General features: G+C 41.7%; 2 protein-coding genes across 13 annotated transcripts; one reads left to right on the forward strand and one right to left on the reverse strand.

Annotated features, from left to right (window-relative positions):
- Window positions 1-38,418: 38,418 nt before the first annotated feature.
- On the forward strand, window positions 38,419-85,950 carry PPP2R2D (protein phosphatase 2 regulatory subunit Bdelta). Of its 4 annotated transcripts, none has more exons than XM_083364765.1 (10): window positions 38,419-39,032; window positions 39,261-39,356; window positions 67,705-67,802; window positions 68,378-68,543; window positions 71,087-71,199; window positions 73,044-73,234; window positions 75,111-75,178; window positions 78,402-78,571; window positions 78,662-78,753; window positions 83,851-85,950. In XM_083364765.1, the coding sequence occupies exons 1-10, from the start codon at window positions 39,026-39,028 to the stop codon at window positions 84,128-84,130; spliced, it is 1,281 nt and encodes a 426-aa protein (XP_083220891.1). In that variant the 5' UTR covers window positions 38,419-39,025; the 3' UTR covers window positions 84,131-85,950. The 4 variants fall into 4 exon arrangements, with proteins under 4 accessions (XP_083220891.1, XP_083220888.1, XP_083220889.1 ...); XM_083364762.1 differs by having other exon boundaries at window positions 38,420-39,032; window positions 73,044-73,221; window positions 75,014-75,178; XM_083364763.1 differs by having other exon boundaries at window positions 38,420-39,032; window positions 39,264-39,356; window positions 73,044-73,221; window positions 75,014-75,178.
- A 1,604-nt stretch (window positions 85,951-87,554) lies between these two features.
- BNIP3 (BCL2 interacting protein 3) lies at window positions 87,555-104,373 on the reverse strand. Of its 9 annotated transcripts, XR_014492627.1 has the most exons (9): window positions 104,332-104,373; window positions 103,880-104,147; window positions 100,077-100,254; window positions 95,888-95,972; window positions 94,203-94,309; window positions 93,939-94,088; window positions 93,408-93,547; window positions 91,584-91,779; window positions 87,555-91,515 (listed from the first exon to the last, which is right to left on the reverse strand). XR_014492627.1 is itself a non-coding variant. In XM_083363528.1 (7 exons), exons 2-7 carry the CDS (start codon window positions 103,923-103,925, stop codon window positions 91,464-91,466), a joined length of 618 nt encoding a protein of 205 aa, XP_083219654.1. In that variant the 5' UTR covers window positions 103,926-104,147; window positions 104,332-104,373; the 3' UTR covers window positions 87,555-91,463. The 9 variants fall into 9 exon arrangements, 4 of the variants coding, with proteins under 4 accessions (XP_083219654.1, XP_083219655.1, XP_083219653.1 ...); XR_014492626.1 differs by lacking the exon at window positions 93,408-93,547; XR_014492628.1 differs by having other exon boundaries at window positions 87,555-91,779.
- Window positions 104,374-144,179: the final 39,806 nt, after the last annotated feature.

The raw sequence follows: 144,179 nt of genomic DNA on the forward strand, positions 1-144,179 counted from the left end.
ATACGCATGTATAACCTCTGTGTGTGTGTGTGTGTGTGTGTGTGTGTGTGTGTGTGTGTGTGTGTGTGCGGGCGCGTGTGTGTGTTCTAACAAGTAACCATCTGTGTAGAGAACAAGACAGCATTGTCTATTTCTCCCAGATATCGTGAGGTGAATAAGAAGCGAATCATCTTTGCAAGGAAAAGGAAATGTCTCATTATTCCACCTACTGGAGTGTTCTAAACCTCCTCTTAAATCAGGCCTGTATTTATTCCGTATGACCTAGGATTCTCATCAAAAAGTGGGAGGGACATTAACTCTCTCTATTCCTCCCACTTACTGCTTCCCAAAGGTATTTCTACTTATTATTATTTTTTCTCTCCTTGCTCAGAATCTAACTATCTTTGCTTCTTTTAGAACCTCTGATAGCTGAAACCCCACCTTAAATCATCCCATCTTTTGTTTTTTTTTCTTCTGCCTCTTAACCATTTCGTTTTTTTAAGCCCGCTTTCAATACTAGAATTTTAATAAAGATGTACATATGAATAAACTGTCAGCATTTCAGTGATACAGCTTTGAATGCAGAGCCAGCATTGAACATAAGCCCGGAGACAAAGCGCCAGTTAGGCTTTCTCTATACAGCAGTAAAGGACAAATAATATACAATTGAATAAACAACATTTTAAAGGAATATCCCTTTCTGAATCATGTACAATTGTAGGGAATAGGTAAAGATGGGCAGCCTTTTCAACAAGGTTTCTTGCAAACCAATATAGATAAGATGTTTGGTGCAGTGGTTAAGGTGCTAGAAACCAAGAGATGGTGAGTTCCACTTCCACCTTAGGCATAAAAGCCAGCTGAGTGACTTTGGGTTAGTCACTCTCTCAGCCCAAGCTACCTCACAGGGTTGCTGTTGTAGGAAAAATAGGAGGAGGAAGAAGTATTAGGATTTACTTATAAAGTAAGAAAGTCGGGATAAAAATCTAATAAGTAAATGACTAAATAAATAACAGTCTTATGCCACAGCAGTTGTACTGTAGGTGAGAAACCATCCATTCATTTCCTTTTCCTCCAGCTCTCCAGAATGTCTCTAGCCCATTCAATCTCTTACTTGAATTTCTGGGTATACCTAAGACCATCAGCATGAGCTACATCAGATCAACATCTTATCTCTTCCCCCCCTTACCTGCCCCAGCCTTCTCTTCCAAAACTACTAGACTGATAAGTAAGGAAGGGCTATAAACAGACCAAGAATACAATTTCAACCTCCTGGTCAATGTTCCAGAATAGCTGAGATTGAAAGGAAAACCGCCTCTGATACTGAATGTATTACTAGTAATTACGGTATCAATACTCTTTTCTCTGCACCCATGTTGAAGGCCCTCATTACAATGTCTGGAAACAAATGCATGGAAAATATTGTATGTGAAGTAATAGCTCCTTTGCATATGCTGGATTTTGCACTATTGAGATTCACGATTAATGGTAGACATTCATATCATTAAGAGTTTCTCCATTACTTCACCACATATGCTTCAGTATACAACACTATCATGCCCTCCTTACTTTCCTTTTGTTCTCTGTAAGTTAAATTATGCAGGATTGTGTCAAAAGGCACTCCACTACCATTCTCGCTAAACATCTAGGGAAAATATTGGCTTCAAAGTGTCTCAAGTTGCAAACACCTCTTTGCCTTCAAAAGGAGCACAGGTCTTCAGAATAGGCTCAGCCTAAATCCTGGACCATGCAGTATTTCCAAGTCAATCTCCAAAATATGATTCAGAATATCTGGGATTATACAAATAAGACTTACATTCCACAAGCTGAAGCACATAAAGCTTTTCCTAGGATATTACAGGAACTGCAAATTGCAATTATACAATCTCAGGAAAAGATGTGGCTGCTTTAAGATGTTAACGTGATAACATGGCAACATAAGATGACATTTTACATGTTGTTCATGCTTCTGCACATTCCAAAGAGATCAAATCCTTATACAACCCTTGCAGATAACTTACCCCCTCAGACCATCCAACTATAATGTGCTATAGTGGTTAAAGTGTTAGATTTGAACGTCCTTAGTTCAATTTCACCACTGGAAGCTCATGGGGCAAATTTGGGCCACCCGCTATCTTTCAATCCAACCACAGGTCTATTGTTGGAGGAAAAATTGGAAGACGAGGTTCTCTTTATGTCAGTTTGAGCTCCTGGAGGAAAGTTAAGCTATCAGGGTAGCCAACGTAACATTTAATTTGTCTGCAAAATATCAGCTCTACCTTAAGGTACTTTTAGTTTTGGACTAAGAGGCCTAATTGTTGAATGCAAGAATTAATATAGTTTCCCCACACTCCACAAATAGAAACAAGCTGAAAAGTTAGTTGAATTGACCTTGCAGGTAGACCTCAACTTACAAACACAGAATGTCCATTGCTAAGCAAGGCAGTGATTTTGCCCCCAATTTTACGATCTTGACACAGTTGTTAGGCAAACCACTTGTCCTATTGTTGGAAGCCAGCTGTGAAGGTTGCCAATGGCGATCACATGACCCTGGGATGCAGCAACTGTGGTAAATCAACGCCAGTTGCTAAGAGCCCAGATTTTCACCACGAAACCTCAAGGATATTACAACATTTATAAGTGGAACGGATTAGCACACATTGGCGCTTTTTTCAGGGCCCTGGTAAATTTGAAGAGTCGCTAAACAAAAGGTTGCAAGTTGAGGGCTGTTTGTAATACAAAGACAGAATAGTATATCTTTTGCCACATGCAAAAGCCGTCTCGGACTTTAGGGGAATGCAGGACCCCAGTAACCAGAGCTGGCCATTAGGAATTCGGAGAGCGTTATTCTAGAGCAGGGGTGTCAAACTCAATTTCATTGAGGGCCGCATCAGCATTGCGGTTGCCCTCAAGGGGCCAGGTGGGTGTGGCCAGGGTGGGTGTGGCCAGCTCTACATCGTTCGCATCAAGGGTGCCTATGGGGGCCTGGGCAGGAGTGGGACAGATCTGAGGGTCTCTGGCAGAAGGAGGGTCTCTGGGCCAGGGCCAAGGCAGTGGGGGCCGTTCCCTCACTGTTTCCAGGATGGCTTCGTGGGCCACATGAAACCACTTTGCAGGCCGGATCTGGCCCCCGGGCCTTGTTTTTGACATGTCTGTTCTAGAGATTACCCTGAAAGTTAAGTATATTAAAGCATTGACTATTGTTTTACACAGTTATTTGAAAATACTGCAGGTGAAACTCCCAAAGGTGCTTTTTCAGGAGGCAACTGGACTTTCTTGTTTTTCATAGAAGAAAAACTAGAAAGTCCAGTTGCCTCCTGAAAAAGCACCTTTGGGACAACCATGACCTGGATGACTGAGAATCTCCATAGACATTTAGCTATGCACTTTGGGATGAAGATCCTTTGAATGGTGCAGGAGTATGAATGGATTTCCAGAAAACAATGCAGACTACAGGAACCATTTGCGCTTCAGTTTGAGATGCAGACAGCCTGTCCCTGTCCTCAACAGTGAAGGGCCACAGGGCAGAAAACATCCTGCAGCCAAGAAGTCTCCACACACATTGGCACTGCCCAGGTGACCCTGAGGACACAGGTAAACCTCCAAATGGCCCCCGTGACTCTCTAAAAGAACGCAGATGACCAGCTGTCTGCAAGGAATATAAATCCTTCCATTCCCCACCATCCAGTCAGGGCAGAAGAAGCTTCTTGGATGAGAAGTGAAATGTCTTCAAAGAAAAGCAATGAAGTCCAGTTGCCTCCTGAAAAAGCGCCTTTGGGACAACCATGACCCGGATGATTGAGAATCGCCCTAGACTGCATATGAAACAAAGATGGCAGCTAATAAGTGGGCTCCCATGAGGGAATTCTGAAGTGGATCTTAATATATAGATACATACATATGGGAAAAGATAATTAGCTTACAAACACTTGCAGGCCGTTATTGAGTTTATAACCCCTCACTTAGGGGCAGTTCAAAGTTACAAAGGACACACAAAAAGTACTTATGATCTGGTTCCAAAGCTCCAATGGCTGCCTATTCCTCGTGGTCATGTGAACGGACTTTGCTCAGCAACTAGTCTGTATTTACTGCTGTTTGCAGCTTCCCATGGTCACATGACCACAATTTCCAATGGTTTTGCAGAAAACAGGCATTTGCGTCCAGTTTTTTGGGGGGGGAAATGCTCCATAACAAAGGCTCCACTTGACAAGCACGGTGATGACCAAGGATTCACTTAATGACAGTGGTGATTTGCTTAGTGACCACTGCAAAAAAAACTATTGTAAAACTGGGCCGGTCATGTGACGACCTGCTTTATGACTGCCACAACTTATATTTGTAATGGGCAGGCTCCATTACCATCATAAGTCATGGATTTACCTGTACTGCTTTTGAAACTTAAAAAGCCCCCAAATCTACTGGAAGCAAGGTAAGCATAATATGGTTAGAGGTCCTGATACCAGTAAGGAATATTGCTTTAGACCAACTGAAGTTTCAGGACCATTTATAAAGGTAGCACCACATAAAACAAAAAAATGTATACATTAGTGATTCTTAACCTTGGCAATTTTAAGATGTGTGGACTTCAACTCTCAGAATTCCCCTCCCAGCATGTTTGATCCACACATCTTAAAGTTGACAAGGCTGAAAGACACTGCTCTACAACAGTGGTGTCCAACGCTTCCGGCTCGGTGGACCAGCGGAGGCAGTGGCGGGGGGGAGGGAGAGGGGTATGCTGCCCCGCTCCCACCCACCCCACACACGTATGGCAAGAATTCTACAGGTGTTTATTCTAACCCCCCCAAACAGGTCCTCGGAAAGCACCCCTGTGGTGCAGGTCCAGATTCCAAGCTCAGTATAGCAAAAGTCACTGGGTAACTGAAGTCCAGGAAAGCAGTCCGGGAGTCAAACAAGCCAGGATACAAGGCACACGGACCCAAGGCACAGAACTGGGCACGTTGCTCCAGCAACACTCAAGTCCTTAGGATGGGGTTAAGTAGGCAATGCCGGTGCAGCCCTTCATGAGAGGCGAGGTTGCCTGTGTAGCTGACCAGCATTGTACCTGTCTCCTCTCTGCTCTTGGATCAGGAGGAGGTCTGGACTCCACCTCCTCCTCACTGCTAAAGAGCAGCAGATGATCCCGGTCCTCACCTGGAACCTCCTGGCTAACTTGCGGCAGCTGCAGCTCGCCTCCCTCAGCCTCAGCCTGTGGTTCATCCAATCAACTCAGCTGAGGCTGCTCCATCAGGCTAGAACTCTCCGATCCTTACCAAAACTCAGCTCCGCACTTTCCTCTGCAGACTCAAACTCACCCTCCTCCTCTAACCTCCCATCTGGAGAGGATGTTCTATTCCAGCCTACGACCGGCCCTGTTTGAATGTCAGGGACAACCCCTTTTTATAATTAACAGGCTGGGAAAAACCCAACCAAATTTATTTACAAAGAGTTCAAACAAAAGTTAAATGAAAAGTTCAAACAAGACTTAAACCAAAAGGTTAAACAAGAGTTAAACAAGAATAACAGACCAGGACTCTAGCAGAAGATCTTCAAACAGTTGCCTTCAGCAACCAGCACCTCCCACACCTTCCCCTTTTATCAGCAGTCCCAAGGCGTGGCTTCTCATTGCCTTCTCCCGAGTTGCCTCATTGCCTTCCTCTGTTCTACTCTGCTAGATTGCCTCCTGCTCCTAGCGTCCCTGAACAGAGCCAGCTGTGGATCGTCTTCTTCCAATCCCTCGTGCTCACACGGCTGAGTCTGAACAAGATGGGAGGGGCCAGGCTGAGAGTCCTGCAGTGCATCAGAACCTCCCTCTGACACCAAAGGCTCTCCAAACCCCTCCTCCTCCTCCTCTTCAGAATCATCTGACTCAGCTGCCGGAACCACAGGCTGACACTGAGGGGTCCGGGAGTGGGTCCACAACAAGGGGAAGGTTTCACGTGTGTGCATGCCGCTTTCAAAAATGCAGCTTCATGCACACACGCATGCTCCCCCACCATTTTCGCAGCCCAGTTCTGAATGGGCTGTGGCCCGGCACAAGCCGTGGACCAGGGGTTAGGGACCCCTCCTCCACTACTATGACACAGCCCTGGTCCTGTCCTACCAGACAGGTGATAACAGCAATTTCTTGAGCCTCTGGAGGATTGCAAGCACTCTAATAGGTCCCATGTTTTTCAAGCCTGAATTATATGCATTAGGTCTGAGACTGGTTCCAAGAGCAATTCTGGAGTTAAATGCTGGCTCAGGTTTAGCCCTGACAACTGACAATCCTCTATCTGAGCTGCCCTTGATTCGATATTGAAAAAGGAATGCTAATCAAAGACGTTCTTCAAAACCCATTTTGCACCAAGTTGCTTATCTGTATTCTTTATCACAAGGCGTAGTTACTAGTCCATCGCTGAGTTTTCCAAATTAGCAGGTAGCAATTAAGTCTGCCTTCTCTCACTGAGAGCAAAAACGAATCCTTAACCTTTTAACAGGTCAGCAGAGTCTTTCCATTCAAAGCAGAGGTGTGCAATATTAGTATTCAGCTCGCTGGCCAGAACCTGTGACTATGTAAAAATAGATGCAGTGATGTCTCCTTGTGTTTTGCAGATGTTATATACACACACACACACAAACCACTCTTTTAAAGGAAGAAGTAGGGAAGAAAAAAAAAAGACCAGTGAAAAGAATCTAGACTGGAATGATGAATCTCTCCAATATTTTAAGCATTTAAGTTATTTCATGTCTGTGTGTTGATTCGACAGTGATTCTCTAAAAAGTTCAAATATACATTTTATACATTTTCTAATGCCAAAGCAGCTTTCCCTTTAGGAGAATGCAAGGAAGGAACAAGAGCACCACCCAGTGGCTATTTATAGTAAAAAAAAACATTAACGGTGAGTATAATTCTTGGGTAACTTTTAAAAAACAGTTATGTTTTGTTTCTATCTGATAATTCGTTTTTCTTACTAACCATTTATCTCATTGGTGGAATGAAATCTGATTTTTAATGGATTTTAGCATTTCTTTTTAAGACAATATTTTTGTATTCCTATATTGAAGAGAGGTCCCTTCCAATTTACAATTCTATCACAGACGTTTATATGCTTAGGTATCATGCTTGATATAAAAATGAACTATCTTTCCTACTACTGGAGATTAACACAGCATAAACTAAACAAGTTTCAGGTAAGCAAACCACAAGTGAGACAGGTAGGCAAACAAGCTTTCTCTATGTTGCCACTGATGAATGGAAAAAATGAGGGGTTTTTTTGTGCTGGATAAAAGCCAGTTTGGTGTAATGGCTAAAGCTTCAGAATAGAAAAGCAGGAGACTGTGAGTTCTAATCCTGCCTTAGGCACAAAGCCAACCAGGTGACTTTGAGTCAGTCCCTCTCTCTCAGCCCTATGAAAAAGGCACTCCTGGATAATGTTTCCCAGAAAACTGCATGGACTTCTCCTGGATAAGACAGAAAATAAGGGCAACAATTTATGGATTCATACATTGACTCTGTATAACATTATTTACCTAATTTACAGAAGACATGCTAATTGCCCCTATACAAGTTTTGCAAATCCAGAAGGAATACCCTTGTGAATGAATTTTCTTGAATTGTATTCCTCTGCCCACAGCCCTGCAAGATTGGGTTACGGGGTCCTTTTGGATCTGGAGGCAATGACCCCCTCCCCAGTATATGAGTACTATATTTAAGACTTTATTCCAAGACAGTATAACAAAATAACAAAGTGGCATAACGTGAATGTTGTGGCAATGCAGAAAACCGTTTTTGAGGACTATCGTGACATATTTTGATTTCTTGTCCATATTAAGAAAAGTCTAGAAATTTAGAGCTCATTCTGAGCTAACCTGATTGTTTTTGTATTCTTGTTACCTGATAAAGGAGAAGGGGGGGAGATTTCACGAAGCTTCAAAGCTTCCCTTACTGTAAAAGTCTCATACTTTCAATTCCCATCTTAGATCCTCCTGACCATAGCAGGGCCATGAAGTCATGGTGCCAGGTTTTGATAAACACTCTGGAGTTGTTATTGTTAGGCAAACCTATCTCTGGGTATAATATATATTTATTTATTTATTTATTAGTTTTTTATAAACCGCCCTTCTCCCGAGGGACTCGGGGCGGTGTACAGAGGAAGGAAGGTATACAGATTGAACAATAAAGATAATAAGAAACACTAATGAACACAAATATAGATATAGATATAGATATAGATATAGATATATATAGATATATATAGATATATATAGATATATATAGATATATATAGATATATATAGATATATATAGATATAGATATAGATATATATAGATAGATATAGATATAGATATATATAGATATATATATAGTAATATCTAGTATACTAATACTATATACTAATATATAGTATATATATTATATACGTAGTATATAACCAGTGGAACAGCTTGCCTTAAGAAGTTGTGGATGCTTTATCACTCGAGGTTTTTAAGAAGAGACTGGACAGCCATTTGTCTGAAATGGTATAGCAGGGGTAAGCAACCTTGGCTCTTTTATGACTCGTGGACTTCAACTGAGAGTTGAAATCCACAAGTCATAAAAGAGCCAAGGTTGCCTACCCCTGGTATAGGGTCTCTAGCTTGAGCAGTGAGGTGGACTAGAAGACCTCCAAGGCCCCTTACAGCTCTATTTTGATTGCACTGCATTGCATTGCATTGCATTGCATTGCATTGCATTGCACTGCACTGCATTGCATTGCATTGCATTGCACTGCATTGCATTGCATTGCACTGCATTGGGATTGCATTGCACTGCATTGCATTGCATTGCATTATGGAAACTGGCCATCCTTGGGTTATCTCTGATGTTGTTAAGGAGCTCCTGGCAGCTCATAAACAATCTGGGTATCGTCTTGCTTGGTATGTATGCTTGTTACATCATGCTTTTCAAACTGCTTGCTACAGTTAATAACAGAACTTAGAATTTCTTTATTCACTGGAGCGCTCATTGTTTCTGGATCCAAACCAAAACGACCAAGTACCTGAGCACCTGATCACTTCCCTGACACTTGACAAAGCAAAGAGACAGAAATCAAAGAATATTCAATACTGAAGAATGTGATAAGATAAAAAAGAAAGGCTTTAGGTCCATTCTGTCAGAGAATTCTGAAGAGATGGTAGCAAGTGGAAACCTTCCAGGTCAAGAAACATGCCTTACCCTCCAGATTAGGTCTGCACTGAAATTCCCTACCATGGGGGGTTTTTTGGGGGGACTAACGTGCACAGGCTCCAAACCACCATTACTCACAGCTCTATTTGAAGGCCTCATCTCACTGGAGTTTGCCAAGGACAAGTTAATCTTATCATGTGCTTGGAATGCTTTATCCTGTTCTGCCAAGAGAGAGAGAGAGTGCAAGAAAGTCAAAGTTAGGAAATTTTTTTTTTTAGGTCAGATGGCAATGAAACCATTTCAAGGTTAAGAGGTGTCTGTTTCCCAAGGTTTTGGAGCTGATATTAAGAAAGATTGTCCTATTCTGCACAGATGTCCCATCAAGGACAGAGAAAAAAAAAGTAATCCAGGAATAACCCTTTAGTGTCTTAAATAAATGCTTGCTTAGAGAATATGAAGTTCTATGTCCTATGCATCAAAGGAAAACAGGTACATACCACCATCTAATTTCTTCACATTAGTCTCCCAATAAAACTAGATAGTCGACAACTTACAACAGTTTGTTTAGTGATCATTCAAAGTTACAACAGCATTGAAAAAAGTATCATATCACCATGTTTCACACTTATGACTATTGCAGCATCCTCACGGCCACATGATCAAAATTCAGATGCTTGGCAACTGACTCATATTTATGACTGTTGCAGTGTCCCGGGGTCATATGATCCACTTTTGTGACCTTCTGACAAGCAAAGTCAGTGAGGAAGCCCTATTCATTTAACAACTGTGTTACTTAAATTGCAGCGATCCACTTAATAAATGTGGCAAGAAAGGTGTTGCAATGGGGCAACGTTCACTTAAAAAGTGTCTCGCTTAGCAACAGAAAATTTGGGTTCAGTTGTGCTTGTAGGTTGAGGACTACCTGTACCAGCATTATAAAGAGGGATAAAAAGGTAAAGGTAAAGGTTCCCCCGCACATGCGTGCTAGTCGTTTCCGACTCTAGGGGCCGGTGCTCATCTCCGTTTCAAAGCCGAAGAGCCAGCGCTTGTCCGAGGACGTCTCCGTGCTCATGTGGCCGGCATGACTAGACGCCAAAGCCACACGGAACGCTCTTACCTTCCCACCGGAGTGGTCCCTATTTTTCTACTTGCCTTTTGACGTGCTTTCCAACTGCTAGGTTGGCAGAAGCTGGGACGAGTAACAGGCGCTCACTCTGCTACGCGGCACTCGGGATTCGACCCGCCAAACTGCCGACCTTCTGATCGACAAGCTCAGCGTCCTAACCCACTGAGCCACCACGTCCCTTATAAAGAGGGATACATACTATCAAATACCCAAAGAATTATTCCTAAGTAAACAAGATGAAGATTGCAGTCTTTTCGTAAAAAAAATACCTAGAATAGGCACATGGTGCAATGGGTTTTAATCAAAAAAGAGTTTAATTTCCCCCATACACATATAGTACACACACACACACACACACAATCATATCTATAGGAGCAACAAAAAAGTCAAGATGGTGGTTACAACTGTAACATTAATGTTATCTTCTACTGGGAGGAGATTTGCACACACACAGATCTACAGCCATGGATTCTCCTGCTGCTGCACCTCTATTTTTGGATAGATACCCAGCCTCTTTTCAAAGACCAGCATTTGGCTGTAACTATTATTTTCACAGTGCAGTCCTATCCTATTTTATTTAGAAGAGCCACTGAGGTTAACCTGAATTATTTCTAGGTAAATACAGTAATGTTAAATTTTCATTTTTCTCATAATTTCTTAATACTGTACAATAGAAATTGCTTTTCTTCAAAAATGAAAAAAAAAAGCCCGTCTTCACAAACTAACTGCGGCTTCTAAATCAAAGGAAAATCCTATGAAAAGCAATGCCTTTAATCTGTAGTAGATAAACCTGTCAGCTCTTCCTATGAATCATAGAATCTCAGCTTCCTTCTCCCTTCTCAACTCTTCTACAAGTGGTTTGGGTTCTTCTGGATAAGAGAAATACAGTATATACTGGGAATATTGACCTTTTAGATACCCCAAATGCGTGGGAGTTGATAAAATCTATCTGGAATGTTAAGAATAAATAGCAGATATGGCTGCTTCTGGTTGTTAATTAAATGCCTGTTTCTCGGCTTTAGTGCATTATGCTCTCCATCTTTACCAGTTTGGAGACTGATTATGTCATGCAGGTGTTCTTCTATTGCATTCAGATAGTTTTCTATGCCAACCTCTCATGACATCTAAAAGTGCCACAACTGCCCTCCCAGGATACAGGAAGCTTTGTGGGTCATTAATATCACATGTAGTAATGTGAGCTTCATCTGAACACACACACGCACACACATATGAAACAATAATAATTGTGTAATAATGGCTCCCCGCAGTTGCCATGCCACGGCCCGTGCTGAGCCCCCACCCAGAGCTGCTCCGAACCCCGACCCAGAGCTGTGCTCCTCATGGCAGTGGTCTCCAGTGCCAAACAGCTGATGGCCTCTGGCACCGGCACTCGTTCACTTACTGCCCTGTCGCTTCCAAATGCAGTAAGTGAGTGAGAGAGCAAGTGGCGTTTGGAAGCATTTGGAAGCAATGGAGCAGTAAGTGAGTGAGTGAATGAGCAAATGGCGTTTGGAAGCGATGGGGCAGTAAGTGAGCGAGTGAGCAAGAGGCCTTTGAAAGAGACGGAGTGAGTGGGAGAGAGACTGAACGAGGTGCCTTTGAAAGAGATGGAGGAGTGAGTGAGAGCGACTGGAGGCTTTTGTGAACAAAGTGTGAGTGAGTGGGGGGCTTTTGCGAGCAAAGGGGGAGAAAAAAAGGGAAAAGTGAGGGGTAGAAGGGAAAAATGGCACTGACTTCTGACTTCCTCTGTTACAGGAGTAGAAGGAAGCATTAACATTGAACCTCAACATTTTGCTTTTCTATAATATTATAAATTAGCCATTTCTATAACAATAAATGAATCTAACCAATGAAACCCAAAATACCCCCACCCTTTTTTTTTTAGTCATCAAGTTTTTGACAACTTGTTAAGCACTGGTGGTGCTTGACTACTGTCATGTCCTAAAAGAGGTACAATTTCTGAAAAGGTTGAAAAGCCCTGATGTAAATGCAGCCTAAATTGTTTATTGCCATCCTATTTGCAAATAATATCTTACTTACCTAATTGAGATGGTGTAGTTGAGCAACAGGGAGGGATGCAAAGTTCCTGCCTTCGCTGAAGACAACTTGCATGTGCAATGTTTGTTGGCCGGGTCTTTTGGCGTGCTCAGCAGCAATTCCTATTGGCTTTCGAAAGCCAATAGGCCCGGCATAGGCAACCTTGGCTCTTTTATGACTCATGGACTTCAACTCCCAGAAGATGCTACATAACATCAACTGGAAGATGTTAAAATGTCCTATTTCTTTCCTTCCCAAAAATTGTGTTAATGAGTCCTCTCTAAGCTCTGTTAATCAGCTTGTCCTGGATTGTTTTGCCGCAAAACAGAACGGTTTGCAAGTTGCAGTTGAGACAGCCCATCTCATTTTAGATATATCACATATAATTGAAGATTGTAATTAGTTGCGTGTGCACGTTCAGCAAGTGTGATGTATTTGTGCTGGCATTTCTAGGCCTCTTTCCAACCACATCCAGAATAATTTGTAACAAACATTGAAATTCTCAATGCCATGTTTGGTATTTCCCAGCAATCTGTTACTGGAAGGAAAAAGCAATCCCTGCTACGTTATTGATCCCAGAGAAGTATTTGCATGTATCCTTAGGGTGCCATAGTTATGGATGAAAAGTATTAGTTGCAAAGTTGGCATTTCTGAATCTAATACAGATATTTTGGACTTATTTTTGTTTCTTTGCATGTTTGATATTTTTAAAAAGGCATATGCTACTGACTACGCTTATGCACAAATGTAACATCTTTTGCTAGGATACATGACCACTGTTTGTCCAGAATGTGAAAAGTGAAAGATTGTGACTAAACAAAATTTTAATGTACAGATAATACCACCAGAAATTATTTTAACCTTTTAAATAAATGTTATTGATGTTAAGCTCATAATGGAAAACATCATATATTGTTATGTATATACTAGGTTAATTATTCAAAGACTGAAGTGCAACATAACTAGATTCTAAATAATCTATTTTTCAAAACACACAAGAGTCCAAACAGTAAAAGTAAAGTCCAAATTAAGAATATTTCATTCTTAAGAATTGTTTAATTTAAAGTGGTTTAGTTGTAATAGATAGTTATAGATTCAAAATAGTTTTCAAGAATGTACAAAAGATACTACTTTTTTCTAGCATCAGCTAAATTAGACATATTACATTGAGAAAAATGTTGCTCATTTTTTTCCTGTTACCTTTATTGATTTCATTGCAGAGATGTTAACATAGGAAATAGATTATTTTGTTATCTAATTTTACCTTCCAAAAGACAAAAGCAGATGAAAAATGTGAGGTTCTTTCCTGTTGGCTTTTTTGAATTAGCTGTTTTAGATTCTAAAAGTTTAGTTCCTAAAGAAGTAACCTTGTAAATAATTTTAATGTCCTCCTCTAGTGCAGGGTTGGCAACCTTGGCTCTTTTATTACTCAACGACTTCAATTCCCAGAATTCCTGAGCCAGCATGGCTCAGCTTGGAAACCTCTCTCTTTCCGCTCAGTGTGGCTGGCTCAGGATTTCTGGGAGTTGAAGTCCATGAGTCATAAAAAAGAGCCAAGATTGCCTACCCCTGCAATAGGGTTTTGAAAGCCAATAGAGGGAGCTTTTTTTTGTTTTGCAAAAAAAATGGTGCCGGAACGCTGTTCTGAGTGTTCTATGAGAAAAAAAGCCCTGTATGTATATATGTATATGTGGAAATGATAATAATTGTGTAATAATGACTGTGTGACCAACCATAATAATACAGTAATAACAATAGTAATGTATGTCTTGGATGCAATTCTAAAACATCTGGAGCATCACTTAAACACCATCAACGCTGACAAAATCACCATCAGTCAATTGCAAAAAGCAGCTTTCCTTGAACAGCTTTCATCCTGCAATGATACTTTGCAACTATCAATCAATATCTGCCTATCCCAGGTCCTTTGGAGGACTCAATAGGTGGAGAAAAATGTCTAATCCATTCTAAGCCGTGGTGGCGCAGTGGTTAGAATGCAGTATTGCAGGCTAATTCAGCTGACTTGTCAAGAGTTCGATCCTTCCATCCTTCCAAAGTGGGTAAAATGAGGACCCAGATTGTTGGGAGCCATATGGTGACCCTGTAAACCACTTAGAGAGGGCTGTAAAGCACTATGAAGCAGTACATAAGTCTAAATGCTAATGCTATTGCCAAACATCTGAACGTTTTACCAACCATAATAATTCTATCGTGGAGTGTTTGTGTGTGTGTGTGTGTGTGTGTGTGAGACACAGAAGAAACACCCAAGGTTGTTCACAGAGCAAGAACAATAATATCTGTTTCTTTTGCATTTTACCTCAAACGTTTCTTCTTAGGGGCAGAATTTCATACATACGGTAGGTTCCCTCTTTGCCCTAAACATTAGTCCAGGGGTCCCCAATCTATGGTCTGCAGCCAAGGATTGGGCTGTGGGCTCTTGGCTAGTGGGCTGCGGAAATGGCTGGCGGGTACGCGCACGCGTGGGCACACATTCCCCCCACTCGCGCTAGCACCCGTGGCCCCATTTGTGCCTGCACACAGGCAGGAACGGGGATGCTAGCGCGGGGCAGGTGTCCGCACCCCGGGTGGTTTGAGCGGCTATTCCCGCATGTGCATGGCGCCAGCGCATACCACATGCGCAAGCGGGGCTGCTAGTGCTGCACCAGTGTGCATGCGCGCACACCAGTTTTGAAGCTGCTCTCCTTCCCTCCAATCCTCGAGCCCGGAAAGGTTGGAGACCTCTGCATTGGTCCATACCTTGGCCAGGTAGAAAGTTTGGTTTATAGGAGACATCATATGTCAATGGAAAAGTGTAAAGGTAGAAAAAGTAGAAAGAAAAGCTTGACCTGTGAAACATTTGCAACCTTAAGATAAGGAGTAAGATATAGTGAAAGTAAGCAAAGAGAAATCTAACCCTTTGCTGCATTTTAAAGGATAGTAAGTGGCTATATATGGATCAATTAATCAATCAATCAATTAAGTAGTGATAATTATGCAGATAGGAAAAGGTCTAAACATTCTACCCTACTTCTGTTAAAGATGCAGGAAACCTGATGTTCACTGATATTAAGATTTCCATGTTCTCTTAGTGCTCACTAGGCCACTGGTCCCATCAAATTTTAATTTTTAGCTTTTCTTTTCCTTTGAAAGTTTTATTAGTTTTTATAGGGTTGGAGATAAAATGGGATCAGGGTTAGGGTTGGGGTTAGTGTTGGGGTCAAGGAGAGGTTGGGGTCAAGGTTGGGGTTAGGGCTGTGGTTTCCACAGCAACATTTTCAATATTTGGCAAACAGGATATTGTCTGGGTACATATATGTAAATAACAGTAATAGATATAATTGATAAGAATAATAGATATGATTAATTATCATAGGCAATGTTAATTAGCTTTTCTTAATAGAACCTAAAATAGAAACCCATCCACTGTGGATGCATTTGTACCTGATTCTATGCATTCACACCAATGCGTTCTAGTGATGGGTTAGGGACTAGAGCAGGGGTCGGCAACCTAAAAAAGAAAAAGAGCCACTGGGAACCGGTTCCATCACAAATTAAAAAAAGAGGGAGCCACGTGCGTGTGTCCATGCACGCGCATGCGCAAAAAGGTTTTTTGCGCATGCGCGGACGCACGCGGCTGCCATTTTTTTAAAAATGAGATGGAACCGGTTCCCGGTTGCCCGACGGCGACGGCCCGTCTGCAAAGCTGCCGCTTTCGGCAGCTTTGCAGACGGGCCGTGGCAGCTTCCTCAAAGAGCGGCGCCCCTGCCCATTCCGAGAGGTGCGCGCGCACCTCTCCGAATGACCGGAGGTGCGCGCATACCTCCGCGCGAATGGGCAGCGGTGCCGCTCTTTGAGGAAGCTGCCGCGGCCCGTCTGCAAAGCTGCCGCTTTCGGCAGCTTCGCAGACGGGCCGTGGCAGCTTCCTCAAAAAGAGAGGCGCCCCTGCCCATTCCGAGAGGTGCGCGCGCACCTCTCCGAACGACCGGAGTTGCGCGCGCACCTCCCCAAACCTTTGGGGAGGTGCGCGCGTACTTCCGTGCGAAGGGGCAGCGGCGCCGCTCTTTGAGGAAGCTGCCGAAAGCGGCAGCTTCCTCAAAGAGCGGCACCGCTGCCCGTTCGCGCGGAGGTACGCGCGCACCTCCCCAAAGGTTTGGGGAGGTGTGCGCGCAACTCCGGTCGTTCGGAGAGGTGCGCGCGCACCTCTCGGAATGGGCAGGGGCGCCGCTCTTTGAGGAAGCTTCCGCGGCCCGTCTGCTAAGCTGCCGCTTTCGGCAGCTTCACAGACGGGCCACGGCAGCTTCCTGAAAGAGCGGCACCGCTGCCCATTCGCGCGGAGGTACACGCGCACCTCTGGTCGTTCAGAGAGGTGCGCGCGCACCTCTCGGAATGGGCAGGGGCGCCGCTCTTTGAGGAAGCTGCCGCGCCTCGTCTGCGAAGCTGCCGAAAGCGGCAGCTTCGCAGACGGGCCGCAGCAGCTTCCTCAAAGAGCGGCACCGCTTCCCATTCGCGCGGAGGTACGCGCGCACCTCTCCAAAGGTTTGGGGAGGTGCGCGCGCACCTCCGCCCATTCGGGGAGGTGCGCGTGCACCTCTCCAAACGGGCGGTGCCACTCTCCATTTGGAGAGGTGCGCGTGCACCACTGCCCGTTGGAAGAGGTGCGCGCGCACCGGGCGGCTGGGAGCCGCAAGAGACAGCTCAAAGAGCCGCATGCGGCTCCGGAGCCGCAGGTTGCCGACCTGTGGACTAGAGTGTAAGAGATGGATGTAGAAGAAATTCTTTTTTTAAAAAAATGATTTGCTGAAAAGGATTCCTGGAGTGAAATAATTTATGGGTCTATGTGATAGCCTCTGTAGTAGAAAACTCACCTGATAAACACAAACCTCTAGAGAGAAATTGAGGATTGTTTATTCCTCTTGATATCAGATTATAGTGAGTCATTGGTCTTTTGCACTGAGATAAAGCAAGAGCTACTGGGTACATACAGTAATATAGAAAGTTGATCAAATATGTAGACCATGTTATACATTAGCAAAGGATTTAGTAGAGAAGGAATTTCTTTACAGTTGATAAGAAAGCAAGATAGCCACACAGGCAAAATAGAAGAATCCTTCAAGGTGTGAACACAACGCAGACACATTCCTAGAAAGGCAACACAGTGTAGTAGCTTTGATATACAGCTTGTGCCGAGCCTCTAACTGATATTCTAACAAGAAGTCTACTGCAAAGAGAGATAAGAAAACATAGCACTACATATATTGCATCTTGTCAAGATGTGAACTCTGTAATCAATTAGTCACTAACAAAACTGGCCCAGCAAGAAATTGCCTTTGTAAAAGTGGTGCACGACAGATACCCAAGTCTCACACGAATGCAATTTTTGTATAAGGAAATTTGCATAATTACTTCACCCGAGTTCAAATTCCAACTCTCCACAATGATCCAAAATGCACTTACACTGATGTACACCTTCTCCAAAGGTCCCAAAATCGTCATTGTCCTCTTTAATCATTCCCATTTTAGTCATTTAGTCACTTCCGACACTCCTTGTATACAAGAAGCATCAGGGATACTATTTCCTGAGAACTGTCCGCCAGTTATGGCTGTCTTGGGTTCATGTAAGCATAGTATATTTGTCTTTTTGGACATGACTATCTTTACTTAAAATTTCCCTTTGTTTTCTGTAGTTTTAAACAAAAAGCTTGATAGTTGCTTTGCACTATTATTTAGATATAACTCCTTGTCCTCTGAGCTGAATTGTGGTCATTAAGTCGAGGACTATCTTATATTAAATCATGGATCTGGCAAGATTTTTTTTCCAAAATAAGATTGCTAACAATGAAGGCAATCAAAACTAAAAGAAACAGCAGAGAGTTTCCAAGTGCCTTTTACCGTACAGCTATGTAACTGTAGCTATGTATGTTCACCCTCCTTCTTTCTAGATATTAACCTGACAAGGAAGCATTAGGTCATTATCCTAAGATATTGTGGAAACATGCTGGCATGCCAACTGTTGTAATATTATTACTCTGTTAAGGTGACTGGAAATACAAAGTATTCCATGTCATATCTATAATAAGAAGTGTCATCTGGCAAGTGAGCATATAAACTGCTTTGTGGTCTCGGAATTTTTTTTTAGCAATCATCGATTAAATCGACATCTAAAAGCTTCTAGTGTGTGCATCGGCAGACAGAAGATGGCACTATTATACATTTTAGATAAATGCTGTCTCTACAATCACCTCCATGTATGCAGTTGATTTTCAACATTTTACAATGTGGGCTAGAAAGGCCTGGTCAAGGCCCTTTTAGTTCCAGAATGTCCCCTCAGGAAATTTCAAGGCATCAGGGTTGACATCACCTGCCACACCAGAAGCAACTAGATCAGTGGTGGCGAACCTATAGTACGCATGACAGAGGGTACACTCAGAGCTCTCTCTGTGGGCACGGGGGCCGTTGCCCCAGCCCCGCCTCCCCCCACGGCCCCCTCCTCACCAGCAGCCCCTCGGAGGAGATTCGCCCCCAGGCGCAGCCCATGCGAACCAGCGCAGCCAAGGACATGGCAGCCGGGCAGCAGGAACAAGACTCCGCCCTCGTGCCCCATCGCATGCAGATGATGCAGGGCACGGGCAGAAGGCGTGGCCACCATGGCGCTGCTGGGCTGCCTGGTCGATCGGTGGGCCATGGAGACGGTGGGGGGCTCTTTGGGGGCAGGGTGGGGGGCAGAGCAGGGGCGGGGGTGTTTTTTGGTCACTCAGTCTCTAAAAGGTTCGCCATCACTGAACTAGATGGTTAGCTTCCTTAGATCCCGAATTATAACATCTATCCCACTGCAATTCTATGGCTCCATATTATGGTGATTTTATTATTATTATGCATTGTCCACATATCGTGTGTGTGTGTGTGTGTGTGTGTGTGTGTGTGTGTGTGTGTGTGTTTTGATGCTTTATTTAAACTAAATTTGTATATGTGATTGCGTGACCTCTATAGATGCCACATGCTAAATAAATAAATAAACCCTCACACCTTTTCATCTTCCACTCCTCCCATGTTTGCAATATCAGAACCCACTAAATCTGTACAGGCTCCTTTAACACAAAAAAGCAGAACCAGTCTCTTTAAAGCCCAACCGCACTGGCTTCCTTCCTTCTGCTCCCTTAACAATCTCATTCAGTACCCCTGGAGTAGGGGGTCCGTTTGGTTGTTTTCTTGCAGATGTCTCATTACCCAAACTGTGCTAGCACCAAGCACCCCTTCATTTTAACTCTGAGCTATAAATATTCTCCTTTATTGACACCTGGAGAAGTTTGCAAGCTTCCCCAGTTCTCCCGCTTATTCTCTCTATTATCAACTCCTTAAAGCAGGACTTCATCCCAAGTGCTCATCCCTTTAGAATTGGAGTATTTCCAATCCCTTGAGTCTTAATTTATACACACATGAAAATCTCTTCCATAACTTTTATACTGTCTTACAAAGCTCCAATCTCTACACACACACACACACACACACACACACACACACTTCTTGTATTTTGTGGGCAGCATCTTTGAGGGAACTAAAATTCAAAAAACTTTAAAAAGATGTGGCTCCAAACACTCTCCTCCTTTGCTGTAGTTAGTGTGAGGCTGATTTAATCAGGCAGGAAAGCAAGACTTGAATACACTTCTAATCGTACACCACCTATACCTTTGAAATATGAAAGCTGAAAAGAAAGCCAAAATTACAGGACAAGTAAGGCAGGAGTCTGGTCCAATTGCCAATAGTAATAGCATTTAGGTTTATATGCTGCCCCATGGGGCACAGCCCACTCTAAGTGGTTTATAGAGTCAGCATATTGCCCCCAACAATCTGGGTCCTCATTATACTTGTTATGTATCCAAGTCATCTGCATAGCAACAGCCACCAGGGGGCATTGGCCTGGACAGTTTTGGTGGGAAACCTAGTTTCGGCGGAAACCTAGGGCCAACCCCATTGGCTGGTCACCTATCTGGCTGGGTATTTAAGGAGGCCAGGTAGCCCTTGTTCTGGCAGTACGCTACCCCCCCCCCCCAATAAAGAGCTGAACACGTACTCCGGCTGGCGTCTCTTCCTTGCGTCGGACCCACTACATCACAGTGGTGACGAAGGTGGGATTTGCTGCTGACAAGGAGCTGAAGTCACTTGGGGAGCACACCGCACGCTGAAGGAAGGAGGAATCTTCCCTTCCTCCCAACGTGACCGCCAGCCACCGGCCGCCCACACGCCGCAACGACTGATGGGACAATGACACGAGCTGGGCAACCCCGCGGGTTCGACACCCGCCACCCAGAAAAATGGGCCCGGTACCTGTCGCACGTCGAGCTGTACATGAGATTTAACCAAATCTCGGAAGACGGCTCGAAAGCGGCAGCCCTGCTCTGCCTAGGCGGACCAGCACTCATCGAGGTCACCGCAAACCTGTTCGCTCCAGAGGCCATCGATACCGTCTCGTACCTGGACCTCATAGCTAAGCTGAATGCCAATTTCCGGCCCCGCAGATCCAAGCTGGCTGCCCGAGCCCAGTTCAAGAGGAGGAACCAGCGGCCCGACGAGTCTGGGGCCGATTTCATTGCCGCCTTAAGAGAAGCCGCCGTCGCCTGCAAGTTCTCAAATTTGGAGGAGCGGCTACGAGACAGGCTGGTTTGTGGCCTAGAGGACACGAGGCTGCAGAAGCGCCTGTTCGAGAGGGAGGAGGTTTCGCTCCAGGAAGCCCAGGACGCCATCCTGGCCCACGAGGCAGCCTGCGGGGCCGTCCAGGCCATCCAGGAAGCCAACCCCAGTGGCCTGGCAGCCAGCGTCCACCAGCAGGTTGCCTCAGACGAGGGCGGACAGAGCATTAACCTCCTCCAGCGGAAGTCGACCCCTGACCATCAAGGTGGACGCCCAGACAAGCCCAGGCCCTCTAGCAACTCTACCAACCCGCAGAAGTGCACAGGGTGTGGTGGAAACCACGTGCGCAGCCTCTGCAAGTTCCGGTCGGCCACGTGTCGGGCCTGCAAGAAAACAGGCCACATAGCCGCGGTCTGTCGTAGCCGCCACCCCCGAGAGGAGATCCACGAGCTACAACCGGAGGAATCGCCATTCGAAGGTACTGGGGCCCCGACCAAAACACGAATTGGCTATGTTGAGAGCCGGCTGGCCATCCACCACATGGGTAGCCGCCAGCTGCTCAAACCTAAAGTTAGATTAACAATCCGCTTGCAAGGCGTTCCTTGCAGCCTGGAGCTTGACCCTGGATCCACAGTCTCCATCATTTCGGACGAGACCCTTAACTACATTAATGGCCGAAGCAAGCAGCGGATTAAATTACGCCCTTCAAATTTAGCCCTGACCGACTTCCAGAACTCACCAGTCAAGGTAAAGGGGGAGGCCACCATTTCCGTGGGGTTTAAGAGTCGTGAAGAGCACCTGGAGGTAGTAGTGGTAGAGGGCCAGAGAGCCAGCCTAGTCGGCCTAGACTGGTTTCAGGCCCTGGGAATCGCCGTCTCCGGGATCCACCGGATTCAGGGAGAATCCATCAAGGCCATCTGCAAAGAGTTCGCAGACATCTTCGATGGGACGCTGGGCAGGTGCACAGGGCCCCCCATCTCATTCAAACTAAACCCGAACGTTTCCCTCGTTAGGGTCAGGCCGCGGCGAGTTCCCTTCGCACTCAAGCACAAGATCGAGTGCGAACTGGATAAGCTGGTGGTCCAGGGAATCTTAGAGCCCGTAGAGTGGGGGGAATGGGAGACCCCGATAGTCACCCCTCTCAAACCCAATGGGGAGGTAAGGATCTGCGCCGACTACAAATGCTCGGTGAACCGCGCCCTAAACCCGCACGCTTACCCGGTCCCCACAGTCAGCCACGTTCTCGCTTCCCTCCAAGGCAGCGCCATATTTGCAAGGCTCGATCTTGTGCAGGCGTACCAGCAACTCACAGTTACCCGGGCAACGGCTGATGCCCAGACGATAGTGACTCACAGGGGAGCGTTCAGGGTGAATAGGCTGCAGTTTGGGATCAGTGTAGCTCCTGGCATTTTCAAGGAGATCATGGAGAAGACGCTCAGGGGCATCCCGGGGGTTTGTCCCTATTTTGATGACGTCCTGATCGCAGGAGCATCAACGGAGGAACTGGCAGGTAGGCTGAGGAAGGTACTAACCAGGCTGCGCACTGCTGGGCTCAAATTGAAGAGGGAGAAGTGCAGCATAGGGGTCCAGTCCACAAAATTTCTGGGATTCAGGGTAGATGCCAAGAGAATCCACCCCACAGAGTCCAAGGTGAGGGCAATCAAACTGGCACCCACACCCAAGAACAAGGCGGAGCTACAGGCATTCCTGGGCCTGCTTAACGTCTATCACACATTCCTTCCACACAAGGCAGCCATTGCAGAGCCACTTCACAGGTTACTGGACAAGCAGGCAGCATGGGTCTGGACTTCCGTCCACGACCAAAGCTTCAGAGTTTTAAAAGCACTATTGTCGGATAAGTCCACAGTAACCCACTTCATCGAGACAAAGCCCATATGCGTCACATGTGATGCATCCCCTTATGGTGTGGGCGCAGTACTCAGTCACCTCAAGCCTAAAATCCCCATAGCCTACTATTCCAGGACGCTGTCTGGAGCAGAGAGGAACTATGCCCAAATTGACAGGGAAGCCCTGGCAATTGTGGCCAGAATCAAGAAGTTCCATGATTATCTGTATGGCAGGGAGTTCACTGTCTACACAGACCACAAGCCCCTGCTAGGCCTATTCACCACGGACAAGCAGACCCCCCAAATACTGTCCCCCAGAATGCTCCGGTGGTCCATCTTCCTTGCAGCTTACAATTGCAAGCTGGTGCACAAGTCAGGGAAGGAGATGGGCCACGCAGACGGCCTAAGTAGGCTACCCATAGACACCACTGAGCCAGACCCAGCACCAGCAACACAAATCCTAGCCTTGCAGGAACTATCAGAATGCCCAGTACATGTCAAGGACATTGCAACCAGCACAGCTGCTGACAACATCATGAGCAGGGTACTCTCATGGGTTTGCACGGGGTGGCAGGACAAGTCTCCGGGGCCTGATTTCCAGGCCTATTTCACCAGGCGACACGAGCTCTCCACGCACCGGGGTTGTCTCCTTTGGGGAAGCAGGGTCATCATTCCCACCGCAGTCAGGGGCAGGGTATTGGAATCCTTACACGAGGGACATCCGGGGGTGGTCAGGATGAAGGCACTGGCCAGAAGCTACCTCTGGTGGCCAGGGCTAGACAAGGACATTGAGGAACGGGTCAAGGCCTCTTATACATGCCAGAGATCCAGGCCAGAGATGCCTCACGCCCCAGTGCACAGGTGGGAAGCCACACACACACCCTGGTCCCGCATTCACATCGACTATGCAGGGCTGTTCCAGGGCCAACTGTTCTTAGTGGTAGTGGACAGCCACTCAAAGTGGTTGGAGGTAGTCCCTGTCCCCAACACGACCTCAGCAAGGACAATCCAGGTGCTCAGAGCCCTCTTTGCCACACACGGTCTCCCCGACGTAATTGTGTCTGATAACGGGCCTCAGTTTACCGCTACTGATTTCCAGGCATTCTTGAAGGCGAATTGGATTAGGCACGCCACCTCCGCGCCCTTTCATCCATCGACTAACGGGCAAGCTGAACGGATGGTAAGGACGACCAAGGACGCACTCCGGCGCATCATCAGCGGGGACTGGCATCACAGACTGGCGAAATTTCTACTTGCCCAACACACTACACCATGCGTTGCTACCGGAAAGAGCCCAGCAGAACTTCGATGGGGACGGCGTCTCATCACCAAGCTGGACCGATTACACCCGGACTGAGTAGCAGCAGAGACGGAGAGGCCACCATCATCATCATCATCATCATCACCAATACACAGGGTTCTCAACGTGGGGAACCTGGTCTGGGCAAGGAACTACGGGGCAGGGCATCCATGGATTCCGGGGACAGTGGTTGAGAAAACTGGACCCCTCTCTTACATCGTGGGGGTGGAGGGGGACAGACACATAAGGTGACACATCGACCAGCTCAGAGGAATGTTTCCTGAGTGCACCACACACGCCCAACAGGAGAGCCACACCTCCTGCAACCGGCTCTGCTCAACCCAGCACAGAGGCTTCACGAGCCGTCTGTCCAAGTCCAGGGCCAAGCCACACCCAGACGGTCCACCAGGCCCCACAGAACACCTGCCTATTTAGCGGACTATGTGTGCAAGTGACCTTTCAGTAGTTGAATGGGCATCGGCACATTGTATATAGTTGTGCATGCATACAGTGGTAATGTGGTTCTTCTCTAAGGGGGGTGTTATGTATCCAAGTAATCTGCATAGCAACAGCCACCAGGGGGCATTGGCCTGGACAGTTTTGGCGGGAAACCTAGTTTCAGCGGGAAACCTAGGGCCAACCCCATTGGCTGGTCACCTACCTGGCTGGGTATTTAAGGAGGCCAGGGAGCCCTTGTTCTGGCAGTACGCTACCACCACCACCCCAATAAAGAGCTGAACACGTACTCCGGCTGGCGTCTCTTCCTTGCGTCGCACCCACTACATCACAATACTGACTTTGGAAGGATAGAAGGCTGAGTCAATCTTGAGCCCCATCAGGATCAGACTGCAGGCTGTGGGCAGTTAGCTTGCCATACAGCTAGACCTCGACTTACGGCCAGAATTGACCCCAAAATTTCTGTTGCTAAGTGAAATGTTTGTTGAGTGAATTTTCCCCCATTTCACGACCTTTCTTGCTAATAACACGGTCGTTAAAAGAATCTGGTTTCCCCATTGACTTTGCTGCTCAGAAAGTTGCCGAAGCTGATCATATGACTCCGGGACACTGCAAATGTCATAAGTGTGAGTAAGTTGCCAAGCATCTGAATTCTGATCGTGTGGACACAGGGATACTGCAAAGGTCACAGGTGTGAAAAATGGTCATAAGTCCCTTTTTTCAGGGCCGTTGTAACTTCAAATGGTTACTAAATGAACTCTTGTAAGTCGAGGACTGGTTGTACCGCATTCTAACTATGCTGGCTGGGGAATTCTGGGAGTTGAAGTCCACAAGTCTTACAGTTGCCAGGTTTGGCATCTCTTGTGATATAGAATCATTCAAGGTGATTTGGGGTGCATTTGTGTGGGTTATGTATGAAGCTGGGAGAAACTTGCCTTTTAGAGACCTCCTATTTCCATTCCCACCATTAGTTGGGGGTGAGGGGAAAGAAATTTACAAATTAAAGGAGAAAAACTAGCTATTTTGCTGCCAAGTAGAACACCCCTTAAAGTCAGTAATTTCCAAAGCTGTCATCACCAAAAGGAAGCCAATAAGATTATGTTTCCAGATTCTTTACCTAGTTTTTAAAGCTTTTGTAGGCTACCCGTTTTGACCTTCAAAGAGGATTTTTTTTTCTCTCTACTATAGGCATCTTATACATACACCTGTGAATTCTAATAACAACCAGATGATTCTAGAAGTGAGTGAATCATTGTGTCAAATCTTCAAATGCCTCCCATTTTCCTTCCAGCTGATATTCATTCTTTCACTTTAAGGTCGTACATTAAGTCCTTCCCATGCCTTTTCTCATTATTTTCTCCACATCTTTTCTTCCTATAATTAAATTTTCTTAGTAAGCTTTCCAAGATCTGTGTTTTCTGTTAGTATTACCTCTTCAAAATCCTAAACCTCTCTAGCTTGAATCTGCTAATACCCAACCTATCTTCAGAATATAAAATCCAAAGGAAGCTGCTAAGTCAAGAACTAAAAGATTATCTGTCTTGTCTGTCTATGCCAGGGGTAGGCAACCTTGGTTCTTTTATGACTCATGGACTTCAACTCCCAGAATTCCTAAGCCAGCCATGCTGGCTCAGGAATTCTGGGAGTTGAAGTCCATGAGACTTAAAAGAGCCAAGGTTGCCTACCCGTGGTCTATGCCTTAATCAAAGGGACTACTTGGGACAGTGAGTATTTTGATTCTCATACACATAAAGTCAAATTATATTCAGTAAAGATTACAGGAAATATTTTTTCCCATAACATGAAGTAAATTATGTTCAGAGAGTGAGTGATTGGTCCATAGTCGAAGTAATATGTAGGAAACTAGGAATTTTGAAAATGATTCACTTTAATAAAGCATAAATAATAATAGAGAAAACATAAAAATAAAAGCAAAAGAGTCTTACTACACCCAAGGCCAGAGATAAGAGCTGTAACATAAAAGCTTCTCGCTACAGCAGAGGTGAAAAATGTATTCATATAGATATATGCTAAATCTTTTTTGGGTAAGCACCCTTTTATTTTGAAGAGAGAATAAAACAGAAAGAATGTTAAGTTTTTTGGGAGAAACCAAGATTTCTAGAAACATTCCTTTTGCACTCTGGACTGTTCGCTGGCTTAGTATGACAGAATATGTTTTCATTTCGATAATAAGAAGTTACTCATTCTATTCTTCTTCATTTCAGGATCTGAGCAGTCAAATCAGGCCTGCTTATTCCTTCTCTTCCTCAAGCAAAGGAAGGAGTGTGTGAGAGGTTTTTTTTAGCATAATAATCAGAGATAGTCAAGCTGCTGTCAATCACTGTGACAAAAGGCCCTGCTGAAGAGATTGACAGCAGCAGGATGTAACTTGAAAACTAGAATTACCAGTTATTCAGTATCTCAGATTTAGAATTGTTTTTGGTAGCGTTTTTCCCCCCACATTAAATACCAGGACATTCTAGAGCATTTTCAGGGCTATAAAATTTCTAGCCAGAAATTTTAAGCAAAAAACTGCAAGAAATGAACAACAGCAGCAAACTTAACAGATTTCTCTTTTGCTAAAATACCTGCTGAATCAACTGTTTACTTGAAGACATCACTGAAGATAGCATATAAGTAGTCCTCAACTTATGACCATTGTTTAATGACCATTTGGTGTTATGACAGTCTTGGATAGGTTGTTTTACAAACCATAAAGCACTTCCAGACTTTGTAAAATGTCACACCACGCCCTCCTGTGGTCACATGACTGCATTTGAGTTGCTTGGCAACTGGTCACATTTACCACTGGTTGCAGCATCCCAGGATCACATAACTGTGATTTGCAACTTTTTTTACTCGTTTCTGGTATTTTGTGTTAGTTTCCAACAAAATATGCCTACTTAGGAAATTGGAGTTGGATTTATGAATTCAGGTAGTCCTCGACTTACAACAGTTCATTTAGAGACCGTTCAAAGTTACAACAGCACTGGAAAAAGTGACTTATGACCATTTTTCATACTTATGACCGTTGCAGCATGCCAATGATCACATGATTTACATTTTAGAGATCAAGTGCCCAAACTGCAACCCAAAACCCACTTATGTATTGTCAGGTGCCAGGGGGCATGGCCCATTGGGTGGGTGTGGCCCATTGGGTGGGTGTGGCCCATTGGGTGGGCATGGCTGCAGTGGTAAGGGCAGACTGGGTAGGACTAAAGTTCAATCAATCAATTCCAAATTTGTGAATCTTCCCCCCCCCCCCCCGCAATAAGTTGAAATTGATTGATTCATTGATTGAAACTTTTTTTCTCCACATGGCAGTGGAGGCCTAAAGCGAAAAGGTTTTATAAAACCCAGCTGAAGGCCTAGGACTGTGGCAACAGTGCATGTGCCCACAGAGAGGGCTCTGCATGCCACCTGTGGCACACGTGGCATAGGTTCGCCACCACAGGTATATAGCATCATACCACGAATTTCCACATTATTTTAAAATCTGTGATCGATACTGAATTGAAATAAGCTCTAATTTCCCCAAAATTTACTTCTTTATGGGGAAAAAAACCCAATTACTATTTTCGTGTCTTTCCTCTTGTAATTGCTCTGCAAAGTGATTTCTGTTTTTCTAGCTCATTTTCAAGTTCTTTGTATTTTCTTTAACCTTCTGTTGGTGTTAGTTTTGCTATAGAATGGTCAAAAGTTGCAGTTTTACTCTTCTGTATTACTCTTGTATCATTTTGCAGCACCTTCAGTGTCCCCTGCTTCCATTATCTTGAAAAACAAATCCAATGAATTTCTTTGTGAAATCTCCCCATGGAGGCTGTAAATCACTAAATAAATACAGGAATCATTTTTTCCCCCAGTAAAACCTCCACAGGTGAAACAGAAAGACTCTAATTATTAGTGATGATTGATTTTTAATTAAATCATTCTTGAGCTCAGCAAATGTACACTTTCATACTGACTCAGAACTTGGGAAGTCTGATATAGTAAGCTTACAAAGCACTGTGCAGAATCAGCAAAATGAGTAACCATAGGCCCACTCCAGCTGTGAACTAAGAGTATGTAGGAATTAGACAAAGATCATTACGAAGCAACTTTAACCAATTGTGGAAATACATTTATCTGAAATACAACATACCTGGGACTCTGCCTTTTCGGCATATTGGAATTAGGTCATCAGCTAGAAAACAAGTCAAGTACTTGGTAAATCTCAGAGAAGGTGTGGCCCTCCAAATAAACAACTCATGAGGTCAATAACCTTGCCAAAAGCTTATTCACCTCAACTTTGCCAAAATGGTTATTAAACCTTTCCAAATATCACCTACTTTAGAAATGATAGATCAAATCACTCACAGAAATTTTCAGTTTCTAAATTTATCAGCCGCTTTTGTTGCTGTTGTTGTTCTGCCTATGTCACCTTACTAGTTCGGTGGTCAGAACTATTATTATAGTTCCAGAGTCCTGATTTCTTATTAGATTTCAGCTCTCTTTCCTTTGGGTTTCTCCCTATCCACCCATCTTTGAGTCAACACCGAACAATGCCATGCCTAAAACTTGCCAATCCCTATGTTTGAATTATTGCCAAATTGCATTATTGTATCTGGATTTCCAAATGAGGCAGTCATTATAGGTAAAGTGGCTGATTTCTCCACTGGCTGTGCTGCTCTCTCTCTTCAGTGCATCAGTAGCTTCTAAAGAAAACATCCACCCCTGGGTGCGCTGAATCGTCAATGGGCGGACTGAGTCTGGCTTTTCTTGTCTGGATAATCTGACCTTCCTTGCATACTATATTTGAGCATCTATAAAAGTAAAGGTTCCCCCGCACATGCGTGCTAGTCGTTTCCGACTCTAGGGGCCGGTGCTCATCTCCATTTCAAAGCCAAAGAGCCAGGGTTTGTCCGAGGACGTCTCCGTGGTCATGTGGCCGACATGACTAGATGCCAAAGGCGCACGGAACGCTGTTACCTTCCCACCATAGTGGTCCCTATTTTTCTACTTGTATTTTTATGTGCTTTCGAACTGCTAGGTTGGCAGAAGCTGGGACGAGTAACAGGCGCTCACTCTGCTACGCGGCACTCAGGATTCGACCCGCCAAACTGCCGACCTTCTGATCGACAAGCTCAGCGTCCTAACCCACTGAGCCACCACGTCCCTTATTTGAGCATCTACCTTCCCTTTAATCCTACTAATTTTCTGTAGCGTGTTCAACACTGACAAGTCGCAAACAACCACGTCTGTTTATTTGGAGCAATGGGGGCGATTTAAATTTACCAAAACAAGGAAAGTAGCAAAGAGACATCTGGTTCACCATCCCTTATTATTTTATGGTAAATTTGGCAGTACTGGGCTTTTAAAACAGCTTGCACCAGCAAAAGTACAGGACCCTGATCACTTCCCACAGGCATGAAGACATGATATAATTCTCTATCTGGTTCCAACCCATTGGGAGGGCAACTTTTGCCCACTGCTTTGTGCTACATATCAAAAGTAGTGTCTTTCCGAATGGCACAAAACGATTGTGTCCAGTTGGCTCCGTGTGCTTCATTTCATTGCAAAAAAAGCACTCTTGCTTCTCTGATTTTCACAGTTCACCTGTGGGGGTAGCATACAATTTAATATAGCATGTGAATAAACAAGTAACTGATACCTATTGTTCTCATGAACATCAGTTATACCCAACAGCTTTAAGTAGTAGTATATTTTCCAAGACTCTTAAGATCTTTTCACATAAAATAAGCTATGAGATTTTATGAAATAACCTCATATTCAAGATACAACAGCCATAATATTTTGAGAAAGCCCTTATTATACCAAGGAAACTCCAAATATACTACATCCCTATAGCATATACAGTATGTTGCTGGGATGCTCAACAAAGATCTTTTAAATGACACTGAATTATAAGCAAAAATTTAAACAGCAGTACAGAAGACTTACAGCATACCTGATCATTTTAATGCCAGCCATCACCCTGGAAAAAAAAAAGATTTGGTTTAGTTGGAAAATTCTTTTAAAATTGTTGTGCGTCTAGCTGCCCTCATCGCGTCCGCAGATAATAGCCCGGCCGCCCTGTTTAGGGTGATTCACTCCCTTCTTAATCAGGAGGTGAGGGAGGAGCCCTTGCAGGGTCGGGCCGAGGAGTTTAGTCATCATCTGACGGACAAAATCGCTCAGATCCGGGCCGGTTTGGACTCTGACTGGGCAGAGTCTGACGTGGAGGAATCGGACGGTCTTGAGCATGTTATCTGGACTGAGTTTGAAACTGTTTCCCCTGATGATGTGGACAGGATTATGGGGAGGCTGAGCTCCACCACCTGTTTACTGGACCCGTGTCCCTCCTGGCTGAATTTATGCAGCTCAGGAGGAGACACGAAGCTGGTTCCAGGCAGTAATATCTGCCTCTTTGAGTGAGGGTGTCTTCCCCGCCACTTTGAAGGAGGTGGTGGTGAGGCCCCTTCTCAAGAAGCCTGCCCTGGACCCAGCGATTTTAAATACCGGTAATTATCGTCCGGTCTCCAACCTTCGCTTTTTGGCGAAGGTTGTTGAGAGTGTGGTGGCGCATCAGCTTCCTCTGTTCCTGGAGGAAACTGATTACCTTGACCCGTACCAATCGGGCTTCAGGCCCGGGTACAGCACGGAGATGGCATTGGTCACGCTGGTGAATGATCTCTGGCGGGCTCGGGACAGGGGTTGTTCCTCTGTCCTAGTCCTATTAGATCTCTCAGCGGCTTTTGATACCATCGACCATGGTATCCTACTGCGGCGTCTCAGGGGGTTGGGAGTGGGAGGCACCATTTTACAGTGGTTCTCCTCCTATCTCCTGGGCCGCTCGCAGTCGGTGTTGACGGGAGGGCAGAGATCCGCCCCGAGGACTCTTGTTTGTGGATTTCCTCAGGGGTCAGTTCTCTCTCCCCTCCTGTTCAACATCTATATGAAGCCGCTGGACGAGATCATTCGTGGTTTCGGGGTATCATCAGTATGCTGATGATACCCAACTTTTTTTCTCCACCCCGAACCAACCTAGCGATGCCCTCACCATGATGTCCCATCGCCCGGATGCAGTCCGGGTCTGGATGGGGAGAAACAGGCTTCGTCTCAATCCTGCCAAGACTGAGTGGCTGTGCGTACCGGCATCTTGGGTTAACCAGTCTATTCCACCTTTAATGATGGGGGGTGAGGTGTTACCCCCTGTTGATAGGGCTCGCAACTTGGGCATCCTCCTGGATTCACGGCTCAGTTTTGAAGATCATATAGGAGCCGTGACCAGGGGGGCCTTTGCCCAGGTTCGCCTGGTGCACCAGTTGCGGCCCTATCTGGACCGAGATGCCCTACGCACAGTCACTCATGCGCTCATGACCTCCCAGTTGGACTACTGCAATGCTCTCTACATGGGGCTGCCCATGAGGACCACTCGGAGGCTTCAGCTGGTGCAGAATGCAGCCGCGCAAGTTGTGATGGGGGTTTCCCGATACTCCCATGTAACACCTCTGCTCCGCAAGCTGCATTGGCTTCCGGTTGCCCTCCGGGTGAGATTCAAGGTGCTGGTGATGACCTATAAAGCCCTAAATGGCTTGGGTCCGGGATATTTGAGGGAACACCTGCTGCTGGCATCAAGCTCCCTTCGTCCTGTGCGCTCCCACAGGGAGGGCCTTCTCAGGGTACCGCCGGCAAAAGATTGCCGGCGGGTAACACCCAGGGGGAGGGCCTTCTCTGTGGGTGCACCTGCCCTTTGGAACCAGCTGCCCGTAGAGCTCAGGACTGTCCCTGACCTTTGTTCATTCCGCCGGGACCTGAAGACCTGGCTCTTCGAGCTTTCCGGCCAGGACTGAGAATTTTAATTTTAATTTTATTTTAATTGGGTTTTAATTGGAGTTTAATAGGGGTTTTATTTTATTCAAGGACTAAATTTAATTATTTTAATTGTTCTTAACTTTTGTAATTTGTATTATTTTAAATTCCTTGTGAACCGCCCTGAGTCCTACGGGAGAAGGGCGGTATATAAGTCCAATAAACATAAACATAAACATAAACCATCTCATAACCTTTGAAGAATTCCTGGTAACAATTAGTCAGTAATGATGTGCTTACCCTTTATCTACTGTAGTGAGACAACTATATCGAATCTTGTAATTTGTCTTATACAAAATGTTGTATTAGCGGTGGGTTGATATACAGAGCTTTGGCATAACAATAAATATATGTTATACAGCCACCATTATATAAGCCTTACCACTAGCGAAAGGAAGGCAAAGCCTGGGGCAGTTTCACACAGGCTATTTATACCAGTGTGACAGCAAGCAGAGAAAATTGGGGTTTGATTTTATGCTTGCACCTACCTATCAGTGTACAGGAGACAATTCTCCTCTACAATAATACATTATATTTTAAACATGAGCTCATTCTATCACATTCATGTACATTTTATTACCCCTGAGACACTATTAAAAATGTCCCAATCCAAGCAGGTCTATGATATACTAATGAATATCATTTTCACCAAACATCAAGGGTTATCCTTTATTACATTAAAAGTAATGGTCCTGATATATAAGAATACATCGTAAATATATCTCCTCTCTGTTCTTTCTACCATAAGGCATTTCACTAGGACTAGAAGTACTAACTATTATGTGATTTTAGAAGGTAAAAGCGCAACACTTTTACAGAAAAGTGCTATGGTTTAAATCCATTTGAGAGCTATAACATCTGAGCCACCTGATTAGCCTTAATACTTTTGAACAAGCATAGGTTCTTTATACATGCTCTGGAGATTTATTCTTACTTTACTAATATCTCCCTAAAGCACATAATTTAAAATAATATGATCTGCGTTAAATCGCATTGTTTTCAAATATAGTTGATTTGCTTAAGTTACAGCAAGAGTGGGAAACTGTAGTCCTGTCACACACACCCAAGGTCATGCTGATTATGGCTGATGAGAATAAAAACACAGTGACAACTGGAAGCCAACACATATCTAACCCTAGGCTACAATCTCGGCCTAATCAGCCTCCTATAGTTCTTAAAAAGGTAAAGGTTCCCCTGCACATGCGTGCTAGTCATTTCCAACTCTAGGGGCCGGTGCTCATCTCCATTTCAAAGCCGAAGAGCCAGCACTTGTCCGAGGACGTCTCCGTTGTCATGTGGCCGACATGACTAGACACCAAAGGCATTACCTTCCCACCGTAGTGGTCCCTATTTTTCTACTTGCATTTTTACGTGCTTTCGAACTGCTAGGTTGGCAGAAGCTGGAACAAGTAACAGGTGCTCACTCTGTTACGCAGCACTCAGGATTCGACCTGCCAAACTGCCGACCATCTGATCGACAAGTTCAGCATCCTAACCCACTGCGTCCCTTTTCCTATAGTTCTTAGGGCACCGAAAATATATTTTCAGGACATACTGAAGCACAGTAAAGGAACTCATGTTTTAGCCTAGTAGCATTGTGCACATTTAGTCCATGAGGTTCATTTATGGTTCAACATGTTGTGCAAAACCAGAAAATTAGGTTGCTTAAACCTTGGGTGTGGTATAGAAACATGTTCCTAATGTACCTATGAGTTCCATTTCAGATGGCATCCTGGAAAATAGAGTATTAATTCAAACAGGAAACTACCTCCCACTTTTTTTAACAAATAACTCAAGGCAGCTAACATACCTAATACTTCTGCCTCCTATTTTCTCCACAACAACAATCCTGTGTGGTAGGTTGGGCTGAGAGAGACTAACCCAGTCACCCAAAGGGGCTTTCATGGTGGGATTAGAACTCTAGAGTTCCAAGTGTCTCTTCTACTGTACTTTACAATTTTGCTTTTGCCTAATGCACTTCCCTCTACCCAAAATTAATTGCTGATTTTGCAACTATAAAGACTGTAAAGAGGGGGGTGGGAATTGTGATCTTCCTCACAGCATCACTCAATACTAGCTGGGACTAATGGGTGTTATATCAGCCATATCAAGATGGACTTAGTTCTTCAGCCTTGCTTTGTTCTCTCTTAATCAGGAACCATCAAGCGTTATACAAGTAAAAAGCAGGTCTAAGTTATAGCTGGGACGTGTTTTTAAAATGAGGAATAACACTAATCTTCATCCCTTTGCTTTTTTATTCAAGATGTCATCCCACACCTATGACTAATTTATTAAAAATACTATTTTATCTTGATTCCAAACTGCAGAGCTTATTGGCATAACATCTGGTCTACTTTTCTTTTCATTGGTGATAGAACTTAGTTGACCTTGAAAAAGCTAAGGTATAATCATCATCTTAAGGGTTGTTTTCTAAATACCTTGCAACAGTTCAAATGTTGAAATAAGGAGGCGGGCATACTGAAGGTGGTGGAGGCTGGGGTTTGGAAATCCATACTTAGCTTCTGATTATCTCTTTACCAATAGAATTAGCCCCACTAATTGCTAGTGGACATCATCAACATGAAAGAAAACTTCAGAGGAAAATCTTTAAATGGATTATCTCCTGCCTATTGACTTTAGGATAATAGGATATAGTCAGATTAAAACTGCCATAAAGGAATACAAAATGAACAGAGACTGCTCAGAGGCCCAAATTTTTTTAAGACTGAAAGTTTATAATAGTATCTGCTTTCTAGCTAACATTTTTTGGGGGGAGTGGTGGGGAAACGAGTCAGTCTTGACTCCAGATACAATTGCCCATACAGTTTTTTTAGCAGCATTTTTCACAAGCAGTTAACCCTTGCCTTCTTTCTAGGGTGAGAGAGAGTGACAGGCTGAAAGTCAACCATCTGGTTTTGTGCTTAAGGCAGGATTAGAATTATTGTTTCCTATAAACACTACACCAAACTGGCTGCAAAGGGGCCTGAACATCAATGCATTTTAATGCCTACTTCTGAACAAGGACTGTTCCATTACCCACAGTGCAGCTATGTTCTTTGAAGGAGCAGATAAAATACACTGGAAATCTGATAGCCAGGAAGCATGAATTGGGCCAGAAATGCTTGATATTTCAATTTTGATAGTTCCTGGATATTTGGATTTATAGTTTAAAACCTAAGTAAGGTGTAGCTATTACTTTAACCTGTTTAAATATTACTTTAGGGCTTTGATTAGGCTAATAAATGTTATGAGCCCAGATCAGATGGTCAGGATGTTATCAGAATGGATAACCACTGTATGACCTGCCAGTACATTCTATAGCCGTAGTGGCGAACCTATGACATGTGTGCCACAGGTGGCACACAGAGCCCTCTCTGTGGGCACACGCGCTATTGCTCCAGTCCTAGGCTTCAGCTGGGTTTTATAAAACCTTTTCACTTTAGGCCTCCACTGCCGTGTGGGGGGAAAAAAGGTTCAATCAATCAATCAGTTTCAACTTCTCATGGGAAAAAAAAGATCTCAAAAAGTTGGAACTGATTGATTGAACTTTTTAGTCCCACCCAGTCTTCCGTTACCACCACAGCCACGCCCACACAATGGGCCATGCCCACCCAATTGGCCACACCCACCCGGCACCCAATGATACATAAGTGGGTTTTGGGTTACAGTTTGGACACTTGGCCTCTAAAAGGTTCTCCATCACTGTTCTATAGTGTACTGGAGTCTGGGAAGAAACCTCAAGACTGACCACGGAAGCGCTACAAAGATGCTATGAAAGAAACCCTAAGCCAGTGTGACAAACCTCTGGTGAGCCCTATGCTATCTTCATTGGCTTTGAAGACAGGCAGTACCAAATTCCTAACAGTGAAGACTATTAACCTGTGGAACAGCTTGCCTTCAGAAATCGTGGGTGCTCCATCACTGGAGGTTTTAAAGAAGAGACTGGACAGTTACTTGTCTGAGATATTATAGGTTCTCCTCCTTGAGCGGGGGACTGGACTAAAAGACCTCCAACGTCTCTTCCAACTCTATTTTATTCTATTCTATTCTAATTAAAAATATTGATAGAAACCCATGAGGGGCATAACAGTATAATACTCACAATTACTACAACAATGGACTTTCAGTGTGCCCACTATGCTAGGCTCTGCCTTTCCAGACTGGGCCTGCAAAGGGACCTCCTTTCTCCACATATGAACTGCACAACAATGTGTGTCCTTCAAACCCGAAGGACTAACATATATTTTAGAGTTACAGACCTATTTATATAGAGTTCTTAGTTTTATACAGCTATAGACCTACCTAGTTGTAACAGTTTTATCAGCTTTAAGCACATGGCTATTTTATAGTAAAATATAAATTTAATAAGTCTATGAACATTCAGTACTAACTAATTTTAGTTACAGATCTTAATCTCAAGATATTTCTGGTAAAGACATTATGTAGATTCTTGTAGTTACTTCACAAATCTTAACCTCAGATGTTGTTGTTAGTTGCGAAGTCGTGTCCGACCCATCGCGACCCTATGGACGACGTTCCTCCAGGCCTTCCTGTCCTCTACCATCTTCTGGAGTCCATTTAAGCTCACGCCTACTGCTTCAGTGACTCCATCCAGCCACCTCATTCTCTGTCGTCCCCTTCTTCTCTTGCCCTCAATCTTTCCCAGCATTAGGCTCTTCTCCAGTGAGTCCTTCCTTTTCATTAGGTGGCCAAAGTATTTGAGTTTTAGCTTCAGGATCTGGCCTTCTAAAGAGCAGTCAGGGTTGATCTCCTCTAGGACTGACCGGTTTGATCGCCTTGCAGTCCAAGGGACTCGCAGGAGTCTTCTCCAGCACCATAGTTCAAAGGCTTCAATTCTTTGGCGCTCAGCCTTTCTTATGGTCCAACTTTCACTGCCATTCATTGCAACTGAGAAGACCATAGCCTTGACTATACGCACTTTTGTTAACCTCAGATACCTTATAACAAATGCATACCGGGTTATTTAGAATGTGTATTTATAATACAGAAATATAACTTTCTGATTATTATTTTTTATTTACAGCTTATGCTGCTCAAACCCTCAAGCAAGACCGATTGAAATGTCTATGCACTTGGATCCTAGAATACAATGGCAAAGCACTTCTGAACAATGTCGCCAAGAAACCGCATGGACTTGTCCGCAAAAGACAATTTGAAGACACACGAAAAAGATTTGTAAGTAATGTAAAAAAAAATGCTGCAAAACCGTTTCATATTATTGCCCAGAAAAACCACACGGATGCAGCCATGTAATCCCCAAGAGGTAGGTAAAATGAGGACCCAGATTGTTGGGGGCAATTAAGCTGACTTTGTAATAATGCCGCTTGGGGTGTGTGTGTGAAAGCCCTAATAAGCAGGCATATACATAGAATGAAGGCTACTGCTAAGCTTGTAAGCCGCCCTGAGTCTTCGGAGAAGGGCGGGATATAAATGGAATTACAATAAATTAAAAAAATAAATAAGAGCGGTGGCATTTGGGTTTAAAGGAGCACTTTTTTTTTAAGCCTGAAAAAGATCTTGTATTTTGCTTGTTGCTAAAAAAAAAAAAGGCAGCCTCAGCAGATGGCAGCACCTGGCAAACTTTTAGTCTCCGAAACTGAGCAAAATCAGAGCTGCTTAAGCTTGGATGCTGGAAGAGGTCCAGGGAATCACAAGGCTCTAGGCCAGCGTTTCCCAACCTTAGGAACTTGAAGATGCGTGGACTTCAACTCCCAGAATTCCCCAGCCAGCATAGCTGGCTGGGGAATTCTGGGAGTTGAAGTCCACGCATCTTCAAGTTCCTAAGGTTGGGAAACGCTGCTCTAGGCTAGGCTGGGAAGTTGGGGAAGGAAGCATCCAGGAAGGCAGCGATGGCCAAGAAGCGTTACCAAGGAGAGAGGCTCACGGAGGTACTCGGAGTCGACTATCTAATAAAGGCCATCCTGCAGCTGCGGGTGAAGGGATTTCGCTCCCTCCAGCAGTCCCGCAGTTTTAAAAGCCGAAGCCCCGGGTTGAACGTGCAATAGGAAAGAGGGGGCGGGGAAAGCGCGGCCCACCCGCAACAGCAGAAAAGCCTCCAGGCTTCCGACGGCAATCGAAAAATTGTGCGAGCTCTAGGGGGCGGGGCCAAAGGTTAGCCCCGCCCACCCCAAGTCCCGTCGACTCCTGGCGGGCGAGATTTGCCGGGCGCGTGAAGTCGGGCTTTCCTCCAGGCTCGCGGCAAGGCAGGCGCCCGCCCGAACTCCCCCTTCTGTGGCTCCGCGGGAAGCCGCCTCAACCCGCGCCACGGCGACGCTGGCAGCCTCGGCCTCAAAGCCCTGACCTCTCTTTCGCCCGCCCGCCCGTCAGCCAGCCAGCCAGGCCGGCGTGAAACTTGCGGAGCTTCATCCCGCGCGGCCCGTGTGGTCCTTTCCCGGCGGCCGGCGGAGGCTGGCAGGAGGATGACGTCACCGGATCAGGCTGACCGGCAATGGGCGCCATTTTGAAACCCCCGAACCTCCGGCGGCGTCGGCGCTGGCTGTGGCGGCAGCCGCAGCAGCAGCTCCTCCAGCAGCGGCGGCGGAGGCGCTTGTAGCGGCTTTTCCACCCGTCCCGGTTGATTCTTCTTCCGTTTTGCCGGCTTTTGCAGCCGGCGGTCTCCGCCAGGCACACGCCGCGCAACATGGCAGGTAAGGGGCACCACGCGTGGTGGCGGCGGCATTGGCGGCCGTCCTTGCCTCGGGCGGGCGGAGGCAGGCCCGGGGCTCGCAGGTGGCCTTGGGAGGGTCCGAGCGGAGTCTGGGCGACCCCCGCGGTGATGGCCTGGGCCTGGCCGGCTTGCGGGCCTCTTCGGCGGCCGGAGAGGCCGAGAGGCTCGGGCAGGCTCGGTCCGTGCTCACGGCGCTTTCCATCTCCAGCAGGGGTGGCCGGAGGCGTCGGCGTCGGCGTCGGCAACGATTTCCAGTGGTGCTTCTCCCAGGTGAAGGGAGCGATCGACGAGGACGTGGCGGAAGGTAAGTAAATGCGGCGTCGCCAATAACCCTGGCGCCTGCCAGGCCGTCCCAGGCCGGCCTTTGGTTTTTTCTCTCTCCCTTCTCCTCCCTCCGTCCCAGGCTCTTCTCCACCTCCCCGCAGGTGGCATCTTCGGGGCGGCCCTTTGGCTTTTCCGGCAGGTGGCTGAAATAGGTTTGTTGTTTTTTTTGCCTCCGTTTCTTTCCGAGTAGAATGCTTGTTTTTTTTCCCCTCCCCATTCCCAGGCGATACTTCAACCTTCGGAGATGGTTTAAGTCCAGGACCACATGATGGGGTGGGTGGGAATGTGCCTTATTTCTTCAGCAAGCGAAGAGACGGTGCCGCTTCGCTAGCACTGATGTTACCTAGTTGGGGGTAACGAAACGTCTGCAAGAAAAGCTCAAGAGAGCATCAAGGATCCCCTCGTGTCAGCCTTGAACTATAAATATTCTCCTTTATTATTACTATGCTGCTTGGCGGTGGCAGCCAGTGTTGGGTGCGGAGCTGTAGGAAGTCGTAGCCTTTTCTGAGTGGGTGCCTTCATGGTGAATGCAGCATGATTTATACCAGGGGTCTTCAAACTCGGCCCTTTTACGACTTGCGGACATCAACTCCCAGAATTCCTCAGCCAGCGTGCCTGGCTGAGGAATTCTGGGAGTTGAAGTCCGTAAGTCGTAAAAGGGCCGAGTTTGAAGACCCCTGATTTATACAATCCTAGCTGCAATAAGAACTATGTCCAGAGAGATTTGCAGGCTTTTTGGAACTCCCATTTTTCTGAAGAGCCTAAACGGGGAGGGATTATGAGAGATGCTGTCCAGTAGCCTCGGCCACTTGAAGCCTTTGCAAACTTTTTATCAATCTGTCAATACAGGAGTGCCTGCTTATTTTTGTATAATTCTTTCCCCATACCTCCGGTCCATGGGAAAAGAGTAGGGATGGATGCAGGGTCTGACTTGAGTTGCTGCCATCTCTCTACAAAAAAGCTTTTTTATGTTCTGGAGAAATGACACTAGTATTGGAAAGAAAGAAGAATGCAGGAGTGATTAGAATAGCTGTCAGTATTTCCTGGTTTTAATTGATAATGCAGCTCTTTGGTTTTAATGTAATGATTAAAACATGAGACTCTTTCTGGCAATGCAAAATTTTTACTCTTAGTACGTTGATTAAGCTGAATCATTTTGTAGCAACAATAACCTTTACCTGCATTATTAATTTAGCCTCTAACATATGCGAGAGACATAATTAACTAAATTCATTGAGATTTATTACCTGGCAAATTTACTTAGAATAGCAGGCAAAATTACTGCTTCAGGTTCTCAACTGCTGATTATCTTTCTTTGCATCACTTCTTGGAACTATGATTGTTCAAGTTATCTTTGATATACTCAAATGTACTTTTGAAAACAGGTATCTTTATACTAACTAAAAGATGTTAATTTTAATTTACTTGTGCTTTGCTGAAGTTTAGAACTATTCCAGGAAAAGAGGGGAGAGAATAATATAGGGTGTGGTCTAGATGAAGTACTGAAACAGCTTTAAATACTAACAATGAAAATAGTGTCCTTTTCAGAATACTATATCTGATTTTTTCAAATAGAATTGAATTCTTTTGTATTTTATAAACAAGTCTGTAGATAAGGGGTTTTCATACTTTGTTGAACACATGTTTTGCAAAAGTGACAAGTAATCCAAGAAACAGTTTATTTGAGCAATGCTTCTTTTCTCACTTTATGCATAATTTAAAAGCCCTTTTCTATGAATCATTAGGGTGTGCATATTGCAGTTTGTAACATGATGGTAAGTGTAGAAGAACTGAGAGCTTCATAGGAAAGAAAGTAATACTGCATTCTTATACATGTATTGTTTTTAGACACCACAATGACGTTTGATAGCCTTCACACAGTTCTGTAATTGAATGGCAGACAGCCATGTAATGCTAGTAACAAGCTGTCTACATGCTTTCCTATTGAGCATAGCTAATACTTATGTAGAGAGTAGTATTTGGAGTTCTATTTATAGAGGGGAAAAATAGCCCCACTCATATTTGTTCATTTCCCGCTATGTTGCGTAAGAAGTTGGAATTATATGTATAAGCACCTAGTCTTATCATTGTAGTAGGAATCCGTACTATTAAGAAGGTTAAGTGCTGTTGCCTTTTCTGTAATACTGGGGCCACAGAACTTGTTCTCTACTTGTTCTTAGCATTTAAAGGAACAGTCTAGCCCAGAGGCCCCCAACCTTTTGAGCACCAAGGAGCAGTGCTGTGGCGAAAGGTTTTTCCATGTTCCAGAGGGGGTGTGGGTTCGCATGCTGCCTGCATCCCGGAGATGGGGCTTTGCTTGTTTGTGCGGACTGGTTGCTGGCATGTTGCGGACTGGTGCCGGTCCACGGACCAGGGGTCTAACCTACTGAAAGATACTGGGTCAGAATTTTGAAGCTTTTTTGTTCCCCCCAAAAGTTTACATATATTTTTGATTTATGGGCACCAACTATGCATTAAATGATAATATGTTGTAATGTAGACTGTCTTTATGGTATTTCAAAATGTAACTTGCACGTTGCTTTTGGTGGTGATTATGTAATTTTGAGGGAATATATTAAAAGCGATTGGTGCTACTATATACTATATTAAACTTAGGTTCGTGTGTGGTGACTTTTGCTTACACATCTGTGGAGCAATAGACCTGCTTTCAGAATTTACAGAGGTGCAGTTAAAAGAGGCAAGCTGCAACTTGCAGTAAGACATGCCATTTGAACAAAAATGGTCTGTTGTGCATTTAATCGAATGATGCTTTGATCCTAAAATGTTCATATTTGAAAATATACAGTACAGGTAGTCCTTGACTTACAACAGTTCATTTAGTGACCATTCAAAGTTACAGTGGCACTGAAAAAAATGACTTATGACCATTTTCCCACAGTTACAACTTTTGTAACCTCCCTATGGTCATGTGATTAAAATTCAGATGCTTGGCAACTGGTTAATACTTATGACCATTGCTGTGTCCCAAGGACATGTGATCATCTTTTGCAACCTTTTGACAAAGTCAATGGGGAAGCCAGATTCACTTAACAACTGGATTACTAACTTACCAACTGCAGTGTGGCAAGAAAGCTCATAAAATGCGGCAAAATTCACTTAACAACTATCTCACTTAACAATAGAAATTTTGGGCTCAATTGTGGTTGTAAGTCAAGGATTACCTGTACAGAATTTTTTGTTAAAAATTGAAATGTTGATTCATTGGGGCTTCATAAGGAAGGTATGTTTGGTTCCATGCATGATATATTCATAAACGGTTACAGTTTCGTCTTGTTTTCTGTTACTTAAGCCAATATAAGAAATCCTGCAAGAAGTATATTATTTTCAGCATGAGAACCATAGATATGAAAAATGACATTACAATGCAAGTATTCTGTTTAAGAACCAGGATTTTTAAGATCAAGTACATCACATCGTGACTATTCAAGGTTAAATTATATATGGATGTTTATGAAATTACTCTCATTATGTTTCTTTCCGATTGGTGGATCACATCCTAAGCTTCCTTACTCATACTGAAATACTGTGCATCTTAAAGGAGCTTAAGTAATAATGTTAAACTGAAGTTAATATTGGGCCATAGAAATGTAAAAACATTATGCATGTTCAGTCTGCAGTAAATTCAAATGAGTTCAAAGTGAAATTACAATAAGAATATAGAATATTACCCTTAGAAAATATAAACTTCTAGTGTTTTAAAGCAATTCTTTACAAAATAGTTTATTAACTTTATTAACTTTTTCATGAAATATTATTTCTGCTAAATAGCCTACAGTGCTATCTCTGCCATAAATGCATGGTATATTGCAAATTGCCAGCTTGCTAAGTCTTGCTCTAGTCATAGAAAGTATTATGTACATTTAATTGGATTCAGTTATTTACGTGTATGTAGTTTTCCAAGAATGCAATCTTCCATCTGTATTAAGTTTTGAATTTTTTTAATTTGTCTTTCCCATAAAGTCAGTTTGCATCTGTGTGTATCTGATTCAAACTCCATGTAGATGTTCTACTAGTGTGGGAGAGAGAGGACAGTGACCACAAAGGCAGGTTTCAGGATGTCTTCCAGGATTATTTTGGTTCTGCCAAACTAAGACAGATTGCCTTCTTGCTGTTCTATTATTTGAAGGCATGCAACAATTGTTAGTGCAGAGAAGTCCTGTTGTATCCTATACCAGGGATTCTCAGACTGTTACTCCAACAGGTCAAAAGCAACTTAGAAGTCAGAATGTTCATTACCTGTTCAGACTTGTGCAGGTAAAGTTCAAGCGCTGTTAAAACTCCCTTTGGGCTTTGCCTTTGCAATTCAGCTACATGTTTGCCCAACAAGAACAGGAACAAGTTTTGACAGTGCTCCTTTGCCAGGGCAAGCAAAGCAAGAGCATTGTCAAAAAGTCACTTTGATCTTTGGCTGTCATTTTGTTTGTGCAAGCCTGCAAGGAACAGTTGTTTTTTCAGAGTATGATAATCATATGGTGTATAGACTAAAATTTTAAAAATATTTTTGCCCAATACCAATATGATCAATGCTTTCATTTATTGAGATGGTCAAAACTCACTTTCCATTTTAGGGAATTGCAGAGCTGCAGAGTTTTAAGAACCATTGCCCTATATACACTAATGACGCTATATTGTGACCTGCAGGTGGAATGAGAATGGTGGCTGTGCCAGTGTACATATGTTAGTAAATAATGGCCACATGTTCATGTTTGTATCTTATGTATTGTGAAAATATTGTTTTAACATAATCCATAAACCTTCCTGTCACGTATGGAACTATCATTTTGATAAATATACAGGATAACATAGTAAGATATTTTAGTCAGCTCAGTTATGTGCCCATTCCTCTGTCACTTTACATTCTATAAATGTAAAGCTTGCTTTTGTATATCTACCAATAGAAAGGAAAGATGCAACTTATTCTAAGCAAACAACAGGTCTAATAATTATATATCATCTTTTATATAAAAATGTCCCAGTATAAAATATACTGCTTAAAAAAATAAAGGGAACACAAGATAAGACATCCTACTATTAAATACAGTACATTGTGTTGTTTAAGTGATCCCTTTATTTTTTTTAGCAGTATACAGTGGGACAAAAAAGTATTTAGTCAGCCACCAATTGTGCAAGTTCTCCCACTTAAAAAGATGAGAGAGGCCTGTAATTTTCATCATAGGTATACCTCAACTATGAGAGACAAAATGGGGGGAAAGAATCCAGGAAATCACATTGTAGGATTTCTAACAAATTTATTTGCAAATTATGGTGGAAAATAAATATTTGGTCAATAACAAAAGTTCATCTCAATACTTTGTTATATACCCTTTGTTGGCAATGACAGAGGTCAAACGTTTTCTGTAAGTCTTCACAAGGTTTGCACACACTGTTGCTGGTATTTTGGCCCATTCCTCCATGCAGATCTCCTCTAGAGCAGTGATGTTTTGGGGCTGTCACTGGACAACACGGACTTTCAACTCCCTCCAAAGGTTTTCTATGGGGTTAAGATCTGGAGACTGGCTAGGCCACTCCAGGACCTTGAAATTGCTTCTTACGAAGCCACTCCTTCGTTGCCCAGGCAGTGTGTTTGGGATCATTGTCATGCTGAAAGACCCAGCCACGTTTCATCTTTAATGCCCTTGCTGATGGGAGGAGATTTTCACTCAAAATCTCACGATACATGGCCCCATTCATTCTTTCCTTTACACGGATCAGTCGTCCTGGTTCCTTTGCAGAAAAACAGCCCCAAAGCATGATATTTCCACCCCCATGCTTCCACACACATGCTTCTTTGGATGCAACTCAGCATTCTTTCTCCTCCAAACACGACGAGTTGAGTTTTTACCAAAAAGTTCTACTTTGGTTTCATCTGACCATATGACATTCTCCCAGTCCTGTTCTGGATCATCCAAATGCTCTCTGGCAAACTTCAGATGGGCCCGGACATGTACTGGCTTAAGCAGGGGGACACGTCTGGCACTGCAGGATTTGAGTCCCTGGTGGCGTAGTGTGTTACTGATGGTAGCCTTTGTTACTTTGGTCCCAGCTCTCTGCAGGTCATTCACTAGGTCCCCCCTGTGTGGTTCTGGGATTTTTGCTCACTGTTCTTGTGATCATTTTGACCCCACGGGGTGAGATCTTGCATGGAGCCCCAGAACGAGGGAATTATCAGTGGTCTTGTATGTCTTCCATTTTCTAATAATTGCTCCCACAGTTGATTTCTTCACACCAAGCTGCTTGCCTATTGCAAATTCAGTCTTCCCAGCATGGTGCAGGTCTACAATTTTGTTTCTGGTGTCCTTCGAAGGTCTTTGGTCTTGGCCATGGTGGAGTTTGGAGTGTGACTGTTTGAGGTTGTGGACTGGTGTCTTTTATACTGATAACAAGTTCAACCAGGTGCCATTCATACAGGTAACGAGTGGAGGACAGAGGAGCCTCTTGAAGAAGAAGTTACAGGTCTGTGAGAGCCAGAAATCTTGCTTGTTTGTATATACTTGAGTATAAGCCGAATTTTTCAGCCCACTTTTTGGGCTGAAAAACTCCACTTCGGCTTATACTCCAGTGAACAAAAAAAAAAGAACTGTCCCTTCGTTCGGAACAGGGACAGGCGGCAGAGGGCCGACCTTTTTCCTTCCGTGTGCGGAGCGAAGCGCTTCGACTGCGTCGTGGAAGCGCCACCCGAGAGTCTTTCGGATGGCGGATCCAGTCCCGCCACGGGCGCTGAGTTTGAAGAGAGGCTGGGCCTCCCGCTGCATCAGCCGAGAAGTGGAGTTGCCGGTCCTCGTACTTTCTAAAAGCAGCGGGTGCAGATGCGCTGCTGAAATGTTCAAAATCCAACTTTTCTGCTTTTTGAAACGCACCACCGGCCGCTCCGTCCAGAAGCCCAGATTCGGGAGGGCTGCTTGGCTTCCACTTGAGCCCATCTATGTCCGCGAGCCCCCCCCCCACTACCCCTAGACCTCAGCCTGGGTCCCCTGTCCGACCCGGAGGAGTATTTTTTTAAAAAAACTTCCATCGGGATTTGTCCCTGGAGTTTAAATCCTTGCAGTCCGAAGCAAGAGAGAAAGCCACGACCTCCTCCTGCGGGAGATTCTCTGCCGGCTCCGAAGAGCTCGACCACCAACGCCGGGGCGGCAGAGGCTTGCAGGGCTGGCAGAGGTGGCGGCAGTCCAGCGTTGTTTCTCCCCCTCGTGCGTGTGTTTGTGTGTGTGTGTGTGTGTGTGTCAGACCCGCAGGAATGGCTAGTAAAGGTGGCGGCAGTCCGGCATTTGCGTTTCTCTGTGTGTCAAGCCCCGTGGGCTCGACACACAGGAAGGGGGGGAATGCCAGAATGCCGCTTCCCTACCAGCCATTCCCGTGGGTCTGACACACACACACACGCACGCACGAGGGGGAGAAACGCTGGACTGCCGCCACCTCTGCCAGCCCTGCAAGCCTGTGCGGCAGAGGCTTGCAGGGCTGGCAGAGGTGGCGGCAGTCCAGCGTTGTTTCTCCCCCGTGTGTGTGTGTGTGTGTGTGTGTGTGTGTGTGTGTGTGAGAGAGAGACCCGCAGGAATGGCTAGTAAAGGTGGCGGCAGTCCGGCATTTGTGTTTCTCTGTGTGTCAAGCCCCGTGGGCCCGACACACAGGAGGGGGGGGGAACGCCGCTTCCTTACCAGCCATTCCCGCGGGTCTGACACACGCACGCATGCATGAGGGGGGGAAACGCCGGACTGCCGCCACCTCTACCAGCCGTTCCCGCAGGTCTCACACACACACACACACACACACACACGCACGAGGAGGGAAACAACGCTTGACTGCCGCCTCCCTAGCAGACCTTCCCTGCGGGATGTGCTGCCAGGAAGCCTGGCAGCCTGATGAGCGGACCCTGCAAACCGCGGCTGAGCCAGCTCCGGGATTCTGCCAGAGTCAACGGCTCGTCGTGGCACAGAATATAGATATGTTGCTAAGAAGGGGCCAAGCTTATACTTATACTCGGCTTATACTCGAGTCAATAACTTTTCCCAGTTTTTTGGGTAAAATTAGGGGTCTCGGCTTATACTCGAGTCGGCTTATACTCAAGTATATACGGTACTTATTTTACCGAGGAATGTACGAATTAATTCATTAGAAATCCTACAATGTGATTTCCTGGATTCTTTCCCCCCATTTTGTCTCTCATAGTTGAGGTATACCTATGATGAAAATTACAGGCCTCTCTCATCTTTTTAAGTGGGAGAACTTGCACAATTGGTGGCTGACTAAATACTTTTTTGTCCCACTATATTCAGACCAAGAAATCTCAGTCCTTTGCTAACACAAGTTCTATAGTTTATAGTTTATAAAAATTATGCATCTTCTATTCCATTATAAAGAGGTTTTCCAACTTCTTGTCAATCCATTATCTAGTTTACAATCCAGCAAATTTTTAATGCTGAAGGCTACATTTGCTCCCTCCACATACTCGTAGAGAAGGGTTGCTGCGTGCATTCTAGTACAATGTCGGGATGGGGGTGGTTAGGTGCTTTGGGGAATGGATTGTATGGATTGTCTGCCCATGTTTTGAACAGAAATGACTTACTAGTAAGACATTGTTCATTCTAAGCATTATATTTTCCTCTGGACAAACAAGCATCTAGGAAAAGCTGCTTTTGTTTCTCAAGCTGCAGAATAATTGAATGCTTTGGGGAGGGAATTTTTATTTTGCCACATACCTTGCTCATCTAGGGCCTACTTATCTAATGTATTAATTGATTTCAACATACACATTCAAAATAGATTTTATTGTATGTCACTGTAAGTACCAATAGCTGGGTGTGTTTTTTTAAGTACCTATTGTGCTGTCTCACACACTTAACTTTATCTGAAATTAAAAATTCTAATAATTAAATTAAAATGCTCTAAAGTGCCATCTCAGGAATGCCCCTGGGTCCTATATAAACCCCCAAGCAGACTGATAAAAAATAAAACAAAGTGTGCTTACTTGCCAGGAAAGACATAGATAAAACTGTTTGAAAGTATCCTATGAATTTAGGGAAAGATGTCAGGGAGTAAGTTAAACTCTGCTTTCTGGTGATTTTACATATTGTACTTAGTTACCACCATCATGCAGGTGTTAACCGCCTTGTGAATATGTCACTCCTATAATAATCTTGATATGACAGTATTCTCAATATTTCCTCAATATTTCAAGTGTGCCCACAAGCCCAAGCAGCTTATCCATCTGCAATTTAGGACATAGCAATTGAAAACTGATGACTAGGCAGCCTGCACATTATTTTATACTGATAAATAAAAGATTGCTAATTATTTAGGGTATGAATCTCTCAGACTCACAGAATAACAATAAAAACAGTACATAACATCAGTAAAAACCATCAACAGTAATAAAATATCCTCTGCGAAGCTAAGCAGCCACAATGTTAAAACATTTGCAAGAAATGATAAAAAATAAGGCTAGTACCGATGGCCTAAGCCAGGGGTCGGCAACCTAAAAAAGAAAAAGAGCCACTGGGAACCGGTTCCATCACAAATTAAAAAAAGAGGGAGCCGCGTGCGTGAGTCCATGCACGCGCATGCGCAAAAAGGTTTTTTGCGCATGCGCGGACGCACACGGCTGCCATTTTTTAAAAAATGAGATGGAACCGGTTCCCGGTTGCCCGATGGCGACGGCCCGTCTGCAAAGCTGCCGCTTTCGGCAGCTTTGCAGACGGGCCGTGGCAGCTTCCTCAAAGAGCGGCGCCCCTGCCCATTCCGAGAGGTGCGCGCGCACCTCTCCGAACGACCGGAGGTGCGCGCGTACCTCCGCGCGAATGGGCAGCGGTGCCGCTCTTTCAGGAAGCCCGCCGCGGCCCGTCTGTGAAGCTGCCGAAAGCGGCAGCTTAGCAGACGGGCCGCGGAAGCTTCCGCAAAGAGCGGCGCCCCTGCCCATTCCGAGAGGTGCGCGCGCACCTCTCCGAACGACCGAAGGTGCGCGCGTACCTCCGTGCGAAGGGGCAGCGGCGCCGCTCTTTGAGGAAGCTGCCGCGGCCCGTCTGCTAAGCTGCCGCTTTCGGCAGCTTCACAGACGGGCCGCGGCGGGCTTCCTGAAAGAGCGGCACCGCTGCCCATTCGCGCGGAGGTACGCGCGCACCTTCGGTCGTTCGGAGAGGTGCGCGCGCACCTCTCGGAATGGGCAGGGGCGCCGCTCTTTGCGGAAGCTGCCGCGGCCCGTCTGCTAAGCTGCCGCTTTCGGCAGCTTCACAGACGGGCCGCGGCAGCTTCCTCAAAGAGCGGCACCGCTGCCCATTCGCGCGGAGGTACGCGCGCACCTCTCCAAAGGTTTGGGGAGGTGCGCGCGCACCTCCGCCCATTCGGGGAGGTGCGCGTGCACCTCTCCAAACGGGCGGTGCCACTCTCCATTTGGAGAGGTGCGCGCGCACCACTGCCCGTTGGAAGAGGTGCGCGCGCACCGGGCGGCTGGGAGCCGCATGCGGCTCCGGAGCCGCAGGTTGCCGACCTGTGGCCTAAGCTATTTACTATTCAGCATAGTGGTAGGTGTTCCATTTAAACGGAAGAGGGGAAGAAAGGGAAGAAGATTTGGACTAAAAGATAGCACTGAGGCACTGATCATAGCAGCACAAGAACAGGTACTAAGTACCAGATCCATAGAAGCAGAGTTCTACCACATTAGTCTGAGCCAAGATGCAGACTGCAGGCCTCGGAGACAGTCCAACGCATGGTGGCAGGGTGTAAGATGCAGGCAGGAGCCACATATACTAAAAGATACAACCAAGTAGCTGGCATTGTTCATAGGAACATCTGCACAGAATATGTGCTAGATCCTTCTGCGTCAGATAGGAGGTCCCATAGAAGGTTGTGGAGAATAAGAAAGCTAAGATCCTGTGGAACTTCCAGGTACAGGCAGACAAGTAGGTACAGCCAGGCATTGTAGCAGTTGACGACCAAAATATAGTGTGGGTGCTAGATGTAGCAGTGCCAAATGATGGCAACATCAGGAAGAAGGGGTAAGAGAAATTGGAGGAGTAGCAGAGCCTGAAGGAGGAAGTGGAAAAGATGTGAAAAATTAAGACCAAAGTGGTCCCAGTGATGATAGGAGCACTTGGATCTGTGGCTCCTAAGCTGGAAGAGCGGCTCCAACGGATCCCGGAAACAACATCAGAGCACTGTTCAGAAGAGTGCAGTGCTAGGAACAGCTAATCCCAGGCCTCTGGTAGAGCACTGGTCCCCAGCCTTTCTGGCTTGGTGGCCCGGTGGTGGGGGAAGAGGGGATAGTTCCTTGTGAGTGGTAGGTGGGCACTCATGAGCACGTGTAGCTCCATTGATGTGAGTGGTAGGCACACATGCCCACCGCTTGCATGGGGGGAGCCTTGTGCAGGAGCGCAAGGTGGCTGCTGCTCGTGGGAGGGAAGCTCCATGTGCAAGAAGCCACCACTCTCACAAGGAAAGCTTCGTGTGTACTCACGTGCTTGCCTACTGCCTGTACAGCCCGGTTCCGAGCAGGCCACAGTCCCAGGGGGGTTGGGAATCCTGTGATAGAGGGCCCAAAATTGAGGAAGTCCACACACAAATGCATTTTAAAAACTTCACTTAAGGCAGGGGTGTCAAACTGCCGGCCCACGGGCCGGACTTGTCAGCCAGAAGCCACACCCACCCCATAGCCAGCAATGATGAAAAGGATCCGATATGTTGCGCAACGTCATGTGACATTGCGAGTTTGACATGCCTGACTTAAGGGATTTACACAGATGGCAATGAAATAGATAACAGACATTCAACAGTGTTGAATTGTTTTCATTGAGAATGATGCATTAAGAGAAGATGTATGCTATCTTCAATTCTCTTCAAATTTCTACAGAAATCCTTAGGGTGTGACTCCAAGAGCAGCCCATCCCTTGATTACTGCCCTGTTCCCAACACCACTGTAATGTTATTACCTGCCTCTACGCTTCTGTTGCTAGCCCTCTCCAACCTATAGTATCCCTCATCCAGATGAAAGGGCTCCCCGCCATCCTAATAGGTCAGTTTTCTTTGGGCCCTTCAACTACCAGTTAGTGCCCAAGCCTTCTTCATCCATCTAACAAAAGCCACACTATTATCAGCACCACTGTCTTACCAGGTCTCCCCATAGTGGACATACAGATTCATAATAGTAAAGTTGGAAGGGACCTTGGAGGTCATCTAGTCCAACCCCCTCAGGCTCAGGCATATAAAATATAAAAAAATATTTTAAAAATTGATATAAAATCAAGTAATTTTCAGGGAAACTAGGGGAAGCTTCAGTCTCCTTTCCGCCTTTTACTGGTACCATCCCAGAGAATTCCAGACCAGCAATACTATCCATCAAAGTCTAAACTGGGCATAAATCATAAATTCACTGTTTTCATCTTCATCTCTTGCTTACAAAGTTAATAAAAGTATCCTATGAAATGGTAAGGTATCAATTTGGCATTTCAGATTATTTAAGGTTATTAAATATTACAGTTAAAAGGATAAAAACCAATACAAGCTAAAAGGTAAAGTATGTTAGTTTTTAATTGAAATTAAATTAAATCTTTAATTGAAATATTTGGTTCTTTTTGGTTTCCTCTGTGAACCTTCCAAGTCCCTTTAGGGTTTTTTTTAGAATTCAACACAGCAGTGTTTTCTCACACAAAAGAATTTTTACAATTAATTTCCAAACCTTATTTCATATCCATTTAGACCTTTGATCCATTTATAAACTTTCCAAACACAATGTTGTAAATCACCCTTTGGCTGTTTATTCCAGAAAAAGAAATTTATAAGTCCTTACACTTGTATTTACAACTTTTTTTTTTGGCCAAAGATTGACAAAGGCTCACCTAGTTTTTTTCAGACTTACTTGTCAATCCAAAGGTTGTTAATACTGTGTTCCCCTGAAAGTGAGACCTACCCTGAAAATAAGCCCTAGCTTGATTTTTAGGGTGAGCCTAAGCCCCAGTTTTGGGCCGAGGCGCACACCTAAAAATCAAGCTAGAGTGGGAAGGATTGAGCTTACCATTGCAGCCAGGCCTCCCATGGATCGACACTTGCCTGGCCGGCCCACTTCTTTTGTGGCCAAAAGAGCAGCTCTATTCTCAGTCGCAGAGTGAAGCTGCTTCTTTGGCCACAGAAGAAGTGGGCTGGCTGGGCAGGACTGTCTGTTCCGCCACCATGAGGTGACTAGAAAAGACACCCCCCCCCGAAAATAAGACCCAGTGCCTCTTTTGGAGCCCTCCCCCCAAAAAAAGACTAGGTCTTATTTCCAGGGGAACACGGTAGCTGAAATCATTTAAGTAATCTCCAAAAGTAATTAGTGAAGGAAATGGGTTGAACCCAGTGTCCTTTTTAAAGGTGCCAACCACGATTTCAGGGAGATGGTTTTTCCCTAATCTCTTAAGATTTCTAAACCTGCCGAGGACTACTGTTTGGTGGTCTCTTCACGAGGACCAACTGCCTGGAGCACTTGTGGGTGATCACAAGCCTTCTCCTTGTCTGGAAAGGAATTACGAAGCGCCATTCTACTCTTTCATTCTGCCACAAATCAGCTCTGCTTTTAGCCAAGCCTTCTCCAGTTTACCATTTCTCCGCTGCAAGTTCAGCATCTCAGATTATTCATAGAATAAATCTTAAATATAAGCAAACTCAGTAAACTCAACAAGAAGATTGCGCGTTACCTAGTTTGGTAGTGAAAGGTCTGCAAGAAAACAACCAAGCCCAGAGAGCACCGAGGACTCCACAAATTGAAAAGAACTGTATTTGAAGAGCATACAGATAGTCCACAATTAAAAATGATAATTGGAACTAGAATTTCCATTGGTAAGTGATGCAGTCATAAAGCATGGCAATACATCATCACATCGCTTAGCAACCACAGTCTTAGTAGTAGTGCCCATTGTTGCTATTAACCAAATTCTGCCAGTTGTTAGTCTTCTGAAGCTTCCAAATCCTACTATTTACAGGCATTTCTTAGGCTTTCCAAAGCATTTTGAGAACGGTGTACAGTTTGGAAATGGTGGGCGTAGCCTTCTTGCAAAATTTTAGAAGGCCTCAGAAATCTTAGGAAATGTCGCGAAAACGAAGGGATGTCCTTCAGGAGAAGGGCGGTATACAAATAAAATTTAATAATAATAATAATAATAATAATAATAATAATAATAATAATAATAATAATAATAATAATAATAATAATAATAATATTTGGAGAACAATGTGAACAGCCTTGAGAAGAACAGCTAACATGGCCAGCAGTTGGCTCACTTAGGGCCAGGCGGGGGGCACCTTATCAGTGCGATGAAGACAGTCAAGGTCAGCTGGGCATAGCAGGGCCTGTGATGTTGCAGGGCAGCTGGAGCTTTACACTGTATCACCACACAGGTGATAGTGTGTGGTGGCACTGAGGCAGACGTTGAGGTCTGGGAGCCATGGCAAGCGGCTGACACTGCTGAAGATCCTGGGCCTCTTGTTGAGCACCACTGCCGCTGAAGAGAGCCAGTAAGCAGGGCACCAAAAGGGGTGGGTGGGTAGGTGTAGCCAGTTGAAGCGGTTGTAAGTGCAAGCAGGCTGCCAAGCACCCAAATTTTGAGCATGTGATCATGAGGGCCCTGCAACTGCCCTGTAATGGTAGGGTGTCAGTGCCATTTGTTAAGCACCGTAACTTCAAATGGTCACTAAATGATTGTTAAGCCAGGACTACCTGGTGATTAGTTTGCCATTTGGGAACTACCTATTTTCCTTGACTGATCTAAATAGTAGCGGCTCACTGGGTTTTGTCTATAGGTAGTTTGCATAGCCTGCAATTCCTTGAGTATGTCAGGACCCACCTCAATCCACATCTTAGGAAATAAGAACTCTTGGATGCAAGTTTAGTCCAAAAGGAAAATGTTTACTAGGATGGAATCGATTGTGGCAATACAAGACGGAATCTAACAAAGTTACATTTCAATCCTATATAAAGCATTCCCATTTCAGCCCCTCCCCTCATCCATTTGGTCAGGTTCTCATCATTTGCTTAGGTGTCAGGCCCTTCCATGGGAAAGGGAACTCTCCTTGGTTTTATGGTTATTGCTTTCCTTTTCAGTTGTAAATAAAGATGCAATCCAGATCTGTCTGTCCCCCTCCCTCCCCCAGTTCAAACGTTCCCTGTTGTTTGAAGATCGCCTAAAGTCTATCCTCTCCCCCCCCCTCGGAGAGATGGCAGAATCCCCAGAATAAGCACATTGTTCTACCTATACAATTATGAAATGTGATATAAATGGATTCTGACAGAGTACTTAACGATACAGTTTAAAAATATATTTCGTAAACCATGTTTCCTAATTATAACCTACTTTTGGTCTAATTTAGAAATGATTTGAAGATATTTAATAATAAAAGTAATATAAACAGTGGTATCTTTAGTACTATATCTAATGATTTTTTTAGTTAGTACTTTTGGATAGGGTTTGAAGTATACTTAGTATAAAATACACTGTTGGTCAGCTTTCAAGTACCATGTTAAGACAACACTACAGGGGCAAATCCTATCTGCCTGCCCATCATCTACATCATTTATTTTTACAATTCCTTGGCACATTCTATATTTTCTTACAAATATCCTAGAAGCAAATTCATTTATACACATTAAAATAAAATATCAAATATCAGTTCATAAATGTCCAAGGTTTGATATAGGAATTTTGGTGACAAGCAGTATTCTGTATTTGATAAATGTATACTAAAAAGACTTCTGTCCTGTTTTTCTACTTAAAAGTACTCAAGCCAACTAAGAAATAGTAAAATCAAAAATGTAACATTTAACACCACAGTTAAAATGCAATATATATGTTTAACATACCAGTTAAAAGGATGAGAGCCCCATCGTGTACTTTGGGAACAGCGGTATTACAGCTTTAAAGGTCATAGCTAGTATCTAGTACAGGGGTGTCAAACTCAATTTCATTGAGGGCCGCATCAGCATTGCAGTTGCCCTCAGGGGGCCGGGTGGGTGTGGCCTGGGCAGGTGTGGCCTACTGGGTGGGCGTGGCTAGAGTGCATATGGCCTACTGGGTGGGCGTGGCCAGCTCTACATCGTTCGCATCAAGGGTGCCTATGGGGGCCTGGGCAGGAGTGGGACAGATCTGAGGGTCTCTGGCAGAAGGAGGGTCTCTGGGCCAGGGCCAAGGCAGTGGGGGCCGTTCCCTCACTGTTTCCAGGATGGCTTCGCGGGCCACATGAAACCACTTCATGGGCCGGATCCAGCCCCCGGGCCTTGTGTTTGACATGTCTGATCTAGAATTTCACCTGGAAATGAATTGTGAACCACAACATCAGTCATTAAAATGATGTTATATTTTCTGGGTTTTTAGAAAGCAGACTTGACTGTAACTATCATATTTTTGAAGTTGCTATAGCTTGCATAGGGTCGTCAAGGTCTTCATGGGCATTCCCATATAAAAAGAAATTTTAGAGGCAGCAAGAACAGGGCAAACTCAGAAATAGTCAGAGACTGTGTACCTACTGAAGCTAGAAAAATGTTTCCGATACTATAGCTATCTGTGTGTATCAGGTAACAAAACTGAATCAAGGAATAACTCTAAATAGAGATCTTTTACAGGGAATACAGTCCAATCCAGAGACATTTAAATCAGTCAAATATTGATCACCTTTACCTTTTACCAAGATCACGATTGTTTTAGCTGAATCATCTTATTAATCCCCATCTACAACATTGCAGCTTCCACAGTACACAACATCCAGAGCCACACAGGCTGAAAGTAAGTTTTAAAACTCAATGGGACAACCTGTGACTCGTTGGGGTCATCGTTTGAGAGCTATTTCTTGCCAGATTACTCAATGCCTTCAACAATGGCAGAGCTTCTAATGCACAGACTGAAAAAGTTCTTTAAAAATTCTGGGAGATACTCAGAAGTATCTGCCTTGAAAATAGCCCATGTTGAATGATATGGCACAATCAGACATCAGGAATTAACCATAGGAAATGTTTTACGATAGTTTGTTATTTTGTCATAAAATGTTTTATCATAATTTTATGTTGCAAAATGCTTATGAATTTGTAACACTTTAATTCCAGAGTTATGAGTTCTGGAGTTCTGCAAGATGATTTCTGCTGGCAGAAAAATAACTGTTTTATTTGCTACAATATTAATGAAAATATTAAACGAAATATTATTGCAGTCAAACTCAGGTTTAAGCCTTTCAGCATTACATCTAGTTAAAAATTCTCCAAAACATGTAGACATCTCAGTGTCTTGGCAGAGGACACTTACATTGAAGCATAGACTCATTTGCTGTTATCTCCAAATTCCAAAGATCTGCACAAGCCTTGATTGAATCATCTGATATATTGCCAATAATATCCCCAAAACCATTATCTCCAAGGTAGACTAGTTTGACTATAATTGGTCTCCTGTCTCCCATTATCCTACAAGCCAATAGTGGATGTCAGATCAGACGTATGGCTTCTACATGGATAGGACAGTTATTAACTGAGACAAACCCAAAGTTGCTACAAAGGCCATGAGATAGCCACTTCAGCATACATACTGATATCTTGTGGGTCTATTAGCCATGGAGGAAATCCCAAACCATTTAGTGGGTTGGGTAGTAAGGCAGCAGGTATACTAGTAGGATTTCTTATCTAACCTACATGCCTTTAGCAGTAAAAAAAATAATAATCACAAAGCAGATAAGTGGACAAATGAAACGCTATTGCAGCTGTGCTTCTCCAGGGTTGCCTCTAACACAGCTGGAATGTTTTGAAACCTGGAGTCAAAATTAAGGTAGAGGTGCACGCCTGTTTCATGTAAGCAGTTCTTTGGCAAACTCATTCAGGATTAGATTGTAGTTGATCAAATATTACTTGAAATAGGAAGTATTTTCAATTTGCAATGACTAGTAACAAATCAGTCAGGAGGGGAACAGATGAAGGAATCGCCACAATGTGACATTCTCCTTTCTCTTTGAGCAGTTTATATTCTATCTCCTATTCTGTCTCCTTTGACTCATAACCCCCCACCCCCATTTAAACCATCTCCTCTTCCTTCTATGCTAGAAATACATTGTATTCTTACGATATTTAACAGTATAAATTTTGCCAGAAGGAAAATTTCTAATGCCACACTTGACATAGAGTAAGAATACACAGACTGTCAGCTAAAAAATAAGAATCCTAAAGAGTACTAGCACCAGAATTCAGGATCTTATCTTATAGAACAGCAGTCCACGACCTTTCTGGGTTGGTGGCTCTGCACATGCGGGGGGGGGGGGGGGAAGAGGGGATAGTTTTGCATGTGCATAGCTTTATTTGTGTGAGTAGCAGACATGCAACTCCTGCTCGTGCCAATGAGGCTGTGAGCGCAAGTGGGGCTGTATGCACATGTGCACTCATCCACTGCTCATGCGGCCTGGTAATGGGCCACGGGCCGGGTTGGGGACCCTTGCTACGGAAGGCAGGCTAGCTTATAGCAGCGAAGACAGAAACAATTATATACACACCAGAAGTCTCTGGAGCTAAGAGTTAACCTCTATAAACTAAGCGGGAATCTCACCTAAACTCAAGCCTTGTCCTGTTATCCTGTGCTAAGACTGTCTAGTAGTTCCTTAAATTGATTTGCTAACTACCATCCATCCGCTTATGGGTGGCATGAGTCCTTTTGCTGGCTATCAACAAGGTGAAGGATGGACCATTGTTACTTTTTACTAATATGTATATAAATAGCATATGCAATAGGTATATAGGTCACATATTAATATCTCAATTAAAAAAAACCTACCAAAATGGTAACCGGAAATGAGGAAAAGAATGATTCAGTACAGTTATTTTAGAATTAGTAATGTGGGTGGGCAAAAATGCAAGCATTCTGGTTTTTAGAAATGTTTAATAATGGACAAAATGTGTAATTTGACCTGCTTGTATCCTTGTTCTATTTTTACATGGAGATTATTATTGCACAATTCACCTTAAACAATTCATCTAACCACATAACATGAGCCCAAATGCACTTCAAAAAAATAATGTTGCATTTTTGGTATCATAGTTGTTCATATATCAGTAGCATAAATTACATCTCTCTTAAATATCAACATGCAGTAAAATAGATATAAATCCTTTAAAAGTCTACAACTTACAATATGACCAGAGTTTTGTTTAAATGAAATGCTGATTAAATGGACAATAATGAAAAAAATATGAGTCATTTATACATTGATTCAACACTTACTGCTTTCGTTGGGAAAAAAATGTAAGGCCTGTAGAGTAATCAGCTCTCTTGAGTAGAGAAGCTGGGTCTCATGTTTCAAGCAATGAGATGACAGGTATGAGTTTAGAACAGCCATCCTTTTTTTTTAAAGTACGCATTACAGGTAGTCCTTGCTTACGATCACAATTAGGCCCAACATTTATCTTGCTTAGTGAGAAATTTGTTAAGTTTTGCCCCATTTTACGACTTTTCTTGCCACATTTATTAAGTGAATCACAGCAGTAGTTAAATTAACAACACAGTTGTTGAATTGAATTGAATTGAATTTATTAAATTTATATGCCGCCCTTCTCCCTAAGGACTCAGGGCGGCTCATAACAAGATAAAGTTAAAAACATAAAATACAAAATTTTAAAAAGAATTAAACAATGAAGTAAATACATAACAATAGACCCAATAAAACCAAATTTAAAACTACAGTCAGTCCAGGCCCGATAGTTGGAACATCCATGTCTTCAGGTCACGGCGGAAGGACCGAAGGTCAGGGGCCATCCTCAGCTCTGGGGGCAGTTCATTCCAGAGGGTCGGTGCGCCCACAGAGAAGGCTCTCCCCCTGGGGGTCGCCAGCCGGCATTGCTTAGCTGACGGCACCCTGAGGAGGCCAACTCTGTGGGAGTGAACCAGGCGATGGGAGGTTGATAATGGCAGCAGGTGGTCTTGCAAGTACCCCAGGCCTAAGCCATGTAGGGCTTTAAAAGTGATTACCATCACCTTGAATCGCACCCGGAGGACAACTGGAAGCCAGTGCAGCTCACGCAGGAGTGGTATAACATGGGAGTATCGAGAAACTCCCATAAGCACTCGCGCAGCCGCATTTTGCACCAGCTGAAGCCTCCGGGTGCACTTCAAGAGCAGCCCCATGTAGACAGTGTTGCAGTAATCCAGGCGAGAAGTGACAAGGGTGTGGGTGACCGTGCATAGGGCATCTCGGTCCAAAAAGGGGCGCAACTGGCGCACCAGGCGAACCTATACGAAGGCCCCCCTAGTCACAGCAGTTATATGATCCTCCAAATTAAGCCGTGAATCCAGGAGGACACCCAAGTTGCGAGCCCTTTCAGAGGAGGGCAATACCTCCCCCCATCAAAAGAGGTGGAACATGTTGAACAATACGAGATGCCGGTATCCACAGCCACTCGGTCTTGGAGGGGTTCAGCCTGAGCCTGTTCCTTCCCATCCAGACCTGCACCACCTCCAGGCACCGGGACATCACATCAAGGGCATCACTGGGTTGGTTTGGGGTGGAGATGAACAACTGGGTATCATCTGCATATTGGTGATACCTCACCCCAAAGCCACAGATGATCTCACCCAGCGGCTTCATATAAATGTTAAACAGGAGGGGGGGGAGAACCGACCCCTGAGGCACCCCACAAGTGAGGGGCCTCAGGGTAGATCTCTGCCCCCCTGCCAATACAAACTGTGAGCGGCCCGAGAGATAGGAGGAGAACCACTGTAAAACAGTGCCTCCCACTCCCAACCCCTCAAGCTGCCGCAGCAGGATACCATGGTCGATGGTATCAAAAGCCGCTGAGAGGTCAAGTAGGACCAGGACAGAGGAACAACCCCTGTCCCGGGCCCGCCAGAGGTCATCTACCAGTGTGACCAATGCCGTTTCCGTTCTGAAACTGGACTGGTACAGGTCCAGATAGTCCGCTTCATCCAGGAATTGCGGAAGCTGATGCACCACAACACACTCAACAACCTTCGCTACAAAGCGAAGGTTGGAGACAGGACAATAGTTATTCAAGGAGGCCGGGTCCAGAGCAGGCTTCTTGAGAAGGGGCCTCACCACTGCCTCTTTTAAGGTGGAGAAGAAGACACCCTCCATCAGTGAAGTGTTGACAACTGCCTGGAGCCAGCCCCCTGTCACCTCCCCAGTGGCCAAAACCAGCCAGGAGGGACATGGGTCCAATAGACAAGTTGTAGCGCTCTGTCTATGCATAATTCTGTCCACATCATCCAAAGAAACAGTCAAACTCACCCCAAATAGTATAACCAAGACCTGTCCTCTTCACTCCGCCAGATTCTACCCAGTCGGAGTCCAAACCAGTCCGGATCTGAGCGATTTTGTCCTGTAGATACTGTACAAATTCCTCAGCCCTACCCTACAAAGGGTCATCCCTCGGTTGCTGATTTAACAGTGAGCGGGTCACTCTAAACAGGGCAGCTGGGCGGTTATCTGCGGACACAATGAGAGCGGAAAAGTAAACACACTTCGCCGCTTCCATCGCCACTAGGTAAGACTTAAGACAAGTTCTTAGCCGTGTTCAATCAGATTAGGATCTGCTGGACCTCCAACAGCTCTCTAGGCGTCTTCCGGCACTTCATCTCCCGGAGCTCCTCGGTAAACCAGGGGGCCACCTGGGATCAGCGCTGGGTCAGAGGCCGCAAAGGCACAACTCGATCCAAGGCCCCAGCAGCAGCCCTCTCCCAGGCTACCACTAGGGCCTTAGCAGAGTCGTGGGCAAGGGAAGCAGGAAATGTCCCAAGCTCTGTCTGGAACCTCTCGGGGTCCATCAGGCACCTGGGGCGGAACCACCTGGTCGGTTCCGCCTCCCAGCGGCAGGGGGTGGCGTATTGGAAGTCTAGCCGGAGAAGAAAATGATTGGACCATGACAAGGGTTGGATGGTTAAATCCCCCCTACCCAGATCATTAATCCACTGTCCAGAGATAAAAACCAGGTCGAGTGTGTGCCCTCCATTATGTGTCAGGTCTTGAATTACTTAAGTCAGGTCCATGGCTGTCATGGAAGCCATGAACTCCCGAGCCAACTCAGACGCCTCACCCGCGGAAGGCAGATTGAAATCCCCCAGAACTATAAGCCTTGGGAACTCAATCGCCAACCCAGGCAGAACGTCGAGGAGCTTGGGCAGGGCCGATGACACGCAGCTGGGAGACAGGTACATAATCAATAGGCCCAACTGAATTCCAAAACCCCACTTCAAAAGGAGAGACTCACACCCGCCTATCTGAAGGACAGTGGCCACTCATGGACAAAGACTCCCTAATAATAACCGCCACCCCCCCATCCCTGCCCTGGGCCCGCGGCTGGTGAAGCACCCGGAAGCCCGGTGGGCATAGTTCCAAGAGGGGGACACCCCCCTCTTGGCCCAACCAGGTCTCCATGATGCAGGCCAGGTCCACGTTCTCCTCAATAAGCTCATGTATGAGGGGAGCCTTGTTCATCACGGACCTGGCGTTGAAATAAACCAACCTGAGCCCAGGGTCCTGCAATCCTATGCCCCCAGGGGAGCAAGAAGAGCCACGAGGGCAGGAACAGGCAACCGCTTGAAGACAGCAGTGGCCTGTTCCCTGATAGCGATAAAGCCTCTGCTTTATCTGGCTTCCCCATTGACTTTGCTTGTCAGAAGGTCACAAAAGGTGATCATATGAGTCTGGGACACGGCAACCGTCGTAAATATGAACCAGTTTTCAAGCATCTGAATGTAAAACGTGATCACTTTTCTCAGTGCCGTTGTAACTGAATGGTCACTAAACCAACTGTTGTAAGTCAAGGACTACCTGCACTCTAATCAATTTGATCAGAAAAAAAACAAAGACTTGAAAAACTGGAAACATTACATGTATTTTTGTTGATATCGGAATAGATCAGTTTGGATGATTTCAAAGTTAAAAGGTGAGAATAGGAAAAAGATTAAGATTGTAGTTACTTAATAGAAGGGTGGAAGGTATAATTGTATGTTTTCTTTTTATTTCCTACTTTTTCCTTACTTTCTATTTTTTTTTGTTTTAGAATAGAATAAAACAGAACAGAATAGAATAGAATATATTGTTGTGTAACTCACAACGAAATTAAGTATACTTTTGTATACTTTTACTGTACCCTGAGGAATAACTAGTATGATCTTCTTATTCAAGATGTCCTATTCAAGTCCATTTCAGTCTGCAGATGCCTAAGACATTCGTTTTATCTTTTAAGTTTGTTATATACAGGAGTTTGAAAATTGACCAGTGTTATTTTTTTCTTGGCAATTTCTCCAACTTCTTACATTTAAGAATCATTTATTCTATTGGGAGAGTGATCTATCAATACTTTTTTTACCTAGGGCACATACTTTCACTTCCTGAAGCCTTTGTAACATACAGACCACAAATGTGGAGCAAGGAGGTAGAAATAGAGGTTTATCATGAGGATGCAAAAAAGAAAATATTAAGAGTATGATAAACAAAAATTATAAAGATAATTGCAGATACTTAGATGATTTGCCACAAACCCCCCCCCCACACATACTTTTAATGCTTAAAAAAAAGGTTAAAAGCAAATAGCTGAAATTTTAAAGTGGCTGAAAAAGATGTAATTTCCATTGCATTGTTTTGTATTGGGAGAAAGAAAGGGCAAGAAAAAAAGCAAGATCTTATAGTCAACAATATTTGGGATAGTTGATCTGCTCGGAAAATTGAGCTAATTTTGACATATTGACATACCGTACTTATCGGCGTATAACACGCACTTTTTCTTCCTGAAAATAGGGGGCAAATGATGTGTGCGTGTTATACTCCGATATAATGTTAATGACCCATAGTTATTTATTTGAAATGTAAGTTTTTTTCCTGAAATTTCCTTTTTAAAATGAGGTGCGTGTTATACGCCGGTGTGTGTTATACGCCGATAAATACGGTATTTACTGATTAGGTTGGATACTTATGGAAATATGTCCACAGAAGTTAAAACTAAAGGAGAGCGTTCTCTCTCCCCCCCCCCTCTCTTTCTCTTTTCTCTCTTTCTCTCTTCTCTCTCTCTCTCTCAGTGTTTCTGATCTATCCAAACCTTAATCAGTATTTCCCATTTTGGCACGGAAATTCTGGGTGGGGGTTAAAGTCCACAGATGTTAAATTGACACAGTTGGGAAACACTGATCTAAACATCCCCAGAAGTACAAAAACTCTTGATTTCTTGCCATAATTTTTAGTGGTTGGGTTTTTTTAAAGCATAGAAGATACTGATTCTATTTTGGTTTGCTGTTTATTTGTTATCCAGAGTCACATGGTCTGGGCAGTTTTTAAATGCTGTTATCTAAACATTTTGATAAGATGGGTAAGAAAAGAGAAATAATGTGTCTGGATAAGCTGTCAAATGGTAAGCGCTAGTCATTGACCGCAATTAGCAAAACAGCAAAGATGGGAATTGTTCAAACACGATAGCATCATCTGAATCAAATCTGAGAGCCTGTTAGGGGAAACACAGAACCAGTGGAGAAATATTTTTCATATGTTTACCATTTGCTGGGTGAACTGGGGTAACGGGTTCTGTAATGATGATACCCCCACAGTGGTATAATTTTCCCCTTAATTAAAGGGCTACTTTATCATTAAACCTGAGATTGTCACAGTTTTGCAACCAAGGTGTTGTATTGGGTGTATCTGTTGCTATTTAAAAGAAAATCAGATATCTAGAGATAGAAACCCTGAGAGGAGGGAAACATATTTTCTTTTTTTTCTTGCAACCCTTTATATTTATTTATTTATTTATTTATTTATTTATTTATTTATTTATTTATTTATTTGATTTGATTTGATTTGATTTGATTTGTATACCGCCCTTCTCCCTAAGGACTCAGGGCGGTGAACAGTGACATAAATAACAGAATGGACAAATACCGATATTGAAAACAAATTAAACCCTAATTTTGCCCAAATGCAGAAGATAGTTACCTTAAAACAATAATTACAACAGAACCCGTCAGACCAGACCGGATTGCTCAAACAGATATGTTTTTAGGTCGCGTCGGAAGGAGCGACGGTCGGGAGCCATCCGGAGCTCAACCGGTAAACGGTTCCATAGGTCAGGCGCGCCCACAGAGAATGCCCTCCCTCTGGGAGCCACCAGACGGAATTCTCCAAACAGCAGAACCCTTAGGAGGCCCTCTCTGTGGGAGTGCACTGGGCGGAGGGACGTTGACGCTGGCAGCAGGTGATTCCTAAGGTACTTCGGACCCATGCCATGTAGGGCTTTGAAAACCATTACCAGCATCTTGAATCTTATCTGGAGGACAACTGGGAGCCAATGCAGCTCACGGAGTAGAGGTGTAACATGGGAGTATCGGGAGACTCCCAACACAACTCTCGCGGCTGCATTCTGTACCAGTTGGAGCCTCCGAGTGGTCCTCAAGGGCAGCCCCATGTAAAGAGCATTGCAGTAGTCTAAACGAGAGGTCACGAGTGCATGAGTGACCGTACGTAGGGCATCTCGGTCTAGATAGGGCCGTAATTGGCGCACCAGGCGAACCTGGGCAAAGGCTCCCCTAGTCACAGCTGTTATGTGGTCTTCCAAGGAAAGCTGTGAATCTAGGAGGACTCCCAAGTTGCGAGCCCTATCTGTGGGGGGTAATAACTTACCCCCTATAGAAAGAGATGGAATATTTCCATATTCATTCAATATGAGCCTTCTGTTTAGTGTATCTAAGAAGTAGCTGTCTCTAGATCCTTGCTATAGATACAACATGATGATTTATGCTTGGCAGTAACTATTAATGTATCTGCAGTTAATATTGCTGTCCTTTCTGAAACAATCAAGAATTTATTTCACAAATCCTGTGTAGAATTTAAGTATTTTTGACAGTATATCTTTATTGGATTGAATTGTCATTGGAAAATGCTTTTCTTTTTGTTGTGCTTTTCTTTGCGAAAGTAAAGCATAGCATTACTGTCAAGTAAAAGATTTTGCATTTTGACTGTGCTAGTTTTGACCTTATTTTATCTGAGAGGTAATAAAGCATAGATTAAGGAGTTGCTATGTTAAGGTTTAGAGCTGGAAATTGATTATGGGGAAGAAAAAAATTCAAGGCCAACCAGGAAGCAAAATCGTAACTATAAAATCCTTGAATATTATATAATCTCTGTGTGTAATCCCTTCCTCTATCTCTCACCCTATTTCTTTACTATATTCTGTTAGATAAGTAGGATCACTGTCATATTGGAAGTTCTAATATTATTAGCCTTTTGGCTAATAATATTCAACAATAATGGAGTAATAATAATCAACAAGGGCGGCAGCAGAACTGATTAGACAATGAGAATGATGTTTTTTCTTTTTCCTTAAAAATCTTCATACATGAAGAATTTAGAGGATTTGGACAAAGCACCAGTCAAACAAGGAAGAAATTTGTAGTGCTTTTAATTTTTTTCCCCTTATAGTGGTAAATGAAAATAATCTCACATTATCATTTCTTTTAGTTCTCTTAATCTGATTGTATGTGCCCTCTGCCTAAATTGTAAAAATAATTTAAGCATCTTTGTGATGCTGCCCTCTGTGTGTCTATGTAGGTGTCTCTCCCCCCCCCCGCTTCATTTTGTTCACACTATATCAGTCAAAGCATTAGGTTCATTGTGTTCTTTTCTGCTACAGTTCTTTTTCAATGAACATGAAAGACTATTTTTCCAAACACTCAATGTGTAACAACATTACAATTCTAGTGTAACTGTTAATTCTTAAATCCATTCTTCTATAGCATTAAGTAGCTTTATTTTAAAACACCTCCCCCCCCGATGACATAGATTTTGTAAAATAGAAAGCACATACTGAAAATATAGTTAAATATGTGCTTTCAACTTTATAAAATCTACAAGTGAATAGTTTTTTAGGTTAAAAGTTCTTGAATACTTTTATTTTTTTAATGAAAAGCAACTTTATTATATGCTATTACTCTCATATAAGAATGAGACCTGAATAAGTGATCAACACAAAGTGATTCTAGGTAATTTACAAAAAGGTCAAAAAAAAAAACCTAACAGAAAGAATAAAAACCACATTTCATAAACAGACAAATAGTAATAAAACAGGAATCCAGACACAAATAGGACCATCATCCAGTAGGGCCCCCAACATACAATAACACATTTCCGATACATCAGGGAAAAAGTCAGATCCTCACAACTTTTCTAATAGCTGGCAGAATTGAGACCAATCATAGGTTGAAACAAAAATTGTTCCAGATAATAGCTTTCCTGTCAGAGTATGTGAGAGAAGCAGATATTCTGAAGAGAAAGTGGTCCCTCAAGTAGCGCTTTAAAGGTGATAACTAGCATCTCGATTTGTACCCAGAAGCTGCTAGCCAATACAGCATGTTGGGAAGTGGTATTATGTGAGCATAGCAAGAAGTACTATAACTATCAGCATTCCTGTAATCTGGACCAAATATAGCTGGTGTTCAAGGCAGCCCCCATGTAGAGTCAATGTTCCATTGGAGAGTCTTATTTATTTAGCGTATGGCATCTGCAGAAGTCATGCAATCACTGATATACAAATTATAATATAAATGTAAAAGCATGTGGGCAATATAATATAGGAGATAAAATATTAAATTAAAACCATAATAAAATCATAATAAGGGACCATAGAATTACAGTGGGATAGATGTTATAATTTGATATCTAAGGAAGCTTACCATCAAACTGCTTCTAGTGTGGCTACAATGAGATCATCCCAGGTGCCTTGACATTTCCTGAGGAAACATTCTTGAACTATATGTGTCATATAGTTTGTTCCTGAGCACCACAATCACATGGCGGGTCTCGGCCATTTTCCACTTGTTCTGGTATGGCCTGTTTGATTCTATTCAGGTAGCTCCGTATTTTTCAGGGCAGCTAAAAAGGAAAGTGGTTTTGTTGGAACAACTTTATGAAAAACCACAAAATGACAGTGGTTTTGTTGGATCTGCATGATCTGTTTGGTTGTGGTTATTAAAATTTGCCCGTCTTAACAGAGCAACTAAAAGCCAATAAACACAGCGACTGAACTGGATATTGCATCCCTCACAGTCAAAAGCTACAGAGGCAACTATTAGGCAACAATAGCAAAACTCACTGACAAAAGATATTTAACCCCAATTGGGAGTGACTAAACAAAAATGTGGAGAACTATGGAAACTCCAGAATCACCAAGAAATAGTCTGTCCATGACAAAGGGCTAGTAATAACAGGAAGATCAGAGTTTGGGGGGAAAGTTAAGAAAACCATTGATTTTCTTTCATAACAATGTAGAATGGTTGTAATATATTAATTTGTCCTTAGTTGTAAATTATAAAATGATCTATATTTTACTTTTACAGCTGACATTATCTCAACGGTTGAATTTAATTACTCTGGAGATCTTCTGGCAACAGGAGACAAAGGTGGCAGAGTGGTTATATTTCAAAGAGAACCAGAGGTCAGTGAAAAGTGGTGTTTCAAACTTTTTTTACAGTGTAATGATGTTACAACATCAGATTATTCTTTTTAAACAGATATTGCATACATAAAATTCGTGTTTATTTGCAAATAGAAGACTGGGAAACTTTATCTTGCTTATATTTCCTTAACAAGAACACAACAGAGTAATTAAAAATATATTAAAGGATAAGCATATGTATAGACTTTCTATAATGTCATATGATTGTGGCATTTACTATGCATGCATTTGCCTTTGTCACACAAGAAAACTTCCCTTTGCACCTCATTGGAGCCAGAGGTGTGTAATAAAATTCAACATACATATTTATTACAGGATTTTAAAATATGTCATCTAGATGTTACTGCAGTATTATTTTGGCAGTATTTGCAATCGCTTTAAACAGTGATATTGTGTTCAGCAATGACTAGACAAACCTGGGCCCCCATACCCAATTTATTTGTTTATAACATGGAAATTAAGTATTAGTTCTTGCTTCATCTGATGCTTTATAATGTTTAACTCATTAGAACACATACTATTTTTTTCCTGTTCACATATTTGTTTCCTTGCAGAATAAAAGCCGTCCTCATTCAAGGGGAGAATATAATGTTTACAGTACCTTTCAGAGTCATGAACCTGAGTTTGACTACTTGAAAAGTCTAGAAATTGAGGAAAAAATTAATAAAATTAGGTGGTTACCACAACAGAATGCTGCTCACTTCTTATTATCTACAAATGGTAAATATATTTTATTTACATAATAGTGCTGTGGATACTTTAATTGAATGTGGTGACTTCTACATTAGTACTTCCTCATTTTTGAATTTTTAATGCAATTGTAATTAACATGAATTTGTATCTGCTCATAAACGTTCAATAGAGCACGTTTCCCAATAAATGACTAAGCCTAAATAGAACATCAGGTTAATGTTCAATGGATTTATCAATTTGAATTCCAGATTTCTCTACTGTCCTTAACCATCAGAATAATATTATGTTGAAAATAAACATATCTCTTGTCAGCTGTTCCTAACTGTAGGCTTTTATTTTTTCATTAATGGTCCATGAAGTATCCTGCCCCCAGTCAAATTTCCACATGTGCTTAAATTATTCTGATTCTTTCCTTTATCTCTTATTTTAAGCCATGCACTAATGTAAGCTATAGCATGAAGCTATGATAGGAAGCTGATTTAAAATCTTGGGTTATGTTTATTTATTAAACTTTAAACTTAGTAGAGTTGATATAATTTGCTAGGTTTGAATCCATAATATCTACATTGTTTTGGTTTTATGCTCTTCCTAAGCCATGGGATTTGAAAGAAAGTAACTAAAAAATTCTTTTAAGCTAACTGTTTTTGTCTTTTTCCCATTGTCCCTTGTAACAATTTCATTTCCATACCAAATAACATCCCGTCAGGAAAAGCAGAGGTGGATATCTAAATTTGAAATTCTAAATCAGATATTTGCTAGTAGAAAAGCACAACAAAAAAGTTTTATTAGATTTTAGTGACAAAGTATATACCCTGTAATAAAAATTCTCTTGAGTTCTCTTTATTCACAAATCCACATCTAAGGAGGAAACCCATTAATATGTTTCACAAAAAAAGTCACATTGTATAAAAATCATTAAAGAAATCTAGGAACATATCCCCCACTTTAAAACAGGTTACAAGTGTATCTTTAAATAGCTTCTGCCCTTAAAGAAAGCACCACAGTATTAAGGGAATACATACTCTTACAAATAATACAAATCAAAGCATTCTTTGTAGTTGCTAGTATATTTTGGATGTTATTTGAGTACTGCAGGAAAAAGGATGAGATTGACCAAGCCTTTATTATTTATGTTTTTGGTGATCTAATACCCCTTCCATCGGTAATGTGTAGGTGCAAGGTTTACTACCGGGGCCTCACCTCTGGCTCCCTAATGTTGTATGGTGTTAGAGAGTGTTCAGTTTGTGCCACCTTCAGTCTTAGGTAGGAGGAGGTTACCAGAGAGTTGGTGCAGTTAGGGGTCACCCTGTCCCTTGACTATGACTTGCCTCCTCTGTTCATCTTATGTGAGCATCTTTGACTGATGCTGATGTTGTTTCTGATCCTGCTGTTAACTGGATCAGCCCAGTATGAGGTTGGGTGTGTCATGTATTCCACTTGCAACTTGCTTTAATGCTTCTGTGTTTTCTCTGGTGCTCGTGGGTTCCAGTCCTCTTTTGCAGGATCATTCATGGTCACAACTAGTGCTGTTTTATGCTTCTCTGCTGCATCAAAATCCTTCACCTTCTACTATTGCAGAATCTTTATCATTTAATTGACGTGGCACTGGAGGTGATGGATATTCTAGCTGCATATTACCTCCAACTTATTCTGGAACCCCTGACATCTTTCTACTGTTTGTGGTTGCCATCAATGTAATTTCCATTCACAGTGTGGCCAGAGGCCCACCTAGCTTTGCTTGATGTTTCTAACTATCAACTATGCTGCCACGTGCTCAGTTACTCTAGCCCTGGCCTGTATGGTTTAGTGGCACATTATTCCTTTTTCTCTGCTAGAGGCATTCCTCCCCCTCGTTGTCCTCCATAGCCACCAAATGGAACCAAAATTTGAAAATGATATATGCCATGATAGCTGTATATTACTAAAACTCTCTATAATCTTCATTTGAATAAAATAATGCATCACAGGGCAACAACTGGTCGAAAGTCAAGGATTACCTGAAGCCCTTTTCCCCTGTTGTTCCCTGGCAGCTGTCCTTTTAAGTTACATTGTTTGTAACTGCAGAGATTAGTGCCTATTGATAGCCCTACCTTCCAGGAATTGTCTGTGCCCTTCTGCATATGAAATTGGATGTATATTGTAAATATTACATTATGTATGTTCCTACCTAATTTATCAAATGGTTTAGTTATTTTATTTAGCCAATATCACACGCTATAATCCTCCACAAAAGTCAGAGTTACAGATTTCACTTAACGAATAAATGACTTGTATGGTTGGAAACGTGTGCTTGCCAGTGTATGGTTAATCACTGTTGAAATACAGTTATGCACAGATTGTAAGCAAAACTTCAATGTCCTCTTAATTTTATCAAATCCAAAATAAATGCTGGACTGGAATCCAAGCAGTCTCTCCAGTTTTCAATAGAAAGCCCTGCCCCCACCCCAAGTTCTAAAAGAGTACTGTCTTTATTTGTAAGTAGAGATGATATACTGTCTTTATTTGTAAGTAGAGATGATATATTCAGTTATTTTAAACAATGCATTAGCTTGAAATCTTTCTCCTTTCAGATAAAACTATTAAATTATGGAAAATCAGTGAAAGGGATAAAAGAGCTGAAGGTTATAACTTGAAAGATGAAGATGGACGACTTCGGGATCCATTTAGAATCACAGCGTTACGGGTATTTCTTTAGTAATTAGTAATAAAATCTGAATAACGACTGAACCTGTTCTGTTGCATTTAAGCCACAATGTGTTCATTTCTGAGCAAGAGTGCTAAAGTATATTTTATTTATTTATCATTCAGGGTACCACCTCAATTACCAAAGTAATTTTAGGAGGATTTTTTTGGGGGGGAGGGGGGATGTAAAGGGTCACAAAATCAGTGTCCACAAACATAAATGTAAGAAAAGCTGCTGTTTGGAGAATCATTATCAAGAAAATCAGCCATAGGCACTTTAAGCTCTCCGAGTTACATTTGGCCCTTAAATCCTATCATATGGCCCCTTTCCAACCACAGGTAGAAATTGGCAGCAATTCTGTTCTCTTAGGTGGGAAACAAATGAAAGTATAAGCCCTAAATTAGATTTAATAGTTTAAAAGGGAAATTCCACCATCCCTTCCCCCAGTCTAGGAGAAGAAGAAAAAACCTAATTTCTTCTCATAATGCCTTATCTGTCCCCCAATCCCTGTATTACATATGCCCGTTGGCCACTAACAGGTGTACCCACTGCCTAGTATAGAGAAGCTTAATCTGGATTTTTGTTTTCCTATATTCCTTTACTATGAGACTTCTGAAATAAACTGTCCTGCTCCATAAAAAGACTTTAAAGTAAAATAGTATTTGAAATAACTAATCTACTATATATTGAATAATATCCGCTGCTTGATGCAGAATATTTTAATGCTATATGAAAGTTAGGTTTCATTTTAGTTTTGAGTAGTGCATGTCAGTTAATGCAATTATTTTTGAAGATTGTTTACTGTGTTTGCTAATTCTTGAATTATAAAGAAGTAAGCTATCACTGTACTTTTTGCAGGATCCTTCCTTCCTTCCTTCCTTCCTTCCTTCCTTCCTTCCTTCCTTCCTTCCTTCCTTCCTTCCTTCCTTCCTTCCTTCCTTCCTTCCTATTTTATGAAGCCCATCTCCCCTGTAAGGCAACTCTGGACAGCTTTCACTTGCAGGATCTATTTTCTGTGTCCTCAACAGACAATATTCTTATATTGTCTCTATCTGAAAAGAAGACAACTCCCAGCCTCCTCCTCTCCCCCCACCCCCAATCATTTACCTGTAAAGTGATAGGGATGTTTTGGATTCCCTGACAAGATGAAGGAGGCAGACAGGTGTTGTTCTTTTTTAAATTGCAGCAAGGAGGTGGTGAGGTGGATCATCTTAAATTCAAGATTGTCTTCTATTATATTTAACAATCTGTTTTTGAGATGAGGACGCTTGTAATATTACACTAAGTTGGATACTAGATGCTGAGCATGCGAAAAGCCCAGATGATAGCTTTACGAAGTATATTGTTGTAATTGTGCAGTGTTATCTCTTCATTTATAATTTTTAGAAAGCACAGAAGCAGATGCACCTTTTTAGCAGAGTGTTAGCGTGCTTGTTTCTTTCTAGATGCTATTGATACCTTAGACACTTATTACTAAGTTTAATGAATTGAATATCAATTTGTGATTACAAGGCATTTTAATCTGAAACTTCCCTGGAATGACAGCATTTAGTACTAGAACTCAGTGTTATGCTAGGCAGCAAGTATTTGCAAAAAAAGTAACAGTTATAATATGAATAAGTCAATAGTAGTTTGTGGCAGCATCACCCTTCCAGTTGCAAACCAGGTTAAGACCGTGTACTCACTTCCCTGGAAATAATTCCATTGAATTTATTTCCATGAGGACATAGATTGTGCTGTTTGAGCAAGCTACCTTGTAATTAAAATTTTTAAAATTGTTTCTGCTTTAAATACTGTCAGACTAATTTAAAGTTATAAATTAATTCCTTTTTCTCAATTTTTAGGTGCCAATATTGAAACCCATGGATCTCATGGTAGAAGCAAGTCCCCGAAGGATATTTGCAAATGCACACACCTATCACATAAACTCTATTTCAGTAAATAGTGATCATGAAACATACCTTTCTGCAGATGACCTAAGAATCAACCTGTGGCATTTAGAAATCACAGATAGAAGTTTTAGTATCCTTTTTAAGTAAGGAAAAAATGTATAAATGTAATAGAGAGAAATAGTTATTGTTTAATACCCGGTTAAGTCTCAGCAGGTGGCAGCACCTGACTGATCTTGTCTTGTCACAGAATCTAAGGGGAACTGGTTAGTATTTTAAATTAAATTAGATCACCAAAGAATCAGCATTTGTAGACTAGAGCAGAAAATCGAAGGACACCCTAAGAGACAGTGGCATACCTTTTTCATGGCACTGTCAAGAAAAGTGACCATTTTTATTGACTTCACTGGGTATATTGTGTATCTTTACTGCTGATGCACACTGGATCACTGAGAAAGCCAAAGAATACCAATAAAAAGACAGTATCTGCCTCATTGATTACAGAAAGCCTTTAGTTGTGTCAGTCATGTCAAGTTGTGGAATGTCGTTAGAAGAATGGAAATCTCACGATATCTTACCGTCCTCATTCAAAAACTATACAGGTCAGGGAGCTATGGAATGAACAGAGCACACTGAAACAGCTTGAGGTTTGGCAAAGGAGTAAAGCAAGGCTTCATACTTTGCCCTTATCTTTTCAACCTATAGGCTGAATATCCATTAGAGAAAATTGAATTAAAAGAAGAATAAGGCGGTTTTAAACATCAGTAGCCTGTATTGTGCTGATGCCCTATCCTGATAGCTAAAAATGCAAGGGATCTATAAGTTCTAGTAATAAATGTGCAGGAAAATAATGAAAAAGATGGGATTAAAATTAAATATAAACAAGACCTAATTTGACCTTAGAGTTGACAATGAAGATATCAAAGTGTTAGAAGTCTTCTACCTTTTAGGATAATTAGTAAAGGAAAAAGTGAAGAATTAATTGGGCCACAGACTGACACTTGGAAGAGCAACCGTGAAGGCCTTGGAAAAGTTACTTAGATGGTGTGATGTTTTATACTTACAAAGATCAGAATTGGGCAGGTTTTCCTTGTGACACTAGGGAAACTAAAGTTGGACTTCAAAGACAAAGGTTATGGACAGTTTTGAAATCTGGTTTTGGAGAAGACTCCTATGGATACCACAGAGAGCCAAGAAAACAAATGGATCATCAAACTAATCAATCTAGAGTTCTCACTTGGGCATGTCACACACAACCAGAATTGAATCATCATGCTTTGACCATATTATGTAAAGACCTAGCTTTCTGAGCAAGCTCTAATGTTGGAAGGAAAAAGAATGGGATGGCAGCAACAAGATGGATGGACTCACAGTAGCAACAAGTGAAAAACTGGAAGACCTGAAGAACCAGATTAGAGGCACATCATTGTGGAGATAACCTTCCTTTGTGATTACTAATGGAGTCAACACTGACTTGGCAGCACATAATCATGACTTGAAAATGTGTTTACTGAAAATTCAATGGATTGGCTACACTCAAAGATCAGTATGAATTGTTCTGACCCCTTGAATATAAAGTGTCTGTTGACTTGTTCATAAATTACAAGCCTCATATAAAGTGTTAGGTTTATTTAACATAATTGCACAGTGAAAGTGAAATTAGAGAACAGCATACTTTTGTTATGAGGTCCTTGAATCCTACATATCTGAAATGCTAAACAGTTAAAATTTACGTCAGTACATGATAAACATTTTTATAAAGCTGTTCTGAAATTTAACTGTTTTAGAAACTAAATTAAGTGCCACAGATAAAAATTCTGAATGTTGCAACAGAATTTTATTTACAGATTTCATAATGTTTCTCTTCTGTAAAATTGGATTTTGGGATAACCAAATCAATATTAACCTTTACAAGCAACTTTCAGATATTGTAGACATAAAGCCTGCTAATATGGAGGAATTAACAGAGGTGATAACTGCTGCAGAGTTTCATCCTCATCATTGTAATGTGTTTGTCTACAGCAGTAGCAAAGGAACTATTCGACTCTGTGATATGCGTTCTTCAGCCCTTTGTGATAGACATTCAAAATGTAAGTAGTTAGGTTTTATAAAGCATATTTGGAAATTAAATGGGTATGTTCATTTTTGTGAATTACTAAATACTAGCCAGTAAAGAACTTTTCAATATCAATCCTACAGTGAAAGAACTGCATTTTAAAGAGTAGAAATCAACCTATTGTTTTAGATAATTCTTAAGCAAAGCTAAAGTGTGAGACATGACTAATATAATTTATTTGTCCATTTATAAAATATAGCTGTTCAATATTTGGCAGTCCTATCTTAACTAGTTGGTATTTTTCAGAAATAGCCGTTTTGAGAAGTTTCGGTATATTTTTGCTACATCAGTTGGGTTGGTAGAACATAGCCTCTTTTAGTAATGACTATAGCTAATTAAGTTGACAGACAAAATCTTTCATTACAAATCTGTTTTAATGTGTTGGATTTGTGTGTAAACATTTCTAAACTCAAAACATCCCACATCCTGAAGGAATGTTTTGAGCGTGCTAATGTTTTTAAATATTCAATTGGAAACTCCCTATTTTTTAAAAAAATAATTCATTTGTTAAAGGCTGCAGTTGTAAGTAGGTTAAACAAATACTAATACTCGGTTGCAATTTGTAGGCTAGATACTGAGAGAAAAAATAATTGTGGTAGCCATTAGTTTGGGGGTTGGATCATCTCTTTTTTTTTGTAAGCTTAATGTTTAGTCACAGTAAGTATTGTTGCTCCTAATCTGGTGCTATTTTAAAAAAAATGGACATAGGCTCCTGAGAAGCTTGTACCAGTATAGAAAAACATATATGATAACTTAATTTGCATTCATCTCACTCCCAGAAACCGTACTCAGAGTGGCTAGGAATAAAATGCAAATTAAATAAGAAAGCCATTATAATTACGATGTAAAATTGTTTGACATATGAACAGCATGAGGAATCAGAGAAGGTTATCTTATCTTTGGGATGATTTAGGCCACAATTCAGGGGTTCCGTGAATGGGTAAAGGGAGATTTTTGCATTAACCTTCAACAGAAAATCATCCCGTGGTGAATGGTATGTCCGTGACTGCTTGTGCAGTAAGGTTCCCCGGGGGGCGGGATGTTAGGGCTTGACTGGGGAAGGCTTTGGATCCAATTGATCCAAATTCCCTACATTTCCCAGGCATACATCTGGAGTGAGTGGGAAACTATTGTCAGCCCCTGGAGCCGATGTAAGTTGCTTGCTTTCCCTCGGGGAATGTAGTGGGAAGAGGGTTAAAAAAAAAAAGACCAATTGGCAAGGTATATTTTTACAAAGGTAAAAGCTGCAACCCTCTCTTCTGCCCTAGCTGGCATGAGCACAGCAGAACTCAGGAAGTGGAGGATCCTCCGGGAAAGGTTCTCTTTCCCCACCTTATTGGATTGGTTTGCCAGGTAGTATCTTGAAGCATTTTAAATTGTTTTCTTATTATTAGATAACTCTGCGTATGAAAGCCTGAAGGGACTGCTTTCATAATTAAGTGCAAATAAAAAGTTAAAGAGCTCTCAACGTGTGGTTCAATGTCAGTTTCCAGTAAATAAAATATTGCATCGATAATTTTAATAGCGCTTTGCCTAGGAAGTCACCTTTTGAAAGTAATTTGTTTTCTGATCACAACTGTTAAAAATAAACCATATGAGCAAACAAGAGAAGCTCTTAACATGGTGCAGTTTTCCTGATAGCGCTAGTTGATTTTCAGGTCCCAGATGCTTACATTGTACAAAGACTCGTACAGTGATTGCTAGATGGTTTATTCCCATAAACTCCATCCTGAGCTATTAGGTTGTTAGCAGACCAATTCTTACTGATCCCATCTTAAGTATATTTAATATCGATAACTTTTAATTTTCTTTATCATGTGGTATTAGGATATGGAACAACGTGTTAAATTAAATATGGCCCTTTTCTAGGCAGAGTCGAGAAGGGGATTTAAAATTTATAATTTTACCCAAGATATTTAGACCTGTTCTTATGTTCTATTTATTTTTATTTGCTTCCATTTATATGGCTACCACCTCAGCCTTGTGATTCAGGGCGACAAACAGCAATTTAAAAGCTAAAATCAGTGTTATGCACTTTTAATCGGTGAATTATATTTTACTGTTGATTGGTTTTACATTGTTCGAGTGCCTGAAGTCATTGATTGGGAAGAATATTGTTTGTTGAATATTTAAATATAAATATGTTTATAAATTGGAGACCAGCAGAGATTAGCAAAAGCAATGTATGACCAAGGAAATATCAGTAAAACTTGGCAGGTAAGCCACATTAGGATTAGCAAGGAGAAAATTAAAACTTCAATCTCTTTTTTTTTCAATTGAGCACAATTAGTTTGTTCACAATCACCCTGGTACCTGTAGAAAGATTCTATAGTGCCCCATCCAATTTGGTTTGTTTGGTTGACAGATTAATAAAATCAGTAAATGGAAACTAGTACTAGATCTTTTATCTTTGGAGTATTTTCTGTCTTAATATATGTTATTAGAAAATACAAATATGGAAGAGTGCCATCCTACTCAGAAGTTATGGCAGTCAACTTGGTAGGATAGAGAGCATCGTGTAGAGCAAGGGTCCCCAACCCCTGGGCTGTGGCCTGTTCGGAACCGGGTTGCGCAAGTGGCAGGTGCAACTCCACTTGCGTGAGCAGTGGGCATTTACACATGAAGCACCTGCTGCACAACAGAACCATCCCTTCTCTTCTCCTCCCCCCCCCCCCGCCCGGCCGCTAGTCCACCAAGCCAGAAAGGTTGGGGGCCTCTGCTGTAGAGCTGTGTTCCATAAATTTTTTTATCTTTGGGCCCTTTGCCACTTAGGACCCCAAAGAGTTTTTCTTTTATAGGTTATGTTTATCTGTGTTTATTATATGAAAAATTACAATTGACACAGTTGCTTCTGCCCCTTCTGACAATTACTTGATTGGATTTCAATATTGTAATATTTTTCAACAGGTTGGTAATTAATATTCATTTCATGAAAACCTGACAGGATCTTGAGGGGAGCCCCCCAGGATATATATATATCACTCTGGTACCCATTCTAACGGGCTTTTAATTTATTAAATTTATATGCCACCTATCCCATTGTCAAGCTGCTCTGGCCTTCAAGTTATATTTCAGTCACTCTCAAGGCATACTGTCTGGAAATTGCAGTTTTAGCTAAGCCTAAATTTATTGAAAAAGGTAACAGTGTTCAACTACATAATTATTAACAGTTTTCATTCCTATCTTGTAATTTTCAGTCTTTGAGGAGCCTGAAGATCCCAGCAGCAGATCATTCTTTTCAGAAATAATATCTTCAATATCAGATGTAAAATTCAGTCACAGCGGTCGATACATGATGACCCGGGACTATCTTTCAGTTAAAGTATGGGATCTGAATATGGAAAACAGGCCAGTAGAGACCTACCAGGTATAGTGTCCATGCTTTAAAAAAAGGGAAAAATGTATAACATTGGAATGGAAAATCTCCTTATATTGCTCTGCACTTGTGTATTTTAAGGTTCATGAATATCTTCGCAGCAAACTCTGTTCCCTGTATGAGAACGACTGCATCTTTGACAAATTTGAGTGCTGCTGGAATGGTTCTGATAGGTAAGTCTGATTTTTATACTTCCAAAGTTTTCCTGAATATTGAAAATGGCTGTATTGTTCAAATCAAATCAAACTGCAGCAAGAATGAAGAGATGCAGTTCACTTTAACATACTTACAGTATAATAGTGGATTATCCAGAATTGGCTAATCCATTCAAAAGGCCACCATTTGGAAACTCTGCTCTGACTCTAATGATGACACAATAGCATGTATAATAAATTAATAAAGGTACCTCCAGATGTGTATTCAGTGAATATAACCCTGATCCATTTTGAGATCTGCAGATCGTTTGATTGGATCTGAATTCAGCCTTTGAATTTGAAGGCATAAAGATGTCTTAAACTTTGTTTTTAATGAAATGAAAATGGAAGTATGGTGGACATTTTAAATTTCAGCAAACTTCTTACGAGAAAAGAACGAGAGACTGTGCCACTACTGCCACCATTACCAAGGAACATGATTCCCATCTTTATCCTTGGGAGTTAGTAAAGCCATTGCCAAAATAACCTAAGGGAGCGGCGAGTGTCTCTCCCTCTCTTGCTCCCTATATTTCTTTTGGGGATGTGAGCTAGATGATTTTATGTGGTGAACCACATCCAGTCCATTGGTTGTAGGTTGCCAAGACCTCTTCTAGCAGTTACTAAGTTTGCAGAATATCTACCAAACAACTTTAAGGGATTCAGCACAATATTTTTTTAAAAAATCTTCTATTGTATCTCTTTTAAGTGAAAGATAGGGATGAGTCGAGGACACTGCAGCTGTGTCTATTTTAAAAAAGCCTACATTTAGCCCTATTATTTGCAATATCTTTAAAATGAATATTTGTGGCCAAGGCCTATTAAAGAACTGGAGCGTTACAACTATATTTAAAGTGTGTCCCAAACCAATGTTAGCCCTGTTCTCCATTTTCTGCTTTTCTTCTTAAAAGCAGTAAACATCTGTAAGGTAAAGGTTCCCCCGCACATGCGTGCTAGTCGTTTCTGACTCTAGGGGCCGGTGCTCATCTCCATTTCAAAGCCAAAGAGCCAGCGCTTGTCCGAGGATGTCTCCGTGGTCATGTGGCCGGCATGACTAGATGCCAAAGGCGCACGGAACGCTGTTACCTTCCCACCGCAGTGGTCCCTATTTTTCTACTTGCATTTTTACGTGCTTTCGAACTGCTAGGTTGGCAGAAGCTGGGACGAATAACAGGCGCTCACTCTGTTACGCGGCACTCAGGATTCGACCCGCCAAACTGCCGACCTTCTGATCGACAAGCTCAGCGTCCTAACCCACTGAACCACCGCGTCCCAAACATCTGTAGCCAACATCCATTCATGACCTTGCCTATCTACTCTTAACAGCAGTTAGCATTTAGGAACGAGGACTTTTTTTAAGCTTACCCCTGTTTATTCAGTGTTGAGAGTGAAATTAGCCCAAAGCAAATATAATTAAAAGAAATGTTGGCCAAAGTATGTACTACTCAAACATGGAAACCATTCCCAATAATGATAGGGGCAAGAATTTGTCAATTGTTGCCAAAAGGCAGTCTACTTAGTACTTCTGCCAATCATAATACTGGCTGAAAAGTTGCTGGAAGAATTTCTTCCAGGCAAAATCAGAGCTACTTCTGAGAGCCTGCCTCTTCCTTTTCCACCCTGAACTGAACAGACGTCCCTCACCAGTTTACTCTCTTGCTGCTTCAAGGAGGAGTTCTTAACTCATATGAAGGGTTTTACTTGCTAGACAAATGCATAGGCTCCCTCTGTAAAACGTAACTATAGCTACCTTCTGATAAACCTAGTTGGCATTCCAATGGCTTTTCCGATTCCGAAGCCAATGAGATTGTGGCGAAAGAGATTTTAAAAGGAGACTCTTCCATTTTAGAATGTAGTGGCAGGATTTCTGGTCTTAGTAACGTCAAGAAAAGAGTTGAGGATCAACCAGATTTCCATTTGCCATTCCTCAGGCTGAGTCTCACCAGAAATGAGATTTGGAGCTGTTAAGAGAGCTTCTTTGGTTTGCCTTTATCGCTTATCTGTCTATGGAAGTACCAGGAGATGAGGGTGCAGTTGTTACATGGATTCCTGTTTCATGCTGCAGACTGACTAGAAAGGGTGGTGCTGATGATCATAATGAAGAGGAAATTGTTCAGAGAATATTGGATGATAAATAAAAAGCAGGATACTTTCCCACCCCAAGAATTCCAATAGGCAGATTTTTTTCAAGATCATAAAAGTAATTGGTCAGATTTTTGGTATGAGAGAATCTGTTGTACCACTTAAACTCCTCCTCTGTGTTGTAAATAAATGAGAACAAAGTTGCAGCATTGCTTCAGATCCTCCCAAAGTCAGAAGCGTGGAGGGATTTCATTGAATGACTGACCCTTTTCAGAGAGTTCAGTTCACTTCTATACGTTGCATTGGTTCAGTGATTCTGACAGGTGAACTACTTCTCTAGAGTGATTTTAATGAATTTTCAGTAAATCAAATTGTCCTATCCAAAATCTGTGCAGCTTTAAATGTTTTTAATGCTTTACTGCAAGGTATCTTATAATGGCCTTAAGGGGCCTAATATAAATATAATTCAAGCAAATAATGTTGCCATAAGCAGAATTATTTTTAAGTGATGAGATATCTTCTTCACATTGGATGAAATAAATGCCAGGGTCAGTTCCTGTTAGCTGATCAAATAATATTGTATGTATTAATGGAATGGGGTTTTAGAGGCAACAGCTTTAAATACAGGATGTACACATGGCAAATGATAGTCTCCACATATAAAATTTCTCCATCTACCTGCTGTTTGAAAAATACTGTGCCAGAAATAACCTCTCTCTGTTAACCCAGAGAACTGCTGGCAGCCAGAATGTACAGTACTGTCCCAGATAAGCCATAAATATGTTTTTAGAAATCTATATTTGAAAGCAGTGTATCCAGCAGACCACGTATTTAACCATTTATTAAATGCATTCCACTTTAAACACACTGTTCTAGATATATTTAATGCCTCAACTCTCAAACTGGCACTACAGAAATGCCACAGCAGACCCTTAAATAACAGTGGCAGGATTTCTCAGATCTGTTTTATAAAGAAAATAGTGTTAAGCCTTAAAAGGATTCTGGACATTATTTTAGTTTATCCCAGCCACTCAAAACGGACAATGGACGACTGTAATTTTGAGTCCTGGCTCTTTTGCCTGCATCATCAAAAAGTGCTGTCATATAAAATGGCCTATGAATTGAGGAGAGCATGAAATATGGCAATGATATATTAAGGGATGACAGCATCTAGATCACAGGTCTGCAACCAGCGGCTCCGGAGCCGCATGCGGCTCTTTCAGCCATCTGCGGCTCCCAGTCCTCTGCCATGTGCAGTCCAAAAAAAAAAAAAAGTGGGACTAAAAAGGTTCAACCAATCAATTCAAATACGCAGGGTAGGTGCATATCTCGCCTTGGCTCCACTCTTCAGTCAAACCCTGTTGTGCACATGCGCACACATTTTTTGCGGCTCCCAGTTTTTCCTTTTGTGAGGGAACCGGTTCCGAGTGGCTCTTTCAGTGTTTCAGGTTGCTGACCCCTGATCTAGGTAATGGCATAATTGCATAAAATTCAATTTAAATCTAAGAAAACACAGCCATAAAATTGAACATCCTTTAAAAACAAGAGCGGAATGTTTAAAGATTACAGCAGTATGACAACACAAATAGTTTTGAGAGGGACCCAATCTGACAGCTGCAGTAGTGCTGAACCGCAGTTTAATGATAAAGCTTATAAAGCCTGGGAGAATAAAAAGTGGTCTTCACCAGGAACTGTATTATAAAACATTTAACTAGAGTTCAGTTTACATTAGATCTCTCTGGAAGTGGCATTCTACAGTTATGGCCATAGGGCAGGGGTAGGCAACCTTGGCTCTTTTATGACTCGTGGACTTCAACTCCCAGAATTCCTGAGCCAGCCATGCTGAGGGGAAAGGGGAGAGGTTTCCAAGCTGAGCCATGCTGGCTCAGGAATTCTGGGAGTTGAAGTCCACGAGTCATAAAAGAGCCAAGGTTGCCTACCCCTGCCATAAGGGGAAAGGTGCTGCTCGCCAAAACTGCATTTTGCCGGGCATGGGAAAGGCTAACCTCATCTTATTCTATCTCAAGACACCGTTAAACGTTGGTAATTTTTCCAATCCTGACATCTGTATCCATAAAATGCTCGAAGAAGTTGTAATTTGCATAATTAGCTATGTTGATAGTATATATTTAAACTACAGAAATCAGCTTTGGTGACACAAACGATCAGTGAATAACACCAAACTACAAGTCTGATCTTTGAGTTAACAATCTACTTCTAGAACAGGTGGAATAATGTTTAGCTGAATAATTGAGCCAAAAAAGTACAATCCATTATAATAGTCTGGCACATTTTATTTATTTATTATTTATTTATTTATTTATTTGTTTTTATAAACCGCCCTTCTCCCGAGGGACTCAGGGCGGTGTACAGAATAAGATAGGCATACAGAATGAACCGTAATGAAAAACAAACACTAGTAAAATACAAACTGGGACCCCAATAAGAGCTATCAGGCCAGGCCGGACTGCTGGAACAGGTAAGTTTTTAATTCTCGCCGGAAGGTGCGGAGGTCGGGGGCCATCCGGATTTCGGTTGGCAAGCTGTTCCAGAGGGCTGGCGCACCCACTGAGAATGCCCTCCCCCTGGGGGCCACCAGCCGACATTTCCTTGTCACACCAGGATTTTGTGATATTCTGTAATAAAAATTTTACTGATCATAATATAGTGTATTCATTAGCAAATTAGTGGCTATTGATAAGTATGAAATAAAAGGTAGCTATATTATTTTTCTCTTAGTTTGTATTTTTTTGCAATTCTCCTTTGTAATTGCTTTAACAATTTAGAGTTCATTTAATTATGTATGTATATTTTTTTAAAATTAAGTTCCTATTTAAAAAATGGATAAAGTAAGTGTCAGTCCTGTAGCTCTGTTATTGCTGACTAGTGAACAGCAAAGAGAGGGAAATTGGGTGATTATTTAGGTGGACATTTATAGCAATTATTTTCATCCAGATGAAACGAATGAATAAAACCATTGTTCTTTCTTTCATGCAGTGCCATTATGACTGGCTCCTATAACAACTTCTTTAGGATGTTTGATCGGAACACACGGCGAGATATTACATTAGAGGCATCCAGAGAAAGTAGCAAACCTCGAGCCATCTTAAAACCCCGGAAAGTGTGTACAGGTGGCAAAAGAAAGAAAGATGAAATAAGTGTTGACAGTCTAGACTTCAATAAGAAGATCCTCCATACAGCGTGGCACCCTGTGGAGAACATCATTGCTGTAGCTGCAACCAATAACTTGTATATATTCCAAGACAAAATTAATTAAAGACGGCTTATTTGAGGACAGAGTTGTCGTCTTGAATAGTTAAGCTCTGTTGTTTATCTGTCAGAGATGGCCTTGTCCTTCCAGTAAAGAACATGGATGCACTTATTTCCCCTTTATAGGCAAAGGAGAGAAACTGGCCTGGACTTGAGTTCGTGGTGTATTTCTGCCTTCAGTGAGGGGGGAACATGGAATTGATTTTTGTAAACAAGGAAAGCCCACTGGAAGCAGAATTGATGGACAATACTTAATAAAAGTCAATATTAAACAAAATGTATTTATTTAAGTCTGAGCCTTCCTTTCCAGTTGATAGACCAAAAATCTTAACACCCAAGAAACAAAATTGTCATAAAAATGTAATTTTTATCTCACATGCTCTTTATCTGCTGTAATATTTGGGCCTTTCAGAACATATATTTGTGCTTTATGCCTGTAAACATTCTTTCTCTGGCCTTCATCTAAGCTTTAGGTGTTTCTACCTTTGAGCATATAGGCAAGTCTAGAGTTGGGTGTGTAGACAGGTTTTTCATGTATATTTACTCACCAACTGTATAACCGCACCTTCTGGTGTAAACCACTTAATAAAAATAACAAACTATAAGAAAAAGTGTTTTTAAATCTGAAAGTATGTATTCAGTCTTTTTTATTGCATGTATTGAGATTGTGCAAGATACCTGATGGAAAGATTTGAAAATAGTTTGTCCCCAAAAAGTATTTATTATACAAAATGAGCAGTGTTGGATGTTGTCCTACTGCTTCAAACTCTTGAATTGAAATTTGTATCCCGTTGTCTCTATTTACCCTAGTTTGTATTGTTTTTCTATGTTTAAAAGAAGATATACGGTATGCACAAAAGGTGATGTAAAAAAAACAGCCCGTTTACTTACATGCAGCCTTAAACACAATGGGCCATGTACATCAGAACTTTCAAGAATCATTGTTTTGGTTAATAGTAAATATGATTTACAATTAATGTTGATGTGCATACATTAATGTGCATTACATTTTTTATCCTTAGTTCTTTGTTTTCAAGAAGATATTTTTTTAAATACTAAACTAGGCATAAGCAGATGCAAGCATATTGCCCCTGAAGCTCAACCTTGTATGTTATTAAAAGTAATTATGCCAAACAGGAGCACATTTACCGTAGATATATTTCAACTCTTAATATGGGCTTGTGACACCAGGGGACCTGGTTGTCTTAAGGCTGATGTGGAAATGTAATGATAGAATGCTAAGTTTCCACTAGAAATGGGGGCAAAGAAAAATACATCACTTTTATATATTTTTCTTAGAAGTGGGAATAACTCCTGGTATTTCACTGTAAAACATCTCTGGGAGTAAACCTAAAACAGAAATAGCAATGGGCACAGTTTTGATAAAAGTATCTTCCACTTTCTGTATACTTACTGCTGAAAGTGCCTGTGGAATCCCCCTTAAAATTCAGGCCCTTTAAGCTTCCTGAAGAAAAGATAGGGTGATTTGTTCATGCTCTAAATTAAATGAAGGTTTAATATGATTATTGAAAGTATGAGTATGCAAGAGGAATGTGTCTCTGATCCTATCCTGTCAATGTTCATGGAGTGCCACTCGTCCTCAGAATCTAACGCCAATTTGGTGGATCTAAAAATAAAAATCGTATATTGTAGATCAGTTGTGACACTATTTGCAAATCTTGAAATGTGGAACCAATAGGTCATTTAACTATTAGATTTGACTTTGTTCCCTCCCTGCCTTCCTGCAAAGCAAATACAATGGGTTTGTATATAATTGTTCTATTATTTTGATCAAAAAGTTTAATAAATTTTAAATGTTTACCTGAATTTATACTGTGTACTTTTAAACTTTTTCAATGTTTTTTTTTGTTTCTAAATTTGCATTAAATGCCTTTGAAATATATTTAATATTCATTGTGCAGTATTGTGCTAGTGGATAGCAGGTAGCAGTCAAGAATAAGTTAATTTAATTCTTACTAGATCTGGTTGTCATTTGTATTGCATGGAAATACAAAGGGTCTACTTTTTCCTCTTGTTCTTTTGATTTTAAATCATTTTTAACAAGTTTACATGTTTAACTGATTAATGCATCTGAAATGTATTCCATTCTACCAAAGATCATTCATTTACAAGGTTGACTTTGTTTGTTTCCTATATTATAAATTAGCAAATCAAAAATTCAGAGATGTTAATATTTTTCAATCTGGCTCCATCAATTTCTTCTATAGATAATCAGTATTTAAGGAGTTAATGGATGAAAATTAAGCATTTATTATTGTATTACAACAATCCCCATTTTCTTAAAGGTCTTTTTTCACATTGTGCATAAAACTGAGCAGGTTTTGCTGACTTGCATGTCTGATTAGTTTAATTTTAACTATCTGCCTCTTCATTATTTATGGCACAGTTTTTGCTCATGAGTATTCATAGCCTAGGGAGAGCCCTGCTTCATGATTGCTTCACCTCGTTGTAAGTTTCAATTTGTTCCCAAAAATTAAATAAGGAATTGGATGCTCTATAAAGCAAAATACCATGCTCAGTGGGTTAGGACGCTGAGCTTGTCGATCGGAAGGTCGGCAGTTTGGCGGGTCGAATTCCGAGTGCCGTGTAGCAGAGTGAGCGCCTGTTACTCCTCCCAGCTTCTGCCAACCTAGCAGTTCGAAAGCACGTAAAAATGCAAGTAGAAAAATAGGGACCACTGCAGTGGGAAGGTAACAGCGTTCCGTGCGCCTTTGGTGTCTAGTCATGCCGGCCACATGACCACGGAGACGTCCTCGGACAAGCACTGGCTCTTCGACTTTGAAACGGAGATGAGCACCGCCCCCTAGAGTCGGAAACGACTAGCATGCATGTGCGGGGGAACCTTTACCTTTATCATCAACCCCAGAATTGCCTTTTCAATGAGATAAGTGGTATATAAATTTAATAAATAAATACAAATAAAACTATCAGGCTATAGATGTTAAGAGTGAAAATTTGGGACTTCAGATGTGTACTCAGCTTACTAGAAAATCTGGTGAGAGATGCAAAAAGCATCTGTTTCTGTAGAGCAGGTTATCAAACTGCCGGCCCATGGGCTGGATTGCATCACACCAAAAACACGCCCACCCCATTGCCAGCAATGGGGGGGGGAAGTCACGATACGTGATGTCGCAGGTTTGACACCCGTGCTTTGGAGGGTTTTATTACTGGCTACAGTTAACTGTTGACTATTTTGACACTGGGCAGGCTCTTGTCAGGCAATCATGAGTTCATTAAAAAACTAAAAATTCTAAGTGGCTATATTTGTTTGCTTATGCTTCAGCCCTTTATTTTCTAAGGGGGCACATCTCACTTCAAATTTCCAAAGAGGGCATTTGAAAATAACCCCAGAATAACATTTATTTGGGTTTATCATACACTACTGCACTATGGAATTAAAAAGCAACATACAAGTTTACTCACTCCCTTTATTGCTTTAGCACATTAGCAGCAAACACATGGACATTTGACACACTATTTCACAGCTTACTGATTTGATAAAAAGCTGGAAAATAACCATTTTATACTCTCACCATTTATCTGACATGATAGCCAGTAGTGACATTGTCATACAAGTACTGTACACACTTGTGATTCATTTTTTAAAAAGGTGAAATCGGCAGTACAAATGTGATCAAACAGTAGCTAATTGAAAAACAAGCAAGTTTTGAATACTTGGCTAGCTTACTAGATCAAGAAAAATCCCCATTTCAGAAGTAATAATAAAAATAAGTTGGAAGGGACCTTGGAGGTCATCTAGTCCAGCCCCCTGCCCAGGCAGGAAACCCTATACCATTTCAGGCAAATGGCTGTCCAGTCTCTTCTTAAAAACCTCCAGTGTTGGAGCATTCACCACCTCTGGAGGCAGGTTGTTCCACTGGTTAATTGTTCCGTCAGGAAGTTTCTCCTTACTTCTAGGTTGCTTCTCTTCTTGACTAGTTTCCATCTATTGCTTCTTGTCCTGCCTTCAGGTGCTTTGGAGAATAGCTTGACTCCCTCTTCTTTGTGGCAGCCCCTGAGATATTGGAACACTGCTATCATGTCACCCCTCACCCTTCTCTTCGTTAAACTACACATACCCAATTCCAGCAACCGTTCCCTATATGTCTTAGCCTCCAGCCCCCTAATCATCTTTGTTGCTCTTCTCTGTACTCTTTCTAGAGTCTTGACATATTTTTTACATTGTGGTGACCAAAACTGGATGCAGTATTCCAGGTGTGGCCTTACCAAAGCATTGTAAAGTGGTATTACTACTTCACTTGATCTTGATTCTATCCCTCTGTTAATGCAGCCTAGCACTGTGTTGGCTTTTTTGGCAATGAAAATTGAAAGTAACAAGTTTCCCTATTCAGATGATGGTATGTTTAATTTGCAATGGCCAAGATAATGGTCTCTATTATGTCTGGGGGAGGGGGGGAAACCAACTGGTCTCTGAACCCATTAAGTCAACCCATCTACACAGCTACTATCTATTTAAGCCTATGTGTCTTTTTTTCCATTGAAGTAAATAAATCTGTTCAAGACAAACCTTATAATACCTGTGGTGCCTCCACCTGTATAAATATATATCAACTATATTAACAGTGAAATAAAGCCAAGTTAGTTGATCAAACAGCATTACTCCAAATGATGCAAGCTTGTGAAAGATACGCGGACTTCATTTCTCAGAATGCTCCAGCCAGCCATGCTGATGCTGGCTGGGGCATTCTGGAAATTGTAGCGCACACATTTGCCAAAGTCAAGAAATATTTCAATAGGATGATCTGAAGGGCACAGTATCAATTATTAATTCCAGTTCTAACTCGAGCATAAAATAAGTCACGTGCCAAATAAAATCAAAATTAGTATAAGAAAAAAAATTATACATACTATAAAAACGCAGCATAGGTATACCAGGTGATCCTAAGCTACTCTTCCCAAACCACAGTAGTTCAGGTCCGGTTATATGAAATAAACGTATCCAATTACACTTCTAGTGCTGTAAGCAGGTGGTGTTAGCAGGATTCCATGAAATATTTGAACCTTTCATGAAATCATGCCCCTTCCGGGCATCCTGCGCCCCTTCGCCTCAGAAGAGCAAAACAAACTTTAATTAGAAGGTCCTTTAGCAGAATATTCAAGGACTCAAAAAAAAAAAATACAGAAGCTGACACCGCATGATTGAAATCCCACTTTCTTAACCTAGTGCATGTAAAAGGGTTGGGACTTTATTTTCATGGGTGCAACTGCATCTTGACATTTTAACTGATACTCTACCCCTTCCCACACTTTGCCACAAGAAGGTTTAAATTAAGCCCTCCGGAGAGCATAGCTATGGAAATACATAATCAAGCCAGCCTTTTTGCAAAGCTATGCACGCTGTAACCCAGAGGCTGCCTTCACACATAAAGCTAAGGCTTTTTTTTTTTTACATGAAACTTAATTGAACAAGTTGTACTGTCTGGTTTACACATGTTAAATCCTAAACAAATTCTCATCCTTTATTGTAACTGATGAACAGTAAGACCTTTATACAAAAATAACAGAGGCTACAATGCATTGTTTTTGTTTACTTACAAGTAAATCTCAAGTCTTACTAGATTCGATGCCAGGCAGCTAATATATATCATGAGGCCTTAAAACAGGGGGTGTCAAACTCGCAACGTCACATGACGCGTTGCGACGTATCGCAACTTTTTTTCCATTGCTGGCAATGGGGTGGGCGCAGTTTCGGCATGACGCATCTGGCCCGCGAGCCAGCAGTTTGACACCCCTGCCTTACAACAGTGTCAGCTCAGTGCTGAGCTGGCAGCTTTAATTGTGGCCTGTGCTCATAGCTTTCAGCATAAGGATATCCTCTCTTAAAATATCATTTTCTTTTAGGGGTTATTGAAACATGTTGAGAATCTAGCACCAGCCCTGTATATTTAGTCCCCAACCTTTGTAGCCCGCAAGGTGTGGGGAAGCCTGAATGGCCCACACCACCACTCATATTCTGCAAACCCTCCTTGAGAATAGAACGCGGAACTCATGACATGTTGCAGACAAGGAACAAACCTTCCTTCTGCCAAATACTGTGGGTCAGCGTGGAAAGAACGTGTGGATAACATCACAACTGTGCCTTGTCATTATGCTCATTGTGTTTCCGTTCTACATAGCAATGATCTGGCCTATTTGCATATCTAGAATAAAAACAGCAATGTGCAGGAGAGGGAAAGCCATAGTCTCATTTCCAGCTCCTTTTGCATCTACAGTAGGAAGAAAGAAGCAAACGAACATGGAAAAGGTAGACAGCAAAGCACCACCTGACAAATGGATATTTCTTCTGTAACTGCCATCATTCACCACGAGTAAATTCCTATGTATTTCACAGAGACCAGACCAGTGGCTAACAGCTGCAGCATTTGTAATTAAAAAGGCAGATCCAGCTACCCCACTATGACTCGTTGATGATTTAGGACATAAAGCAGTGCCTCGCAAATCAGAAATTAGAGGTTTCTGTTTATCAGCCAAGAGGGGAAAAGGGAATGGCTAATGTTATTTTCCCACAATGAACTTCTTGGAAGAAATTCCTCAGGGCTTTCCTTCTTAAAAGTTTTCTGACCACACAAATTTTGGCTGACTTTGAGAAAAATCATATTATTTATTACTAAATCATTGTCCCAACAGCTGCACACAAACTTTCATTGGAAACAGAAAGAAAAGATTCCATATTAAGACTTACACATACCAAGACGCTGAACACTGATTCATGTTTACATTTCAAATCATATCACTAATTCATTTCATGTCAAGTAGCAAAACTGTAAAGCCATTTGGCTTTTGTTGACCACGGCTTTCTTTTTTTGAAATTACAGTTGTGTCTTTTTCACAACTAATCATTACGAGTCTTTTCACTACGACATAAAAACAAATTGTATATTAATTCCTTCCCAGATGTTCACAGTCAATTTTTTTTCCGCTACAGTGCTCATTCTTGCAATAGCAACAAAGAAAAATCTTCAAGCAGGGATAATGAAATGTGGGCCATTGCACATGCTGAACAACATTTCCCAAGATCCTTTGCTACTGGCCCAAAGTTGGAGCTTGCTGGAAGTTGTAGTTCTGGTTCCCCACTCCTGATCTAAGCTACACTATATTAAATCGTGCAAATAGGAATTTACATAGAGAAGCAGTTGGCTAGTTGGGTTTTCTTCCTTTCCTTTTGCAAGAGCCCTTTACACAATAAAACATATATCGCCACATTATGATTATAGATTTGGAAGTTTCTTCTGTTCACCACTTTATATGTCTGGATGAATTTTGTCATGATTTGCAAAAGAGACAAATTCGTTTCTTTTTTACAAGGAGCTGCTGGAAGCTGTGATTGTCAACCGTTTCCCAATATAAATCCTGAAACACAAAAACAACCAGTAAGAATTCGGCTGCATTTGGAGCTGGAGCTGCATTTTCAACCTCACCTCTTTTCTCCAGGATACAAGTCTGAATTGGTACAGTTATAGAGACAAGTCACTCAAAGATGGACTAGACCCGTGTTTTTCAACTTTGGTAGCTTTAAGACGTGTGGACTTCAACTCTTAGAATTGTCCAGGCAGCATCCCCCGATTCCAGATTTTATTTTCAAATGTAATTTTTCAAAATCTTTCTTCACGTATACTAGAAGCATAATACAAAAATTCATAGCAGTCCAGGTGATATATATATATATATTGTTTGTTAAGCATTCAGAATACACTTGCTTAGTCCCAGACACGGGACAAATCTTATTTCCTGTTTCAGGCCTGTGGCCTAGGGGTTAAAACAACTGCTTAAGACGCAGTCGGCCCAGGTTCGTATCTCAGAAGGGTATGGCTGACTGATGAGAACAAATAAGTTTGAAATGATCATATCGGTCTCCCTTTATTCTTTGTTAGCAAGCCAAAAAAAAAAATTTCACACACACACACACACACACATATATATGATCAATCACTTAGTGATTATTCAGAAATACAACAGAGCTGCCCCCAAAGGTATACACTATATGACTCGGTTTCCAAGTACTGATGGCTGCCTCCCCCTGTAGTCACAGATCGCATTTGGATGCTTGGCACTATGCCTGCATTTACAGCTATCTGTAGTGCCTCGTGGTCACATCACTGCAATTTATGGTTTTTGCCAGAAACCACCATGTCTTTCGGTTCTCAGCAAAAAAAAATCCCTTGGCTACAATGGCTTTGCTTACCGACTGCCACATTTGCTTAACCACCATTGCATTTGTTAGCAGCTGTGATGTTTGTTGAACAATCACAACAACAACAAAAAATCATAAAATTGGGCATGGTCACATGGTGACCCACTTAGTGACCAGCAGGACTTACAACTACAATTCCAAATTCAATCATAGTTGTACCTGTCCTGAAACATGTTTTCCACTGATTTCACATTCACTTCTATCCTCATTCCATAAACCTGTAGTTTAATTATGAACAAAGGAATTAGATTGTTTCATAAACGTCCGAATTTATGAGTGATAACCACTTTTGACCTGTTTGCAAAACTCCAACAGTGTATAACACGAGGGGGGGGAAACCCAATGATTGGTCTTATAAACAGCAGCAGGCATAATTGTGAGGTTGTACAATTCAGAAAATGTTATTGATATCCGAGAGGAGTCACTAGGAAGACTCCGAGTGGATTCTCACCATACTTGAAGCCATAATGTAGTTAGTTTTTTGGACTATGTGTACATATGGACTACATAGGTCAGGGGTAGGCAACCTTGGCTCTTTTATGACTCGTGGACTTCAACTCCCAGAATTCCTGGCTCAGGAATTCTGGGAGTTGAAGTCCACGAGTCATAAAAGAGCCAAGATTGCCTACCCCTGACATAGGCAAACTAGGGTACAGATAACCTGCCAGCTAAATATTTTCTGAACATTAACATTTATAAAAGCAGGGTGTTTTTATTAAAAATAAAAAATAAAAATAAACCAGAAGTCCATATGCTACAAAATTATAAGACCAATATGTGGTCTTCTCAGAAGCAGGCACCTGATGCCATTCAGATACCGAGCACAATTCCCAGCAGCCTTCCATCATTAACTTGGCTTCCTGTGGATGCTTGAAGTTGCATTTCAGCAACATCTGGACGACCACCAATGGCCTAAACTGGATTCCTCTCTTTCGGTGCTCTCTGTAAATTACGAAATGTTAGGGACCGAGCTCCCAAACTACCTCTTAACATATGTGAACCCAGCCTCAAGCTTTCCAAGATCGTGAGCAGGGTTTTTTTCCAATCCTACCTGGAGTGGTCAGGGAGCGAACACGACACCTTTTGCATCTAAGGAATGTGTTGTACTAGTGAGCAGCGGTCTCCCCCTCTCTCTGATAGTATTATTAGGAGTCAAGAAGACCTTGTTGATGTAACCCATTAGATTTCTGGCTGTCAGAGTAGATGATCTAAATCAGACACGTCAAATACAAGGCCCGGGGGCCAGATCCGGCCCGCGAAGTGGTTTCATGCCATCCTGAAGCCATCCTGAAAACAGTGAGGGAACGGCCCCCACTGCCTTGGCCCTGGCCCAGAGACCCTCCTTCTGCCAGAGACCCTCAGATCTGTCCCACTCCTGCCCAGGCCCCCATAGGCACCCTTGATACAAACGATGTAGAGCTGGTCACGCCTACCCAGTAGGCCATACGCACTCTAACCACGCCCACCCAGTAGGCCACGCCCACTCTGGCCACATCCACCCAGCCCCCTGAGGGCAACTGCAATGCTGATGCGGCCCTCAATGAAATTGAGTTTGGCACCCCTGATCTAAATGAATCCTTACCCTAATCCAATGGCCAGCAGATGGGAGAGCAGCAGAGAAGGTAAGAAAATCTTCAAGAATTCTGCTGAAAATATGCCCCCCTTCTTCATCACACTCGTGTTTCTCATGCTGAGCGTAGCTGTGCGCTTAGGGTGTTTAAAGAGAAATTCCCTGGTTTACGAGAAGGCAAAAAACATTTCATCCATAATTGTCTGTGATCACATTTATATATTTAAAATAATGGAAATAAACAAATTGGCATTACTCATGATCAAGATCACTAACTTGGGGGGGATATTCTCAGGTCTGCTCGACCAGTCCCACATCCAATCTGAATTTTTCTTCAGAAGCCGTTCAACTTCTTTCCTTCTTTCCAGAAAATCTTCTTCAGACTAAAAGAAAGATAGGTACAATCAAGTGACCCGAGTCCATTCTCAGAATAGAGGTATGGAAGTGGACAAGGGGACTTTGGATCCAGGGTAAGCAAACACGCTATACCATTTGTTAAAGGTGTTGGGGCTTTTCCTGGAGTTTCATAGTAGTTATACAAGTCCAAGTTCGCAGGTTGAGTGAAGGAGGAATTAAAGAAGCACACTCTCAAAAGAGATGTGGCTTGAGAAGTAGTGAATACATAACAGAGTGCCTATCCAACCATCTATCCATCAGTCTATCTATCCATCTTTCTATCTATCCATCCATCTGTCTATCCATTCATCTGTACATCTATCCATCTATCCACCCATCCGTCCGTCCACCCACCCACCCACCTACCTATCTATCCTGCCCATTTCACACAGAGAGAGGCTGTGTGCTGTTTGTACTATCCCTCCGCACTGTCCCTCATCCATACAATTTATTTATTTTATTTATTTAATTAGATTTGTATACCAACCTTTCCCGAAGGACTCAGGGCGGTTTACAGGGTAATTAAAACAAGAAATACAAAAGTTAAAAACGATTAAAAAAATTACAACAGTCCCTGAAAAGGTAAAAGCCCCCAATTAAAATTAAAATTAAAATTCTCAGCCTGGGCCAGAGAGCTCGAAGAGCCAGGTCTTCAGGTCCCGGTGGAATGAACGGAGGTCGGGGGCAGTCCTCAGCTCCACGGGCAGCTGGTTCCAGAGGGCAGGCGCATCCACTGAGAAGGCCCTCCCCCTGGGTGTTACCCGCCGGCAATCTTTAACTGGCGGCACCCTGAGAAGACCCTCCCTGTGGGAGCGCACTGGACGAAGGGAGCTTGATGCTGGCAGCAGGTTTTCCCTCAGATATCCCGGACCCAAGCCATTTAGGGCTTTATAGGTCATTACCAGCACCTTGAATCAATGAGCTCACATTTTCTATCTGATGTTAACTCATCAGGAATTTGGGAGCCAAGTTTCACAATCAAACAATACTCTACTGGCTTATAATATCCAAATCAAGCCGAGCTAACTCAGCGAAGTCTGAGGTTGGATGAGGCTGGATCTTGACAAAAGAGATCCCCTGGTGTTTGAATAAGGTAAACTAATCACAACTGAGAAACTACAAATGGAAAAATTTTTCCAGCATGTAAGATTCCTTGTTAAAGAGTAAAAAAATTGGCTTCCTACATGCTAGCTAACTGGATCTCTGATAGCAACAGAAAGACTGCAGAGAAGTTCAAGAGTATCAAAAACAAAATTTTACTGAGCCGGAGTTACATGCCTGGAACATTAAAGCTCCAGCAGCTGCATTTTCCTTCAAGTAGCATTAGTGTTTAGATAGTTTCCAATATGACTGTGCCATTCATGCAGTGATTTTCCAAACTGTGTGCCAAAACTGAAATGGGTCTCCTAAAAAAACTACAAAGAACATTTCCCAGCTATAAATGAGGCTCTGCAGAATATACAATCTCCTGAGAAGATTGGATTTTATTCTCTTAAAGAAAAACACCATACACGCACACAAAAATTCAGTCTTTGAGTGTCTTTATGAACAGATAAAGACTTTACCTGAGAACTATTCTTTTCTCCGCTGGCACGACTCTCCACTTCTGAAGTTCTGTGAACATCCTGAGGTGTCTGGGAACGTGGTGGGCTTTGGAGGAAAAAAACGTGAGAATAACCAACCAAGAACAACTTACTGATTCGTGTTTTATCAGGACCATGGAAAGCTAACTTCAAATCCCAATAAAGTTCACAAAGCTACTTACAAACTTGTAGTCTAGCCTGCCTCTTTATTGTGATAAGAAATAGGAAAAACGTATGTTATGCATTCTGGAGCACCTTGGTTAAAAAAGGACAGAATTTTTTTTTAAAAAAGAAGGGACATCTTCCCAAGGTAAATGGATAGCAATTCTGGTTTTGTGGAAAAGCAGTAGTTCCTCCCCAAAATTTTAAGTGGGTCTAACCTATGTTAAGGGAGTCTGTGTGAGCAAAATGCCACAAGCTGTTTAGTACTTGTTTATTTCCTTCACAAACAAAGTCATCCAAAATGCAAAAAAAAACAAAAAAATTGGTATTTAATTCTTCCTCATAGTGTCAATAAAGAGCAGGTAGTTCCTAATGTCATCAGCACTAATAATTACATAGAAAAGGCTTAAACTTTCCCTTCACAATTATCAGCCCCATTACAAAATAATCCTGTTTTGATTTGAAATGCCTTTTAATTTACAATCTCGGCGCGATCTCAAAAACATTTTTCTTCGAACAAGCTGGCCTGGTCTGACGGGATGGGGTTGGGTTTTTATAACTAGTTTTAACTTTAATATGTATTGATTTTATGGGCATAATGTTTAATGGTTTTTTAATTTTTGTATTCGATTTTTATTGTGTATTGCCCTGTTCACCGCCCTGAGTCCTTCGGGAGAAGGGCGGGATACAAATCAAATTATTAAATTAAATTATTAAATTAAACATATACATAAAGAGGCACTTCTATTAAGTTTAGTCTGGTCCAGTTCTCTAATCCTGCATATCTCAATCTTTTCATAGCTGTGTTTGCAAAACACACTGAACCACAAACTAGCTAATCACCTTTAAGCCTAATGCAATGTGGAAATTCAATCCCTGTGGTTACTTTATGGTTCCAGGTGTTGAGCAATCCCACTGCACTCAATGAACTTAAGTAAACCATAGTTCAATTAACCACGGATAAGTATCATGTCCAATGGCAGATAAGTGATCAGGTACATCACCACTATATAGTGATTGTGTGATAAGCTATGCTTTTACTCACGCTTTGGAATGCAAAGAATTGTTTATCTGTGCTTCCTCTGTTAATTAATTTAAAGCATTTTATGTGACCAAAAAGGCACCCAAAATAACTCATGAATGACAGGCCCTGTCTTCAGGATTTAGATACTCCAGAGAAAGGAAGAAATGCAATCTATAATTAAGAAATACAGTACCAGTATTCTTACCACAATCAACTGGGATTAAAAAAAAAAATCCAATAGCCTGGAGCAGTGTTTCTAAACCTCAGCAACTTTAAGATGTGTGGGCTTCAAATTCCAGAATTCCTCAGCCACCATGTTTAAAGTTCATACATCTTAAAGTTGCTGAGATTCCAAAACATTGGCCTAGGGAAACGTAGCTGGCTATGTTCAGGACAAAGTCAATGGATAAATACTTCAAAGACTACACCTTTAGCCAATGGTATAATGCTACTTCCCAGCTTTCACCTTTCTCTCTAAGTCCTAAATGAGGATCCTGCCATAACTCCAGTCTCTCTAACCCAGGCATGTCAAACTGTGGCCCGCGGGCTGGATGCGTCATGCCGAAACCGCGCCCACCCCATTGCCAGCAATGGGGGGAAAGTTGCAATACGTTGCGTGACGTCACGTGACATTGCAAGTTTGACATGCCTGCTCTAACCTTTCAATCATTCACCAAACAACATGCAATGGATTGCAATCATCTTCTACTGAATCCTAAAACAATGAAAATATTATAAGCCAATCAGCCTCCATCTCTTTCCCTCTGGTGACCAATGACAGATTATAAAGAATTATAGTCCATCAATATCCATTCTCCCAGTTAGGGTCCCTCTATCCCCATTCCTGATGAGTACAGGTAATTCTCATTCAGCAACCAAAATTGGTACCAGCAATTCAATCATTAAGTGAAAACCAGTCACTAACATGACTGTGTTTATGATTTTACTTCTATTTTCTTTTGTTTTGTAGAGCTGCAAAAATCATAAATGTGAGGATTGGCCACAAAGTTTCATCACCGTCTTTATTGAATGGTGGTTGTACAAGGTAGTCGCTAAACGAGAACTGCCTGTAACAAAAAAAAAATCCCTAGCATTCTCCATACAAAACAGAAATAAAATTGCAAGGATGCCCATCCTGTTGGCATTTCCAACTACATGTATTTCTGTGTAACTGCCAAATAAATTTGAAAAGTTGCTATGATGGAGAGCTCTATCAAGGGAAATGGACTGTAAAGAAAAGCACAGGAAACCTCCAAAGGCTTCTTCACCATTGTATCATCCTTCTTCTGTTATCGTTAACTTTCCCTAGCAGTTGTGAAGGCAAAATGGAAGCAGAAGGACAGTTTTGCAACTTGGCATTTCCCCCAATAATTATGGCCATAGTTGCATGTTGCTATTGGCTGGACTGGAGAGAAGGCAGATAAGTTCCAACCAATTTGTACAGGAAGACAGGCGTTCTAGGAACATGAGGCTGAACCTCCCTAATGGGGGAACAGATGAGAGTAAAAAATGGTAGGACCTCAGGAAATGGAGCAAGACTAGAATTCCTATGAATGGAAAGATAGCCCACTCACAAGGCCTGCAAGGTACAACAATTCAAAGCACAGGTTTCCCCCAAAGCAGCTTTCCCCAGAGTTTTTTCTCAAAAAACAACAACATCTCCAAGTTAATCAGGTCTGGAGCTGGTCCCAAAGTGGCATACAGCCCTAATCTAGCATTTGCTTAGTTTCACTGTGAAAGATCACTTTGTTCTCCCAAGCCATGCCTCTTGTTAACTTTGGAATGTCTCACTTAATAGATGATTCCAGTTTTGTTTAAATAAAAAGCTGAACTGGGGAAAAAAATGGATCACACCATGAGACCAAGATGACCTTGTCTCCAATCATGAGAAAGTGCAGAGGATGCAAGGCCAGGGGACAATTGCATCATCCTGAGGAGACTTGCAACATAACTATTTAGGACATTTTCACCCAGACAAGACAAAACAAAATTTAGGTTAGCCTTGCTTAAATTAGGCTCCACCGCTTTCAAGAATCTAAAGAGGCCAAGTATAACATCAGGCCATATATTCACCTTCCCCAGCCTGGTACCTTTCCATTTTTTAGACTACAACTCCCATTATCCTTGATAACACCCATGGAGAAGCATTGCCTATGGCTGGTAAAAACAGAGTTGAAATATCTGAAAGTCAGCCAGGAGGCTGTTTTGTAGGTATAAGTAGTCCTCAACTTACAACAGTTCATTTAGCGACCATTCAAAGTTATAAGGAGCAATGAAAAAAAGTGACTTATGATCATTTTTCACACTCACGATCATTGCACGATCATCCTCACAGGACCAAAATTCAGATGCAGGGCAACTGCATCATAGCTCAATGGTGGTGTTGTGATTCAGGGTCAGCCTGTGGGTTCGGCAGTTGGGTCGGACGACTCAGAGGAGGAGGGGGGTGTTGAAGACCTTGCTGAGGGGGTTGAAGATCTTGCTGATGAGAGCCCTCAGCCAGGCCCCTCCCACTTGGTCACCACGGAGACCCAGCTGTGTGAGCCTGACAGCGTGGATGAAGATGACCCACAGCTGGCCCTGTTCAAGGACGCCCGACGCAGGAGGCAGTCAATTAGGAGTAAACAGAGGAAGGCAATGGGGCTCCTCGGAAGGAGGCACAGAGAAGCCACGCCCTGAACTCTATATAAGGGGAATGTGTGGGAGGGCTGGTTTGCTGAAGGCAACCGCCTGGATAGTTCATGTTTCTTAAAGCTCCTGTTTCTTGGTTTGTCTTGTTCCGTTTGTTTTTGTGGTAATAAATTTGGCAGGCGTAATTCCAGCCTCTTGCCTACTTGTAAAAGGGGTTGTCCCTGCCTTTTCTGCAGGGCCGGTAGCAGGCTGGTACAGAACAGGTGGTTGTTAGTCCAGGACTACCTGCACATTCAGCTGAAATGAAGAAGAAATGCATTGGAAGCAGCCTACGCTGCCTTAACGTCAGAATACCTGTCGCAGTGTGAGCTCTCTCGCGAGCTACTTCTTCCAGACTCATGCTGGGCATCTAGAAGAATTTTCTCCATGTCACCATTATAAATAGAAACTGAAGCAGGAACTTGTTCCTGGCCGGCTGGCTGGCCACTGTTACCGTTCCCATTGCTGCTAAAGTGCAGTTCTACCCAGGAACCTGCTTGGCAAAAATTTAGAAAGAAAAAAAAAACACAAGGATTTATTAGGAAATCCGGCACTTAACATTTGTTGACATTCTACTTCACGTCTGACTTCACGGTCTCCTTCGCTTGGGTTTTTAGAAGGTACAAAGCATACCCAGCTTATTGCCTGTTAATAATAAAACCCTGTTGCAATGGCAATGGTGTTATGGTGTTTCTCCCCCCCCACACACACACTCCCGCCAGCAGTGCATAAGCATTTTGTCTCTATCTTGTGACATGCTGTGTTGCTCAGGACAAAAGCTGTGCTTCTGTATTTACAATACAAGCAATCTAATGGCTATATGATATAAAAGGCTTTTTAAAAAGGTTTTTTTTTAACCTGCTTGATTACTTTTATAAATAACTCGAAGGGGGTGAACATATCTAATGCTCTTTCCCTCTATTTTCCCCACAACAAAAACCCTGTGAGGCGAGTTGGCTTGAGAGTGACCGTCTGGTCCAAGGTCACTCAGCTGGCTTTCATGTGGGATTAGAACTCAGAATCCCCTGGTTTCTAGCCTGGTGCCTTAATCAGAAGACCAAACTATATGACCCTGCAGAATAAACAGGGGCTCATTTTAATGTACAGCAAGCTTATTTTCCAAGATGCAACCGCTCTAGTTTTTAATCTTCTTTTAAAGTTTTTATGCATTTTAAAAGAAGACACGATGCCGTCCACAGATAAAAACTTGTAACAATAACATACTGTTATTATCAGTGTGGGCAGCAATTGGCTATACCACTATAGCAGTAAAGATTGTAGGAAGCAGGCCAGTCTTTAATTGCTGGAAACATAACCAACCAGAATCCACACACGATTTAAATGAGAAGAAGCTAACTTTAAAGTTAGTGGAGTGAAATCGTGCTGGAAAATAGGTTTCACGGCACTATAATGAAATGGCAGGAGAGAACCGAACTACCAGAAAACATTCCTATATCCAAACATCTGTCTTCCCTTATTTTTTTTTAATGGACAGCTTTCTGTCCCAACTGTGTATTTTATCGTTCTATTCGTTAGCCTACTTCTATGGATTATAATTCTCAGGATGCTGAGGGACAGAAGGCGAAAACAGGAAGTCAAACGGCCAGAAAAAAAGGAGAAGGGGCAATCTGTTGACAGGAAGTAGGCAATACGGAGCATCTTTGTTACCAGATCTTAAGATATAAATTGCATCCACCCCAACATATTCCATTTAATTGCTTCAGAATGTAACCCCCCCCCCAAAAAAATTCTTCCCTAGACCAGGGGTAGGCAACCTCGGCTCTTTTATGACTCGTGGACTTCAACTCCCAGAATCCCTGAGTCAGCATAGCTGACTCAGGAATTCTGGGAGTTGAAGTCCACGAGTCATAAAAGAGCCGAGGTTGCCTACCCCTGCCCTAGACCAACCAGAAAAATAAACAGTCAAAAGCCTCGTGAAACATGCCCTCACAAAGCTAAACTGACATTATAAAAAACTATAGTAGCTCTTGCTCACAAGTCTTAGGCAAATAAAAGCTCTCCAGAACTTTGATCTGAATGTGGCAGGCTGCAAATTAACGAACAAATGCTTTTCACTGGCATAATTTCTTTTTGAGAAAAGCCACAGTTGATGGCTTTTCTATTTTTGGGAGTCTTATGAGGAATTAGCTAACAAAAACTGCAAGAGAAGAGAATGGAAACCAAGTATATCCAGTTAATATGGAATAAGGAAATTGGAAAAGAGGATAACATATGCTCTTTGTATAAGAGCATTCATTAAAAAAGAGATAATCCTTAAAAGCCAGATTCATGCCTTATCTATTCTGTACCCTGAAAAAAACAAGGCTAAAAAGTAAAACTACATCCTTCACAAAATATAAAATATGCAAAGTGGTGCAAAAAGTACTAGATTTTACATTTTATGTAAACTCTGTATGTATAATTAATTTAGTCTCCATTTAAGTTTTCTCTGGAGAATATACATTTGCTTTTATGGTCCTAACTATCCAGTAGCAAAGATACAATTTAAATTTCTTTTGGGGAGTGGGGAGTGGGAAGGAAGAGTATCTAGACTAGAGTGCATATATAGGGATGAGGTATCCTTCCTGTGAAATATACAGTATATGAACCAACCAACAAATCATACCTATCTATTCAAAAGTTTCAACCAAATTCATTCAATTAGAAGGATTCCCAAGGAAGTATTTGTGTCAACTGAAAGTAAGCAACATCAAATATTTGGAAAGGTCAAGGAAATGTTTACTGAACTTCTCTCATCTTGGACAAAATACTGACACTTCAAGAACAATAACAAGAAAAAATCAAAACAATAACTCTGTGCTCACTTTCCCTTCGGCACATTACGTGACCAAACCACAGGAGAAGATAACCTCTAATAATGTTTGATTACAAACATAATCTAAAAATGGGAAAAGGCCCCTTTGTGTTGCAATCTACTTCCAGGTTTTTCTACATGGGGCTATAAATCCCATGATGTCAGCTCTGAACCAGCACAGATGTGTCAATAAGTTCCAAGGCCAATTATTTACAACAGACAAAAGCTATTAGTAAACGGCTGAGTCACATAGGCAAGGGGTACTATGGCACAGCCAAGAGAACACAGCTACTGTGTTACAACCACAGATCTTCCCTTTCCAATAAACATAGGCTATTTTAAAGGCATCCTCCCTTGCTGGTTCTGAGCCTGCCAAGGTAAAAACCAACTCGATGCAAGAAAAAGTCCGAAGTAGAGAAAAATCTAGAGTTTTATAGTCCCAAGAAACAGAGGAAACCCTGAATAACGCAAAGGTAACCCCAGACCATTTGGTATTTCCTCATCCTTTGTTTCTTCTGCCCTCAAGAAACATTCTCAGGGAATTTTAATTACTAGAGGGAATATTAATACAAGTAGCCCTTGACTTACAAGCACAACCCAGCCCAAAATTTCCGTTGCCAAGTGGGAAATTTATTAAGTGAGTTTTGCCCCATTTTACGACCTTCCTTGCCCCAGTTGTTAAGTGAATCACTGCAGTTGTTAAGCCAGTAACCAAGCGGTTAAGTGAAAAACCGGCTTCCCCATTGACTTTGCTTGTCAAAACGTGATCCCGTGACTTTGGGACCCAGCAACGGTCGTTAAGTCTGAACCAGTTACCAAGCCTCTGAATTTGGATCACACCATCGTGGGGATGCCCTCAAAGGTTGTAAGTGTGAAAAACGGCCATTAAGTCGCTTTGGTCAGCGCCGTTGTGACTTTGAACCACGAACTGTTGTAAGTCGAGGACTACCTGTATTAATCAGTCACAGGCCTGGGGGAGGTGGGGGGGCTTCAAAACAAGGTGATCTAGGACAGTGTTTCCCAACCTTAGGAACTTGAAGATGCGTGGACTTCAACTCCCAGAATTCCCCAGCCAGCATAGCTGGCTGGGGAATTCTGGGAGTTGAAGTCCACGCATCTTCAAGTTCCTAAGGTTGGGAAACGCTGATCTAGGAAGTCTGTTTCTGATCAGGCCAGGAAAGTCTTAACTTAAGAGGCCCTTCTATTAGAGGCCCATTATTCAAAAAGTCCCAAGTTTTCTATTCTGGTTTTTCTTTTTTGTACAGTTTGCTTTGTTTTAAGGGAGGGAAGGTTCTCTTCTTACCCTGCAGATTCTCTTCTTGCAGCCCCGAGGGCTCGCTCGAGGCCATCGCGGTCGGGAAAGAGGCGCTTCTATTTCGGGATCCCTCCCGAGTCGCTTGCCGGGTTGGTCGCTCCTCTCCTCTCCGACTCCGCTGACAGTAAGTTGCAAGCGCTACCGCCGGACGCGCTCTTTTCACGGCTCGCTCCGGTCAGGCTCCCCCGCCGCGGCCGCTCGGCTCCAGGGAACGATCCCCGCCTGGGATTTGTTATTGTTGTCGCCGCTGCAGGTTCTAGGGATTGTGACGTCAAAAAGGAACAGAACGCCCCGATTGGCTGCCGGAACCGATCGTCGGCACGCCCCCCCCCCTCCCCGCTTCGCTGAAGCCAACGGGAGCCCGCTTTAAGCGGCTGCGGAGGAGACGAGCGCCTGGGCCGCCGCGGGGATCAGCAGTTGCTCGGATCGACTTGGCTTACCCGATCGAGCCGCGATCAGGATCCGGGGTCTCTAGAAAGCAGTTGAGCCCGTGGCGACCCCACGCCCAGTCATTTGGTTTGGGGCAGGGGTCGGCAACCTCGGCTCTTTTATGACTCGTGGACTTCAACTCCCAGAATTCCTGAGCCAGCTATGCTGGCTCAGGAATTCTGGGAGTTGAAGTCCACGAGTCATAAAAGAGCCGAGGTTGCCGACCCCTGGTTTGAGGGGACTCTCAGGCTACGCTACGGGGGATCTCTAAACCAAGAAGCGCCGCCCGCTTCTTGCTTGCTTTGGAGCGGATTGGCCGAAGCGGCTGGCAAAGCGGCTGGGATTGGTCGGTGGGCGTAGCGTAGCCGTTCTCGATTGGGCGAAGGCGTTGAATCCCGCCTCGGCTCTGGTTAAACTTTAGGTGCGCTGAGGACTTCGTGTTCCAATTTTTTACCTCATGCGCGCTGCTGTTCTCGTGCCGTCCCCGCCTGAGTTGTTTACCCGTTTGGTTCTCAGGGAACATTAACTCTTTGGGAGCCGCGGTCCCACTTCCCCCTCGCGGAGGCGGTGGTGGACAGGGATAAGAAGCCCCGTTGGCCTGATCTGAGATCTTTTTGCTGCGTGATTTATTTAGTTATTTATTTATTTAGTTATATTTATATACCGCCCTATTCCCTGAGGACTCAGGGCGGTTTACAGGGAATTAAAATCCAAAATACAAAAATTAAGAACCAAATTAAAAAATATTAAATTGACCCTGTACTCAATTAAGAACCCCAAATTAAAAATTTCTCCTCAGTCTGGGCCCGAGAGCTCGAAGAGCCAGGTCTTCAGGCCCCGGCGGAATGATCGGAGGTCGGGGGCAGTTCTCAGCTCCACCGGCAGCTGGTGATGCCCCCTCTCGCCCTTAAGTATCAAAAAATGGGGTCGGCTCTTTGTTGCCGATCGCCGTTATTTGCAGGTAGGGCACAGGTCTGCAACCCGGAGCGGTTCTTTCAGCCGTCTCCTGCAGTTCCCGGTCCTCTGCCATGTGCAGTCCCCCCAAAAAAAAGTGGGACTAAAAAAGTTCAACCAATCAATTCAAATATGCAGGGTAGGTGCATATCTCGCCTTGGCTCTATTCTTCAGTCAAACCCTGTTCGTATGCGCATGCGCACATATTTTTTGCGGCTCCCAGTTTTTCCTTTTGTGAGGGAACCGGTTCCGAGTGGCTCTTTCACTGTTTGAGGTTGCTGACCCCTGGGGTAGGGCGTACCGATGATTTTTTCGACGCCCACGTCGAGACGGCAGCGTTTCTTAAGTCATGCCATTTTGGCTACTCTGCCAAATCCATTCATAAATGGATCGTCTTTCCAATCCTCTGCTAGACCCAGAAAAGGGGTACTGCCTTCTGGCTAAGCCCCGTTTTCTTTTTCTGTGGCCTTTTTCCTTTCAGTCGCGCGTTTTCTCACCGCTGCTACCTCTTCTAATTTCTACTCAGTCGGTTGAGAGGCAAGAGAAGTCGCGTCTGCCGGAGGTTTAAGACTGATGGTTTTGTGTAGCGTTTTGAAATCAGTCCCCAAGGTGGCACGTTGCTCACCACCAGACTAAAAGTAGTTATACTAGAAGTGGGCCGCAGGACTGCAAGTAGCCACAACAGCTCCACAAAGAGATACAAAACAATTCAGATCCAGTAATTGGCAAACTCAAAGGTCTGAAAGGCATTCTGAGGTTTCCCATTTCCTGGCAGTTACAATTCTGCAAAGTTGATAAAGCACATAGATTTTTCCAGCCCTTCAAAGACCAAAGATAAGGGAATATAGTTGTGCTGGAGTTCATTGATCTCTTGGAAAAGCCACTCTGGATATGATTGTGTAGCAGTGCCTTCAGTTCTCTACAGAACATGACTATTCCAGTGCCTCTTCATGGATATACAGGTAGTGCCAATGGTGGGATTCAGCTGGTTTGCACCGGTTCAGGAGAACCGGTAGCTAATTTTTTGTTGACTTTGGTGAACCAGCTAAAGCCCTAGCCCTTTTTCCAAGGCCCAGAACAGACCACCAGAAGTGCGTGGATACCATTTCCGGAAGTCCGTTCTCGGCCACAGAGGCCTCTCAGGCCCAGAACTGCCCACCGGAAGTGCATGGATGCCACTTTCAAAAGTACATTATGGGCTCTGAGGCCCAGGCCCAAACAGACTTCCAGAAGTGGTGTCCATGCAGAGAACTGGTTGTTCGGGTATGAATCCCACCACTGGGTAGTGCTCAACTTATGGCCATAATTGACCCCAGAATTATAATTGTAAGCAGTGTGGTTGTTAAGCAGATCACCATGAGACTGGATCCGATTTTACAACATTTTTGGTGGCAGTCATTAAGAGAGTACATTTCACCAACTGGGCATTTTGTTTTGCCAAAAACTGGAACTAAACTCTGTAAATAGGCAAAAAATACGGAAAATTGCATCCTGAAACCACAGAATGCTGCAATGGCCATAAAGGTGAGCTGGTTCTCAAGCACCCAGAATGTGATCATGTGATTGTTGGGCGTGTGTATGCAGCTGTCGTAACTTTGAAATCGGATCATGGGTAGCTTTCGGGAAGTCTTGTCATAACTTTGAATTGCTGCTAAGTGACCAGTCGTAAGTGGAGGATGACTTGCAGTTTCTCCTTCAGTTTCTTCTGTTTGGGAACAGGATGCAATGCTGTAGGGAAAGGTCAGCAGACGTCCAAAATGCAGATTTATCACTTTCACTTTGTTTTCCTGAAGATTTGCATCATACAAGTTAATGTTCCATGATGTGACCAAAAGAGTAGTAGCAGAAGGAAAGATTAAAAAGTTAGTGTTTTATCAGCCTTAAATTTTGGGATGTCCATCCTATTAGTCCAAATTCTGACATATAAATAGTTAGTCCTCATCTTACAACAGTTCATTTAGTGACGGTTCAACATTACGACACTGAAAAAAGTGACTTATGAAGCCATTTTTCACACGGCCATGGCAGAATTCCCATGGTCATGTGATTAAAATTTTTGACTCTTGGCAACTGGTTCCTATTTGTGACGATCACAGTGTCCCGGGATCTTCGTGCTCTTATATGAAGGTACACTCAAGCGGAGGGCGCAAGTGCCTGAAGCTCCATTCTCATGAGTGGAGCTTTGCACACGAGTGCAAGTGCGCTCTTGCCCATCTTTCCCACAGCTGTTTCGAACAGGGCACGACCCATAAGTGGGCCGCGACCTTGGGTTCACAGACCCCTGGAGTATACAATGGGTCAAAACTCACTTAACCAATGTCTCACTTAGCAAGAGAAATGTGGGGCTCAGTAGTGGTCATAAATTGAGGACTGCCTGTATGCTGAATGTCTATAGTGCAGTTCAGCACTATGTATGTTTCAGAAGAAAGTCCTTAAAATCTTGGCAGCTTACCACGTGACTATAACGTGGGTATAATTGAATAATGAGGATATCCCCTGTGATTATCCCAGCTTCTGCCAACCTAGCAGTTCGAAAGCACGTAAAAATGCAAGTAGAAAAATAGGGACCACTACGGTGGGAAGGTAACAGCGTTCCGTGCGCCTTTGGCTTCTAGTCATGCCGGCCACATGACCACGGAGACGTCCTCAGACAAACCCTGGCTCATTGGCTTTGAAACGGAGATGAGCACCGGCCCCTAGAGTTGGAAACGACTAGCACGCATGTGCGGGGGAACCTTTACCTTATAATAATCTCAGCCAATAAACTACACTGCACTCGGTGTTATTAAATGAAAATAAAGAACATACAGAGAACAGCTAGACTCCACAAGTAGCTTTTTCCTAGGTGTGGGTGCTTTGCAGCAACCTGTATGTTGAGAAATAGTTCAAAACATCTGAAATTCATACAAGAATAGATGTGTATCAGAAAGTCACCCATCAGCATAGCACAGTGGCTCCAAACCTTTCCTATACCCTGCCCACCTAGAATACTTCTGATATATTCTTGCAACCCTTACAAAAGTTCGAAATAATGGCAACAAATTTTGCATATACACTATAATTTTGAAAACCCAACTTTTCGCACCTCCTAGAATATCGTCTCGCACCCCCTGGTTGGGAACCCCTGGCATAGCATAAAGATTAGTGTATTTTCCCTGGATAAATACAGCGTTAGCTTAGCAACTACAAGACTAACTATATCCTATGGCAACCCCCATTCCACAATACTGCCTAGCATGTTGGGGTTTTGTACTTCTGTTTTTTCACACTTTTGCTGAATTTTAAAAAAGTTCTTCCCGTGTAAAAATTAAAAAAAACCACACTCATTGATTGACCACATATAAGCGTAATCAGTCAGTCGTTAGCACTGAAGAGTGAGTCTTGCTAATGACTGTCTCTGTAGCCTTGAATATTTCCCAATGGCCTCGGCTGCACAAACAACCGAGAAGGAAATTGCCCAATCTTTTCAAAACTGCTGGGGATAGCTGGAGGCTAAAATAGTCTCTGTTTATGTGGGGGAGATCTGCACATCACTTACAAAGTAGGGCAATGCTATTTTGATTGTTAGCAGCCATTCTGAATGTCAGGATGTCCTGGAAGAGTAACCAGACTGACAATAACACGAATGAATGTCACTAGTAAAAGCCATTCCACAATATGGAAGATTGATTGAATGTAATTGTTGGGCACGATGAGGTGGCTTGAACAAAGATAAATAAAGAGCTTTGGCTATTATTCTTCGTTGAAGTTCAGTCACGATGGAGGGGGAGTGGTTTGAGTCTTCTCTTCACACAGATGAAGAGGTGAAGGGATCTGCCTCGACAAAAGAGCCTCGGTTCTTGCAAACTGGGCCAGAATATTTTAAATATTCACAATATACACATATGCTCAGAAGCCTGTTACAAGAGAGGAAGAGAGAAGCGTGACACAAAGCCCGAAGCTGCTTCAAGAGACAGTTTTGATCAAACTCCAGATTTGATCAAAGCCACCTGGCTCGGTGTTAAGTAAAAAATCACTGTAACATGCTGATTCTAAATATGACAACTTCCTACGTTCCTAAAGCACAGAATGAATTTATTCCTTCAAAAAAAGAGTTAATAAGCTTCCAGAGCGATTTAATGAAACATGCAATTTTTTTAAAAATGGCTTTTTGATATGGGCGTTTTGTTTGTATGCATAGACAATACCTATAGGATCTCAACTAGGAGTTTAGTACAATATGATTGCTACATTCCAATTGTATTTCTGCTCACAGGATCCATGGTTATTAGCCTGCCAGTGTTATTGAATTGTGGACTCAGCACATCTTGGCCTTAAGTTTGCTGGCAATATAATTCAGCAACATTTGATAAGCCACAAATTCATCACACACACACACACACCCTCTAAGCAAGGAAGGGCTTATAGATCTCTCTAGGAAAAGGTTAGAAAGAACAGAGCTTGGGAAAAAAAACTAGACAGGGAGAGAATTACAATTTTAATTATCTTAAATGAAGAAATAACAACTCCTTTGCCAGCAACTGCAGCTGAAGTATTGTCGACATCATTATATGTGGTATATATAATGAGATGGTACCTACATATAAGCATTAGCATTGTGTGTGCATACATTTGTGTGTATGTGTAAATGATGCAGGTGGCCTTTGACGTAAACCATTTAGTGACCGAAGTTACAACAGTACTGAGAAAAGGGGACTTCTGACCAGTTTCACATGTACAACTACCATTGCGGCACCCCCATGGTATGTATTTATGACAACTTCAGTTCCTGGGGTCATGTGATCAACATTTGTAACCTTCCCAGCCAGCTTCCAACAAAGTCAAGGGGGGAGGACCAGATTCATTTAATGTGATTCACTTAGCAACTGCAGTTATTTGCTTAACAAGCATAGCAAGAATGTCATGAAATGGGATAAAACTCAACTGCCTTGCTTAGCAATGGAAATTTTGTGCTCAATTGTAGATAGATACTGTAGATAGATGTAGATAGAAGAGATAGATAGATAGATAGATGATAGATAGATAGATAGATAGATAGATAGATAGATAGATAGATAGATAGATAGATGGATGGATGGATGATAGGCAGGCAGGCAGACAAGAGAGACAGACAGACATATCTTCAGAGGGAGTTTTTCTTCTGTCATCTTGCAATTATAAAGTAATCCTGAAAGATAAGTTTTTATCTTGCTGATGGGATAGGAGCCAGATACTGTGATTTGCTCAGTGGGTTAGGACGCTGAGCCTGTCAATCAGAAGGTCGGCAGTTTGGCGGGTCGAATCCCGAGTGCCGCATAACAGAGTGAGCGCCTGTTACTCGTCCCAGCTTCTGCCAACCTAGCAGTTCGAAAGCACGTAAAAATGCAAGTAGAAAAATAGGGACCACTACGGTGGGAAGGTAACAGCGTTCCATGCACCTTTGGAGTCTAGTCATGCCGGCCACATGACCACGGAGATGTCCTCGGACAAGCGCTGGCTCTTCGGCTTTGAAACGGAGATGAGCACCGGCCCCTAGAGTTGGAAACGATTAGCACGCATGTGCGGGGGAACCTTTACCTTTTTATCTAATAAAAGAGACCTTGAACTATAAAAGTGCATATCTGATGCAGTCTGTGAAATCAGCAGATTGACTTCCAGAAACGTTAGGAGGGTAGGCTTTAAATTTAATTAATGTCAGCAGATTGCGTGAAATGGAAGAACTCTTTTTTTTCTTTGAAATAAAAAACATAGCCCTGTCTATTGGCAATCAGTGAAGCGCTGACTGCTACTGGAGTCCTTTTTAATACACTTCATCATTTGACTGTCAGAAGGAGGAAGTGAGATTTTGAGATAAGAAAATGAGCTGGAATAGAGAATCATACAGCATATTTCTGCAGTAACTAAAACTAAGGCCAAGCTCTACGAATAAAACAATTTATACCAGACTTCCTCAATTTAGTGCCTCCCAAAAAAGTTGGAATTCTCCAAATGGGAATGTTGGGAGTTGAATTCCAAGCCCTCTGGATAGCCAAAGTATGGGCAACGAGTTTATTTTCTGGCACTTACTTCCTACAGTGAAGTAATATCTAATTAGTAACTCAGTTGAAGATAGTATTCGTCTTTCAGTCTCCAATAATCCCAGCTGACTTAAATGGCATGTTTTAATAACTAGATTTCTGTAACATCATTTATGGTTATCTAAAAAGAAGAAACTTGCATTCTGGAACAACATGGGTGAATGCATTTCTTTATAACGATGCATCTGCTTTTGTGTGTGTGTGTGTGGGTAGACCTTCCCTTACTGATCACTTCTTCAGTGACTGACACTGTGCTGGTGCTGAATGAGTGACATTTACTCATTCAGCCCTCAAAGTTCCAGCTGTTTGCAGCAGCCCACAATCACTTGATCACCCTTTGTGACTTTCCTAGCCAGTTTCCCACAAGCAAAATCAGTGGGTAAGCCAGCAGGGAAGGTTGTAGGTCAAAGTCAGTGGGGAAGCCAGCAAGGAAGATTGTAAGTTGCTCTGGTGAGTCTTCCCCAATCCATCCATGCTCTTGCATTTGCAGCCTGTACCATCCTCCCCCCAACTCATAGGACGACTAGGGAGACATACCAGAGTTACTTCCTTGTTGTCTTTCCCATTGGTTTTGCTTTGTGGGAAACTGGCAAGGAAGGTCTTGAAACCTGTGGATCAGCATGGGGTGAGCACTGATTCCCATGTGCAATTATGTCTCTAACCTGTAGGTCAGGCCACTTTTTCTGGCCCCAGGCATCACCCATAATAGCTTGCATTTCTCCCCACCAAATCCATGCACCAGTCTTGGGCAAGACCATATGACTCCAGTATTCTTGCAGGAACAATCTTACGAAATGTTGTCATTAAAAAAAGGAAGGGTCTTGCGAAATTGTGACAATTGAGAAGGGAGGGTTTCTTGAGTTGTGGATAGGGCGCTGCAACCCCTCTTCTGGAGCCTGACAAATTAGCCTAGCCCTCTTAAGTTGCGCAACAACTGCTTTACTCACCAAAAGGTGTAGAGCAAAATGTTACAACATTGATTCTCCTGCTTAGGCTCAGGTCCTCCAAAACAAATTTTCTAAATGATGGTTGCACTTCTGCAAAGTGTGGGTTTTCACCAAGTTTGTTTTCTGATGTCTTTCTCTTTAGCTTGGTGTACCCTTTGTTGAAGATGAAGCAATACCTCTTTCCTTCTTTTATCTTATTAACCAACAAAGGCACAGCAAGCACAAGACTCCCCTTTTTTCATTTTCCTTTCCTGTTTTCTCCTGAAGTGACCCTTGGCAATGGTCTTCTGCGTCAGACCCTCATCACTGAGACCCAATGCTCTCTGTGATTTCAAACTGAATTCTAGTTAGAGATGGGGGGAACTGAAGCTGAGATTTGAACATGCAAAGCAGGTAATCTACCACTGAACTCTGGACCATCACTGTTGCATCCCTAGTACCTCAACAAAGCACATTTGGTTTTTCTCTTTTAAAATGAGGCATCTGCCTGGGATCTATTTCCTAAGGCGTTTTATCATTTCTGGACATGTGCATCTACTAGAAAACCTAGTAATTCTGTATTTTGAATTACTAAGTTACTAAGCTTGCAGATATTTTAAGAGAAATTGTAAAATTTCTGATTGTTCTTTCTTGGGACTATATAAATAAGTCGAATTTTCAGTAGCTCTCCATCGCCCTCTGCTGCCTTAAAACAAATGTGACTGCTTAAATGGGAAGGCACAATCAGTTCTGAAAAGCGTTTTGCTGGATTTTTATGTTCGCTTTCCAGGAGAATGGGCCAGTATTAGTCCCCAGTTGTGGGACTCAGCCAGTTCACACTAGTTCGGCAGAACCGGTAGCTAATTTTTTGTTGCCCAGGCCCAGAACGGACTTCCGGGAGTAGCATCCCCGGTTGCTCACATATTTGAATCTCACCACTGCTGGTCCCCATATAAATACAAAGATGATTCCTTTCTCAAAATACGTATATGCTACAGTGAATCTGAAAAGTAGGCCTGATGATATTTGGATTGCCGATTAAATGTATAGTAACCTCCTAGGAAGCCATAACAAACTAGTTTGAATTAATGCATTGCCTGACAAAGTGGAGCTCCAGTCTTACAACTCTGATCACTCAGATATTTCAGTAAAGGAAGTAAAAGAGATCTGTTCCACAAAGGGGATGTGAGCAAAACTGTGTGCTAGGCCACTAACAATTTGGAGGCTAGAAATGATGTTTTAGAAACAGTGATTCTGGGGAAGGATGTGTTCCTCCCCCCAAAAAGTCACATATTGGTGTAATTGGCTTGAAAACAAATATAAGGAGACATTTTGCTTTTTCAGGTTGGTAGAAGACATCGATGGTAGACATATCTCAGCAAGAGCCTTAATTGGATCATTTGTTAAATTGCCATTAAAATAGGGGTGGGGGGGAAAGTAGGTAAAATGTATCCAGATGGAGTAGATGATGGAACATGATCCAAAGTTCGGCTCTGGCAAAGTTTTGTCTTTCATATTGGTGAATATAGAAATGCATTAGGGTGTTACATGTGATAGTGATATCATCAAAATAAGAAAACAGGGATGGAGTATCTTCCTTTTTCAGTCAGGGATCACCTTCTGTAATGGTTAATCTGTAGGCTGTTCATATTAAGTAGAGTCCCTTCCCTCCTCTGTTCAGATACTTCAAGAAGTAATCTTGGAAAAGCACATGTTATTTTTGAAAGATGTCTCAACAGACCTTTTGCTTTGGGGATTTCAGTTAGATCGAGATACTTGTGAAATTAGCCTCTGCATTAAAATGTCAAGCTCACACTGGAAACCTAAAGCCTGGGAGCTGAGGAAATTCCCTCAAATATTTCTGTGCCACGTGGATTTAGAACTGATATATCAGTTCCGATTCTACGTTTCCCCTTTTACTGCATAAAAATGGCATGCGCTAAAATATGGATGAGCATCTGCTTGACCAGCAAATGTCAGGCTATATTGATCAATTAATTACTGACTTGCTTATTCTAGTTTTATATCAGTTGTTATCCAGATTCAGTTCCTGGAGTAGGAAAAACTCTGCCAAGTGGCTCCTAAATTTATTCTAAAAAGGTAATGCGCCTTTTTAAGGAGGCTAAGAAAAAGTACTGACAACTTTAAGAAGCTAAAAAAGCATTGAGCTGAATGAAAGACTTTCACAGCCATAGGCTAGACCAGGGGTAGGCAACCTTGGCTCTTTTATGACTCGTGGACTTCAACTCCCAGGGGTAGGCAACCTTGGCTCTTTTATGACTCATGGAATTCAACTCCCAGCTGGCTCAGGAATTCTGGGAGTTGAAGTCCACGAGTCATAAAAGAGCCAAGGTTGCCTATCCCTGGGCTAGACTAAAAGAGAGGGAGGGGGAAGAGAGAGAGGGGGGGCTCTCAGAAAAAATGGGAACTGCTGCCAAGGAAATTACTTGGACATCAGGAACGGAGCTCAACTTGAAAACTGTTTGTTTTAATGAGAATAAATTTTACGAAACACTGGTGACAGTAACACCTATATCCTTTAGTTGCATTATCTCTTTGGCCTTCAGTTAAATTCCAAATGTGTGTCCAAGGGTGTTTGAGCTACACGGCTTCTCTTAATAGCTGTCTGTCCCAAAGCTATATGAACTGCACCATAATATAATTGCATAACTGCACAGTTATGAATAATGCAAACATCTTTTGATTTAGCCATCCAGGCTAATGCAGAATTCACCATACGGTATAGTGAGCATCCCTTCCTTCTGGAAGTCATACTGAAATATCAATGAATCCTACATATGTAGAAAATACTTAGGATCTTCAGCAAGCGGGGGGGGTGTATGTGTTAAACACAAGCACCCATCATTCTTTTGTATGATAAGCAATATAATACCTCTTATAAAATACCATATCAGAAATAACAGCATGACAGAGGAACAAATGGTGGACTGAAGTTGGTTCTGTAAAAAGAAAAGCCAATGACTATGGAAAAAAATGAAGAGCCAGTGAGTAAACTGGTTCTTCAAACCTCTTTGGACAAGGATAGGAGTTGAGATCGCTCATAAGTACTCCAGACAGTTGCTCCTCATGAGGAGACCACAAGATAAGGAGACTTTATAATCATAAACAATACTAATTGTCAAATCCCAAAATTAATATAGCATTTCTTTTGGTTTCTAGTAAAAAGACCAGAGTGGCATCCTTATAGAAATAAAGCTAGACAAAGGCTTATCTGAAGGTGGAGGTTTGTTCTCCAAGCTTATGGATTGGTTTCCGAATGTTTCATTTCCAGGCTAGGTAACATCTTCAGCGGAATTTAGGGAATGTCAGTGATTGTGACTGGCATCCCTTAAAGTGACTGACAGCCCCTAAGCTCCACTGAAGATGTTACCTAGCCTGGTAATGAAACATTCAGAAACCAACCCGCAAGCTTAGAGAACAATCCTCCACCCTCCTCCTGCACCCAAACTACAGATATTCACCCCTATCACAAAGGCTTATCTTTAATCTTGATAGATAATTTTGTCATCTCAGCCAGTTCCGTTCATTTCACCATCCATTCTTCCATTGTGGGAATCTGTAAGTCTTTCCATCTCTGTGCAGGAGCAAAATATTCTAACATTGCTAACAAGGATAGTTTTAAAAAATGGATTCAGAAGTTAATATTAATAACATCAACAGAGACATCTGGCTCTACAGAGAGACTATATCTAAAATATATTATAGAAGAATAATGGATTTTGTCTGCCAAGTTTGAGACTATGTTGGATGGATTTACAAATGACAGGCTACAAAATGGTGTTACACTGAACATACAAAAGAAACTAGATGATTTCTTAATAATTAAAAGGGATATGCAAATAACAAACCAAGAGAGTGAGTTGGATAATTTTCCTATAGGATTTATAGATCCCATATCTCCAGTCTTTTCGCCGCGGCCTCAAAACAATCCTTTTCCACCTGGCTGACCTGGACTGACAGGGATTTTAATTATGTTTTTAATTTTTAACTGTAATTTTTAACTTATTTTAATTTTAATGTTAACTTATTCTACAGGGGCCATTAATTTAATTTTATTTTAACTTCTGTATTATTGTATGTTATTGTTGTTAGCCGCCCTGAGTCCTTCGGGAGATAGGGCAGAATATAAGTCCCAATAATAAAATAAAATAAATAAATAAATAAATTTACCAAAGGGGCTTGTTAAGAATGTTTTGAAGAATCTCATGAGAAGAGACAAAGAAAAAATGAAAACAAATAAAAGTACTACAACATTATTTTGAATGAACTAAGGATTATGATGATTAGAAGTAAAAGGAAAGAAGATAAAATTGGTTTATTTAATTGTGGTTAAAATAGATATATTGTTGTTTCTGGTAATCTTTCATGGATTTTTGCTGACACCAGGACTGAAATGACAATACTTTATGGGTTTGTTTCTAGATCTCTTGTAGATAAAAGATGGTTTGTTGGAAGATTAGATCATTTTAAGAAATCTTCTATTTTAAGAGGAGGTGATAAGTTACTAAAATGGTTTATATTTGTGATGAAGGTGGGAGGTCACTTCTGCACATATTTCTTTTCTTTTTCTGCGTTCTATTCTTTTCTATTTTTCTTTTCCTTGCTGCACCTTCCATTTTTTTTATTCTCCTAAATTTCTTTTAGTTTTTAGTCTTTTAGGTTTTTTTACTATTGGAATTATAATCTTTAATAAAATGACTATCAAAAAACAACGGCAGAGGTACTTCTTTTTCACATTTGACAAATTCTGAGTCTAAAGTTGCAGTAGCAGCTTCATTCATCTTTGTCCTCTTTCATCTTCTGGGAAAGGAAAAATGTGATGAAAAGAAGATGGGTGAGCTGCTCATTCTTCAAAAAGGAAGGGAAGGAAGGAAGGAAGATATTTTTCCAAAGGTGCATCGCAGCTTACTCTATAATGAGATATTGCGTAAACTAGAAACTGGCACACTCAGTTCATAATTCATGTTAGAAGGCAGATCCCTCAACAGGGATCTTTGTAGTCCAATCAGCTGTACTAAGTGGAAGAAGTGATGACAGCATTGTTAAGTGATCTTAGCAAATCCTCATTTTTGTACAAACACAAATAAGGCCCTAAGTTGTTTCTTCTTTTTCTCTCTCTCTAGCTGTGATGTTATTTCACAAATCAGAAGTTGAAATTGCCTTCAGGAAATACAGCAGGGAACATACAGTGTAGCCCGATTGGGAATATATATATATATTTCACACTTTAGAGTGCCAAAATAGCAATATTAAGGTTGAAAGCTTCTTGGGGAAATGATCCAGCCTCTTTTTACACTATTTATTCAACAGTGTCTTTTGCCTTCTCTAACTGTAAACATGAGGAGATACGAGCATACATTAGGCATAACCGTCCCGGATGAAGAGAGAGAAAAGCTTGAGTGTTCCTACCAATACTAATGAATCTACCTCAGAGAATCCTGGGCCTCTCAGGATCTCTGCATCATTAGCAGCTATGAGGAGGTGGCTTCTCAGGAGAGTACAGTAACAGAGTTGGAAGGGACCTTGGAGGTCTTCTAGTCCAATCCCCTGTTTTCGCAGGAGACCTATACCATTTCTGATAAATGGCTGCCCAGTCTCTTTTTAAAAGCCTCCAGTGATTGGGCACCCACACTTCCAAAGGCAATTTGTTCCACTGGTTAATTGTTCTCACTGTTAGGAATTTTCTCCTTAGTTCTAGGTTGCATCTCTCCTTGGTTAGTTTCCATCTATTGTTTCTTGTCCTACCTACAGGTGCATTGGTAAATAAGTTGGTCCCCTCTTCCTTAGGGCAGCCCTACAAGTATCGGAAGACTGCTATCATGTCACCCCTGGTCCTTCTTTTCACTAGACTAGGTATACCCAGTTCCTGCAAATGTTCTTCGTAACCTGCATGCCCTCAGAGATGATCTTTGAATGTTCCTACTATGTTAGGTGGTCCTTACTCAGGAGTTATCCACTATAGATGAAAGCAGCTATCTACCTTGAAAAAAGAGAACCATTATATGACAGCAAAGAGGTACAGAAATGTGTAACTTCTGCTGCCATCTAGTGGTTATTTGGAACTTCACAACATGTTTCTTGGTTTCTTCTAGTCCAGTGGTCCCCAAACTTTTTGGCTTTGTGGACTGGTGGCAGCAGCCGGGGGTGGTGGTGGTGGCAGGGGAGGAACAGGGGATGGTCCCATGCAACCAGCAGTTGAGTGCACATATGTGTGTGCAGCACAATTATGCAAACAGCAGGCACAATTATGCAAACAGCAGGCGAATGAATGGCAGGCGCACACGCATGCCACTCACAGAAATGGAGCTTCACACATGCATCCACCACTTGTGTGGCCCAGTTAAGGAGTGAGGGGCAATGATTAAGAGGCAACTTAGCCCAAATATTATGTGTGAGAGAAAGAAAGTAAAGACACCCCCCCCCATACCTAATAGTTCACATAGTATATTGTAGATGCCGATAGTAGAGTCCTCAGTCTGGCAGGGTTGTGTCTAATAAATGTGAAAAAAGAAAGAACATCACTTGGAAGTATTATTATGTTTCATATTTGGTTTTGGACCCAACCGCAGCAAAGTCAGAGGAGGAGATGTAGAAGGGGAACTTATCATTTTTCTTACCAACTCCTAACCCCCAAGGTGTTCCCTACGCATGCCATTAGGAGGAAACAGAAAGCTGAGTGAAAAATAGAAGATGGAAAAATGATCTGGTTCGGCGGTCTCTTGCTTCTGGGTAAAGCCTCCTTCAAGATGAGAGTTCACAAGGTTGATGCTATATGGAACAAAACTGTGGCTGAATCTGGATGTTTTGCTATCCGAAGCAGAACATCCAGATTCAGCCACAGTTTTGTTCCATATAGCATCAACCTTGTGAACTCAAATGTCTTCTTTCCGCTATGTATTCAAAGTGGACAGTGATTAATATTTAATGTGTATATATATATATATATTTGTATGGATGTAAATATAACACACATATACACATGCTACATACATATACTCCTATACCTACACACATGCACACACCCACACACACAGAGAGAGAGAGAGAATGTGTATATGTGTGCTATGTATGTGTATGGGTAGATATGTACTTTCTTTTGAGAGCAGGTAACAGAATTTCCTTTTTAATGTAGGCCACTATGTTCTCAGTAAAAAATGACAATAAAGGTTATTTTATCTTAGTTTTCTTGGCCGCACCAGCACAGATTCCTGGATTGCCGCTGTCAGCTTCAGGGATATTTTTTTTCTTCTTCTAATATTCGAGTCTAACTAAATTATTTGTTGTGGATTCCCGCCCAATTATAACCGTATCTAATGTTGTGAAGGCACCAGTTTGATGCAGTCATTAAGGCACTCAGCTAGAAAAAAATGATGAGTTCTAGTCCTGCCCAATGCTCAAAGCCCTCTGGAGGGCCTTGGGCCAGCCACACTCTCTCAACTCTAGGAACGAGGCAATGGTAAACCACTTCTAAAAATCTTGCCAAAAAACCTACAGGGATTTATCTGAGCAGTCACCTGGAGTTGAAATTGACTACAACAGGGGTCCCCAACCACCAGGCTGTGGAACTGGGCCATACAAGTGGTGGATGAAAGTGCACGTGTGAAGCTCCATTTCTGTCAGTGGCATGCGTGTGCGCCTGCCATTCGTTTGCCTGCTGTTTGCATAATGGTGCTGTACACACATATGTGCACTCACCCACTGCTTGCATGGAACCATCCCCTGTTCCTCTCTGCCACCACCACCACCCCCAGCTGCTGCCACCAGTCCACAATGCCAAAAAGTTTGGGGACCACTGGACTAGAAGAAACCATGAAACATGTTGTGAAGTTCCAAATAACCACTAGATGGCAGCAAAAGTTACACTTTTCTGTACCTCTTTGCTGTCATATAATGGTTCTCTTTTTTCAAGGTAGATAGCTGCGTTCATCTATAGTGGATAACTCCTGAGTAAGGACCACCTAACATAGTAGAAACATTCAAAGATCATCTCTGAGGGCATGCAGGTCTGCTTTGGATGAAACTCTGAAGATTTTGCTTTAAATGTTTCCAATTTTATAAGTTTCTAGTTGTAATTAATTGTAATTAATTATATTATTGTAATTTGTTCACTGGTTTTCTTTGTTTAACCTAATTTATTAGAACTACTTTTCTTAGTCCTTAAGGGCCTTTGCCTTAACTTATTTCTTCATTCAGTTGCAGATCAAAACCATTCCACTTTTCAAACATAAAAGCCAGAACATAGGAATTTCTTCCTTATAAGGCTGTCACATATTTAATTGAATTCCTGAATGAATGGGGGGAGGAAATGAGTAGGGTGGGAGTAGGCAGTGGCTTTTTTCTATTGAATCTACCATTTCATTAATGAAGTGTACATTTGATTGGTAAGAACTCTATCACAAATCTGTGCAGCCAATTGATTCTGTCATTCATTTCCTGATTGGATAAGGCTGGAGTACAAGCAGCTCTCACACCCGTATGATTTGTATAAGATATAGGTTTATTTGTTTGGCTACCTACATTTCTACTCACTTGAATCCTCAAGGTTATAAGCCACAGTTAAATAGAGACCACAAAATAAAAATAGGAAGGATAAATTAAAACTGTTGTGCAAATGAATTTCCCTCTGCATAGGATCAGATGTTGACTGAATAAAAATTTTAGTGACCTGATCTCACAGTAATGTAATTGTGCTTCAACTCTATTATATTTTAACTCAATTATCTCCTCACGTAAAAAGTTCTGTAAAACCTGAAGAACATCATAGTGCAGGAGCCGTGCAATTTGTTTCTGGCGTTCATTTATTTCAATTCAGGAGTTATTACATTTACATTTGATAATGCAATATTAGTTTGGGTGTTTTTGCTGTACTGGAATAAATTGTTTCATTTTGGTCATTAACTGAAAAATAAAAAATAAAAACTGAACAACTCATGATGTTGCATTGATTTACTGTTTATTCAAGCTTCTGCTGAATTTGAAACTATCCTTAGACATCTTCGGGAGAACAAATACCCAAAATATCCCTAAAATGGGTAATACAAAATAATCCAGTAGAAATAGCAGGAATAGAAGAGAGAGAGAGAGGAAAAAAAAGAATAGTGCTAATTGCAAGTAGCTCAGAGAAGATAAATGAGCTTAGCTTCACTTGGCCTGGCTTCAGTGATAATAGTGATAATACCAGTTGAATCTATACAGGCTCTACATGGTTTTAAAGTCAGAATGCTTCAACCTTCTGAAACAGAATGTCTCTGTTTCAAACATTCTGTTTCAGAATTTTGCAGCGAGCTTTGTTTTCCTTTGTTCCCTTCTCAGTTCTTCTCTATTTGAAGCCCTCCAGCTTCAAATGGAGGGGCCACCAAGAATCCTTCACCATTACATATGCTTGCCAAAGTTAGCAGAGTAAAAGTGGTCCAAACGAAGTAGCATTTATCAATATATTTTTTTCTTGCTCAATAGATTCAGATCATTCCACAGAAGGGCCCAGGACTCCCACTATAACTGAGGAAAATATTTGTTTTCAAAACTGATCCCAGTCTGTTTAGGACTTGCTTGGTGAAAGCCAAACTCTTTGAAATGTGCCTTGAATTGATTTAGGAACCATCACTGGTCTTCCATTATGATCTTTAAAACTGGCCTTTTCAGCAAACTTATTCTGAATCAGTTGAAACAGTTTTTATAGAGAGTGGCACACATAACAGACAAGCGGAATATGTCTTCTAAGAAGGAGCCACAGCTGTCATCTCAACTAAAGTTAATAAAAGTTACTGCTTCCTATCGAATCTCCATAAGCACAGCTAAATCTCAACACTTCTATTTTTCTTAACCTTATACAATTAAACGTTCTATTCAATGTCTTATAAGATCTTGTAGGGTCTTAAATATAAGGTCTGTATTTACTGTCACACCTGGACAATATCCCCAAACTAAGGTGTATATTATTGTGATATTATTTCTGTCATCATCATCATCATCATCATCATCATCATATTGATATGACTAACCATCATAGATTTTGGGAAGTTTACATAGCACAAAATAGAATGTACTATTAAAACACAAGATAACAATTTACGGATACATTTAAAATGCAGTTTCCTTCTGGTCAACTTGCAAGCAGTCATTTAGCTGCTTTTTTAAAAAAAAAATTACCCAGTGAAAACTCAGGTTTAACTGTTAAAACAAGGAAAACTTGTTTTCAGGAGATGTTGTGGTCCAGTAGTTATGGTATTGGACTAGGACTGGGGACAAATAAAGGAGAATATTTCTGGCTCAGAGTTTTAATGAGGGGTCCCTGGTGCTTTCTGAGCTTGGTTGTTTTCCTGCAGTGATTTGATTATCTGAGAGCAAACCCACTCCTTACTAGCACTTACTTACTATTACTTAGTTGGGGTAATGAAATGTCTGCAAGAAAAAAAAACAAGCTTAGAAAGCACCTAGGATTGGGGAGATCCAGATCCAAGTGTACCTTTAGCTGTGAAAATTAACTGGGTGACTTTTGGTCAGTCACTCTCAAACCATTTTTCATAGGAGTAATCAGTGCTTCTTTTGTAAAAAAAAAAAAAAAAAAAGGTGCCGGAACTCACACATGTCATACAAACCACCTTGCCTACCCTACAAGGTTCCATCCAAAAAAGGTGCCGGAACTCCGTTCTGAGCGTTCTATGAGAAAAAAAGCCCTGGGAGTAATAATGTGGGATTACCAGAAAGAGGGATCTCTATGGAAGTAATCTTGTGCTCTTGGAAGAGATGCTGGGTATGAAATCCATGGAATAAAATAATAGTTGAAAAGACATTAGCTAATAAAAACATATTAGACTCCTTCTGAAAAGTTATAAACTCAGTGAATATTGATCCTCTCTGGAGAATTGTGTTTTATAATTAATTGCTAGCTAGGAACAACAGCATTTCTAGAAATAATTTAAAGATTAGGTAGATATTAATGGGGAAAGGTGATTTTTCAAGTAGTCTGATTCTCAAGCTTTCAGAGTTTTCAGGAGCAAAACCAATACTTTTAACTAAGGGCTCAAAATAGAGCAGTCCCATGCATTAATAAATCATTGGCATAATATGAATATATGAATATATTATTGGATAATGTGAATGAGTCAGCCAATCCAAGCAAATAATTTTGACCAGTTGCTATTTCTAGTTTATTAAATGCAGACCTGTATATAAAGGTAAAGGTAAAGGTTCCCCCGCACATGCGTGCTAGTCGTTTCCGACTCTAGGGGCCGGTGCTCATCTCCGTTTCAAAGCCGAAGAGCCAGCACTTGTCCAAGGATTTCTCCGTGGTCATGTGGCTGGCATGACTGGATGCCAAAGGCGCACGGAACGCTGTTACCTTCCCACCATAGTGGTCCCTATTTTTCTACTTGCATTTTTACGTGCTTTTGAACTGCTAGGTTGGCAGAAGCTGGGACGAGTAACAGGCGCTCACTCTGTTACGCAGCACTCGGGATTCGACCCGCCAAACTGCCGACCTTCTGATCGACAAGCTCAGCGTCCTAACCCACTGAGCCACTGCGTCCCTAGACCTATATATAACCTATTGCAATAGTCTAAATGGGAATGTACCAAAACGTAATTAAAACAATATAAAGTTTGCAGGCCTGCTTCTTGACCTACTGAAACTGAGTTACAGTAAATATTGACTGAATAGGAAATCCACCACTGACAATTTCCATCTTGCTTGAAATGTCTTATTTATTCACTCTCATCGGGTCCATTGCAACATCCAACAACAACTCCAGAAAATGGCAGTTTTATCTCCAGAACGTTGGGTGCCATCTACATATTAATGTTATCAAAGACCAAATCTCTGGATATGTTATTTTACCAGATTCGTATGGACAGCAAACAGCATTGAGGGTGGGGAACTGGGGAATACAGGAGGTGTTGAATGAGCCATACACATCTGTGTTTATCCATAGTAATTATTTGCATTATATTATTACTACAAGTATGTCCCTTTTTCAAAGAGGACACATAGTTAGTTTGCTGGTTAAGGGAATGGAGTGCCCCTGAAAGCGTAAATGTACTAAGTGACATTCAGCCAATTAACATTTTAAAATCCAACCCAATGTCACAGTGTTATCACTGTGAGGATAAACTTAAAGAACAGAAGACCATACCATTATTCTCTTTTGGCATTTTCAATAACTCCCCGGAAGAATCGGGAAAGACTTGGTCAGTTGTGGACCACCAATCCTGAAAAAACGACAGTGCCAATGTTAGAAGTGTTAGCAATCTGAGTGTGTCATAGTGCAGACTGCAGGGCTGGGTTCTGTGGGATGAATGAGTTGTGTACCAAATTCATAATTCTACATTCTAACATGATCTTTTTCTAGAAATGGATCTTCTACAAGAAATGGTTTGCTGGATTCCCGAAGTCTGGACCAGCACATAGCAGAAGAAAAATGGAACATTCAGAGAGAAAATCACATATTCTATCTCGGAGCATTTTGCACATCTATAGACCTAACAGGCACCAGCCCAGAACTGATCAGCAATAGTGGATTGTGAGAGAGTCTTAGCCATCTAGCAGTTAAGTAAACACACAATTTGTTTCTTTAGTAATCAGGCCATTCTTGTAAACCCTAATATTTCTTGAATGATCTGGATGAGGCTGTTGGCAGGCCCAGAGGAAGAGAGAGAGGCTTTTGGAGGAGTTGGTGGCGGTGGCAGCGTGCTCCAGGGGCGAAAAGAAGCAAGGCCTCTTTAAGGAAAAGGTGGAAGAGTCAGGATCAGAAAAAGGAAAGAAGGTGAGGTTGTCAGAATACAAGCGAATTTGAGGGCTAATCCACATGGAGCCCCATTTCCATCTGTCCTGTTTGCCATCGTTCACTCCCTAGAGACTAAAATGGACAATGTGAAATTTGAGCGGGCCCCGAACAAGGACTATATATCGGAGGTAGTTACCCTTTGAGAGCTGTATGCAACGAAATTTCATTTTGATGTATGCCGATTGGTGTACATTCAAAGTGACAATAACGTTGTTATTATTATTATTATTATTATTATTATTATTATTATTATTATTATTAATATTAATATTATTATTACTATTTGGGTGCTTGATTGCCTGGTGATTGTACTTTTACTTGATGCCTTCAAACTGGTGGAAGAACCAGTAGTTACAAGATTTATTCTGCTTGCTTACTCTTCTGTGGTGGTCTGATTTTCATGCTGCCTATTTGGAATTGTTTGACCTGTGCTTCTTGAGCCAATAGAATAAGCGATCTTTTTACCTATGTGTTACTGAATATAAACTTCCTGTTCTGCCAAGTCCTTATATAATCCAAATGACACAATCACTGACAGCAGAAAGAAGGGAAATCACGATTTTTTCAGCAGTACAATTTTGGGGAGAGACGTTGTGGTATTCTGATAATTAAATATGTCTAGAAATATGTGGGGAGGGAAAGAGAAACAGAAACAGAATGGAATATCTTAGAATCTAATGTTACATTCTACCCTGCCACATTTTGCTCATGTCCTGTTTCTCTCAGAGTTAATTTTACACCAGGGGTAATAATGATAATAATGATTTCTCAGACAAAGTACGGAATCCCTGCATTGGTGGGGGGGGATCATTGGTATTTTCTTTTATTCCACAGTTTTAAGCTTTGCCAGTGCTTTTTTTGTAAAAAGAAAAAGGTACCGGAACTCACACATGTCATGTGAGTTGCCTACCCTACAAGGTTTCATCCAAAAAAGGTGCCGGAACTCCGTTCTGAGCGTTCTATGAGAAAAAAAGCCCTGAGCTTTGGAAAAAAAAAACAGCTGCTAATTTGTTCTTTTTCTTTCTCCCCCCTCCCCTTTGGGCAAGCAAATGGTTGACTTTTCCTTTTTAATTTTTTTTAATCCCACCTTAATTATTTTTATAAATAATTCAAGGGGGCAAACAGACCTAATACTCCTTTCTCCTCCTACTTTCCCCACAACAACCCTGTGAAGTGGGTTGGGCCGATAAGAGACAGAGTGACCAGCCCAACGCCGCCCAGCCAGCTTTCATGGCTAAGGCAAGACCTGAACTCACAGTCTCCTGGTTTCTAGGCTGGTGCCTGAAGCCACAACCCATTCTTTTTCTTGTTTTTGGCAAGCAAATTTCCCTTTGTGAGCGAAGCCAAACAAAATTTTACTGCTAAGCTTGTAAGCCGCCCTGAGTCTTCGGAGAAGGGCGGGATATAAATGGGATTAAAATAAAATAAAAAAATAAATAAATTTAACCCTGACTTTTCTTTTGCTTTTATTGAATAAGGTCAGTCTTTTAATAGCCCGGTCCCAGGTGGGCTCGGCCTGAGGATTTCTCCCCCAACAGGCCTGTCATCCCTCCTGGGTTGAGGCAAGTGCCAAAGGAGCTGTGGAGCTCTCTCAGTATCAGCATCCTTCCAGCCTGCATATCTGCTTGGCAGCAGGGAAGAGGGAGGGGGGAAGAGAGATCTTGGTAGCCTTGGCAACGCCCAGAGTGAAAGCAAGAATTCACACCCTGCCCAGGATGCTTGAGAAGAATAATCCTGCCTTTTTCTTTCTTTTCTCTCAGCAAACCACCCAGCGAACTGAACTGCGTGGTTGCCCAGAGCTTGTTGCTCGGTGCGCAATGCCCTCCTTCCAAGTGGCGTTTTGCTCCCAAAAGGGAGGGCTGACTTTTTCGAAGTGAGCTCCTCCGATGACGTGCCTAGAGGCTGCTGCCTAGCTGCAGTGTCACTGCAATGGCTGAGGGGCTGGGGCTCGGATGCTTACAATGAGCTCATTTTCCCAGGAGGAAGAAAAAGCAAGGATTGCAGGGTGGGGGGGGCATCACCGGGCTACCGCAACCTTCTTGTGAAAATTCCCTTGTAGCTCCTTCCTTAGTTAACCTGGCCTGGTTCTTCCTTGTCAGACTGTGTGCATGGTGAGCAGATTTTTCCTTTAAAAAAAAAAAACCCTGCACATTTGATTCCCAGCCCTTCCTCATCTTTTTCCTCCTTTTCTCCTCTCCTCTCAATGCTTTCTCAGACTGGCTTGCCGAATCACCCTCTCAACTATTTTGGAGGATAAAAAATATAGCATCTGGAGCAGTCAGGGATGGAGTGGACCTTTTGAATTGATTTTTCAAAATTACAAAATGAGGTAAATGGCAAAACGTCCCAACCAAAAAACCAACCCCCCCTCCAACACTCCAAATTACAATCTGTCTGCTAGAAACGGCCCGTCAGATTCTAGGATGAAGCACACCGCAAATGCACGGACTGATACTTTCACCAGCTAAAGCAAACAAGGAAAGCTGGAGCATGTCTGTAAGGTTAGTTTCCATACTGATTTGTCTTTCTCTTTCTTTTGATCTGAGTGGAATTGGTATCCCGGCACAGTGTTGTATAAAACCTGCTTTTGTACGTTGTTGTTGTTGTTGTTTTTTAAGTAAGCGGTTGCCAGATTCCTGTTTTGCATGCACTGCTGACAAAATATGTCTATGTAGCAAAGTAACCGTAAGGTCCCTATTAAATGCAGAAAGCTTTTCCTCTTGTCACTGAAGATAATCAGGATGGTGGGGGCCGGAGAAAAAGCAGGTTTTTCCAATTCCACCTTATATTTTATTGTATAAGACAGCTTTATTCCAATACTTCAGACTTAAGGGTTAGGTTGAGGTGAGGTCCCTGTACAAGATGTTGTAGATACTTTTTTTCAGATTAGCACCGATGTCATTAACAGCCTCTAGCAGATTCCTGGGAACGTGACACAGGCAACTCCCTGACACAGCTGACATTCCATTTATGGCCAATGAAACCCCTTGGGATTAAACCCTAGATCAAAGTGGAATTTCTTATTTTATTGCCTCTTTTTCTTTTCCCGCCGGGACTGAATCCTAGATCAACATGGAAATTCTTGTTTTATGGCCAGCTTTTCCCTTGTTGATTATAAATAGCACTTTGACCTGTTAAGTGTCATATCCTTGAAGCCGTGGAACTAAAAATGCTGTGCTTAATTTGTAGGCAGTCACCGGGTAAAAAACTATGCCTTTTATTTGTTCTACTGTTTTTTAACCTCTGAGCATCCTGGGACTACGCCATGTATGAATTATTCTCTAGGAAGAACTGAACTCTGCTGATCCTAGTTGATGTGTGGAAAGCCATGTGTTTTTAGCCAGGTTCCGTGCTATGCATTAAAGAAATATTCGCAGGAACTTTTGTGTGCATGTGAAATAATGCAAGGGGCTGGAGATAAGAGGTAGCACTTACTTCAAAGTTTAATAACCCTCTCGTGCATGTGTTAAGACAGGGAGGACAATACTGATGAGAAAGGGAAAGGATGATCCATCTGGAAAAATTAGAAGAGCAATTTCAGAAAGGTGCTGATGGTAAAATTCTGGACATCTATACCTGGTAGCCTTCATTGAAATCAACAGGATTTACTTATTTGTATATGATAAGGCTATTTTGAAAAGAAGGAATAACTGTGCAGATCAAATATATAATTATGAAAAGAAAAACATGTTAGATATTTTTCCCCAGTTAGCTGCAATCTAAGCTTACCTACCTTGAGAGGAAAAGGTTATGGATTGCACAATATTGTCTGAAAGATGTTGCTCTGGATGTTTTCAATTTTCCTTTAATTCTTTGAATTTTTGTTATGTATATTGCTGCTGTACTTCAGTAGATGTACCATTTACTCAACTCATTAAGTCTTGTTGCTTCAAATGAAATTTTTGGAAGTTTTCAAAATCTGATCTTGGTATTTATGAATACTATTTCCTTAGGGAAATCAAGACATTTATCTTTTAGGAAGAGCTAGCAAGAAACAAATGGGTTTTTAACAGTAACAGCATTCACTGAGCCATACTCTAAATCTCTGCAGTATACATGGTCCAAAAGCATATTAAGTTGCCATTTTTTATCTATTCTGGTCATTGTTTTCTCTTGCAACATGCATAATCAGCCCCTAGTAATGGTGAAATAAATATATGGATGGTCAGTTACGCTTGTACTGTTAGTGCAATACAGATAGTATGCCATATTGTGTTATTCAAAAACCGTAATGCATAATATAGTGATTTATATAGTAGGATCTTTTAAAAAGCTAATAGAAAATATTGCTTAATAGAACTCACAGTAAAATTACAATGTGGAGCATAGACTTCCACTGATTCTATGATTTATCAATATTGTCTGAACGTTGGTGTTCAGTGCTTCAGTGGATTATAAGTATCAGTGTTTGCTCACTGCATAATATGCCACTTAAGAATACTTTCCCATTCATACTCATTTGTAAATATGTTCTTCTTTTTATGTTATGTCCGCTTTTCAGAAAGTTTTGTCGGAAGTTATTGAAAATGTACAAAATCTGGCATGCTGTGCCAAACTTCTTCACCTAAGTCCCTCATTTTTCTCCTCTCACAAGTGCTGCTTTTAACTGTTGTAGATATCTTTTTTTTTATTACACAGAGATACAGAGATGAAATTTATTCATTCCACGTGACTAATGTGTTAGGCTGCTGCTAGGCAGCTGCAACTGCCACACGTTAGTGCAGAGATGTGGAAAATGTTTCTCATCTCTGGTTTCTCTGCAGATGTCTTTGAACTACTATTTCTGAAAAACTTTTTTAACCACTATTCCCAGGATCCTTATCTTTTATGGCCATGCTAGCTGTGTTTGTTGTGAGTTATATTTCAGCAACATCTGAAAGACTCATTTTGGTTTAGTTGCACTGCAACATACAGAAACAGCCGATTAAATACATCTAATTTGCCATAGTAGGACATCTCGAAATGGACTTGCCCTGCTACGCGTGGTCATTATGTTTTATCAGTTTAACATAACAGAGACTTTTATTGCTTCATATTTTATTTCATGTTAGATGGCCTAAAATGCATTTTAATTTACTTGCCCTCTGTCATAACTAAAAGAGAAAGTAGAAATATATTAAAGGGATAATGATGGAAGGATTTTTCTTCCTTTCCTTGGCTTTTGTGCTTCTTTAAGAGGTATAATAAACCCTTATATATTGGACAGACTGTATTTCTTTATATGACTTTGTATATATGAGCTCCTTTTAAGGATTTGTAATGGCAGAGATGTTCTTGAATAATGCCATTCTTTTCTTTCCATTTTAAATTTCCATTAGAATTCCCTTGCTTATATTGACTTTTTCTGGAAGATAAGGGCATATAATGGAAAGAAAATTTAAACTGATTTATACTGCTTTAAAAGGCTTCTCCTTTCCTTTGAAATGCCTAATACCGGTTCAATACACATCCATTCTCTTCTCTTCGGGAGATGGCAGAATCCATGGAATAATGTTTGAAACATTCCATTTATGAATATGATGTAAATGGATTCTGACATTTCCTTCATTTTATACTTCAACCTATGATCCTAAGTATGCATTCTTGACTTCAACAAACATTCTTTTCATTAAACATGATTAGTGTTGTACTTTTACAATACAGTCCAATTCATATTGATTTGAATATAGACACTTTTGAGCTCCACAGCTTCAAATAACATGTCATAATTAATGCTTAAGCTTTTGTTGCTGATTATTATAATACATGAATGAATGAGTTTTAAGTTGTTGTAGTGCACTGGCATAGTATATATGTGGATCCAAGCCATGTGGCCTTTTGTATTAACATATGGTAATTCTGACGATGGGCAGATTTTCTAAGTGCCGTTCCAAGACTTTTTGCCCAATAACAATTGGAACCACCATGTCCAATTTATGCCATAAATCTTTCAACTTCGATTTTCAGATCTTGATACTATGTGATCTTCTCAAATTCTTTGATTTGAATTCCACTACCCCCCTAGTGTTGCCACATGCATTAACTATACTTTTTTTCTTTTCAACCAAAGTTAAATCTGGTGTGTTATGCACCAAGACTTTATCTGTTTGCATTTGGAAATCCCAAAGGGGGATGGGAGCTCTAAGTTCCCATCAATTTTTCATTATTGGTACATGATATTTTTTAAGGTGTTTCAGTTAATCATTTCAGTGACTGTGTTTTATCATTGTTCATAGTCAATTAGTGAAATCTTCTTGCACAAGCTGAGTTTATGATCTTACTTTTTCTTCTGCTTCTTTGCACAATCTGTATTTTGAATCATGTGATGATTACTCAGTTTTGGCCTTTATCAGATAGCTTGCTTTTGAGCAGCCAAAATCAAATCTTTGAGTTTCATTTATTAGTGTTCCAGTTGTAACCCATTGCTAGATTTTTGTCTTCATCCACTTTCCCTTCACCTTTTATAAAAATTGATCATATAATGCTTTTATTTGCAGCATTCTGTTCATGATTTTAATTACCGTATGTTATTTTGATCTTCATGTATTGTTTTCTATACATTCAGTAAGTTCTAATTTTTAATTTGCATTAATACTTGCTCTTGATTGGCTTTTACATAATCAGACAATGCAAGTTTTTTTCTTTTTCAACAATTTGACTTGAAGTAAATCTCTGCCTCCATTTCTTCAGGCAGGTATAATCTATCAATTTCACTATTGGGGTGTAATGTACACTGAATGGTGATCATTTTTTCCCCTTTCAGTTCAAATTGTCCATTTCAGCTTGTGTCCAGTTAATAATTCCAGTAATATATCGTATCACTGGTATAGCCCAGATATTGATGGTTTTCATGATGTTTCAGCCATTCAGTTTTCTCAGTCTTTGGATGTACTCTTTACATTTTTAATTTATTCCTGCTTGATGTTATCCAACTGTTCATGATTCCACCCAGATTTATTATTACAATGGCACATTTCTCTAGGTCAAATTCCATTGCTACATCTGTGCTAAAAATTCTTACAGTGTTTGTCTATTATTGGATTTCAATGTCTGGTTTTCCATAAAGTTTCAGATCATCCCTGTAAAGCAAATATGAGATTTCATTAGCATTTTTTGCTGTTTGATAGTCAAGATTTGTTTTCTTCAAAATCATTGAAAGTGTATCCTAGCAATGACAAATAATAAGGGTGATAATGGGTAACCCTGAAGATGCCCCTTCTAATGTTGACAAGCCCATAGTTTTTATTTCCAACCACCAATTCTGTATTCGTCTGCTTCATTATTTTTTCTATAAACATTTTTCCAATTGTTTCCAGACATTTGATAATCAATATAGACCTATTATTATTATGTATTTATTATGATATGTTGGTCATTATCTTTCACCATAAAAAAAAATCCTGAGTTCTTAAAACATGCCATTTGGGAGTTGGATCATATTCCAATGGAATTTACTTCCAATTAGTTTGTTCAACTATTAGTTTGTTCAACATTTTCTAATACTGAGATTCAGTAAATAATGAATCCTTTGGTTCATGTGGATAACCTCATTGTAACATGTGCATTTGAAATCATTTGAGATTTTAGGATTTATATGGTTGGTCCTTCATTCCCTCACCTGGAAATTCCTTCTCTTCCCTCCCTAAGCCTAAGCCTAAGCCTCCCTTTGTATTATTATTCAGTCACAAATTTTGTGTCTCATTTTTTGTTAAATGAAAATCTGAAGCTAGTAATAATCACACTCCACATTTCATGATGAACCTGGTGGTCTTCTATAGTACTCAGCTCTTCACTCATTATTTAAGTGATTCTTCTCCCACACTGATTATGTGCCAGACATTTGGTGACAGGACTGATGTTCAAATCAATGATGAAGCCTTTAGGCTAAAGCATCTGTTACACCTAGGTGGTTCAGTCAGTCCCTTTCTGTATAAAATTCTGAGTGCAAAAAGCATCCAAGGGTACAAACCAATATTATAGTTCTCATTTAGGGTTGGGTGGTATCCTCCAACATTGGATGGTGGAAACTAGGTTGATTCTATCCCACATTTTTCTCCACTTCCCATAGGTTTTTGAAGCCAAGAAAACTGAATTTTCTGTCAAAGGGGGATTTAATAGGATGCATTTTGTACAGGGCTAAAGGATTCTTATATCTTAAATTCCTCTAGCTTTCTGTACTAGTCCATATTAGATCAAAACAGCTCAAGATTTATTTCCTTTCATTACGCACAATAGAAGAATTGTTGTGTTATTGTTTTACTAGAAACAAAACCCAAACCTAGGAAGAACAATAAACACTATTCATGACTTATTTCATCTTGCTGGTCTGTTGGTGGTGGGACACTTAGAAATAGGTTTGCTTGATGAATACAGAATTCAATATAATTCATCTGCTGAAAGCTGGCTAGCATATTGGTCATTTATTCATTTTTTAAATTACTTCATAAAATGAGAAATCTTTTTAAAATGTTGTTGTTGTTAGCTGTGAAGTCGTGTCCGACCCATCGCGACCCTATGGACAACATTCCTCCAGGCCTTCCTGTCTTCTACCATCTTCTGGAGTCCATTTAAGCTCATGCCTACTGCTTCAGTGACTCCACCCAGCCACCTCATCCTCTGTTGTCCCCTTCTTCTCTTGCCCTCAACCTTTCCCAGCATAAGGCTCTTCTCCAGTGAGTCCTTCCTTCTCATTAGGTGGCCAAAGTATTTGAGTTTCAACTTCAGGATCTGGCCTTCTAAAGAGCAGTCAGGGTTGATCTCCTCTAGGACTGACCGGTTTGATCACCTTGCAGTCCAAGAGACTCGCAGGAGTCTTCTCCAGCACCATAGTGCAAAGGCCTCAATTCTTTGGCACTCAGCCTTTCTTATGGTCCAACTTTCACTACCATACATTGCAACTGGGAAGACCATAGCCTTGACTATACGCACTTTTGTTGACAGGGTGATGTCTCTGCTTTTTAGTGTGCTGTCTAGATTTGCCATGGCTTTCCTCCCGAGGAGCAAGCGTCTTTTAACTTCTTGGCTACAGTCCCCATCTGCAGTGATCTTGGAGCCCAGGAAAATAAAATCTTTCACTACCTCCATTTCTTCCCCATCTATTTGCTGGAAATTGAGAGGGCCGGATGCCATGATCTTGGTTTTCTTAATGTTAAGTTTCAAGCCAACTTTTGCATTCTCCTTCTTCACCCGCAACAAGAGGCTCTTTAGTTCTTCTTCACTTTCTGCCATTAGAGTGGTATCATCTGCATATCTTAGGTTGTTGATATTTCTCCTGGCAATCTTAATTCCAACTTTTGATTCATCTAGCCCTGCCTTTCTCATGATGTGCTTTGCATATAAGTTAAATAGGCAGGGCGACAGCATACAGCCTTGCCGGACTCCTTTCCCAATTTTGAACCAATCAGTGGTTCCATGTCCAGTTCTCACTGTTGCTTCTTGATCCGCATATAGGTTTCTCAAGAGACAAATAAGATGGTCTGGTACTCCCATCTCTTTAAGAACTTGCCACAGTTTGTTCTGATCCACACAATCAAAGGCTTTGGCACAGTCAATGAAGCAGAAGTAGATGTTTTTCTGGAACTCCCATGATCCAGCGTATGTTGGCAATTTGATCTCTAGTTCCCCTGCCTCTTTGAAATCCTGCCTGTACTTCTGGTAGTTCTCGATCCACATACTGCTGGAGTCTAGCTTGTAGGATTTTAAGCATAACTTTACTAGCATGAAAAATGAGTGCAATGGTGTGATAGTTTGAACATTCTTTGGCACTGCCTTTCTTTGGAATTGGAATGTAAACTGATCTTTTCCAATCCTGTGGCCACTGTTGAGTTTTCCAAATTTGCTGGCTAATTGAGTGTAGCACTTTTACTGCATCGTCTTTTAAGATTTTGAATAGCTCAGCTGGAATACTGTCACCTCCACTAGCTTTGTTGTTGCTCAGCTTTTCTAAGGCCCACTTCACTTCCCATTCTAGGATGTCTGGCTCGAGGTCAGTGATCACCTCATTGTGGTTATCAGGGACGTTGAGCTTATTCTTGTATAGTTCTGTGTAATTTTTCCACTTCTTCTTAATCGATTCTGCCTCTGTTAGGTCCCTGCCATTTTAGTCCTTTATCTTGCCCATTTTTGCATGAAACATTCCCTTCATCTCTCCAAGTTTCCTGAAGAGATCTCTGGTCCTCCCGATTCTATTGTTTTCTTCTATTTCTTTGCATTGTTCATTTAAGAAGGCATTCTTATCTCTTCTAGCTATTCTCTGGAATTCTGCATTCAATTGGGCATATCTTTCTTTTTCTCCCTTGCCTTTCACTTCCCTTCTTTCCTCAGCTATTTGCAAAGCTTCCTCAGACAGCCATTTTGCTTTCTTGCATTTCTTTGGGATGGTTTTGGTTGCTACCTGTTGTACAATGTTGCAAACCTCTGTCCATAGTTCTTCAGGCACTCTGTATATCAGATGTAATTCCTTAAATTTATTTGTCACCTCTACTGTATATTCAACAGGGATATGATTTAATTCATACCTGAATGGCCTAGTGCTTTTCCCTACTTTCCTCAGTTTAAGCCTAAACTTTGCAATGAGAAGCTCATGGTCAGAGCCACAGTCAGCTCCTGGTCTTGTTTTTACTGACTGTATAGAGCTTCTTCAGTCTTCTCCATCTTTGGCTGCAGAGCACATAGTCAATCTGATTTCTGTGTTGACTGTCTGGTGATGTCCATGTGTCGAGCCGTCTCTTGGGTTGTTGGAAAAGAATGTTTGCTATGACCATCATATTCTCTTGACAAAATTCTATCAGCCTGTGCCCTGCTTCATTTTGTACTCCAAGGCCAAACTTGCCTGTTATTCCAGTTATCTTTTGGCTTCCTACTTTAGCATTCCAATCCCCCACGATGATAAGGACATCATTTTTTGGTGTTAGTTCTATAAGGTGCTGTAGTGCTTCATACAACCAATAAATTTCATCTTCTTCAGCACCGGTGGTTGGGGCATAGACTTGGACTACTGTGATATTGAATGGTTTGCCTTGGATTCGAACTGAGATCATTCTGTCATTTTTGGGGATTGTATCCCAGTATTGCTTTTCCTACTCTTTTATTGACTATGAAGTCTACTCCATTTCTTCTGAGGGACTCTTGCCCACAGTAGTATACCTGATGGTCATCAGTCTTGTCATCTCTTTTTTGACCATGTCCAGCTTGCCTTGGTTCATGGATCTTACATTCCAGGTTGCTATGGAGAAAAAATCTTTACAGCATCGGACTTTCCTTTCACCACCAGACACATCCACAGCTGAGCATCCTTTCAGCTTTGGCCCAGTCGCTTCATTCTTTCTGGCACTACTAGTACTAGCCCTCTGCTCTTCCCCAGTAGCATATTGGACACCTTCCGACCTGAGGGGCTCATCTTCCAGCGTCATATATCGTTTTGCCTTTTGGTACTGTACCATAGGGTTTTCATGGCATACTGGAGTGGGTTGCCATTTCCTTCTCCTGTGGATCACGTTTTGTCAGAACTCTCGGCTATGACCTGTCTGTCTTGGGTGGCCCTGCACAGCATAGCTCATAGCTTCATTGAATTATGCAAGCCCCTTCGCCATGACAAGGCAGTAATCCATGAAGGGGCTTTTTAAAATATGATTCATTAAATGTGACATCACAACAACTTTAGTTTAATCCTGCTTTTTTATGAGGCTAAAAGTTTATGAAAGCATGAAAACTCATAAATAGTGTTACTACAATAGCTGCTGCTGCTGCTGCTGCTACTACTACTACTACTACTACTACTACTACTACTACTCATTGGGGATTTGAATTCAGCAAGAGTCCTTGTCAGAGTATGTGCTCCAGATCATATGCAGAGTATTGAAAGAATATTGAAAATTAGGAGCCTGGCTGTACCTTTCTAGATTAACCAAGGTTTAAAGGTCTAAGCATTCAGGAATCTGTTACCAAGTATTTTCTAATTTTTGGCTTCCATAGACTATGACAGCTCATTTCCTGAATAAAAGGAAGGAATGCTAATTAAATTGGAAAGAATAGACTCATAATATAGTTGTCTTGTATGCAGAAGTTGGTATTAGCCCAGCTATCACTGAATGCTAACAGATGGTCCTGATATTTGAAATGTAGATTTATTAAGAAATAGACTAGGACAGACAAGCCTACCTAAGGCATGTTGACAAGGAGAGAAGGAAGGAGGAATCTTCCTTTTATCCTTTTAAGCACAGAGATTTATTTAGTCCAGGTAAGAAACAGATACAGAAATGATAATTAATGTTCCTGCTTCTCATCTATCTCCACCATTCACCCAAGTGACCATAGGTATAAAGAGCTGATGCCATCTTCAAACATTTACCATTATTGTTAGCTTATTACTTTTTACAATTATATATTTGTTCCAATAGCTGAAAAGAGCATGAGTTTGATTATCTTCGCTGTAGCATGTTTAAGCGTTCTAACAGTAGTATGGCAAATCTTTATGTTTCCTTGTTCTTTTCTAAACCCCAACAAAATTTTAAAATGTCTAATTTTATACACCAAGTACAGAAACAAGATTGAGGAGCACGTTTTTCATCTCAAAATGCTGAGTTTAGTTGAACCTTTGTCTTCTCTGTCATAAATTGACTTATATTATATTATAGCTGCTCAGAGTCATTTGTTTGAGTTGGATGGCAATAGAAATTCAATAAGTGACTGACTGACTGAATGAGTGAGTGAATGAATGAATGAATGAATGAATAACTGAACAAATGGACGAATAAATAAATAAATATACCAGTGCCCAGTGCTTTTTTTGTAAAAGAAAAAGGTGCCGGAACTCACATATGCCTTGCCTACCCTACAAGGTTCCATCCCAAAAAGGTGCCAGAACTCCATTCTGGGCGTTCTATGACAAAAAAAGCCCTGCCAATGCCTATTTTTAAAAAAAAAATACAATGAATAAAACCTTGATGCCTTTATATTTCCAAAAATAGACGCCATGGTTTTCCTGAAATGTTATATGCTAGATTGCAAATATTAACACAAATTTATAGATTGCTATAATTGAAATAGAAAATGCATTATTATATGTGACTAACCAACTAACCAACTAGCCATCTAGGGACTAATTCTGGATGGGCAGTGTCATAGCTCCTCTTAACAGCTTTTAAAATTATTGTTGTTATTGGATCTAGGAATAGCACAGTTAGGTTAAATCATAAATATACAAACCAATTATGGCAGCAGCATCTAGATTGTGAATGGAATTACAAATCAGAAAAATATTTATCAAGTACATACAGGATTTGTAGTTCTACCAGGACATTCACTATATCAGTGATGGCAAACCTTTTAGAGATGAGTGCCCAAACTGCAACTCAAAACCCACTTATGTATTGTCGGGTGCCGGGTGGGTGTGACCCATTGGGTGGGTGTGGCCCATTGGGTGGGTGTGGCCTATTGGGTGGGCATGGCCGCAGTGGTAACAGCAGACTGGCTGGGACTAAAAAGTTCAATCAATCAATTCCAACTTTGCGAGATCTTTTTTTTTCCCCACGAGAAGTTGACATTGATTGATTGAACCTTTTTTTTTTTGCACACGGTGTCGGAGGCCTAAAGCGAAAAGGTTTTATAAAACCCAGATGAAGGCCTAGGACTGGGGCGATGGCGTGCGTTCCCACAGAGAGGGCTCTGCGTGCCACCTGTGGCCCCCCTGCCATAGGTTCACCACCACAGCACTATACGTTCAGTGCACTAAATTATACAATAGTGAAGTTTCTGTTTATTATGACAGTGCACACACTGATAACCATTTGGCATTATTACAGGTCATAAGCACACCAAATGTATCAGAATTAAAACAATACAATAACATATGGTAAAACAAGAAAATGATCAGAAAGACATGAACAAGATACAGTAGAATAAGAGGAAAGGAGCAAAAGGAAACGCTACACAATACCCACTCTACATTATACAACCTAAAATTAACCCCAAATTAATTTGCTATTAATAAAGCATGCATTTAGCAGGCTGCAAATGCAAACTTAGCAATGGCTTGGGTTCTCTTGAGAGCTTGGCCTACCAAAAGGAGATTTACATATGGTCATCCAGGGAATGGCTTAACGGATGTTAAGAGCTTGCAGGCTTTATCTCTACAGCACAGAAACATATGGACCAGCGATTCAGTGTTCCATGACTGAGAGTGACAAATCCTTTTAGCATGGGCATTTTTCTAAAACTTGCACTCAAATGTAGTTGACAACCAGCTGCCAAAGCTCAGAAGAGTAAAGGCCCCATGTGGTTTATTAACTATAAGCTGGTTAAGATAAATAAATAAATAAGATACCAGACTGCTTTTAAGTGGAACGTACTGTGTTCCAATTGTATTCCAGCTGACACTTTCCTAGGTTTGGTTTGCTATTCTATAGCCAAGATCCTTGGACTCAAAATTGCCATTATCTGTTTTTGTCTCACACTGTATTTGTAATCAGCAGTGCCTTTGGTGCAAAGCCCATTTTCTGAATTCATGTCTCCCATTTGATGTTTCTAGCTGGACTGAAATCAGACTAGCAAGATAAGAGATGTTAAACTTTGGGTAGAAGCAGTGGTGGGATTCAGCCAGTCCGCACCTCTTCGGCAGAACCAGTAGCTAATTTTGTGTTTCCCAGGCCCAGAATGGATTTCTGGAAGCAGCATCCACACAGAGAACCGGTTGTTCACATATTTGAACTCCACCACTGGGTGAAAGGTTAATTTTTACCCAGTATTGGAAAATGTTTAGCCATGCCCTTATCTCAACCATCAACAGACCTGCCTCCAAAAGTAGAACTACATAAAAGACATTTTGATTGAGGAATTCTGGTGGTTGATGCCCTGGTGAATTCTGGGAGTTGGAGTCCACACATCTTAAAACTGTTAAGGTTGAAAAACATTGATGTAATTGATAACTGGATTTAGCAGAGCCCTGTATGGAAGCTGGCCACTATTTGGCCATGTACAAATGCATTGGAATCGGGATAAATTCTAGGAAATAATTGTTGCTGAGCTTCTCAGTGCATCCAATGAAATTTGTATAGTATAGTCATTTCACTGATCCCATTTTTTTTAAGAAAGCCTGTCTGATTAGATTCCCATTATGTCACCAAAGCATTTTTTTATAAACCCTTCCAAAGTGCATGACATTAGTTAACTCATAATTGATTTGCTGTCAATGATCCTTGCAGAAAACAGATAATCACCCCATGGTTCTTCTTATCCAAGTAAGTGTTGGTGATAACATTGATATGTCATCTGCATGTGAAAGTACAGCTATTGATCTATTTGCCAACTTTGGAGGATAATGCTCTTCTTTATTTTAATATTCCATGATTGCATTAAGGTAATAATTAAATAAAAAATATTTAATAAAGCCAGGATACACCATTGCTTATCTTCCTTGTTGTTTACATCTAAAAGATGACCCACGGCACTTCATCTCCCCCTTAGTTTGCTATTGCAATTCATATACAAAGGGTAAGAAGCCATCTATTGCAGAAGATTCAAGGGTTATGTCAAACTTTCCCCCTGGCAATTGATCAAAGGCCTACTTGAGACTTCCAAGAAGAACGAGTGGAACTGATTTATAGGAGCCTGAGCAAAATGATATCAAATCCCAATCTAGTACAGATAGTCCTCAATTTACAACAGTTCATTTAGTGACCATTCAAAGTTACAAAAAAGTGACTTATGACTCTTTTTCACATTTACAACCATTGTAGCATCCCCACGGTCATGTGATCAAAATTTGGATTTTTGGCAAACTGGTTTGTATTTTTGATGGTTGCAGGGTCCCGGGATCATATGTTCACCTTTTGCGACCTTCTGACAAGCAGAAATCAATGGGGGAAGCCAGATTCACTTAACAACTGTGTTCCTAACTTAACCACTGCAGTGATTCAGTGATTAACAACAGTAGCAAGAAAGGTCATAAAATGGGGGAAAATTCTCTTAACAACTGTTTCCCTTAGCAACATAAATGTTGGGCTCAATTGTGATTGTCAGTTGAGGGCTACCTGTATAGAGTGACCCCCTCTGAACCATTCCTGTTCCTTAGCTATCAGTTTTTCATCTTCTAGGGCAGGGGTAGGCAACCTCGGCTCTTTTATGACTCGTGGACTTCAACTCCCAGAATTCCTGAGCCAGCATGGCTCAGCTTGGAAACTTCTCCCTTTCCCCTCAGCATGGCTGGCTCAGGAATTCTGGGAGTTGAAGTCCACGAGTCATGAAGGGGCCAAGGTTGCCTACCCCTGTCCTAGCCATTCCAGAAGTTTCTAATAAATATTTCTAACATAGATCTTACTAATTATATTAAAAGGCACACTTTACGTGACTACAGCAGGCATGGTTGCTTTAATGACACAACTTTACTGCTTTCTTCATGATATCAGCCACATCTTTTTTGCCTGTATGCCTTTTTCATTATCAAAGGAGCTCGAGAATTAAAACAGCTTGCATGAAATCAGTGCTTTGATGAACAGAGAGATATTGTACCTACATAAAGTCCAAAATATTTCTTCCAATTTATTTTCAGACTGTGGACAGCTCTACTATTTATATCTGCAGAAGGTTCACACAAATGATTACATCTTATACAGGGGTGTCAAACTCAATTTCATTGAGGGCCGCATCAGCATTGCGGTTGCCCTCGCGGGGCCGGGTGGGTATGGCCAGGGTGGGCGTGGCCTACTGGGTGGGCGTGGCTAGAGTGCGTATGGCCTACTGGGTGGGCGTGGCCAGCTCTACATCGTTCGCATCAAGGGTGCCTATGGGGGCCTGGGCAGGAGTGGGGCAGATCTGAGGGTCTCTGGGCCAGGGCCAAGGCAGCGGGGGCCGTTCCCTCACTGTTTCCAGGATGGCTTCTCGGGCCGCATGAAAGCACTTCGCGGGCCGGATCTGGCCCCCGGGCCTTGTGTTTGACATGTCTGATCTTATATAACAATATTGCTTAGCGTGTTTCATTAATGGGCCATAACCCAGTATAGATTTAAAAGTAAAAAGCTTGTTGATTTCAAATAGGATAAACATGCACATAGGTTTTATATCATTTGAATCCAATTAAGTTATGAAAAGCTGAATAATTTCATGTGAATGTTTATAGCAAATAAAATATATTTTCAAATCCACTATACACAATTGCTTTGCACAGAAAAAATAAATAAATCCATCTTATTTTCCCCTCTATTAATTATTCTAATAGTTTGGAGATAACTAAGATATTGAAAACAATTGCAAATTAATATATAAATTAATATATCTTTCAAGTATGCGAATTCATATTTCTTGACCAGCTGAGTACAGATAATTCCCCAGAAATATGATGTTGCACAGATGTTTTTGTTGTTATTGTTATATTTCCATTTGCATAGTTTATATTGATTAATGCCTTATATTGCACAGTTTTGGTATAATGCTGAATCATAGTACATTTTCTCTCATATGTATCTTCACTAAGGTTCTATAATTGTACGATAAGACTGTCTCTTGGAAGTCAAACTATATAAGTATCCAGTTTGACAGTTGTTCTATTAGTTGGCTTTCTGGGGATAAATGGTTAGGACTGTGGTATTAGAAATCTTGAACTAAGTAAATCTTTGATTTCACCCCAAAAAAGTGCTTCTTATATACTTAGCATTTTTGTGATGGACACTGGTGCTAATAGTAGTGATACTGGGAAAATAATGAGAATATATTGCTTTCTGACATTATTGTTACCAGCAGCCCAAACTAAATGGATACTTTTTAAGGCAAAATTTGCTGTTACACACAATTTGCTACCGTTTGTTAGGGTATCTATTTTATATGTGCCAAAGGAAAAAGCGGACCATATCATCACCCCTCGCTAATCTTCCACCCTTTGTACTAGCCAATGTGTATTAGTACTAATTCAAATTTTTGGCTGCCACAAACTATGAAATGTATCGTTATCAGCACCTAGGAAAAGTACTGTTGAACCAGTTCTTTTGCACCTTTGCAGGCAACCAAATCCTTCCAGCGGATTTGAAGCAGAGATAAATCACAAGACTCTTCCATACAAGATCTCTTATGGTTAGAACCAAACTCTGTAATATTCCTGTGTGGTCATGAGTCCAAAAACCACATCAGGTTGAAAGGTAGACTAGAAATGATTTCATATTTGTATCATTATGACTACCAACAGCAGCATCATTCTTATGCCTATGAAAGTTTGTTTAATTAGAATATTAATGTGATATGTGTAAGATCAAAAGTCATTTCTAATCTTAATAATTTAAAAAAAATCCCCCAAGTGTTTTGAATGTTGACAACAGCAAGTTAGTTATACTTTTTCCCCTTGATCTTCTTTCACTTAAATTTACATTTGAGCATGAGCTTTAGATCTGTAAGATGGCTTCATTAAGAATTTAGAAATCAATTTCTATCCAAATTGAATTTTCTGCAAATATTCCAATTTTATGGGTAACCCTTCAATGAAGACCAACCTATAGTAAACCATTTTTAAAACTAATCAGTGAATAAGGCCTGTTTAAAGGGCCTGGCAAACAAACACTGTGTGTGTGTGTGTGTGTGTGTGTGTGTGTGTGTGTGTATTAAACTTGTTTTAAATAAATTATTTAGCTATTTTTTAACAGTACAGTGGTACCTTGGTACTCAACTGCTTTGAAACTCATCGAATTTGATACTCATCTCATTCTGACACAAAATGTTTTTCCTGGTACTCATCGTTTGTTTCATACTCAACACATAAGCTAAAACATGTTGGTGTCAGCTGCCTTGTGACTTAGTATATTATTCCTTATGGGGAAAAACTGATTGGTACTCATTGCGCCTCCCAGAAAAATTAACAATGAGTACTAAAGTACGACTGTATTTATTTGGGTGGACAAACCATGATAGACACTACTACCTATAAATGTTCTCTTATCTGGCAGATTTCTGCTTGGATCTCTGAGGATGCAATAAAACAGGAACGGATATAGTTAGAATGCACCAAGTATGCATTTCACATAGTGTATTATATACAATACAACAAATCTAGATGGTCTTTGCATTCTAAATATATCCAGGAACTTTGAGAGCTTTAACTGCGTTCACATTTTTATTCAAGTATTCTGAGGGTGATACTTCAAACTCCTGCAGGAATGCTCAG

This window comes from Vipera ursinii (genome assembly GCF_947247035.1).
Source record: "Vipera ursinii genome assembly, chromosome: 5".
NCBI classification, from domain to species: domain Eukaryota; kingdom Metazoa; phylum Chordata; class Lepidosauria; order Squamata; family Viperidae; genus Vipera; species Vipera ursinii.

What these genes read in the sequence shown, in the direction of transcription:
- PPP2R2D (XM_083364762.1), top strand. An exon ending in CGACGAGGACGTGGCGGAAG is followed by an intron (nt 39,357 to 67,704) that starts GTAAGTAAATGC and finishes TTACTTTTACAG; the next exon opens with CTGACATTATCTCAACGGTT. An exon ending in TTGTGATAGACATTCAAAAT is followed by an intron (nt 75,179 to 78,401) that starts GTAAGTAGTTAG and finishes TGTAATTTTCAG; the next exon opens with TCTTTGAGGAGCCTGAAGAT.
- BNIP3 (XM_083363527.1), bottom strand. Translation starts at nt 103,925, where the DNA reads ATGGCCTCGAGCGAGCCCTCGGGGCTGCAAGAAGAGAATCTGCAGG. An exon ending in GAGAAAAGAATAGTTCTCAG is followed by an intron (nt 94,310 to 95,887) that starts GTAAAGTCTTTA and finishes TCTTTCTTTTAG; the next exon opens with TCTGAAGAAGATTTTCTGGA. An exon ending in GTTAGTGATCTTGATCATGA is followed by an intron (nt 94,064 to 94,182) that starts GTAATGCCAATT and finishes AAACACCCTAAG; the next exon opens with CGCACAGCTACGCTCAGCAT.